Source organism: Xenopus laevis, chromosome 7S (assembly GCF_017654675.1).
Source record: "Xenopus laevis strain J_2021 chromosome 7S, Xenopus_laevis_v10.1, whole genome shotgun sequence".
Lineage (NCBI taxonomy): Eukaryota > Metazoa > Chordata > Amphibia > Anura > Pipidae > Xenopus > Xenopus laevis.
The window spans coordinates 100,219,749-100,363,927 of record NC_054384.1 but is presented as its reverse complement, the minus strand read 5'-3'; the positions used below and the strand labels follow the sequence as shown (position 1 = coordinate 100,363,927).

At 41.9% G+C, this 144,179-nt stretch overlaps 1 protein-coding gene across 6 annotated transcripts; it reads left to right on the top strand.

Moving 5' to 3' along the window:
- Window positions 1-39,536: 39,536 nt before the first annotated feature.
- Window positions 39,537-103,902, top strand: plekha4.S (pleckstrin homology domain containing, family A (phosphoinositide binding specific) member 4 S homeolog). Of its 6 annotated transcripts, none has more exons than XM_041571628.1 (25): window positions 39,537-39,879; window positions 55,779-55,904; window positions 76,407-76,556; window positions 77,996-78,103; window positions 79,134-79,206; window positions 79,645-79,745; window positions 80,221-80,336; window positions 80,626-81,078; window positions 81,203-82,241; window positions 83,395-83,475; window positions 85,169-85,267; window positions 87,373-87,441; window positions 87,553-87,633; window positions 89,165-89,314; window positions 89,743-89,841; window positions 90,790-90,898; window positions 91,411-91,517; window positions 92,210-92,311; window positions 92,554-92,638; window positions 93,246-93,337; window positions 94,078-94,254; window positions 95,116-95,508; window positions 98,920-99,041; window positions 99,530-99,666; window positions 101,981-103,902. In XM_041571628.1, the coding sequence occupies exons 3-25, from the start codon at window positions 76,470-76,472 to the stop codon at window positions 102,481-102,483; spliced, it is 4,383 nt and encodes a 1,460-aa protein (XP_041427562.1). In that variant the 5' UTR covers window positions 39,537-39,879; window positions 55,779-55,904; window positions 76,407-76,469; the 3' UTR covers window positions 102,484-103,902. The 6 variants fall into 6 exon arrangements, with proteins under 6 accessions (XP_041427562.1, XP_041427563.1, XP_041427561.1 ...); XM_041571629.1 differs by lacking the exon at window positions 55,779-55,904 and adding an exon at window positions 41,816-42,076; XM_041571627.1 differs by lacking the exon at window positions 55,779-55,904 and having other exon boundaries at window positions 39,537-39,733.
- Window positions 103,903-144,179: the final 40,277 nt, after the last annotated feature.

The following is a 144,179-nucleotide window of genomic DNA, read 5'->3' as shown; positions in this document are numbered from 1 at the left end:
AGCAAACACATCAGTTTTACCAGTGCAGGGCAACACTACATGATATTCTAATTACTTGAAAACACTTTCATTTTTGTGTGTTACGGTTCCTTTAACCCTTCTAAAGGGCAGTTGGCTTTTGGATTACTAGACTGACCTTTGATTGCCTTGTCTGCTGTCTGGCTTGATTCTTTGCTTAATGCCTCTCCCCCATCACTGCTCTGATATTGACCCGTCTCCTGACCTTGATGCCTTTGTAATCCTCTAGTTTAACTACAGTCCTGTCTGTGGGCTTCTTCTTGGTCCTCACTCCAACCACCCTGGGACTTGGCAGATTGCTGACTCCTAGGATAACACTTTAGCCTTCTCACTAATAGATATATTAATAAGGGGTCATCTGCTCAGCTCTACACCTTATTAGGACCACCTATCCCTCAGCTTACTGGAGGGAGCTCATACCTTTGTCTCTGAAACTATACTTCCCAGGTCCAACTAAGGAATTAACTAAACCTTGCCAGCCAGTGGTATGGACAAATGGTATTTTCATTCTTACTTTACACTATTATACAGGTATTGGATCCATTATTCAGAAACCCATTATCCAGAAAGCTCCGAATTGCAGAAAGGGCGTCTCTCATAGGCTCGATTTTATCCAAATAACTCAAGTTTATAAAGGAGACATATAGGATCAATGAAAAAACCCCTAATTTTGAAGGCAATTATAAGTAATATATGATGTTGTTTTTACATGGTGCTAAAAATTAATATTATCTTTAAAAATAGTCCCTTTATTGGAGCTCCTTAGGGATGGGCAAGTTTGACCTGTTTCGTTTCGCAAAAATTAGCCGCCAGCGAAATGTCGCAGATGCCCATTAAAGTCTATGAGCGTCAGAAAATGTTGACGCACGGCAACAATTTTTTTTTACACTCAGCTTTTTTTTTTGTCGTGCGCCGCCATACATGTCTATGGGCATCATTTATGCGGCGAAACAAGGCAAAAAAATTCGCCCATCCCTACTTTCTATATATGTTCTCTGGTCCCTGTCTGTGTTTCAAATGAGGGTAGGCGTTTCCTAATGGTCCCTGCCAGAATCATGGTAGGAGGAGGACAGCCAATGCAGTCACACAAGCAAAGACAGGCTTCAGTTCCCTACCAGGTCCTGCTAGCTGCTGATTGGTTTATCTTACAGTGCAGTGAGCTGAGATCCACCGGCTCCCCTGCACAGCCTGGGAATTCAGGGAGCAGGAAGTGGAAGAGAAGGGAGGGATTATTAGGGTTTTTTCAGAAATATTCAATAAATCAGCCTGAAACACTACTTTTTTAAGCACAATTCTTCTATATCTAAATGAATATAATGAACTGATACGTTCTTATTTTTAATACAAAATGTCTCTTTTAAAAAATGATTTCCCTTTTCTCTGTAATAATTAGGGATGCACTGAATCCACTATTTCGGGTTTGGCCAAACCCCCGGAAATCTACATGAAAGAATGGCTGAATACCGAACCGAAATCCTAATTTGCATATGCAAATTACAGGTGGGAAGGGGGAAACATTTTTTACTACCTTGTTTTGTGACAAAAAGTCACACGAGTTCTCTCCCGACCCTAATTTGTATATGCAAATTGGGATTTGGTTTTTCCATGCAGAAGGATTAAGGCAAATCCAAATTTTGCTGAAAAAGGCCAAATACTGGCCGAATCCCGAACTGAAACCTGGATTTGTGCATCCCTAGTAATCATAAACCAGTAGCTTGTACTTGATCCTTTATTGGAAGCAAAACTAGCCAATTGTCTTTATTTAATGTTTAAATGTTTTTTTAATAGAATTAACGTATGAAGATCCAAATTACGGAAAGATCCATCATCCAGAAAGCCCCAGGTTCTGAGGATTTTGGATAACAGGTCCCATACCTGTATATATTTTGGCCCCTTTTCCGTAGCTTGGGTGAACTTGCTCACTGAGCAGTTGGAGAGGGGGATGTTTATCTTCAGCCTTCCATGCTATAGAGTTGACCTTCTCCTTGGTCATAAATAAGACAGGTCAGGGAATCCATGCTTTGTTTTCAGGTTTTTTTTTTTTTTTAACGTATCTTGTATTTGTAAAATAATGCCTGTGCAGTTTATTTGCAACAAAAGAGTGGTAAATCTTATGAAGTCACATTTAGTCCAGCCACTTTTTCTTAGGGATTGTGGGGAATGGACTCCTCCAAGCTGAACTCACATTTGGGGTCATTTATCAACACTGGGCAAATTTGCCCATGGGCAATAAACCCTGGAAACCAATCAGATTACTGCATTTATTATTTTACTTGCAGCTGGCTTTAAATAGCTTATCACTGATTGGTTACTACAGGTAACTGCCCATGGGAAAATTTGCCCAGTGTTGATAAATGAGCCCCATTGTGTATTTGGGTGCAGCAAATACAAAGCAGCAAGTGCACATCTCAGATCTCAGGCAGCTGCTGGGAACTGTGCTTAATATTTCCCTTTGCATTTACATTTAAATCAGAGATTAAAAGGCGCATGTCACCAGAACTGCAGGTGCAACAGCTGCACATTCTCACTCCCATGAACTACACTGCTGTACTGTACTGTCTGTCTGTCTGTCTGTCTGTCTGTCTGTCTGTCTGTCTGTCTGTCTGTCTGTCTGTCTGTCTGTCTGTCTGTCTGTCACTGGAGTGGATCAGGTGAAGGTTTAGTATTCTGCAGCATATGTTTTTTAGGTTGCTCTATAAGTTGTCTTTCTGCTGGGAGCTCATTAGGGATAGGCCGCACCTGCCAGTTAATGTGGAGCAGCTGAGTATAATTAACAGCACCAGGGAAAGACATAGGAACCTCAGAACAGGGTGAATTTATACCTCTAACCTGTCTGAATAGAGAAGAGGTCAGGCAACAGACTGCAGTGTAATTCAACCCCAGCAGGATAACAATACTTTACATGCTTGAAATAATGATTGGATTTTACAGGTCTATCACATTATTATGATTGTGGGGTGGGGGGGCTCAACTAGTTCCTGGACTATGTGAAGCTTAAACCCTTTAAGGGCTCTTGCAGACGAGCGTTTTTACCTGCGCTCCATTTTCTGCGTTCAGCCATAGGGGAACGCAGGAATAGACGCATTTCATTTTTTCCAATGGGGCTGTACTCACACAGGCGCATGTAGGTGCCGAACGCAGGTTGAGACGCAACATGCTGCATTTTTCCTGCGTTCGGCGCCTACATGCGCCTGTGTGAGTACAGACCCATTGGAAAAAATGTAATGCGTCTATTTCTGCGCTCCCCTGCGGCTGAAGGCAGAAAAACGGTACGCAGGGGAGCGCAGATAAAAACGCTCGTCTGTAAGAGCCCTAAGAAAAAGATGCTTTTGTCTGCAGAACCTGCTAAGGATTTAATCCTATTTTAAAGATATTTTCATTACTTCAAAAACAGAATTCCAGCATAATTCAATCCGTTTTGGGTTTTCTGAAGCTTCGACAATTTTTACACTACTGCATTTGTTTTATGGTCTGAACTTGGAGTAAAGGAACCTGCAGTCCTCACTGATTTGCCAGTTGCTCAGGTTTCTCTACAAGCCTGACATAATGTTCCTGACCGAACTCTCCGAATACTGTTTATGCTGCTCTTAAAGGGCATGTCAATGCAAAAAAAATAAAATCCCATGTTTACTTTCTTTAATGAAAAAGAAACCTATCTCCAATATACTTTAATTAAAAAATGTGTACTGTTTTTATAAGGAACCTGACTGTATGCAGTGAAATTCTCCCTTCATTTACTGCTGTGGATAGGAATTGTCAGACGGTCCCTAACTGCTCTGCAGGGAAACAATCATACTTATGAACAGCAGGGGGAGCCCTCGCCTTACTTCCCAGCCATGCAGGACTCAAGCAGCTTTGTTTATGATGATCCCTAAGCAGCCCAGACCACACTGAGCATGTGCACAGTCTTAGTCTTGCAAAGATGTTTAATAAAGTTACAAGATGGTGACCCCCTTTAGCCAACTTTGAAAGCATAAATTATTTGTTTGATTAGGCTTGTGGTGCAGTAAGTTCATGTTTATATTTAGTATACAAAATACAGCATTTTTAGCCTTATTCTGTTTTAGACTTTACATGCCCTTTAAGGATTCTTAATGATTTTTGTTGAGGGCCTAACATGGATAAATAAAAGCCTTTTGATGGCAGCCTTGGCACCCCTTTCCTTCTGCATTGTGTCCCATTGGTGGTGTGTGAATATACAGTTACATACACAACAAGGAGGAGGAGAGAACCACTATAACCCCAGACAAAGGAACAGGGAATATGAATTTGTCTCCCTCATGTCAAGCATTTTATGTAGGGATGTACCATATCCACTTTTTTGGATTCAGCCAAACCCCCGAATACTTAGTGAAAGATTCGGCCGAATACCGAACCGAATCTGAACCCTAATTTGCATATGCAAATCAGCAAGGGAAAAGTAAAAATAGTGACGCGTACTAAGTGCGCGGCTAAAAACAATTTTACTTCCATGTTTTGTGATTTTTCAGTTCGGCCAGGCTCAAGGATTCAGCTGACTCCGAATCCTGCTGAAAATGGCCGAATACCGAACCGAATCCTGGATTCGGTGCATCCCTAATTTTATGGGTAAAAAACTAAGACCTTTTAGACACCTCAGGTTTCCAAATATTGCTTTACTACAACTCCCAGCATTCCTCAACATATAATCAAGGCTTAACGCATGCTGGGACATGCGCGTGTAGGCGCCGAACGCAGGTTGAGACGCAGCATGCTGCATTTTTCCTGCGTTCGGCGCCTACACGCGCCTGTGTGAGTACAGCCACATTGAAAAAAGGTAAATGCGTCTATTCCTGCGCTCCCCTGCAGCTGAACACTGAAAAACGGAACGCAGGGGAGCGCAGCTACAACCACTCGTCAGTAAGAGCCCTTAGACAGGTACATATATCATCCCAGGAAAATATCATGAGAATAATCCTTATTATTGTGTCCACGTACTGGGAGTTGGCTGAGCATCTGAGATGAGCGACACGCTACGAGTATTAGAGCAGGAATGTCAAACTTGTTGGACTGCGGCTCATGTAATTCACAATAGCTGGAGGGAAGAATCCTGTAAATAGGTCTCGGATATATTCCGCACCCTTGTTTGCCTTAAAGCCCCAGCATTCTCCCCTTCTCCTGCTAAAAACTGGCACCCTGTCCTTCAAGTCCCAGCTGTAGGCTCAGCTCTAGATCAGGCTACTGAAATGTTTAGAGTTCCGCTAGAATAAAGGTAAAGATTGGCCAATGACCAGTGATAGGCAAATTTGGCCCTTTTCGGTTTGCCGAAAAATACTCAAAATTTCCCGCAAAATTCACAAAATGGCAAAAAATTCATGAAACACAAATTTTGACGCCCGTGTCAATTCGAGTCAATTTTGACGGGCGCATTAAAGTCAATGGGCGTCCGAATAATGTTGATGTGCGACAGTTTAGACGCGAGAAACTATTCCGACGCGCTTCAAATTTTTGATGCTGGTGAATTTGCAGTTTTGCTAATTTATTTTCTGGCAGTGAAACATGGAAATTCGACACAAGTTCGCAACTGAAGAATTTATTCGCCCATCACTACCAATGACTCTTTATTGACTGTAGTTTTATGACCCCTAACAAAATGCTTATTCAGACCCACTTTCCATGACTAGTTAACCAAGCCCCCCCCCCCATTTACTGTATATTTACTGCAGATTGTTGCGCAAGGCACAGGGGTTAAAAATAACATGGCCCTGAAAACTATCCCTGTTGCTCCTTCAGAGAATGAGATTTTCTATTATTAGTGCATCGTGTTCTGCCTGGTGTTAGGCCAAAAATAATAGCAAAGGAACATTTGTGATATTCCTTCAATAACAGTTGGGCCACCGTCTATTGTGCCTGTTATAAAACGTTTAGTTAGTATTTATTATTATTATTATTATTATTATTATATGTATAGCTGGCATATTCAGTACATGGATTATACAGCAGTCCCTGCCCAGCGGAGTTTACAATCTAAAGTCCTGCCTGTATGTTTAGGGCTCTTACAGACGAGCGTTTGAAGCTGCGCTCCCCTGCATTCCATTTTTATGCGTTCAGCCGCAGGGGAGCGCAGGAGTAGACGCATTCAGTTTTTTTCAATGTGGCTGTACTTACACAGGTGCATGTAGGCGCCGAACGCAGGAAAAATGCAGCATGTTGCGTCTCAACCTGCGTTCGGCGCCTACATGCGCCTGTGTGAGTACAGCCACATTGAAAAAAACTGAATGCGTCTATTCCTGCGCTCTCTAAAAACGGAATCCAGGGGAGCGCAGCTTCAAACGCTCTTCTGTAAGAGCTGTATTATAGAGTGTGGGAGAGAACCTAAACATAGCACTGGTTTTTTTATTTCTAAAGTAGGATACAGAATTGAATTCCTTTTGCCAACACTCATGTTTCCCAGGACCTGTTATCCAGAATATTTGGGACCCGGATCATTCTGGAAAAGGGGTCTTTCTGTAATTTGGACCTCCGTACTACTTTTAATAATTTAAACATTAAATAAACCCAATAGGCTGGTTTTGCTTCCAGTAAATATTAATTATATCTTAGTTTGGATCAAGTACAAGGTCCTGCCTGTTTGTTTATAGAGTATGGGAGAGAACCTAAACAAAGCACTCTACTGTTTTTTTATTTCTAATTTAGAATACAGAATTGAATTCATTATGCCAACACTCATGTTTCCCAGTACAGGTATGTGACCTGTTATCCAGAATGTTTGGGACCCGGTTCATTCCAGATAAGGGGTCTTTCTGTAATTTGGACCTCTGTACTACTTAAAAATAATTTAAACATTAAATAAACCCAATAGGCTGGTTTGCTTCCAATAAGGATTCATTATATCTTAGTTGGGATCAAGTACAAGCTACTGTTTTATTAAAATGGATACTGTGGGAGATGGCATTCTCATAATTTAGAGCTTTCTGGATAACGGGTTTCCATTATAAGGGCTCTAACAGACGAGCATTTGAAGCTGCGATCCCCTGTGATTCCGTTTTTATGCGTTCAGCCGCAGGGGAGCGCTGGAGTAGACGCATTTGGTCTTTTTCAGTGGGGCTGTACTCACACAGGTGCATGTAGGCGCCGAATGCAGGTTGAGACGCAACATGCTGCATTTTTCCTGCGTTTGGCGCCTACATGCGCCTGTGTGAGTGGACAAACCATGCCATGCAAGGAATTATATTGACCACAAGATGGCGCCAGCCTGCAATTAAAGGGCCATAATTATTCTTGTATAAAAGTTAGGATTTCCCCTTTCAGAAAAATCCAATTTTTTATCTTTTAGTTTTAATGTTGTTATAGTATTGTCTGCTTTGATTTGGTGATGTCTCTTCTTGGTGTACAGACCAGGTATAAAATATAGATCCACAAGTGGGAATCCAAAGCATCATACAGGTATGGGATATGTTATCCAGAAAGCTCAGGACCTGAGGTTTTCCAGATAACAGATCTTTCTGTCATGTTAACATTAAATAAACCCAATAGGCTGGTTTTAAGGATTAATTATATCTTAGTTTGGAGAAAAAGGATATATTTTTTAAAAATTTGGACTAAATTCAATGGGAGACAGTCTTTCTGTAATTTGGAACTTTCTGGATAACGGGTTTCCGAATAACGGATAATGGAGCACGCATACCTTCCACGCATTTTCTGCAGGACAGTCCCGATTTTGACAGCTCAGGCTGTGGTCCTGGATGTTTTTTTTTTTTTAAATGTCCTGAGTTTCTCTTTGATCTCCTGCACGGATGCCAGAAAAAGATGCAAAGTTTTTCAAACAAAATTAAAATAAGAGGCTTTTTGGCAGGGAGCCCAGAACACTCAGCGCCTGCACTTAGATACATTTGTAACAATTTAAGATAAGCAAAGATACAATTGTTACATTTTAAGATAAGCGAGTCTCTTGGGAGAACATAGAATAGCAGCTTAAAGGGCACCTGTTGGGCAAAGATGTGGGCTAATAGAGCCTACACTCCTGTTCGGGGTAACAGTAGTTTTTCTTTTTAAATTCCCCCGCCCTCCATCGCTAGGCCACTGCACTGGGAGGGAGCTCCTGCGAGTGGCCATGTAAGTCAATGTGCAATCTTTCATTATGAGCACGAGTGTGTCCCATCATGGTCGCTCACAGTGGAAGCTCCCTCCTGCTGGGGTGTAGCACTGGTAGGGGGCAATGTTTTTTTAAAATAACTGCTGTTACCCCCAACCGGAGTGAAGGCTCTATTAGTCCTCACATCTGGTGGAGGAAATAATTTGTGGGTGATGGGTGCCCTTTAATAAATGTCATCAATACATGGCCCCACTTTGCCCTTGTAGGAACACAAAAAGGCAAGACTGACTTAGGGCAGTGTTGGGGGCAGAATTGCCTCTGCTTAGAGGAGAAAATTCTCTGAATAACGTCACCTCCTTTCGTGATTTTGGGTCTTTTTACCGCTTTGGGACTTTGGAACTTTCAGCAGTTCTGCATTTCGGCTGTTCGGGACTTCAGAAGGAGGCAGCACAGCCTCGGTGCTGTCAAGGGGGGCACGGCTTTTTCGAAAAGTTCAGCACTGCCGGGTCCCCCTTCAGGCCCGGTACACTTGTGCCCCCCTGATGGTGGCCCTGAATACAAGTATGGGACATATTATCCAGAATGCTCGGGACCTCGGCTTTTCCAGATAAGGGATCTTTCTTTAATTTGGATCCTCATACCTTAAGTTCTACTAGAAATCATGTAAACATAAAATAACCCCAATAAGCTGGTTTTGCTTCCAATAAAGATTAATTATATCTTAGTTGGGATCAAGTACAAGGTACTGTTTTATTACTACAGAGAAAAAGGAAATAGTTTTTAAAAATTTAGACTATAATGGAGTCTATGGGAGACGGCCTTATCATAAATTCATAGCTTTCTGGATAACAGGTTTCCGGATAATGGATCCCATACCTGTAGTACAAGTCCATGAGTGCCAATAATAATAATAATAATAATAATAATAATGTAATATGAGTGGCTACTTAAGGTGAGTTCCACTTTGTCAGGAATTGGCAGTGTGTTGGGTTCTGTCTCTGCAGCAGCAACTTACAATAGAAATGGAAAGCAGTGTTTTGTGAATGACGTAAGACTCCCCCGCTAAATGCCGCCCCAGAGAGGAAATTCTATTAACTTTGGTGTTTCCTGAGTACATGGCTAAAAGTAGCTCAGAAATGCACAGAGCCCCTGTCTGTCTGTAGGAAGCCCGCAGGAAATGCGCAGAGCCTTGCGAGAGATCACTGTGACGGAGGGTTGGGTTGTGTATGAATGCAAATTGCAGGCAGTTACCTAATTTGTGTGGGTTTGTTAATGAAGCATGCACATCTCACTACACTGTGAACTGGGCACTGGGTGTTTGCTGCAATCACAGATACTCCTTGTATAAGGGCTCTTACTGACGAGCGGTTGAAGCTGCGCTCCCCTGCGTTCCGTTTTTCTGCGTTCAGCCGCAGGGAAGTGCAGGAATAGACGCATTTAGCTTTTTTCAATGGGGCTGTACTACAGGCGCGTGTAGGTGCTGAATGCAGAAAAAATGCAGCATGTTGCGTCTCAACCTGCGTTCGGCGCCTACACGCGCCTGTGTGAGTACAGCCCCATTGAAAAAAGCTAAATGCGTCTATTCCTGCGCTCCCCTGCGGCTGAACGCATAAAAATGGAATCGCAGGGGAGCGCAGCTTCAACCACTCGTCAGTAAGAGCCCTAAGACATTGCATGTTGTCAGTACAATCTAATAGAAAATATTAGGCTCCTTTAACTCATGCCTTCCCATGCGGATGACTTTTGGATGCACTGAATCCTGAAACGCCCGTGTGCAAGGGCCCTAAAATATCTTTATAATAGATAAATGCAATAGAACCTGCATTCTTCCAGTAACTTCTTTGACGAAGTTCAAGTTGCCCTTTAATTAAGTACCCCAATCACAGAGGCTGTAAGGGATTAATTACATAATCAGTCCAATCCAGCAGGGATCTGTAGCATGTGGCTCTCCAGCTGTTCCTCTTCTGCATCTTGTAGGATGTACCAGTAATGAATATCTAGAATTCATGAGCAGCCGGCTGCATATTCTTTATCATTAGGGCTCATACACATGGGCGATTTTACCTGCGCCACCTGGAAGAGCCCTTATTGCGCTGTTGACTACAAAAGCCATGTTAACAACATTCCATGTGTTGAAGGTTCATTTAGGATAGGACTTCATGGACGATTTCCACGTGATCCGACGCGCTGTGCAAAAACGCAGGTGTCACGTCGGATGCGACAGAAATAAAGTAAGTAATGGAAATGTCGGATGAAGTCGCATCGTTGATACGACGCCACACGACTGTCATATACAGACGCTGCGTCTGCATCAGACAGTCGTGTCACATCAGATCAACAATGCGACACCATCTTACAATGCATCACTTACCTTATTTGACGCCTGCGTTTTTGCGCTTCGGATATTGCGGAAATCATTTGTGACGTCCTACCCAAACAAACACAGGTGGAAGGTGCAATTTTGGCTGCAAATAATATCAGTGCTTGTAGTGTCCTCTGGTGGTGGTTTTGATCTTCTTTCATCCATGAAAAATCCATTGGTTGTTGTTGTTATTATTATTGTTATTATTAATAAAGGGGTGGTTCACCTTTAAGTTAACTTTTAGTTTGTCATAGAATGGTCACTTCTAAGCAACTTTTCAATTGGTCGTCATTATTTATCATTTTTAAATGATTTGCCTTCTCTTTCTGACGCTCTCCAGCTTTTGAATGGGGTCGCTATAAAACAAATGCTCTGTAAAGCTACAAATGTATTGTTATTGCTATTTTTTATTACTCTTATTTCTATCCAGGTCTCTCCTATTTATATTCCAGTCTCTAATTCAAATCAATGCATGGTTGCTAGGGTAATTCAGACCCCAGCATCTAGATTGCTAATATTGCTGAAACTGGAGAGCTGCTGAATAAAAATCTGAACAACCCCTTTAACATATCACCAACATATTCTGCAGCACAAAAAAAAAACACATGCATCACACGTAATGATTATTAGGGATGTAGCGAACGTCGGAAAAAAAGTTCGCGAACATATTCGCGAACTTGCGCAAAAATGCGAGCGGTTCGCGAACGGTTCGCGAACCCCATAGACTTCAATGGGAAGGCGAACTTTAACATCTAGAAAAGACATTTCTGGCCAGAAAAATGATTTTAAAGTTGTTTAAAGGGTGCAACGACCTGGACAGTGGCATGCCAGAGGGGGATCAAGGGCAAAAATGTATCTGAAAAATCTGCCTGTGTGTGCTTGGAAGAGATAGTGTAGGGGGAGAGCTGTTAGTGATTTCAGGGACAGATGATAGTAAGTTTGCTGGCTAGTAATCTGCTTGATACTGCTCTGTATTGGAGGGACAGAAGTCTGCAGGGATTTGAGGGACATTTTAGCTTAGGTAGCTTTGCTGGCTAGTAATCTACTGTTCTCTTTAAACAACTGCCATACGTTGACCTTGTAGGCATTGTTTGCCCAGTTTTTTTGGACGCAGCCACTGAAGCACAGTTGCCAGAAAAAATATGCCATATAAATGCTGAAAATAGTCATTTTTCGCCATACGTTGACCTTGTAGACATTGTTTGCCCAGTTTTTTTGGACGCAGCCACTGAAGCACAGTTGCCAGAAAAAATATGCCATATAAATGCTGAAAATAGTAATTTTTCGCCATACGTTGACCTTGTAGACATTGTTTGCCCAGTTTTTTTGGTTGCAGCCACTGAAGCACAGTTGCCAGAAAAAATATGCCACATAAATGCTGAAAATAGTCATTTTTTGCCATATACGTTGAGTCAACGTATGGCAAAAAATGACTATTTTCAGCATTTATATGGCATATTTTTTCTGGCCTCTGTGCTTCAGTGGCTGTGGCCAAAAAAACTGGGCAAACAATGCCTACAAGGTCAACGTCGTTGACCTTGTAGGCATTGTTTGCCCAGTTTTTTTGGCCACAGCCACTGAAGCACAGAGGCCAGAAAAAATATGCCATATAAATGCTGAAAATAGTCATTTTTTTGGTCGCAGCCACTGAAGCACAGTTGCCAGAAAAATTATGCCATATAAATGCTGAAAATATAAATTTTTTTGGTTGCAGCCACTGAAGCACAGAGGCCAGAAAAATTATGCCATATAAATGCAGAAAATATGCATTTTTTTGGTCGCAGCCACTGAAGCACAGTTGACAGAAAAATTATGCCATATAAATGCTGAAAATATAAATTTTTTTGGTTGCAGCCACTGAAGCACAGAGGCCAGAAAAATTATGCCATATAAATGCAGAAAATATGCATTTTTTTTGGTCGCAGCCACTGAAGCACAGTTGCCAGAAAAATTATGCCATATAAATGCTGAAAATAGTAATTTTTTTGGTTGCAGCCACTGAAGCACAGAGGCCAGAAAAATTATGCCATATAAATGCAGAAAATATGCATTTTTTTGGTCGCAGCCACTGAAGCACAGTTGACAGAAAAATTATGCCATATAAATGCTGAAAATATAAATTTTTTTGGTTGCAGCCACTGAAGCACAGAGGCCAGAAAAATTATGTCATATAAATGCAGAAAATAGGCATTTTTTTGGTCGCAGCCACTGAAGCACAGAGGCCAGAAAAAATTAAACCAGTAGGGTTTGCACCCTAGTTTGTAACGGTGGCGGAGGGAGGAGGAGGACGCTAAAGGACAGCTGTGTGTGGAGTCATGAGGCTTGAAGAGAAGGACAGCTGCATAGAAGTCAGAACAAGTCTTCCGGCGTGCAGTAACCCTCCGAGATCCACCCCTCATTCATTTTAATAAAGGTCAGGTAATCGACACTTTTGTGACCTAGGCGAGTTCTCTTCTCAGTTACAATCCCTCCTGCTGCACTGAAGGTCCTTTCTGAGAGCACACTTGAGGCTGGGCAAGACAAGAGGTTCATGGCAAATTGTGACAGCTCTGGCCACAGATCAAGCCTGCGCACCCAGTAGTCCAGGGGTTCATCGCTCCTCAGAGTGTCGATATCTGCAGTTAATGCCAGGTAGTCCGCTACCTGCCGGTCGAGGCGTTCTTTGAGGGTGGATCCAGAAGGGTTGTGGCGCTGCCTTGGACAGAAAAACATTTGCATGTCTGACGTTACAGACTGGCCAAAGGGCTTTGTCCTTGCAGGTGTGCTCGTGGCAGGATTACTGGCACCTCTGCCCCTGGAATGTTGATGAGTTCCTGAAGTGACATCACCCTTAAAAGCATTGTACAACATGTTTTGCAGGCTGGTTTGTAAATGCCGCATCTTTTCGGACTTGTGGTATGTTGGTAACATTTCTGACACTTTATGCTTGTACCGAGGGTCTAGTAGCGTTGCGACCCAGTACAGGTCCTTCTCCTTAAGCCTCTTGATACGGGGGTCCTTCAACAGGCATGACAGCATGAAAGACCCCATTCTCACAAGGTTGGATGCAGAGCTATCCATCTCCGCTTCCTCATTATCAAGGACTGCATCATCCACGGTCTCCTCCCCCCAGCCACGTACAAGACCAGGGGTCCCCAAAAGGTCACCACTAGCCCCCTGGGAAGCCTGCTCCTGTTGGTCCTCCTCCTCCTCCTCCACAAAGCCACCTTCCTCCTCTGACTCCACTTCTGGCACCTCTCCCTGCGTTGCAGCAGGTGCCTGGGTTCGTTCTGGTGATTCCGACCAGAAATCGTGCGCTTCCAGCTCCTCGTCACGCTGGTCTACAGCCTCATCTGTCACTCGTCGCACGGCACGCTCCAGGAATAAAGCGAAGGGTATTAGGTCGCTGATGGTGCCTTCGGTGCGACTGACCATATTTGTCACCTCTTCAAAAGGTCGCATGAGCCTGCAGGCATCGCGCATAAGCACCCAGTAACGGGGGAAAAAAATCCCCAGCTGTGCAGATCCAGTCCTACCACCCAGTTCAAAAAGGTACTCGTTGACGGCCCTTTGTTGTTGCAGCAGACGTTCCAACATAAGGAGCGTTGAATTCCAGCGAGTCTGGCTGTCAGAAATCAAACGCCTGACTGGCATGTTGTAGCGCTGCTGAATGTCAGCAAGGCGTGCCATGGCTGTGTAGGAACGTCTGAAATGGGCCGACACCTTTCTGGACTGGGTGAGAACGTCCTGAAATCCTGGGTACTTGGAGACAAAACGTTGGACTATTAAATTTAACACATGTGCCATGCAGGGCACATGTGTTAAATTGCCTAGTCTCAACGCTGCCAACAGATTGCTTCCATTGTCACACACCACTTTTCCGATCTGCAGTTGGTGTGGGGTCAGCCACCGATCGGCCTGTGACTGCAGAGATGACAGGAGTACAGATCCGGTATGGTTTTTGCTTTCCAGGCACGTCATCCCCAAGACAGCGTGACAACGGCGTACCTGGCACGTCGAATAGCCTAGGGGGAGCTGGGGGTGCACAGGTGTGGAGGAGGAGAAGGAGGACCCAGCAGCAGAGTAAGAAGAAGAAGAAGACGAGGTAGAGAGCGATGGAGGAGTAGAGGTGGTGGCAGAACCGCGTGCAATCCGTGGCGGTGACACCAACTCCACTGTTGCTGTTGAGCTACCCATTCCCTGCTTCCCAGCCATTACCAAGTTCACCCAGTGGGCAGTGTAGGTGACATACCTGCCCTGACCATGCTTGGAGGACCATGCGTCAGTAGTCATATGGACCTTTGGCCCAACACTAAGTGACAGAGATGCGGTAACTTGGCTCTGCACATGTTGGTACAGGTGTGGTATTCCCTTTTTAGAAAAAAAATTGCGGCTGGGTACCTTCCACTGCGGTGTCCCAATTGCTACAAATTTGCGGAAGGCCTCAGAGTCCACCAGCTGGTATGGTAAAAGCTGGCGGGCTAAGAGTGCAGACAAGCCAGCTGTCAGACGCCGGGCAAGGGGGTGACAGTCAGACATTGGCTTCTTACGCTCAAACATGGCCTTCACAGAAACTTGGCTGGTGGCAGATGACTGGGAATGGGAACAGGTGGTCAAGGTGGAAGGCGGAGTGGAGGGTGGTTCAGACGGGTCAAGGAGAGCAGAGGTAGAGCAGTAAGATGCTGGACCAGAAGGAGTGTGGCTTTTAGTTTGCCTGTTGCCTTTGAGGTGTTGCTCCCAAAGTGCTTTGTGCTTGCCGCTCATGTGCCTTCGCATAGAAGTTGTACCTATGTGGCTGTTGGGCTTACCAAGGCTCAGTTTCTGACTGCACTCATTGCAAATTACAATGCTTTTGTCAGAGGCACACACATTAAAAAAATCCCACACTGCTGACTTTTTGGAAGTGTGCGATCTGGCGGTAACAGCAGAAGTTGGCGGAGTTGGCGGTATTGGCGGCAATGGCGGGTGCGTTGGCCGGCTGAACACAGGTGCCGATACATGTTGTTGCCCTACTGATCCCTGCGGGCTGTCCTCCCTGCTTCTTCTAAGTCTTATTCTCCTACTGCCTCTCTGACTCTCCGTCTCTCCATCTGAACTACCCTCCTCTTGCTCTCTTCTACTAGGCACCCACAAAACATCAATCTCCTCATCATCATTCTCCTCAGATGCATCAATTTCTTCTGACACATCACAGAAGGAAGCAGCAGCGGGGACCTCCTCCTCATCACTCATTATGTCCATCTCTATCGTGTTCTCTGCCAGAATTAAATCTGGTGTAAGGTCCTCATCTCCTTCATCTTCTTCTGGCAATAATGGTTGCGCATTACTCAGTTCAAGAAACTCATGGGAAAATAACTCCTCTGACCCCAGTGAAGAAGGGGCACCGGTGGTGGAGGAAGTGTTACGTGGGGTGGCCATAGCAGTGGAGGATGAGGAGGATGTTGTGGTAAAGTTAGAAACGGTAGAGGATGGGGTGTGCTGTGTAAGCCAGTCAACTACCTCTTCAGCATTTTGGGAGTTCAGGGTCATTGGCTTTTTAAAACTGGGCAATTTGCTAGGGCCACAGAATTGCATAGCAGCACGGCCCCTAGCACGGCCTCTGCGTGGCGGCCTGCCTTTGCCTGGCATTATTTTTAAAAAAACAACAACAACAACAAAAACTCAGTTGGTTTTTCTGGAAACGATAATACACACAGCTAGATGGCGGGTTGAAGAAAACACTGTGCAAATAATGCCTACAAAGTCAACGTATACACTACTACAGCGGTGGATACGGATTACGTAAAATATATGAATGCTGCTTGAAAAAAAGTAACTCAAGTGGTTTTTCTAGAGACGATAATATTATCAATATTTAGACAAAATGTGAACAAGGTCACACAGCTCGATGGCGGGTTGAAGAAAACAGTGTGCAAATAATGCCTACAAGGCCAACGTATACACTACTACAGCGGTGGATACGGATTACGTAAAATATATGAATGCTGCTTGAAAAAAGTGACTCCGGTGTTTTTTCTGGAGACGGTAATATTATGGATATTTAGACAGAATGTGAACAAGGTCACACAGCTCGATGGAGGGTTGAAGAAAACAGTGTGCAAATAATGCCTACAAGGCCAACGTATACACTACTACAGCGGTGGATACGGATTACGTAAAATATATGAATGCTGCTTGAAAAAAGTGACTCCGGTGTTTTTTCTGGAGACGGTAATATTATGGATATTTAGACAGAATGGGAACAAGGTCACACAGCTCGATGGCGGGTTGAAGAAAACAGTGTGCAAATAATGCCTACAAGGCCAACGTATACACTACTACAGCGGTGGATACGGATTACGTAAAATATATTATGGCTGCTTGAAAAAAGTGACTCCGGTGTTTTTTCTGGAGACGGTAATATTATGGATATTTAGACAGAATGTGAACAAGGTCACACAGCTCGATGGCGGGTTGAAGAAAACAGTGTGCAAATAATGCCTACAAGGCCAACGTATACACTACTACAGCGGTGGATACGGATTACGTAAAATATATGAATGCTGCTTGAAAAAAGTGACTCCGGTGTTTTTTCTGGAGACGGTAATATTATGGATATTTAGACAGAATGTGAACAAGGTCACACAGCTCGATGGCGGGTTGAAGAAAACAGTGTGCAAATAATGCCTACAAGGCCAACGTATACACTACTACAGCGGTGGATACGGATTACGTAAAATATATGAATGCTGCTTGAAAAAAGTGACTCCGGTGTTTTTTCTGGAGACGGTAATATTATGGATATTTAGACAGAATGGGAACAAGGTCACACAGCTCGATGGCGGGTTGAAGAAAACAGTGTGCAAATAATGCCTACAAGGCCAACGTATACACTACTACAGCGGTGGATACGGATTACGTAAAATATATTATGGCTGCTTGAAAAAAGTGACTCCGGTGTTTTTTTCTGGAGACGGTAATATTATGGATATTTAGACAGAATGTGAACAAGGTCACACAGCTCGATGGCGGGTTGAAAAAAAAAGTGTGCAAATAATGCCTACAAGGCCAACGTATACACTACTACAGCGGTGGATACGGATTACGTAAAATATATGAATGCTGCTTGAAAAAAGTGACTCCGGTGTTTTTTCTGGAGACGGTAATATTATGGATATTTAGACAGAATGGGAACAAGGTCACACAGCTCGATGGCGGGTTGAAGAAAACAGTGTGCAAATAATGCCTACAAGGCCAACGTATACACTACTACAGCGGTGGATACGGATTACGTAAAATATATTATGGCTGCTTGAAAAAAGTGACTCCGGTGTTTTTTCTGGAGACGGTAATATTATGGATATTTAGACAGAATGTGAACAAGGTCACACAGCTCGATGGCGGGTTGAAGAAAACAGTGTGCAAATAATGCCTACAAGGCCAACGTATACACTACTACAGAGGTGGATACGGATTACGTAAAATATATTATGGCTGCTTGAAAAAAGTGACTCCGGTGTTTTTTCTGGAGACGGTAATATTATGGATATTTAGACAGAATGTGAACAAGGTCACACAGCTCGATGGCGGGTTGAAGAAAACAGTGTGCAAATAATGCCTACAGGGCAAATAATGCCTAAAAGGTCAACTTATACACTACTACAGCGGTAGTAAAATAAAAAAAAGTAAAATAAAAAAAAAATGAATATTAAAAAAAAAAAAATTAAAGTTGGTGCTGCTGAACTACTAGGAGCAGCAGATTAGCACACCAGTCCCACTCCCCAACACTGCTAGACTAATAGCACTGGGCTCTTATAGTAGTAGTAGTAGTAGTAGTAGTAGTAAAACAACAAAAAAATAAATAAAAGCAGTCCTTACAAGGACTACTGTTATTGCAGCAGTCAGCAGATGAGATCAGAAGCAGGACAGCTGCCCACTGCAGCTACATACAGAGCACTGCAGTAGAAGGTAGATTACTAGCCAGCAAAGCTACCTAAGCTTAAATGTCCCTCAAACCCCTGCAGACTTCTGTCCCTCCAATAACAGAGCAGTATCAAAACGATTACTAGCCAGCAAACTTTCAACTGTCCCTGAAATCACTAACAGGCAGCAGCTCTCTCCCTACACTATCTCTTCAGCACACACAGGCAGAGTGAAAAAACGCTGCAGGGCTTCGGTTTTTATAGGGAAGGGGAGTGGTCCAGGGGAGAGCTTCCTGATTGGCTGCCATGTACCTGCTGGTCTGGGGTGAGAGGGCAAAAAAAAGCGCCAACAATGGCGAACCCAAAATGGCGAACGTCGCGCGACGTTCGCGAACTTCCGGCGAGCGCGAACACCCGATGTTCGCGCGAACAAGTTCGCCGGCGAACAGTTCGCGACATCTCTAATGATTATGTACAAAAGGACCATACTTTACAATTCCATTTATTTCCTCTGTATTTTGCATTTATACTTTTTTGCAGTTTTTATTATACTTTTGAGGTGTCATAAGGGGGTGGAAACAAGGGTTACTTCCCTGTCCATGTACATAATGAGTAGTGATGGGCGAATTTGCAAAACGGCCCCGGCATCTCGTTTTTGACGGCGGCGGCCATTATTGATGCCGACGTCCACTTTTTTGATGCTGGCCATTTCGCAAATTTATTCGCCGGCGATGAATCACGCAAATTCGCGCCTGGAGAATAAATTCGCCCATCACTAATAGTGAGGTTCTGCAGAGCAGCAGTTCAGGTAGGGAGAGGGGTTGGATAGTGGATATAGTAGAGCAAGAAGGTAACGGCCCACTTTATAGTGGAACTGTCAAAACCTGAGAAAGTGTTGATGACGCCACAAAACGCATGGGGCTGAAACTACAGCATATTTTTTCTAACTTCTCCACCACCATCATTCTGTTCCTAATCTGGTCACAGAACTTGATTAGTGATGGGCGTATAAATTCACCAAGCGCAAATTTACACATTACGCAGCCAGCATTAAAAATTTTTGGACGCGCTTCCAAAAAGTCACCCGCATCAAAATCTTTTCGGACGTGCGGCCAAATTTGACATAGGCGTCAATGTTAGAGTATCACAAATTTTTTGACCGTTTCGTGAATTTCGCTGGAAATTCGGGAATTTTTATCCGAAGTGAAACAGGAGAAATTTACCCATCACTGCACTTGATCCAATGAGTCCTGGGTACATCCCTCAGGCTTGAACACCAGCCTAGAACATAACTTCCCACCAACACATGGAAAATAATATGTTGGCTCTACCATAATGATCTTGTCGGACAGTATGATCGGATACGGCCAGGGTCGCCATCAGAAATCACGGGGCTCCACACAAAATTTTTTGGGCCCCCGCTCCCCTAACTATCCCACTCCCCTTATCACGCCCCTCCCACCAGTACAAAGGTCACACGGCCGTTGTGTGACTGCATGGCGTTGTGTGGGCCCCCTGACCCTCCATGGGGCCCCTGACTCGTAGAGGAGACTGGCCATCAGTTTCAGTTTTTTTTGTGACCCCTGGCCACCAATGTAGCTTCTTGGCATCTCCCAGAACTGGCCAGAGTTCAGGGGCCTGCACCTGGAATCAGGGGCCTGCATTGGTGGTTAGTGGACTGCATTGGTGGTCAGTGGCACTTACCTGCAACTGAGTTCTTTGTTCCACGTCCTGACATGCCGACTTCTTCTCCAGTGGTGACTTCCTCTTCTTCTCCAGTGGCGACTTCTTCTGCGGGGTCTTCTTCTTCCTCTGGAGCTGTCTTCCACATCTTCACCATTTCCAGGAAGTTGCGCCGTCTCCAGGAAGCAAGTCCTTCTTGTAACGCGTCGTCTCTCTTCTGCCTGAAGCCACAGGCTGCCAGCGGCTTAAATAGAGTTGCGCCTGTGTGTACTGACGCAATGTCCAGTTAAAGGAACATTAACACCAATTTTTTTTTTTTTAATACTCCCCCCCCCCCCCCCAAACAGCTATAGTAATAGGTAAGGCTTACTTCCCATTGGATTTATTCAAATCTTCAGCTTGAATTTGACATGCAAAGTGCCCCAACGGAGAAAGGCGAAAAGGCAACGTGTCAGCTTCGTATCGATAACCTAAAGCACCTAACCTTTTTTTAATTGTTTGCTGCTTAAATATATTCTCACATCATTACACCCAAAGCTGCCTGAAGGAATAGAAAAAGAAATTTAAGCTGAAGACACTGGAAAAAAAAAAGCTTAGGTGCTTTAGGTTATCGTGTGAAGCTGACTTCCGGTTCAGCTCATAAAGGTGTTCAAGCTGCCATTGCCTTTCTCCTATGGGGCACTTTGCAATCACGCCAGCGCGCAACGGCGCGAAATTGTGCACGTTTTGGCGCCAATTGGATCCCTATTTAAGGCCCATTCAGACCTGTAGCCATTGCCCGTTATAGGATCTTATCCTGTGGTTTCCTGTGCTTTTGCTACCTGTTTCTGAATTTGATATCCTGTCTGACCATCCTTCTGCCGTATCCAGTCTGTCTGATTATCTGGTTTTGACCCCTTGCCTGCCTGACGATTCTGTTATCTGCCTGTCCTGATCCGGTCTGTTCTGTTTCCGTTTCTACCAGACGCCTTGTTCCTTGACCTTCTGCCCAAAGACTCTTGCTATCCGGTCGTGCCCCTTTGCCAGCCAGAACTCCTCGCCTTGTACCCCTCGTTAAGTCCAGGTGGCACCCAATTAAGCTGAGGGCTCCTCCCGAAGCCCAACAGTGGTCACACTACTGGTGAAGCCGAGCCTAGACCAGGGTCCTTGGCATTTGTTCTGGTATTGGGTGCCGGCCGTGACAGAAACATCTCATGGAGAAACATCTTAAAAGGGTTGTTCACCTTCCAAGCACTTTTTTTCAGTTCAGTTGTTTTCAGATTGTTCCCCATAAACAAAGACATTGCTTTCCATATTTAATTTTTGTATTGTTTTCCCAAAATTGAAGTTTAAAGTTTAACGTTCGTGTCTCTAGTGTCTCAGTCTGGCAGCTCAGTGATCCAGGAGCATCTGAACTGTTACAATTTGCTCCATTTAGTTGATACAATTAGTTGATACATTTCTCAGCAGTATTTGAAGAATATTAGCAACTATTGTATCAATTCTAATCTCCCCGTTCGGATTGCTTCATTTTAAGAATTCGCACGAATTTGCCTCATGAGGAAACTTCGGGCGACTTTGGAAAACCAAAGGGATCCATATGCCATCCCACCGGTGATTCACATTCATTAGTCACCCAAAAAAGGAGATTTGTGGCTGGGCAACTAATCTCCCTGAATCTGCACATGTGCCACCACCCTAAGAGTAAGGTCACACTGTGAGATTCGCGGAGATTTTGTCGCCCAGCGACTAATCGCCTCTTCCTGAACTGTTTCCCCGCCTGCTAGTATGAAAAAACGCCTGTGGCATGGCGGCACTTAGTTTTCCGAAGTCAGGAAAATGAAGCGCTGCGAGTGCCATGCCACAGGCAATTAGTCGCGATTAGTCGCCGGGTGACTAAATCTCCTCGAATCTCACAGTGTGACCTTACCCTAAAGAGTCGGCGACCCCCCCCCCAGAACTGCTTTAGGAGGTGAAAAACAAAACTTTACAATATAAGAAAAACAGTAACAAATAGAAAATAGAAAGTAATTGGAAAAAGTCTTTATTTCTGGAGAACAATCTGAAACCAACTGAACTGGAAAAGGTGTCTGAAGGTGAACGACCCCTTACACACACCTTGAAGCGGCCATGAGAGGCTACAGTTTAACTGGGGTCAGAGGGTTCCACCCTACAAACAAAAAGCTGTGTGTTTGTATCAATATGTACACCTTGCAAGCACATCACTAATTTTTCATTGCTCTTACCCTGAGTTATTGGGTTGCAGCTCCATGGATAATGTAGTACAGTGGTCTACAACCAGTGGCTCCCAAGCAACATGTTTCTCTCCAACCCCTTGGATGTTGCTCTCAGTAGATTGGCTTTAAAGCAGGAACTTAATTCAGGATTCCAGGCTTGGAGGCAAGTTTTGGTGCATTAAAACCAGGTGTATTGCCAAACAGAGCCTCTGCCAGGGCTACCTGCAGCACCCAGGAACATTTTTGATGCTTATGTTGCTCCCCAACACTTTTTATATCTGAATGTTGCTCACAGATTTAAAAGATTGGGAACCCCAGGTGTAGTACAATGTCTCATGCATAGACTTCTGCTGGAGGCTGCTGTATTGTGTTCTACAGCCTGAACTAAAGATGGACCAAGCTTCTCAGACCAGCTTACATGTGCTCTCTACCCAACAGCAAATGCCAATTGATGTCAAAGTATCGGCTTGCTATGAGATGTTTCCTGAAGTCGTATCATTCAAGAACTGTTGCTCTTACTTCAGAGGGTGGCTTGGGCTATATCTGTTATACTCTCTGCACTTCTGTGACTGATAGATCTTAAACTAAGCATCAATTATTATTATTGAGTGTTTTTTAAATGTTCCATAAACAAGCTGGTAACTAGTGTAGAAATCAATATGAAAAGACTGAAATCCATTAAAACATTTTTTAAAAAAAGTGTTTCCATTAAAAGAAATGTATCCTGTCTGTTCTGTAAAAATACATACTGCCTCTCGACCAATGCAGGGATCCGGCAAGAAGTATAACCGTAAATGTAAATAAAATGTTTATAAAATGTGACTGTTCGCAAGGGTGTATTTATAACTTTTATAGCTTTGCCTTGGGCCATTACGAAAGATGATGCCCCACTAGCCTTTGGGAGATATGGCATCCAAAATATTTCCTCCACATATTCTGCCCCCACAGATGTCTCCCATTCGAACCCTGCCCTGAATAATGAAGTCCCTGTTAAATCTGCTGCTTTAGGCCGGGGCCTCTTTGGCTTATGTTGTGATCACACCTCTGCTCGTTGATATTATGGGAAAGGAAAGAATCACGTACATCCTATTCTTCAATATAAAGTTAGTACAAGTCACTGTGACATGCAAGGAGGCTGCGGGTCACTCATATATTCTGCAAAATCGAGTACAGGAATGGGACCTGTTATCTAGAATGCTCAGGACCTGGGGCTTTCCGGATAACAGACCGCAAAAATTTATGAATTTCCCACGAAATTTGCGAAACGGTGAATAATTAGCAAAACACAAATTTTGATGCCCGAATTAAAGTCAACGCACATCCAAATAATTTTGGTTTATTTTACAAAATTTGGCAGGTTTTGAAAGTTTTTATGTGTTATTATTTATGTGTTATTACAGTTTTGCTAATGTAGGTGAATTGCCCTTTAAACTGCAAGTCACAGTTTCCCCAAGAGACCTGCTTATCTTAAATAGTTACAATTTTGCGTATCTTTAATTGTTACAAATGTATCTAAGTGCAGCTGCCACATATGCTCGGTTGTCTGCCAAAAGCAAATCAAGTTTTAGAAACGTTGTATCTTTTTCTGGCCGTTCAGTGCAGGAGATCAAAGAGAAAGTCGGGACATTTCAATAACAATCCGGGACTGTGGGTTGACCTGTCAAAATCGGGACTGTCCCACAAAAAATGGGCCAGTTGGGAGGTCTGATTTAGTATAAGACAATAAAGCTGCAGCACTCGTGAGAAAAGTGTTATTAGGGTGACCATTAATACAACCTGAATCCCCGGGGCTTACTTGCCAACGTCACAAAGAAACACATTAACAAGGTGCTGATCTCGCAGAACAACAACGGCTTCAAGACTTGAAAACATTTTTTTTTTTTAAGCAAATCTATCTCATTGTATTCCTAGAACATTCTGCAGCCTAACACAAACCACTTGTGTATTATTCTGCAGGACACGGCCGAAAATGAATTAAACATTGTGGCAAGATTAAACAGTCGACTGTATGAAAATAAATAGATTATTCAGCGCCGACTCCTTTCCAAGGCGACATTGTGTTGAGCTTGTGCTTGTGAGGTCTGTATTAAGTTATGTGTTGATGCAGGACTCTAACGATTGCAGTGATATCCAAGTAACACATGTCCTGCCAGGAAAGACAACAGGATTGTGTTATTTCTCTGAAACTTGTCATGAATATTGTGTTTAGTCAACCTGATAAAACTTTAAGCTAGGGCCTTTTTATACTGATGGTTGGGTATTAATAACAACTATGAATTATTTATATTAAATATGACTGGCAATCACAGTAATGGTCACTTTCCACTGTGACTGTTATGGTCTTTACTGTTACTATAGACACCATCTCTCCCTACTATACCTGCTATACCACAGTCACACTCCCTTCCCAGAGATTATTATCCACTGTTACTATAGGCACCATCTCTCCCTACTATACCTGCTATCCCACAGTCACACTCCCTTCCCAGAGACTATTATCCACTGTTACTATAGGCACCATCTCTCCCTACTATACCTGCTATACCACAGTCACACTCCCTTCCCAGAGATTATTATCCACTGTTACTATAGACACCATCTCTCCCTACTATACCTGCTATCCCACAGTCACACTCCCTTCCCAGAGACTATTATCCACTGTTACTATAGGCACTATCTCTCCCTACTATACCTGTTATCCCACAGTCACACTCCCTTCCCAGAGACTATTATCCACTGTTACTATAGACACCATCTCTCCCTACTATACCTGCTATCCCACAGTCACACTCCCTTCCCAGAGACTATTATCCCACTGTTACTATAGACACCATCTCTCCCTACTATACCTGCTATCCCACAGTCACACTCCCTTCCCAGAGACTATTATTCACTGTTACTATAGGCACCATCCCTCCCTACTATACCTGCTATCCCACAGTCACACTCCCTTCCCAGAGACTATTATCCCACTGTTACTATAGACACCATCTCTCCCTACTATACCTGCTATCCCACAGTCACACTCCCTTCTCAGAGACTATTATCCCACTGTTACTATAGACACCATCTCTACCTACTATACCTGCTATCCCACAGTCACACTCCCTTCCCAGAGACTATTATCCCACTGTTACTATAGACACCATCTCTCCCTACTATACCTGCTATCCCACAGTCACACTCCCTTCCCAGAGACTATTATCCACTGTTACTATAGGCACCATCTCTCCCTACTATACCTGCTATCCCACAGTTACACTCCCTTCCCATAGACTATTATCCCACTGTTACTATAGGCACCATCTCTCCCTACTATACCTGTTATCCCACAGTCACACTCCCTTCCCAGAGACTATTATCCACTGTTACTATAGGCACCATCTCTCCCTACTATACCTGCTATCCCACAGTCACACTCCCTTCCCAGAGACTATTATCCACTGTTACTATAGGCACCATCTCTCCCTACTATACCTGCTATCCCACAGTCACACTCCCTTCCCAGAGACTATTATCCACTGTTACTATAGGCACCATCTCTCCCTACTATACCTGCTATCCCACAGTTACACTCCCTTCCCATAGACTATTATCCCACTGTTACTATAGGCACCATCTCTCCCTACTATACCTGTTATCCCACAGTCACACTCCCTTCCCAGAGACTACTATCCCACTGTTACTATAGACACCATCTCTCCCTACTATACCTGCTATCCCACAGTCACACTCCCTTCCCATAGACTATTATCCCACTGTTACTATAGGCACCATCTCTCCCTACTATACCTGTTATCCCACAGTCACACTCCCTTCCCAGAGACTATTATCCACTGTTACTATAGGCACCATCTCTCCCTACTATACCTGCTATCCCACAGTCACACTCCCTTCCCAGAGACTATTATCCCACTGTTACTATAGACACCATCTCTCCCTACTATACCTGCTATACCACAGTCACACTCCCTTCCCAGAGATTATTATCCACTGTTACTATAGGCACCATCTCTCCCTACTATACCTGCTATACCACAGTCACACTCCCTTCCCAGAGATTATTATCCACTGTTACTATAGACACCATCTCTCCCTACTATACCTGCTATCCCACAGTCACACTCCCTTCCCAGAGACTATTATCCACTGTTACTATAGGCACTATCTCTCCCTACTATACCTGTTATCCCACAGTCACACTCCCTTCCCAGAGACTATTATCCACTGTTACTATAGACACCATCTCTCCCTACTATACCTGCTATCCCACAGTCACACTCCCTTCCCAGAGACTATTATCCCACTGTTACTATAGACACCATCTCTCCCTACTATACCTGCTATCCCACAGTCACACTCCCTTCCCAGAGACTATTATTCACTGTTACTATAGGCACCATCCCTCCCTACTATACCTGCTATCCCACAGTCACACTCCCTTCCCAGAGACTATTATCCCACTGTTACTATAGACACCATCTCTCCCTACTATACCTGCTATCCCACAGTCACACTCCCTTCTCAGAGACTATTATCCCACTGTTACTATAGACACCATCTCTACCTACTATACCTGCTATCCCACAGTCACACTCCCTTCCCAGAGACTATTATCCCACTGTTACTATAGACACCATCTCTCCCTACTATACCTGCTATCCCACAGTCACACTCCCTTCCCAGAGACTATTATCCACTGTTACTATAGGCACCATCTCTCCCTACTATACCTGCTATCCCACAGTTACACTCCCTTCCCATAGACTATTATCCCACTGTTACTATAGGCACCATCTCTCCCTACTATACCTGTTATCCCACAGTCACACTCCCTTCCCAGAGACTATTATCCACTGTTACTATAGGCACCATCTCTCGCTACTATACCTGCTATCCCACAGTCACACTCCCTTCCCAGAGACTATTATCCACTGTTACTATAGGCACCATCTCTCCCTACTATACCTGCTATCCCACAGTCACACTCCCTTCCCAGAGACTATTATCTACTGTTACTATAGGCACCATCTCTCCCTACTATACCTGCTATCCCCCAGTCACACTCCCTTCCCAGAGACTATTATCCACTGTTACTATAGGCACCATCTCTCCCTACTATACCTGCTATCCCACAGTTACACTCCCTTCCCATAGACTATTATCCCACTGTTACTATAGGCACCATCTCTCCCTACTATACCTGTTATCCCACAGTCACACTCCCTTCCCAGAGACTACTATCCCACTGTTACTATAGACACCATCTCTCCCTACTATACCTGCTATCCCACAGTCACACTCCCTTCCCATAGACTATTATCCCACTGTTACTATAGGCACCATCTCTCCCTACTATACCTGTTATCCCACAGTCACACTCCCTTCCCAGAGACTATTATCCACTGTTACTATAGGCACCATCTCTCCCTACTATACCTGCTATCCCACAGTCACACTCCCTTCCCAGAGACTATTATCTACTGTTACTATAGGCACCATCTCTCCCTACTATACCTGCTATCCCCCAGTCACACTCCCTTCCCAGAGACTATTATCCACTGTTACTATAGGCACCATCTCTCCCTACTATACCTGCTATCCCACAGTCACACTCCCTTCCCAGAGACTATTATCCCACTGTTACTATAGACACCATCTCTCCCTACTATACCTGCTATCCTACAGTCACACTCCCTTCCCAGAGTCTATTATCCCACTGTTACTATAGGCACCATCTCTCCCTACTATACCTGCTATCCCACAGTCACACTCCCTTCCCAGAGACTATTATCCCACTGTTACTATAGACACCATCTCTCCCTACTATACCTGCTATCCCACAGTCACACTCCCTTCCCAGAGACTATTAGTTTGTTTTTATTTCCTTTTGCTTATTGAAAGCATCCTTTTAAAATGCATCCCAGATAAAATCATTTATGTGATGTTTCCCAGAAAAATTAATCAGGGATCAGAGTGGTATTGAGTTTAAAGCTAGCTAACAGTGAACATAAAAAAATATATATGTAGGATACTGCAACAAGCAAGCTACTTATTAATTAAAGGGAAGGCATTTAGGAAAGAGCTGGAAGGATTACAGGAAGGGATTAAGAATAATGGTGGATGAGACCCATGGTAACATCTGCTTCCTGAGCTAATTAAATCATTGCGCGTGTTTTAAATACATACGAGGAAGCAAACATTTCTAAACAAATCCATGATTACACCACGGCTTAAACACACTGTACAAATTTCCAATGCAATCGGACATTTTCACAAAAAAATCGTGAAAATCGGAAATTGACGCCGGCGAAATTTCACCGGCGAGTTTTCACAGGAGATTTGTGAATTTATTCGCAGGCGGCGAAACGCTGGAATTCACTGCAAATTCGTGCCAGGCCAATTTATTCGCCCATCACTAGTAAAAAGAGCCTATGGTTTATTTATTTTTTATTAAAGAACCAAACACAGTTGGGAGGTATGTAGTATCTACTCTAGTCGGCATGCACTCTTTGTAAGTCGAAGGCACAATGTCAGATAGCCCCAATCACACTTTGTTCCATTCACCAGTAGTTATATGGCCCCATTATCTGTGCAAAACAATAATAGCAAAGGATGGGGGGCAAACACAAGTAGCGACAACAAGTAAATTAGAACAGAAGATACAGAAGATGGGTATTGATTGCTCCTAAACTCATAGTCAGTACTAATGCCTCAGGCTCATTCTTAATGTGGCTTTTTTTACCCCACTTTTTTTTATAAACTCCCTCGATGTCGTGATTACGCCGATAATACATTCACAATAAAATTCATTGGATCAGCTAAATAGCATATTTATGCATTTCTGATGGGCATAAAAATGCTGCACAAGGCAGGGAGGTGGCTCTCTCCTAAATGCTTACTCTCCTATCCCTTGCCCCTTTAAAAGGATACTATCATGGGGAAAAAATTTTTTTTCAAAATGAATCTAATAGTGCTGCTCCAGCAGAATTCTGCACTGAAATCCATTTCTCAAAAGAGCAAACAGATTTTTTTATATTCAATTTTGAAATCTGACAGCTGCCCCTGGTCATGTGACTTGTGCCTGCACTTTAGGAGAGAAATGCTTTCTGGCAGGCTGCTGTTTTTCCTTCTCAATGTAACTGAATGTGTCTCAGTGGGACATGGGTTTTTACTATTGAGTGCTGTTCTTAGATCTACCAGGCAGCTGTTATCTTGTGTTAGGGAGCTGCTATCTGGTTACCTTCCCATTGTTCTTTTGTTTGGCTGCTGGGGGGGGGGAAGGGAGGGGGTGATATCACTCCAACTTGCAGTACAGCAGTAAAGAGTGATTGAAGTTTATCAGAGCACAAGTCACATGACTTGGGGCAGCTGGGAAATTGACAATATGTCTAGCCCCATGTCAGATTTCAAAATTGAATATAAAAAAATCTGTTTGCTCTTTTGAGAAATGGATTTCAGTGCAGAATTCTGCTGGAGCAGCACTGTTAACGGATTCATTTTGAAAAAAAAAATTTTTTCCCATGACATTATCCCTTTAACATTGCTGGGGTTCGAGAAGGCGCATCACTAGCGTATAGAGAAAAGACAATAGAAAAGCCGAATTTTCAGTTTAATAACCAGAAATTTGGCTTTTAAGATTGCAAGGAACGGCTTTTTACTGCCCCTGGTGACTTCTAGAGAAGGTGCTCACCTTGCCTCATGGCAGAAACTCCTCTTTATCTGCAAGCCACTAGTGATGTACTACAACCTGAGAGCAGCATGTTGACTCAACAAGAACCTGACTACGGGCAGGAGGCAGTAATATCAGTGGAGGAGGGTGTTAAAACATCTATACAATGTGGGGAAATGGGTTTATCTGTGTTCCGTCCTAAGCAAACCTCTGTGAGCTCCTTGAGCTTTGCTTTAGAGCTATTCAAAACTACTCAGGCATGATCTTGTTTGAAGTCTCACCTTGCGACTGTTACAAGTCTAGATCAAGTGTGACTTCACGGTTAGTTGTTTATTGCCTATAAATTGACTGTCAGGAAATGTGTTTCCACCACATGCCAGAGGATTTGACACACCATCCCCAAGTTATCCTCAGCCCACCCTTCCAGACCATGTCCGAAATGATTTGTCTCCCCTCTTAGTCTTCTTCACAGCAAAAATCCCTTGCAAATATATTTCCCCCCACTAGGTATATAGAGTATATTATATATATATATATATATATATATATATATATATATATATATATATATATATATATATATATATATATATATATATATAATCAAACAGAATAGAATGCACAACCATTAGTATGCAGAAACCTGGGTGCTAGTCTGAGAAGTATGTAGACAAAATGCAGGGATTGACAGCACTCCAAGGAAATACATCAAGTCAATAATTCAAATGATCCAACGTTTCGGCTCCGCACAAAAGCCTTCGTCCTTCCCTGACGAAGGCTTCTGTGCGGAGCCAAAACGTTGGATCACCAATAAATCTCCACTTTCATTTGAATTATTGACTTGATGTATTTCCTTGGAGTGCTGTCAATCCCTGCATTTTGTTCCAAAAAATAGCAGTCCCTGCATTCTTCTTTACCAACTCATTCACTGTATGAACTGAAAAATATTTCAAGATTTTGTTTTCCTTTGAATGACTGAACTAATATTTAGTTGTATAATCAGTGTTTCTGAGAACTGCTGCACATCTGTGTTACATGGAGTCCACCAACTTCTGGCACCTGCATTTCTTGGTTTTGCCTCAGAAACAGCATTTTTGATGTCACCCCACGAGTTTTCTATTGGATTAAGGTCTGGGGATTGGGCTGGTTACTCCATAATGTCAATCTTGTTGGGCTGGAACCAAAATGTTGCTCATTTACTGGTGTGTTTGGGGTCGTTGTCTTGTTGAAACTCCCATTTCAAGGGCATTTCCTCTTCGGCAGAAGGCAACATGATCTCTTCAAGTATTTTGATGTATTAAAACTGATCCATGATCCCTGTTATGTGATAAATAAGCCCAACACCACAGTATGAGAAACATCCCCATATCATGATGCTTGTGCCACCAGCTTCACTGTCTTCCCAGTGTACTGTCCAGCAGAAAGAATCCCAAGGCACACAGGATAATTGCAAGCAAGATGCCTTGCGTGTTCATTGCGAAGTGCAATAAACACTTCGCAACTTTTCAATAAACACGCAAGGCAGCTTGCTTGCAATTATCCTGTGTGCCTTGGGATTCTTTCTGCTGGACTGTTTGTGAGGCGGCCAATCCTCTACCTTCGTGTACCAGGTGTCGTTACTTTAATTTACTAAGGGTGTGCGAGAGCCATAGTTGAACTTCCCAGTGTACTTTGACTTCAATTTAGTGTTTGGGGGTCGTCTGACAAACTGTCTGCGGCCCCTAGACCCAAAAAGAACAATCTTGTTTTCATCAGTCCACAAAATGTTGCGCCATTTCTATTAAGGCCAGTCAATGTGTTCTTTGGAAAATTGTAAGCTCTTCAGCACATCTTATTTATTTTTTTTCAACAATGGGACTTTGGGGGGGGGGCTTCTTGCCAATAGCTTGATATCACATAGGCGCCTTCTAATTGTAACAGTATCACAGGTAACTTTACTCCTTCCTTGATCTTCCTGGATCTGATTATTGGTTGAGTCTATGCCATTTTGGTTATTCTTCTATCCATTCCAATGGTAATTTCCCATTTTCTTTTTTTTGCCCCTTCTTTCCATTGCTCCTTCTTTCCATAAATAAGGGCCGGAATTGACACCTGTTTTTTTCACAGAATGAATGAGCTCACTAATTGAACTCCACACTGTTATTATTTGGAACAAGCTATTATTATTTTGAACATTGCTTTTATTTGGAATAAGCCTCAATTAATTATTCAATGACACAAAATCAGCAGCATGTCACGACTGTTGGGTCTGTTGGTTTTACCAAATATACCTATTATTTGCCATTTAGAAATTCATCAGTTTAGTGGTTTCAGACTGCTATTATTTTTAACACAATTATGTATATATATATATATATATATATATATATATATATATATATATATACATATATATATATATATATATATATGCAACAGAAGGCTAGGGCACACACATAAGGAGTTACATACCTGGGTGCAATACAGGGATGCAATATTCACTCAAGAAAAATGCTGCTGCACACCAGGATTTATTGTGAAAAAGTTAATCCTTTATTTGATCGACGTTTCGGTCCTCACCTTGGACCTTTATCAAGATGCATCAACAGACAAGTGAAAATAATTTATAGACTCACCCACCATACACCCACCACCAAACCACGCCCCTGTTGCAGGTGTGTGTGTTAATCATTAAGTGAACCTTCAATCAACTGACATGTGATTTCCAAAAAGTTTTTTTGGTCTGTAAGAAAATACAAAATACACAATATTGTATAAATAATTTGAAGTGCTACCTATAAAACCAATAAAATGTTAAAAAACATATAAAGCATGTCATATAAATGTTAAAAACAATCGCGATGACCATAAATATCTTATTAAAAAAGGCTATAACATAAGACTTAAATTGCATAATAATTTATGTGCCTACTGTTACTATCTGTTATCAAGGAAAGGAGTAAAAGAGCAGTATTCATTTAGTCCTCGTGGGGCCACAGTGTCCAATGTTTTTATCCAATAAACTTCTTTTTCTAATAACATTCGGTCCCAGTCACCACCCCTCATCGGTTCAGGTACTAGATCAATGCCCATAAATCTCAAAGTGGGCAATCTATGGCCTTTCAACAAAAAGTGTTTAGATAGGGGAAGGTCTGAGTTACCCAACTCAAATGCTCTTTTGATAGAGGACCTATGATTTCCCATTCTTTCTCTCAAAGTGTTCTGAGTTTTACCAACATATGTTAAACCGCAGGGACAAGTTATAATATAAATGACATGTGTGGTTGTACAAGTGATTCGATGTTTTATATGAAATTCTTTACCTGAATGAGGATGGCGAAAGGTTTTCCCTGCTGTCATGTTTCTGCATGTGGTACACCCTGCACATTTATAGCAGCCCTTCTTGAGTTTATTCAAAACACTATTATTTGATTCATAACACTTAACTGGATCTGTCTTCATTAATAGATCCCTTAAGTTAGTTTAAAACCCCACATTGGTCTCCCTGTCAGGGACTTGGATAACTTTTTATCGCTCTGTATAATAGGCCAATGTTTGTCCACAATGGATTTAATTGTGGTTGAGCCTGATGTATAACGGGAAGTCAAAATGAAACGATCTTGTACAGTGGAATCATTTTTATTTGGCTGGGTGCCCTCGCGTTCTATATATTCGCGTGCTTGAGACAACGACCTAGATAGAACAAAGTGGTCATAACCTCGCTGTTTAAAGCGTTCAAAGGTTTCTTGCAATTGGATTTCGCATGTGTCAACATCAGAATTGTTCCGCATAGTGCGGAGAAATTGTGAAAATGGAACAGATGCCTTCGCACTAGGTGGATGAAAGCTAGTTGAATACAACAAGGTATATATATGTATATATATGTGTGTGTATGTTTGACCTCTCTCTTTTATACCTAAAGCATGTTTGAGGGAACACAATTGAGCTGTCAAAAGAGGGACTGTCCCAATTACCTAAGCCTTGACAACAAGTTAATTAGGGCCCCAATTAAAAAAGAAATGTTTGTGCTTGTGTGTGTTGCTATAGCCCAGATTCACCATGACCATGTCCCATTATTCTCAAGTCCCACACAAAACCCATTAAATTCTGCCTACTCCCCAGCAAGCCATGCCCCTTTGTGCATACCTCCCAACTGTCCCGTTTTTAGAGGGACAGTCGCTCTTATGACAGCTCAACCCACAGTCCCTCGTTTGTACTGGTCCCATTTTTCTCTGCACTGAACAGCCAGAATACAAAACTAACTTAATTGGCTTTTGGCTGAGAGCCCAGAACAGCCACAGCTGCATATAAGGTACTTTTGTAACGATTTCAAGATAAGCAAACCATGGTTTTTAGTCTGAAGAACCCCTGACTGGACTGCTCCCCCAGTAATGCTAGTGAAGGTGCAGCAATTAATTTAAAGATAAATATGAAAGCAAAGAAACGAAATACAACAAAAGGGGAAATATGTTGGAGGAAAATGAGAGAGTGCAGCAGTGGAGCAAATGAAGAGAAGGGTGGAGCAGAGAGGATGGGGTGGGAGACTTGCAATGGAGCAGAGAAAAACAGAGACCAGTGCACAAAGTGGGAGAGGAGCCACAAAGTGGAGTAGAAGAGCTAAGCAAAGGGGATTTAAGAGCTGAGTGGAGGAGGGGTACATATGTTAAAGTGTTCTCTGTGTATTTGGTGACATACCAGAGTGAGTGTTCATAAGCCCTTGAGAGGCCGGGACACAGACAAGCCAGCAGGCACCTGATGGGTTAATATCAGGACTAACACATGGAAAGGCCGTGTAACATTGTGTAGGTTTGAGTCTTTGTTGTCAGACAATACAGTGGAACTTTATCTCTCGCTGTAGGATTAGTGCAGTCTTTCTGCTGCTGTATGCACTTTATCCTCTCAGTCTCCTCTCTCTCTGCTATTAAATGTGCAGCTGCTTTACCCCCCGAGGGGACAATTCTTCCTCCGCCGGGTTTTACCCTCATGATTGTTTTCTGGGTTGGAAATGTTAAATAAATAAGTAGAGGTGTAACCCACAGATAAGAACACAAAAAATATGTTGAGCCATTTTTCATCCATAACGCAGCCCACGCTCCCTGCAACTCTGCTTCATCCTGGAGCCACACCTCAGTCTTGGCTGCTCCTCCGAGTGGTCATTGCTGCTTCCAGACTCTGCTCCTGGGGGTCCAAGAACTGCTGCGAAACGCACTTAACTCATGGCTTCCATGTGGCCTCACTGCATTAAGAGCATTAACCAGTTTAGGCCTCAGGTTATCCTGAGTTCTTACTAAGTTTATTACACTTGTGTTACTCAACTTCATAAAAAGTAACTTCTAGTTCCTTCAGTCTTACCAACTCCATGTCATTTTTAGAATGCCAACCTATTCCGTAGCACTGTACAATAAATGGGTTTATACAAAGAGCATACAGAATTACACACATAGCTATACAAAAGGCTAAGAGGGCCCGTCCCAAAAGAGCTTACAATCTATAAATTCTTATTTTAATCTATGCCAGTTCTGAGCATGGGATTAGGTATTGGCAATACCAGGACTGGGTTATTATCTCCTTGCTGACCTAGAGCCGGTCATCTCTGGATGTGTAGCTGAACTACAGCACTATGAACCTTCGCTATTGTTACGCTATTATCTGCGCACTGTTTGCATAATATTCATAGTCGTGAATTTACTTTATTGGCTTTAATCTTGAATGGAAAGAACAAAAATAAACCCTTGCACTAAGCTAAAACAACAAATCAGCTAATTGATTTCATTAGTCGCACTGCACAAGATTGATGACTAAGTAATTAGTTATTGTTCCTGCGGGTCTCCAGACATGTGGGCTTCCTAAGGCCCCTCCAGACATCTAGGGCCCACAGGGCCCTTTAAAGGAGAAGGAAAGTCATCTTGCATTTGGGGGTGCCAAATAATAGGCACCCCCAAGCAGGCCTGGACTGGGAGTCAAAATAGGTCCTGCCATTCCAAGTACACAGAGGCCCAAACAGCCCCCTACCAGCCCACTATATGGTAACTTTCTAGGGAACCATACAGCAGCCCCTCTGGCATTTGCCAGAACCCACAGATTGCCAGTCCGGGCCTGCCCCCAAGTGATTGTATTTACTTACCTGAAACCCCAGGCCAGTGCTCCTATCAGCAAAAAACTGCACCAGGCCTGGGGTTATACCAGCGAGCACCACGGAGCTCTCCTCTTCCGTCTTCTTCTTTCTTCAAATTTCCCGAGGCAAACACATGCGCAGTAGAACGAAATAGCCGACTTTTTAGTTAAAGTTCGGCTTTTCACTCTAATGCAAATGCGCAGCCGCGAGAAGAGAGAGGAAGACGGACGAGGATCTCTCCATGGTGCTCACTGGAATAACCCTGGGCCGGTGAAATTTTCTGCTGATAGGAGCACCAGCCCGCGGTTTCAGGTAAGTAAATACAATCACTTAGGGGTGCCTAACATTTGGCACCCCCAAGTGCACGAAGCCTTTCCTTCTCCTTTAAGAATTTGAATTTGACTTAAACCTGTCAAATTGCTGTTTAAGTCAATGGGAGAGGTCCAGGGATCAATTTAGAGATATTTGCAGCCTTCCTGACATTCGAGTTTTTTTCGGAGAAAAAAATCGAATCGAGTGTGATTGAATTCTATTTGAATTTTCGGGTTGTTTCAATTCGTCCGAGTTTTAAAAATTCGATTTTAATAATACATTTCGATTGGTCAAATTTCGAATTAATAGGAGTATGGGGGGGGGGAGTTTTAAAAAACTCACATGAATTTGATAAATGTGCCTCCTAGTGTCGAATTTCCTGGGTTTAAACCCAGAAATGCAGCTCCGCTAGTGCAGAGAGCGCTATTGTGATGCTGTCTCTCTTTGACCCACTCCAACGTTGATTTTTAAGCATAGAGCGTGAGAGGGGGCGGTATTTGGGTCACTACACAACAATTAGGGGTATACCTATACATTATGCAGGTTTATAAGCAGCCAGGGCCCCAAGTGAATCAGACACACGTGCACTGCAACTTGTGCATAATGTGTCATAAGATGGCTGATTATTTGTGTCTATATTTGTGCTTTGTTGGATGCCGCTTAGCAGGTACCCAAATAATACTGTATACCAGGGACAAAAAGATTGCATTATGGGTACAAATCAAGGCAATTGGAATCCATATTTCACACACTGCACTGCTTTCAGAAACAAAAATTTGAAAAATGCGTCCGGGGGGGGGGAGGGGCCTGGCTGCATGGCCTGCACCCGGGCCCCAAGATGACTAGTTACATTACTGGGGAGCGCATAAAAACTCCAAGGGGTGTTGTATGTACCCTTTGATTGGAAATCTTCCATTGTAAGATTCAATGTTTTAAAGGGTTGATTGAATTAATTTTAAGTATGTTCTAAAATGGCTAATTCTAAACAATTTTTCTTGGTCATAGTTTTTTAAATATTTGCCTTCTTTTTCTGACCCTCCCCAGCTTTCAAATGGGTGTCACTAACCCCCATCTAAAAAACAAATGCTCTGTAAGGCTACAAATATATTGTTATTGCTACTTTTTATTACTCATCTTTCTATTCAGGCCTCTCCTGTCTCTCATTTAAATCAATGCATGGTTGCTAGGGTGATTTTGACCATAGAAACCAGACTGCTGAACTTGCAACCTGCTGAATGAAACACTAAATAAATCATTATCCACAAATAATTAAAAATGAAAGCCAACTGCAAATTGTCTCAGAATATCTCTTTAGGGCAGACACACGCAGTGACGAGTCGGCTGGGCGCCTAGGCAAGTATGTTGCCCCCCCTCCACATTGGTGCACACGATCGAGCGATTGTCCATGTGCGGATCAGTGTACGCCCTGGAGATGCGTGCCTGAGTGCGTGCACATGAATGGTGGAGCGATAGCTGCTGTAATTGCTGCCGCAGTTGGGGGCTCAAGGGTCTGATCTAGGGGGAATCTGGCAGAAGAGGTACCGTGCCTGGCGCCCCTCCAACTTTGCGCCCTAGTCATGTGCCTTTTCTGCCTACCCCTAGTTCTGGCCCTGGACACACGCTCAGATTTGGGGAGATTAGTCGCCCAGCAACAAATCTCCTCTTCTTCGGGGTGAGTAATCTCACCGGACTACATCCCGCCGGCTAGAATATAAATCGCAGGCGGGATGCCAATCGGTGTGCTTCGTTTTCCGAAATTGCCCAAAGTTGCCTCACGAGGCGATTTACAGTCTAGCCAGCGAGAAGGTTTTTCAGGCAGATTTAGTTGCCCGCCTCTTCTTCGGCCGACTAATCTGCCTGAAAAGCCTTCCCGCCGGCTAGAATCTAAATCGCTGGCGGGGTGGCACTTTTTAACCTTCAAATAAATTTGGGTGCATAATAAAGTAGTTGTTCACCTTTGAATTACCTTTTAGTATGATGTATAAGGGCAGAGACACACAGGAAGATTCGGGGGAGTTTTAGTCGCCCGGCGACTAATTGACTCTTCTTCGGGCGACTAATCTCCCCGAAAAACCTCCCCATCAGCTAGAATGTAAATTGCCAGTAGGATGCCAATTGGTGTGCTTTGTTTTCCGAAATCGCCCAAATTTGCCTCACAAGCGATTTACATTCTAGCCAGTGGGAAAGGTTTTCGGGGAGATTTAGTCGCCCAGCGACTAAACGCCTCTTCCTCGGCTGACTAATCTGCCCGAAGAGCCTTCCCGACGGCTAGAATCTAAATCGCCTGCGGGGTGGCACTCGGAGCGCAATTTAACCTTTAAATAAATTTGGGTGCATATTAAAGTAGTTGTTCACCTTTGAGTTACCTTTTAGTATGATGTATAAGGGCAGAGACACACAGGAAGATTCGGGGGAGATTTAGTCGCCTGACAACTAGGGAGATTTAGTCGCACGGACACTAATTGCCTCTTCTTCGGGCAACTCATCTCCCCGAAATACCTTACCGCCAGCTAGAATCTAAATCGCTGGTGGGGTGGCATTCGGAGAGCAATTTAACCTTCAAATAAATTTGGGTGCATAAAAAAGTAGTTGTTCACCTTTGAGTTACCTTTTAGTATGATGTATAAGGGCAGAGACACACAGGAAGATTCGGAGTGGGATTTAGTCGCATGGCAACTAATTGCCTGTTCTTCGGGCGACTGATCTCCCCGAAAAGTCATCCTACCTGCTAGAATGTAAATCGCCGGCAGGATGCCAATCAGTATGCTTCATTTTCTGAAATCGCCCTAAAGTTGCTTCACGAGGCAATTTACATTCTAGCCAGTGGGAAGGTTTTTCGGGGAGATTTAGTCGCCCAGCTACTAATTGCCCATCCTTCGAGCTACTAATCTCCCCGAAATGCCTTCCCGCCGGCTACAATGTAAATCACCTGCGGGGTGGCACTTGGATCGTTTCGTTTTCCGAAGTCGCCTGAAGTTTCATTCAACTGTGTGTCTCTGCCCTTATACATTATACTAAAAGGTCATTCAAAGGTGAACAACTCCTTTAATATGCACCAAAATTTATTTGAAGGTTAAGTTTGCCCTTTAATCCCTGGGAAATCTAATTAGAGGGGTTGAAGAGCTGCAGAACCCAAACTCTAGTGCGGTGCCCATGATGATTGGTTATGAGATTCAGGCAAATCCAATCCCACCCTTTCAGGATCAGGAGGAGGGGGGAGAGCAGTTTGGAATGTGGGCTGTTCCAGTGGGTGGGGAAAGTCATTGTTTAGCAGGAGAGCCCGCCCCTCGCACAGAGAGAAGGAGGGGCTGTAGGTAGAGCCTGAGAAGTTGGAGTGAATGAGAGGAGGAAGGCGATGATGATGATGATGAGGAGCAAAGGAAGCGCAAAGTGAGAGAAGCAGCGGCAGAAGTAGGAGCTGGGGCAGATCAAGAGGCAGAAACGTGAGCAGAGTAATGTGCGGGGGACAGGGGAGTGGCCTAACTAGAATATTATCGCACAGCCGTTTGGTGACAGCAGAGGGGTGGCCGCCGGTGCATGGGATCCCAATGGGAGCTCCTCAGCCAAAGTAGGAGACATCCCCAGACCGGTAAGTACTCGGCGCTAACTGAGCGCGTGTTTCTAAATTACTGTCTGTAGTGCGACTAGTTGCGCCAGAGTCGCAGGCTGAGGACTCCGTTTGCATCTCGTGTGCACATGGCTGTGTTAGCGCTTAGCGCCAGGTGAGGAGCTGCAGGAGCCACTTTTTTTATTTCGGGGATACCGCATATTTGAGGTTTTCCTGTTTATTACATTTGCCAAATTCTTTTGTTTTATTGTAATCCCTGGAGATTACTCGGGGCGTTAAAGATGACCAACTGCAATAATGTCTGTTTTATTTCTGGAATTTACCCTTGTGATGGGAAGGGAATCTCTGGGCCTGTGGTCAGTCTTTGCCCTTAACTCCTATACATGGAACCTAGGGGGTGTGGAAATCCTTAGGAACATTAGACAATGCTATATATATATATATATATATATATATATATATATATATATATATATATACACAAAAACCATGAATATCTTGTAAATTATATCCTTATAAACGGTGAGTTCTGATGTCATCACTTATAAACGGTGAGTTCTGATGTCATTTCTGTCACATGACTCACTAAAACTTGTGTATTATAATAAATAAAGTACCCCTTGTTGCAAAATATGAGGATATTTATTATAATACACCAGTTTTTGTGAGTCATGCAACAAAAGTGACATCACTACTCACCGTTTATAACTGATGACATCACTGTTTATAAGGATATAATTTACAAGATATTCATGGCTTTTGTGTATTATAGTGGTGTCTGTGTTGTACTCAGTCAGCAGTGAGAAGGAATCTATTGTGTGAATGTGGGGCAGGTTCCAGGTCATTGTTTCCCAGTTGTGTAGAACTTTATAAATCTGCACAGAGGAGGGAAGTGTAACACAATCACTTGCTGCTGCCTGTGACGCCAGTGAATTGCCAGACATGATGGTGTCGGTCTGGGGGTGCTCGGTTTCAGCTGCCAAGTGGGTGGGCACAGGTGGGTGCCTTCATGGCACTAGGAGGAAAATGTACAAGTGTTGCACAAAAACTATAGTGTTTTTAGGATTGTCTGGATCTTTGGTTTCAGTGGAGTTAAAACTGACCCCCTTACTGTCATGTGACTTTAGACCGCTTTTACACATATTGATCCTGTTTCGCCCTTATGCTGATCAGATGCACATTTGATATATCCTCTTAAATAAGGTGCAGCTGGGCATTTTAGGGTTAATCAGCTTGCATTATCCCTTGCATTATCTGATTAATGTTTAAAATGTAGGTTCAGTATGCATGCAATGAGCAGTGAGGCTCCTCTGTTATTATTATAATTGAATCAACAGATTTCAGCCAATTAGCAATTAGCAATTAGCATTTATCAGTCCAGAGCAGTTTGAAAATTAAAGGCAAGTACCTTATTGGCTGCTGCATTGATGCACATTTATCCCTGTGGTGGTAAATTTAATTCTACTGTGCCCAAGAGCTTCTGTAGAAGCTGCAACTTCTCTTGGGGTGTAAAGAGCAGACTGCTGGTCTGTCCCACTTCATTTATGGCATTATTGTAGGTGAAGCTTATGGGCAGGGTGTTGGGTATGTATGGGTATGGGCAGGGTGTTGGGTATGTATGGGTAGGGTGATGGGTATGTATGGGCAGGGTGTTGGGTATGTATGGGCAGGGTGTTGGGTATGTATGGGCAGGGTGATGGGCATGTATGGGCAGGGTGTTGGGCATGTATGGGCAGGGTGATGGGCAGGGTGTTGGGCATGTATCGGCAGGGTGTTGGGTATGTATGGGTAGGGTGATGGCTATGGGCAGGGTGTTGTGTATGGACAGTGTGTAGGTTTAGCTATCTGGGAGTCTGTACAATGCTGCCCGTGGGACATTCCTATTAACACATCTACCGTGCGCTCCTAAAGAAACATCCTGAATCATAAAACTCTCCCTGTTATTACGTATTTATAGCTGTAAAAGATCAAAAAGGATGTGAACTCATCTCCAGCTAATAATTAAAGGCATTAAGTGCTCAGGGAGACTGGATCTGTCCTACTGTGTAACCAGTCGCAACATGAAAGCAGCTGGAAACGGAGGAGCTGAATGAGTGACACATTAGCTACATCTCACCTGCACCGGTTCCACTAGGAGACATTGTAGCAATCGGGACTTTCACTACAACTTTGAGAGATGATTGACATCCCTGCCGGGTTGAGGGTCTTTTGTGCTGAGGTGAGGGAAGTTCTAGAAATGTTGCACATTATTCCTTATGGTGCAAGGCACACTAGCACATTTGGGGAATATAAAAGAATATGGGGTTTGGAACAGTTTTTGTGTAAAGTGAGCTGCGGAGAGACACTTTAAGGTGTTGCCTTGCCAGTCATGTGGCTCGCAGTAGTGGCAGCGTTTACAGGTCGCATGTTCAGCTGCTTGTTCTACATGTAGTTAATTGGACCTTCAAGGGCTGCTTCATTATGGGCATAACTACAGAGGAAGCAGACCCTGCGGGTGCAGGGGGCAGCCGCAGGGTCTGCTTCCTCTGTGCTCTAATCACTTTATTGCATTAAGCAATTAAACATTGGTAGTTTATTAAGTGCACAATATTGATTATAATAGAATCCACCGTTCCACTCTGTGCTGTTTTTAATTTTGTGTATTTTTAAGGAAACTGTCCTGCACTTTTCATTTATAAAGCAGCGTCTGTATGCGGATGGCAACATGTTTTAATGTAACACGGAGTAAAGGTTACGTTTTAGATGCATTGTTGCAATCACTATCTGGAAAGTTAGTAACACAACGAAGAAGTGTGTGTAGTGTACATGGTACTCTAGTTTGTTACAAGCTTGTAAATAATAGTTTGAATAGGTTTAACTGACCTGCGGATGGTTGATTGGCCTAGTAAATTGTTTGCTCTTTTTGTTTGTAATATATTATAGACTGGCCAGTTCTAAGCAACTTTTCAGTTTGTCTTCATTTTTAATGTTTTATGTTTATATTTTAATTATTTGCCTTTTTCTTCTGACTCTTTCCAGCTTTCAAACGAGGGTCACCGGCCCCATCAAAAAACAGATACTCTTTATTACTCATCTTTCTATTCAGGCCTCCCCTATTCATATTCCAGTCACTTATTCAAATCAATACATGGTTGCTTGGGTAATCTGGACCCTAGCAACCAGATGGCTGTAATTGCAAACTGGAGAGCTGCTAAATAACTCAAAACCACAAATAATAAAATCCACCATAAATTACAAATTAAAAATATCACTGTCTACATCATGCTAAAAGTTAACTCAAAGGTGAACAACCCCTTTAAAAGAGGTGTCTGTGTCCTAATAAAACCAATAGCAGTATTGTGGGGTGGATAATGCCGGTAAAGCCTCACTCTCAGATTTTTAATGAAGATGGTCAGATGCAGTGAGGTGAAGTTCAGGAATAGCTGGGGGTGCAGGGCAGGCATTCCTCTTCTAGTTAATAGGTGTTTCTAGGAATAACCCAGCTCAACTGTTGCCATTTGTGTCAGTGTGAATTGTGTGTGCCAGACAGGTGCTTCCCTGTTCCTTAGGGACATAGGGAATGTTCTTGAGTAAGAGAAGGATTTCATACCCGTGACCCCTCAGCTGTTTTTCAGTTACACATCCCATAATTAGTGTCTAAACCCTGCCTGAGGATCCTGGAGGATGTAGCTGAAACTTGGTGAACTGTACCAATGCCCTGTGCCAGGAGAAATCTTATTTCAATACAGGTATGGGATCCATTATCTGGAAAGCTCCAAATTACAGAAAGGCTGTCTCCTATAGACTCCATTTTATACAAATAATTCAAATTATTAAGATATAATTAATCCTTATTGGCAGCAAAACCAGCCTATTGAGTTAATTTCTTGCTTAGAAGATTTTCTAGTTGACATACACTATGAGATCTGCTCGTTTGGCAAGATCGCCAAATGAGAGGATCTTAACCCGATATGCCCACTACTGGGCTGGGCGTTATCGGATGAATCTGAACGTTCGGCCCTGGGGCCAAAAAATCCGATTACAATACTGTGAATGGGCTCAGACGGGTCGCAGGACTGCATCAACTTGCCGGTGCAGTCCTGGATCACTAACCCTAAGGTATGAAGATCTAAGTTACAGAAAGATCCATTACCAGGTCCCAAGCATTCTAGATAACAGGTCCCATACCTGTATTGGCCACCCCTGTGTCTTGGCCTCTTCCTCTTCTTTATTTATCAGTGATCAGTGGCAGGTTGAACTGTTGACTCCAGTTATCTGTGGCCTGTCTATCTGAACTAGCAGACACCCAATAAAGCCTGGGACAGACTTCGGACAGTATTACACACACACACACTGTGACTCATGATATTGTCAGCTTCCCTTATCTGCAGACTGCTTAGTCGGTGCATCAGGGGACAATGTCACCAATAGGCAGCTCCTTCCCTATCTTTCTGCTTCTGATGCAGCTGTACAGGCAGAGGGGTCAGTGGGAGTTGTAGTATGGCCACACGAGCAGATTCAGGGAGATTATTCGCCCCAGCGACAAATCTCCTCTTCTTCGGGGCAACAATCTCGCCGAACTGCCAACTCCGTCAGCTAAAATGAAAATCGCCTTCGGCAATGCACACGCGGCACTTCATTTTCCGAAGTAGCGTGAAGTCAGCTTTGGAAAATAATGCTTAAATGCCCCCTCCATTCCTTACTTAGGGTCAGGGCACACGCTCAGATTCGGGGAGATTAGTCGCCTCTTCTTCGGGGCGGCTAATCTCCCCAAACTGCCTTCCTGCCGGCTAGAATGTAAATCACCGGCGGGATGGCTTTGTTTTCCGAAGTCATCCGAAGTTTCCACGTGGGCAGGGTCGGACTGGGTTGTGAACCTCGGGGGCCCCGTGCGCATGCGCGAACGCCAGGCCCAACGCGCGGATGCGCGAACGTCAGGCCCAACGTGCACATGTGCAATCGTCAGGCCCAATGCGCGCATGCGCAACAGCGTCGATCAACTTTAATTGCTGTTCGGGGGCCAATCTAGGAGCGGGACTGGGCCGGCGGGGGCCCAAGAGGGCCGGGGCCCACCGGGTTTTTTCCCGGTTTCCCGCCGGCCCAGTCCGACACTGCTCGTGGGGGGTTGAGTTGTAGTGAAAAGGTAACTGGAGAGCAACAGGTTGTTCATCTCTATGCACCTGTGTTGCATTATAATGAATGGGAGCTGTCTGTACATTTACATCCCATGAGCCTGGTGCAGCTTTCAGCCTTAAGGGCCCATTCGGTTGATTTCTGATTTATGTGATTTATGTTTCTTTCCGGCCAATTGCTTTCCAGCATTCCCCCTCCCCTTGCATTCCAAGACTTGACTCCATTTCTTTCACTCTCTTCTTCTTCTCTTTCTTTCTTTTTAGAGTTTCTATCATTCCCTCCAGGGATCATATGAACTGGCTCTTGGCAAAAAGGAAAGTCCTATTCTATTTCTTGTTCCCTGTACAATAATGATTCCAGTGGCTGGTGATTAATAGTTCCAGCCTTAGAATGTGCTCACTCCCCTCTGCCTGTCTCCATACAACCGAATGCCTTAATTCTCTGGGTGCAGCTTGGTGCCCATTCCAGAGAGCCCGGCAGCCCAATCAGGAATGCTCTGGGTACATTATACAGGGTGTGGGTTCAGTTATTTGCTAGAATAGCATTGCTTTGGGGATGGTGCAGTCTTTGCAATGTGAGATACACAACAAAGGTTATGTGCAGAATGAATGCAATGTGGGGATTTTATTGCACTTCACTTTGGTATGTAGAGATCCTGTGCCATTAATGGGAAAATGTGGGGATTTTAGCGTCCTGAGCTTTTCACTGAGCTAAGACTAGCACACAAATTTGGGTGAAAAAGACTAATGAGCTTAAATGCCCCCTTACGAGGAAACTTTGGGCGACTTCAGAATACGAAGTGCTGCGTGTGCCATGCCGCAGGTGACTTTTCGTTATAGCCGGCGCAAGACAGAGGGAAGTCATTCTGGGTGATTGGTCACTGCAAAGACGAGGCGATTAGTCACCAGGCGACTAAATCTCCCTGAATCGCCCAGTGTCAGGGCACACGCTTAGATTCAGGGAGATTAGTCGCCCGCCGACAAATCTCCTCTTCTTCGGGGGCAAATAATCTCCCCGGACTGCCTCCCGCCGGCTAGAATGTAAATCGGCAGCAGGATTGCAATAGGTGCGCTACGTTTTCCGAAGTCGCCTGAAGTTTCCTCGTGAGGCATTTTGGGGAGATTAATCGCCCCGAAGAAGAGGAGATTTGTTGCCGGGCGACTAATCTCCCCGAATCTAAGCGTGTGCCCTGACCCTTACAGAATCACTTATTACTTTGCACATGCATTTGTCAACATGTTGAGCAATAATCGTTGGATTTGCAATTGCATCTGTGGGTGCAGGTGATAAAACAGGTGGAAAACTGACTATGTCTAGCCCCATGTCAGATTTTAAAATGACATAAAAAAAAAAAAGTTTTCTCTTTGAAAAACTGATTAAAGTGCTGGGTTTTCATTTGGAGGGGTTGAACTTGATGGACTTTGTCTTTTTTCAACCCAATTTAACTATGTAAGTCTGCTGGAAAGCACTGTTTTCCCATGACAGTATCCACACTATTAAACATTATACAGGTACGGGACCTGGTACCCAGAATGCTGAGTTTTTCCTGATAAGGGATCTTTACTAATTTGTATCATAATACAATGTCTGCTTAATATTAATTTAAACATGAAATAAATCCAATAGTATTGTTTTAGCACTAATAAGGATTAATTATATTTTAGTTTAGATCAGGTACAAGGTAATGTTTCCTTATTGCAGAGAGAAAGAACATCAATTTTTAAAAAAAATTATTTGATTAAAATGGAGTCTATGGCAGCTGGCCTTCCTGTTATATGGAGCTTTCTGGATAACAGCTCCCATACCTGTATGTTATTTTAAGAGCAAATTGAAACTTTATTTTTTTAGTGCCCCTATGGTATAAGGAATCGTTCAGGATCCAGCCCCAGAATACTGGGCTTCCCTAACCCATGGCCAAAACATTTGCTCACTTTGTTTATTAGGAAAGGTCAGAAATGATGAACTTCTCTGCCCGTCCATGTTCTTTCAAGCAATCCAAACATGTGCCTTAGACATTCCCCTTTTGAGGTTTGTTTTCTTTTACACCCTCTGGGGTCTTGTAAAAAAACATTATTATTGTCTTGGCTGTGATGTTTTGGAGAAGCTGAAGAAACACAGACGTGCACAAGCTTTGATGGGTCCTGGCAGCTGGGAATCTGACTGCTCGGGTACATGATGCAGAAAGACTTGGGCGTCCGTTTGGGGTGTTTTGTGGTCTGGAACTGAAATAATTTCATAGTTTGGGGATGACGTTTGAGCTGTAGGGCCCCTTCGCTGAGTATGGAGGACAGGGCCCTTGGCTGTGTGTGGAGGATGGGCCCTTGGCTGTGTATGGAGGATGGGCCCTTGGCTGTGTATGGAGGATGGGCCCTTGGCTGTGTATGGAGGATGGGCCCTTGGCTGTGTATGGAGGATGGGGCCTTTGACTGTGTAGGGAGGAGGGGGCCCTTGGCTGTGTAGGGAGGAGGGGGCCCTTGTCTATGTGTGGAGGAGGGGGCCCATGGCTATGTGTGGAGGAGGGGGCCCTTGGCTATGTGTGGAGGAGGGGGCCCTTGGCTATGTGTGGAGGAGGGGGCCCTTGGCTATGTGTGGAGGACGGGGCCCTTGGCTGTGTAGAGGGGATGGAGCCTTTGGCTGTGTATGGAGGATGGGGCCCTTGGCTGTGTAGGGAGGACGGGGCCCTATCTAGGTAATTTCCTCTTACACCTGTTGTTGAATTAGCACTCCCAGCATCCCTCCCTAACAGCCCATGGCTAGGAGTTGCACTTAACTATGCCATGGCAGTAGGCAGTAAATCCATGCTGAATATAGTGAAAAGGACTACACAGTATGTATTGTACAGGTATGGGATCCATTATCCGGAAACCCATTATCCAGGCCACTCCGAATTATGGAAAGGCTTTCTCCCATAGACTCCATTTTATCCAAATTAATACAAATTTTTAAAAATGATTTCCTTTTTCTCTGTAATAATAAAACAGTAGCTTGTACTTGATCCAAACTAAGATATAATTAATCCTTATTGGAAGCAGAACCAGCCTATTGTGTTAATTTAATGTTTACACGAAATGTCCATTATGCGGAAAAGCCCAGGTCCCGAGTATTCTGGATAACAGGACAAAGTAACAGGGAAAACATATAAAGCAGAGCTCACCTTTCCCGTCTAACCGAAGATATTCTCCCCTCCAGCGGCATCCCGCAAGAACTCTACATGTTTGCAGTTCCCATGTCCGTACAGCACAACTTCAGTTCAGCCCATGGGCGATCTTCCCGAGTAACTTCAGAGAGGCTTCACTCTTCATTAATTATTTGGCTTTATTGTGGCAAACAATTCGAAATGGTGGCAATGACAGTGCAACACAGCCTGTTGTCATTGCCACCATTTCGCATTGTTTGCCACAATAAAGGCAAATAATTGATGAAGAGTTAAGTGTCTCTGAAGTTACTCCGGCAGAGCGCCCATGCGCTGAACTCTAGTAGTGCTATTCTGGATAACAGGTCCCATACCTGTACTTCTATCTGTGTTTCTCCCCCATGTGCCAATGGCGATTCTGGGGGCCCAGGGAAATGCCCTCTGTGCCCTGCCTGAAGCTGTCCCTGGGCACAGTGAATAAACACAATTTATCTCACCATAAATACACTTTTATTTGAATTATTGCCATGGCAGAAGTAAGTGGTGTATCCGCACCCTGATTAAAAGGGTGATTAGGCTTCCATATCTCGCCTTCTAACAATGCAGTGAAAACAAAACTTTATATTCGGCTGCCAAATATCATGTTCCTTGTGCTGCAACCTTAAACTGTGGCTTAAGGCCAAAGTCCCTTTTGCTGGATTTTCTCTGCAAACACCAACCACTGTGCATCACAGGCTTTCTTTTTCGGGTTATAAAACGTCTCGTTAGTTCCCTGTAATTTTGGTTCCCCCAACTAATGGTCACTTTCCTTTGTTAGACTAAAGAAATAATACAATTCTGCAAGTACTGATACTAAACATTTAGGGTTGAATGCTGTACACGTTCGGCCACAACCTTCTTCCATCCTGACGTGCAGATCAGTCACTTGACCTGTGAGCTGACAATCAGATCAGTTCATCCATATATGTGACCACTGGCTTTTTGGGGGGTCGCATATCGCGAGTAATTTAAACATCCAGATTCCTCAATGTGCAGTTGCTCGGGGCAGGAGATATGTAAGGTATGTGGTCAGATCAGTAATACTGTTTGGTTGGCCCCTCCCGGTGGGGCACCTGTTCAGTGAATGACTTCACTGAAAATGAAGGGTTTATTTATTAAGTCCCTTATTTTGGTCGGGTTCTGGCATATGAAAAACCCATTCAAGCGTCCGAGCAGACAAAGGGCACATTCAAAGCTGCGGTTTTTCCTTTGTGTGATTCTTAAAGTTTGCTCCGCCGTGCTCAACGGATCAGATCTTCCTGCACTCCGTCTGCATCATAGCTCTCTCCTTAATATGCCTTTGTCTTCTGAATGCATTGCCTTAAAGCGATACCGACACGTTATAAAAATCATAGGAATGTGTACGTATCAAGGAGGTGCTGCACACCGGATAGTTTCCTAATGCAAGGAAAGTTAAACTAAAGAAGTAGCTAGAAATGTTGTACATTATGTTTTGTGCTTCTGTACCAGCCCAAGGCAACATTTAGCAGTAAAGATCTGTGTCTCCAAAGATGCCCCAGTAGCTCCCCATCTTCTTTTCTGCTGATTCACTGCACATGCTCTGTGCTGCTGTCACTTACTGAGCTTAGGGAGCCACTCACAATATACAGTACACATAGAATAGAAATGTCACAATATAAGGCTGATTAGTAATTAATACAGATAATTACTACATGGCAGCACAGAAACCAGTGCAATTAGCATCAGAATTTAATAATCAGCAAACCTGTAGCATCAGCTTATATTACAGGGGAAGCTCATTTTCTGCTGGATAATTAGTGACGAGCCCTAAGCTTAGCTTCTCAACAGCCAATCAGAGCCCACTGAGCATGTGAGTGTCACAGACACTTTCCAAGATGGTGACCCCCTGTGACAAGTTTGAAGTCCTGGATGATTGCTGCTATTGACAAGCTGAAACTTTAGCCTTGTGCAATAAGGTCACTATATAAAACGTGGCATTTTTAGTCCTATTCATTTTTAGGGTTTCCTTCTCCTTTAAGCTGACCGTCTGACACTGCTAATGGATATTCAGTGTTGTTTCAGTGACGCTGGGCTGGGGGTGGAGCGATCCTTCCATAGGCTAATTACAAATGAAAACAGCCTATGGACTTAAGCCCCCCCCCAGCATCACTGAAACAACCACAGAAGATCAGTGTCAGAGAGTTGGCTTCACAAAAGTTCGTAGGCTGCGGGCGGCTTCAAGGGGGGCTTTTCGTGAAAAATATTCGGCATGCAGCATCTCCTTGATATGGACACGTTTCTATGATTTTTATAGGAATGTGTCAGTATCGCTTTAAGGTGGCCATACATGGGCAGATTAAAGCTGCTAATTAGTGATGGTCGAATAAATTCATCAGGCGCAAAATTTGCGGCAAATTTCTACGTTTCACCGTTTGCAAATAAATCTGTGAAACTGCGTCAAAAAATTTGGATGCGCGTTGGAAAAGCTGCTCGTGTCCAAGCCGTTGAGTGTCAACATTATTCGAACGCCCATTGACTTTAACGCTGGCGTCAAAATTGGTGTTAAGCTAATTTTTCTGCTGTTTTCGCTGGAAATTTTCCGGTGAAGCGAAACGGGACAAATTCGCTTATCACTACTGCTGATATCAGTCCTTTAGACGATTATCTGCCCATGTGTGGAGGCTTCCGACAGGTCCCCCCCCCCCAATCAATATCGGTGCAAAAATCAGCCTGATATCGATTGGGGCAGGTTTGATTTTTCCTGCAATCGAAGACCACATTGGCTAGTTGATACGGTCCTGTGACCCGTCGGCGCCCATTCCCTTTGTGGTAATCTGATTGTTCGTATTAACCTGATATCCCCCTGCCATTAGTGGGCATATCAGGTTAATATCCTCTCATTTGGCAAACGAGCGGATGTTATTGTGTATGGCCACCTTTACTCTGGACACTTTCCCTCCCTGCACAGACTTAAAGGGATACTGTCATGGGAAAAAAAAATTTTTTCAAAATGAATCATTAAATAGTGCTGCCCCAGCAGAATTCTGCACTGAAATCCATTTCTCAAAAGAGCAAACAGATTTTTTTATATTCAATTTTGAAATCTGACATGGGGCTAGACATTTTGTCAATTTCCCAGCTGCCCCAAGTCATGTGACTTGTTCTCTGATAAACTTCAATCACTCTTTACTGCTATACTGCAAGTTGGAGTGATATCACCCTCCTCCCTTTTTCCCCCCAGCAGCCAAACAAAAGAACAATGGGAAGGTAACCAGATAGCAGCTCCCTAACACAAGATAACAGCTGCCTGGTAGATCTAAGAACAACGCTCAATAGTAAAAACCCATGTCTCACTGAGACACATTCAGTTACATTGAGAAGGAAAAACAGCAGCCTGCCAGAAAGCATTTCTCTCCTAAAGTGAAGGCACAAGTCACATGACCTGACAAAATGTCTAGCCCCATGTCAGATTTCAAAATTGAATATAAAAAAATCTGTTTGCTCTTTTGAGAAATGGATTTCAGTGCAGAATTCTGCTGGAGCAGCACTATTAACGGATTCATTTTGAAAAAATGTTTTTTTCCCATGACCGTATCCCTTTAAGGTGACCATACATGGGCAGATTAAAGCCGCCGATATCAGTCCTTTAGACTGATTCAGCATCTTATCTTACAGTGAATGGAGACTTTCGACGGGTCTCCACGATCGATATCAGGCCAAAAATCAGGCAGATATCAATCAGGGAGATTTGATTTTTTTGGCGATGGAGGACTGCATCGGTTGATGTGGTCCTATGATCCATTGGCACCCATTCTCTTCTTTGTAATCCAATCTTTTGGCTTAACCGATCTATCCCTGCTGTGGGTGAGCATATCAGGGAAAGTTCCGCTCATTTGTAGAGGTCACCAAATGAGCAGATCCATTGCGTATGGCCTCCCTAACTCCGCTGAGACAAGCAGCACTTAAAGTGGATATAAAGCAACAATGAAAGTCTGAATAATGGAAGAAAATACCATTAGGGCAGAGACACACTGGCAGATTCGGGGAGATTAGTCCCCCGGCGACAAATCTCTTCTTCTGGGCGACTAATCTCCCTGAACTGCCTTCCCGCCGGCTACAATGAAAGTCACCGGCGGGAAGGCACTTGAAGCTCTTCGTTTTCCAAAGTTGCCTCCTGAGGAAACTTCGAGGCGATTTCGGAAAACGAAGCGCTCAGAGTGCCTTCCCGCTGGCGATTTTCATTCTAGTCTGTACAAGGCAGTTCGGGGAGAGTAGTCGCCTCGAAGAAGTGGAGATTTGTCGCTGGCGACTAATCTCCCCAAATCTGCCAGTGCTTGCATGTATATATACACATTCACCCTATATTTGCAGTGTTTTTAAAGTTATTTGTAAATGCAAATAAAAGTCTTTGTTGATCACTTTATGCACTTTATGTCGGTTTTGTCTCTTGAGACAATGTTGTCTTGCATTCTTCTTCTCATGTCTCTTAATCAGACGGTTTCTGCGACATTGTTTCAAAAGTCACAAGCACAGGGACAAAGAATAGAAAGGGACAGATACCATACTCCTTTGAGTAACAATCACAATAGCTTTGCCACCAGTGGGAATTGCAGTCCATTTTGGAAAGTTGCTTGGAGTCACAATTTCTTCCATAGAGCTAATTTTTATTTTTTTTGGTTTAAATCCCCTTTCAATATGCATGTCCATATACAGAGGAGGAATGTTGTTAGCAGGCTGGGTGCATAGGGTGCTTATTCAGCAAACTGATGTAAATGGTTAATGCTTTCTTGAAGAGCTTTTTTGAGTGTCTTTATTGTTGAAAGATCACTGTCCCTTTAACAAGTGTTGGCACCTTACGGATGACTGAGGAACGCTGGTGGTTTGATGTGAAACTGGAAACCCCTCTGCTGCATGATGTCTGAGCAAAGCAATGTGGTGTTTCCACTTTACAGGCCTATAACAAAGTGAGAGGGTGGGGGTCCAGCGTGACTTCCAGAAAATGTCCTCCGAGGAGAGTCGTATTTGCTTTCACAGGTCGCTGCACTAGTCTTGCCCCCAACTACAGAACTGCTGGGAGCGACTTTTAATTACCCAGTGAATCCATCCGAGGCCTCTACTGCTCCCTGTTAACTGGCACATACAAAATGGAAGCCAGTAGGAAATGGCGTTCTAGAGCGGCGTAGCGTGAAAGAATTTCCCCCCTACCACATTGGTATCCAGCATGGACTTTCTTTGCCCACACATGCAGGCGGTGCTTAGTATTTGTATAACATTCCTGAGACCCTACAGGGCCGGAAAAAAAAATCAGAAACGGTTTCTGTAAATCAAAAGAGAGAAATTATAGTTATTCCTTTTGACAATGGTGTCTTCAAGGGTCATGTGGGAAAGATGGTGCTGTGCAACACTGGATAAGGGTTTGCTTGTCCTTTAATATATCCCATTTACGCAAAACTTCTCTACTAAAATAGTTTCTGGGTGGCAGGATTTGTATAGGACGGCAGAACATTTTGATTGGGTAACACACAGAAAGGGGGTCGGTGAGCTAATATAAGGTCCAGCTGTGAAATGTTAGGGTTAAATATGATGGATGTGTGTGTATATATATATATATATATATATATATATAACAAACAAGGGAAAGTTGTGCTCACCACTAGTTTTTAAAATCATTAGGCGGGGGTGCAATGAGGGTGTGACCACAAAAAACATATAGACAAATACAAGATTCCTCTGCACTCAACCCATTATCAATATATTTAAGACAGCGACATTTTGTGCATACTGCTACTGAAAAATGCCTTACCCTTTAAACAAAACAGGGATTGTTTGTCCATATATTGCAATATATTTAAGCTGGCCAACTACGTCAAAGTCATCCCATATCTGGCCAGTCCTATGCTCAATTTTCATCTGATTCATTAAGAATTCTATGGTTTAATTATACATTTTATAAAAGGGACGAATACGTTTTACCTGCAACTTGCTAGCTGCTTTCAAAGTAAAACTCCCAAACTTGGCTGCCCTTTTATTAGACACCAGTGGGATCACCTGACTATAGTTGGAGGGGGTGGGAGCTACAACATGGAGCTGGTCACTGCTCCTGTATAACTATAACAAACAAGGGAAAGTTGTGCTCACCACTAGTTTTTAAAATCATTAGGTGGGGGTGCAATGAGGGTGTGACCACAAAAACATATAGACAAATACAAGATTCCTCTGCACTCAACCCATTATCAATATATTTAAGACAGCGAATCTTGTGTGTGTGTGTGTGTGTGTATATATATATATATATATATATATATATATATATATATATATATATATATATATATATATATATATATATATATATATATATATATATATATATGTCCGGTACAGACGCCAATTACTTATTGTGTGGGAACATAATACCATTGCAAACTAATATCTGTACCGGATCAGTTATGCAGAATGCTGGGGACCTGGGGTTTTCTGGATAACAGAGCTTTTTGTCATTTGGATCTCCATACAAGACAAGTCTACTAAAAATCATTGAAATGTTAAATAAACCTGGTAGGATTGTTTTGCTTAATAATTAATTAATGATTAATTATATCCAAAGTACTTTTCTTATTACAACAGCGAAAAAGGAAATAATGTTTAAAATGTTGGATTATTTGGATAAAATGGAGTCTATGGGAGATGGCCTTCCCTAATTCAGAGCTTTCTGGATAACGGGTTTCCATATAAGGCACCTGGATATGGTTTATGAGTTGCCTTATTAAAATAAGGGGGTCTGCACTTTCTAGGAGGCCTTTGGAGTGATATTTTAGATCTTAGGGGGTTATTTTCTGGCATGAGCCGTCCATACATGAACAGTCCTACTTGTCTGGCCAACCACGTGGCCCCTGGGATGCTGGTTGTAGCATTGGCATTGGTTGGCTTGTGTATGGCAATCTGTAGGTGCTAAATCTTGCCAGTTCTGTTACCCCTAGCAACCTGTAGGACAGGGGTCCCCAAACCTTTTAACCTGGGACTACATTAAAATGTAAAAAGATTTTGGGAGCAACACATTTGCATTTGAGACTTACCCAAGCTAGTATGCTTACTATTTACATTTGACAGGGCTAGGCCATTTTTATCCTTTTTTTTGGTAAAGGGAGGGGGCAAACTGTCTGAACATTTCCCCCCCCCCCACTCCGTATAAACTCTGCACATCAACCTGCAGCTGCTGTATGACCTTCAGATTCCACACTCACCCTGGGGAATTCTGGGAGTTGTAGTTCAACAGCAGGTAGGGGTCGAAGGTCAGGCAAACTGCGGGGTCCATTCATCCAGATTGTAAAGCTTGGGAGTTAAACTTCAACCATATAAACAAACAGTGGGTTACCCATTTATTTGCTCAGAAAACACACGTTGTGCTTATCGCAGTGGATAATACAAATCTCACGTATTGTGTGGCATTAAATCCTTGTTATATATACATTAATTACACTGATTATATTTACTCCAATCTCTCTCTCTCTCTCTCTCTCTCTCTCTCTCTCTCTCTCTCTCTCTCTCTCTCTCTCTCTCTCTCTCTCTCTCTCTCTCTCTCTCTCTCTCTCTCTCTCTCTCTCTCTCTCTCTCTCTCTCTCTCTCTCTCTCTCTCTCTCTCTCTCCTGCTATCTTGGAAAATGTGACAAGATAGCAGGATCTCCTGTTTCCATTCCGTATGGACGTAACACTCTGTAGAGAACAGCTGCGTGGGTATCTGGGCTCGTTCTCACCCGTGTCCCCACCCTGTTGGCAGAGGAGAAATAGAGACTGGCTGCAGGTTGGTATCTAAGGTGCCATCTGAACAGCAGGCATTCGGCTTATACAGGGGTAACATATTTATGCCTCAGTCTGTTCAGCAAGGACAAGTGGAAAGGTCTGGGGATTGCATGGGCACATGTAGTTCAGCCTTTATCTTAAAGAGGTTATTCACCTTTAAATTTTAATATGATGTAAATGTGATGTTCTGAGACAATTTTCAATTGGTCATTTTGTATGATTTAGTTTTGTTCATCTTCTCTTCAGCTGGGAATTCCAACAGCTATCTGGTTGCCAGGGTCCAAACTACCCTAACAACCAGGTAGTGGCTTGAATGCAAGACTGTAATAAGAAATAGACCAGGATAGACAGATGAGTAACATATAAATGACAAGAAAAACGAAGGCAACCAATGCTTTGGTAACCCGGTCGGGCAACACCGCCCCCCCCCTCCCCGCGTGCTTGCATACATACATACACGTGCATCATAACTTAGGTGCAAGGAGAAGTTGAGGGGCATTTGGGGCAGGGGAGGGATGGATACAGGAGGGAGGGATGGACAGAGGAGAGAGGAAGGTAGGGACGGACGGGAGGGAAAGAGAGAGAGAGAGGGCAAACGGAGGGACAGGGAAGGACGGACAAGGGAAGGACGGGCAGGGAGGGACAGACCAAGGAGGGAGGGATGGACGGACAGGGGAAGGACAGACAAGGCAAGGAGGGACAGACAGAGGAGGGAGGGATGGACAGGGGAAGGAGCACGGGCAGGGAGGACAGGGGAAGGACGGACAGGGCAGCGAGGGATAGACAGAGGCGGGAGGGATGGCTGTACAGGGGCCGGACGTATGGACAGGGCAGGGAGGGACAGACGGGATGGATGGATGGACAGAGGAGGGAGGGTTGGACGGATAAACCAAGTTTAAAGTTGCTAAGAATTGGGTATTCTACAGCATACTAAAAGTTATCTTGAAGGTAAACCACATGTTTAAAACAGGTTGGATAAGCAGTGGGCTTAATGCAGCTTAAATCATTTACCCTTAAAAATACCCTCCCTCCCTCTCTCTCTTAGGTTGTGCCCCTTTGAGAGTAAAACAAAAAAAAATGTACTTTTCAAGTTACTCATTAATACAAGGAGTCAATGTTAACTACAGGAAGATATTTTTTTCTGGAGCTAATTGCCATTTCTCTGCTCTGTTGAGCTGTTTAATTCCCCGGCCTGTTTGGGCTTTGTATGTGGGAGTGAAAGAGGATCTGTCTGCTCTCTGTCTCAGCTGAGCTCTCGGAAATGATGAGTGAATGCTTGTGGGTGTCTCATAAATCCTCTGACCTGAGTTGTTCCTATCACTTCAGGCTTGAGCGGTGATGCCCGCAGGTGCTGTTTACCTGGTCTTTGGATCAGCCGCCCGACAAGGTACAACAGTTCAACAAAAGAGTCTTTGTGCAGCCTGGACAAATTGTATGAGAGTCAGACAACAAATGCTCCCTTCCCCCTTTTTTGTGGGGAATTCATTCAGTCGTCTAACAAGAAACTACACCTGAAGCTGGAATATAATTAATAGAATAAAGATGTCTTTAATAACAACAGCGGCAGAGTCTTGCTAAATCTTAAGATAGGCTCCCGGTTTTGGAGCTGGCACATTAATGAGTTTAATGACATGACTGCAGTGCAAGTGATTCTGGGATAAGTTCTAGGTGTGAGTCAGCCGACCTCAAGTTCAAAGCGACAGAGAGCACTAGGCTAATGTCTTGTTGTGTGTCTCTTGCACTCGTTTGTGTGATTTTTATTTTGTCCACGTGTGAGCAATTCTGAAGTGGGCAGAGCAAGAACCAACCTGTAGACAAACCTAACACTTGACATAGGGCTGGAAGGGCTGATAATCTTTGCAATTAAAAATCCCACACACATTATTAATGAAGGACGATTAGGGGAATGGGCAAAGTGTGCCAATGTGTAGTTACCCATGTCCAGCACTAGACTGACCGGAAACCAGGAAAAAAAATCCGGTGTGCCCCGACCATCATGGGCTCAGACCAGTTTCCCTCGGGCGCATGAGATTGAGCACCCCATTGACCTCCACCGCCTAGTCGAGAAGATAAAAGAAGGCACATGGGGGGGATAGGGTTGCGGCTGGGGGCCCACAAGGGTGGTGAGGGTCCAGGGACTGGTGATTGAGCCTCAGATTCGGCAGTCCTGCTTGACCTGGACCCACCCAGTCCGATGTTGCCCATGTCCATTGCTTTCAGACAGGCCCCAGAATGGAGTGCTTCTACATGTGTATTATACCTGTTTGGTGTCAGGTGCCACCAGATGCAGGGTCCAAAACAATAATTTAAGGATTGACAAAGGGCCCTGTAAAGGCCCGAAACATTGCTACTTAATTTCATGAGCAAATAAACATCCTTCACCAGTTTAACTGCATCAGTAGTGCCATTGGTGTTTGTTTTTCTCAATGTCTTTCAAATAGGTGACCTGTAAATACTACCTTCTGACTAGTTGCTATAGATGACTAAAACTGTTCAAACTTAGCACCTGTCTACCTCCCAACTGTCCTGTTTTTTTTTGCGGGACAGTCCCGATTTTGACAGCTCAACCCGCAGTCCCGAATTGTTAGGCCCTGGACAAATGCCGTTTTCGCCGCTTTGCTGACTGCCACGTTAACGCTAGCAGTATTGTACCATTTCCTAAGCTTATACCGATATCGTAGCTACACGTGCGGAAAATGCAGCGGAAAAACGTGTGCCCACAGCCTTACTGAAAAGTCCCGACTTTCTCTTTGATCTCCTGCACTTAACAGCCGGAAAAAGATACAATGTTTCTAAAACTTAATTGGCTTTTGGCAGAGAGCCCAGAATATGTGGCAGGTGCACTTAGATACATTTGTAACAATTTAAGATAAGCAAAGAAGCAAGTGTAACAATTTAAGATAAGCAGGTCTCTTGGGGGAAACTGTGACTTGCAGCTTAAATGGCAATTCACCTTCATTAGCAAAACTGTACAACACATAAAAACCACAGAAATGTGTTCAAACTTTCATAACCTGCCAAATTTTGTCAAATGAACATGGTAATTAGGGGGTGTGGTCAAACATTTTCAGATCGTTTTGTCTTTCTATTTCCAAAATGTTGGAAGGTATGCTTATATTATTATAACCCCCCCCTTTCATTATGTGCCAGGTTCCCACTAACAATCATTGATAGTGATCTGTGACAGTTTCCCTACATTTATAAGTGACTTGCCTAAATCCTGTTTATTTTTTAGTAACACAGATACTTTGGGCTATGACACACTTGGCACCCAACAGCTGGTACAGATAGTCACGTTTAAGATGCCTGTGGTTAATGGTGAGTCACTATCAAGATAACGTCTGACTCACCAAGTCTCGCATCCCAATGACATCAATGAGCATTTCCGGTGTTACCTGCAGTACATTCCATGGATGTCAATGGGAATTAACAAAGTCCACACTATGGAAATCACCACCTAATATCTTCCTCTTGCATCTGATGCAGTTATTGCCCAGGAAACTTTATATGTAGTCTTGTTGGCCCTATTGATGTTCATTTAGCTACTAATCCTGTGAGGTTATCAGGCTTATCACCTTCCTCAGGTGCTTGTAGTACAAGCACCTGAGGAAGGGCCACTGGGCCCGAAACATGTCGTGCACTGGTTTTGAATAAATGAATCACTAATCAGCAATTGGTTCTCCAGAGTCTATTCTTTATATTGTGAAAGTCACTAGGTCTGGCGGTGCCTAACTCTGAAGTTGAACCAAACTAAACAACGATAGGACTACATCATCCAATAATTCATATCTTTGAACAATGCATTCTCATCCTATTGAACTAGAGCAGTGATCCCCAAACAATTCTCACCAACCCCTTGGATGTTGCTCCCAGTTGCATTAGAGCAGCTGCTTATGTTTGAATCCTGGCTGGGAGGCAAGTTTTGGTGCCTAAAAACCAGATTTATTGTCATATAGAGCCTCTTGTAGACCACAGGCCAGTCCACGTGGGACCAATCACAGCCCATAGTTGGTACCCCAGGACCTCTTCCTCGTTTTGCTCCCTAACTCATTTTAATGTGGCTTGCAGACAGGGTCGGACTGGGGGCCCACCGGGGCTACTGCCCCTGAGGCCCCTCTGCTGCGCTGGCGTGCTGCGGCGTGTGTGCGGGCACACTGTGCCTTGTACCCACTCAATTTTTTTTGCAGCAACCGCTCGACAAAGGGAGGTTGCGGCATTAAGAAGTATCCAAATCGCAGATCTGGGTGCGGATCTGGACCGTCGGGACCTACTGGGTTTTTTCCCAGTGTCCCGTTGGCCGATTCCGACCCTGCTTGCAAATTAAAAGGGACCCTTAACCTACAGGTTGCTAGGGGTAACAGAACTGGCTTGATTTAGCACCTACTGTACAGATTGCCATACAGGGGGGATGACCAATGCATGATGATGCAACCATCGGGCCGGGGGCCACTTGGTTGGCCAGGTGAGTAGATTGACAGCTCATGCCTTAAAGCAGTGATCCCCAACCAGTAGCTCGTGAGCAACATGTTGCTCTCCAACCCTTTGGATGTTGCTCCCAGTGGCCTCAAAGCAGGAGCTTATTTTTGAATTCCAGGCTTGGAGACAAGTTTTGGTTGTATAAATACCAGGTGCACTGCCAAACAGAGTCTCAATGTAGGTTGACAATCCACATCAGGGCTACTTAATGGCCAATCACAACCTTATTTGGCATGGAATATTTTTCATTCTAGTGTTGCTCCCCAACTCCTTTTACTTCTGAATGTTGCTCACGGGTTTAAAAGGTTGGGGATTCCTGCTTAAAGTATCCCCCTCATAGAATCTCCTGTAGGCTTCCAGTCCACATATGAGCTACCAAATAGCCCTTATTTTGCACCACCCAGGAACGTTTTTCATGCTTAAGTTGCTCCCTGGCTCATTTTACATCTGAATGTGGCTCACAGGTAAAAAAAAAAAAGGTTGGGGAGCCCTGAACTAAGAGTGATGTAGCTGACGTAGCTGTGCTATCAACCAACAGCAAACACACTCATTAATATATAGCAATACAAATAAACACATACTCACTCTTGCATACAGCTGATAGGTATTTAAACAGTCATATATACTCACAGGGCAGCAAACTCTCATACTGACATGAATAGTGTCACTTGATACACACACACACCATTACTTTCACTTATACACACACACTCTGGAGGTTGGAGACACATGTATATACTCACAGACAAACGTTATAGAGACACGCGCATACCAGCATGCTCATGGGAATACGGACATGTCTATACTCACTGCAAGCTTATTAACCTCTGCTGTACTTATTAACCTCTGCTGTACTGCTATCAGATCTGTGCTTGCTCTTATAGCAATTTGGGACAATATATATATATATATATATATATATATATATATATATATATATATATATATATATATATATATATATATATATATATATATATATATATATAATTTTTTTTATTTTTTTTTTTAAATATTTCTGTGTCACCAGCGAAAGACAGCAGTAGGGACAAATGATTAAAGTGCAGTTCCATCTGGATTTCTTTTGGGTTTCTAATTGTTATCAAGAGTAAGGTACATTGTATAATAACGATAACTCGAGGATATCTAAAGCTCTAATGACAATAGGGATGCACCGAATCCAGGATTCGGTTCTGGACTCGGCCAGGATTCGGCTGAATCCTTGTGCCTGGCCAAACCGAATCCGAATCTTAATTTGCATATGTAAATTAGGGGCGGGGTAGGGAAATCACATGACTTCTCGTCACAAAAGAATAATTTTTTTCCACTTTTTCCTTTTCTGCCCCTAATTTGCATATGCAAATTAGGGTTCTGTATTCGGCCAAATCTTTCACCAAGGATTCGGGGAGTCGGCCGAATCCAAAATAGGGGATTCGGTGCATACCTAAATGACAATCCCAATTAATGACCGTGATTTTTGTCGAGAGGAGACAAATTGGTTCACCAGTTCACATGCTGGAATAATGTAGAATCACATTTTCCAGCTTGATCCACAGCTCGTTATATAAGATTCAATTTGGCTCTGCAACAGTTGCAACAGAGTGGCCACCTTTTCAAATCGTTGTGTAGATTTATTGAAGCTTCAATATAACTACACTAAGACTTGTTTCTGCTAGACATGCTGGAATGGTTTATCTACTCATGCTCCATGTCAGCCAGTGTATGATGGATTGGCAGATGAGGAAGAGATGAGAAGCAACATGGGTGGCCATAGTGTGTATTTGTATGGTTTCCATCTGTTCAGGTACCATAGAGCACATGTTGCTCCCAGTGGCCTCAAAACAGGTGCTTATTTTTGAATTCATGGCTTCGAGGCAAGTTTTAGTTGCATAAAAACCATTTGTGCTGCCTTCTTCAGGCTGCCAGTCCACACAGTAGCTTCCAAATAGTAGGGATGTACTGAATCCAGGATTCAGTTCGGGATTCAGCCTTTTTCAGCAGGATTCCGATCAGCCGAATCCTTGTGCCTGGCCGAACTGAATCAGAATCCTAATTTTCATATGTAAATTAGGATTAGGAAAAATTGTGTGATTTTTCTTCACAAAACAAGGAAGTAAAAAATTTTTTCCTTTCCCTCCCTAATTCGCAAATGCAAATTAGGATCCAGTTTGGTATTCGGTTGATTCTTTCACAAAGGGTTCGGCCGAATCCCAAATAGTTCATTTGGTGCATCCCTATCAAATGGCCAAGCACAGTCCATATTTGGTACTCCCAGGAACTTGCTTCATGCTGGTGTTGCTCCTCAAATCTTTACATTTGAATGTGGATCATTGGTTAGAAATGGTTGGGGACCCCTGTCTAAAGGCTCCCATACGCTGGCCGATAAAAGCTGCCGACAGTCGGCAGCTTATGTGTGTGGGGCCATCCTATGGGCATCCCCGATTGATCGGGCAGGGTAAATAAAATCCCGTCGGATGGCGGCCACATCTGTTTGTTGATGCCCCCATATTTCCTCCATTTGGATCCGATCTTTGGGTCCTAGGGCCCACGATCGGTCAACCCGATATCACCCACCTTAATTTGGGCATATCAGGGAGAGATCCGATTGTTTGGTGACATCGGGTATTGAGTAATTTATGGCCACTTTTAGTTGCATACTTGCATAGCTCAATAGCCAAAATGTGATACTCGCTGATATATCCCATGACTTTTGTGTGTCCACCTTAAGGGCTCTGAGTACTTTTGGTGATGCTTTTGTACTACAAGGAAGGTTCCTCTATCTCAGTGTTCATCTATCTCAGTGGGTTTTCTGCCTTACTGAGCACATGAATCAGTAGTTGGTTGGTGAACTACCTGTTATTATTATTATTATTATTATTATTATTATTGAGGTTCTGTTGAGAACCTGCTAGGACAACACTTTACTATGAGCAGTATCTAGAATTCTGCAGAAAATGCTTCTAGGAGAGCTAAAACTCCTCATCCAACTCTGCTCCTCATTTACCATTCCCCACACTGCTTGGGTTTTGGTATCCTTTGGTATCTTTTAAAATGTAGAGGGTCTCCGTAATGCTCCTAAAGTTCTTCTATTTTTATCCTGTTGGGAAAATATTCTGCTGCTTGGCCTATAGAAAGCATGAGAATGCTCAACTGTCAAACCCTTGCTCAGTTTTGATTTCCATCGGAGGCAGCTGAGCCCACCACCAGGCATCAAGTATTGAATGCTATAGGTTAAACAGGATTTGGGGGTGGTTCTGCTAGACTTACATACTCTTCCTTTATCATCAGATTTGTGCAGCGCTGTGTTTATTATGGTAATGTCTGCCAAGTGCCGCCCCTGCAATTAAAGAAGAAGCTTCTGTTCTCTGATGGGAAAAACAGCACGAGTTGTGGGTTGTGATGTTATTTTGCTCTGATGCACTACACAATCCCAGTGTCGTCTAGCACATTTCACTCCATAACATCCCTCTGTTTGGAGCAGATACAACAATGCAGTGGGTGGGAGAGATTTGTTGGATCATAATTCGTCTTTGTCTTTGTTACTATGTTAATTTTGAGTTGGAATCCTAATGGCTTCTATTTCAAAGGAAAGGGCAGAGCACTGGGCTGGATTCTTCTCCAGCTTGTATGAAGATTAGAGATGATGAATACATGTATCAAAGGTTTCATAAATTCTTAAAAAGGATGCCAAGATGGTGATATCCATAATGGACAAATGGCAGGGCATTAACAGCAAACACGGGCACAATCAGGGCCAGACTTCTAAAAATAGGAGGGCACTGGCAATTCAGTGAATTCTGAAAGTCCATGAATTCCAACGTGCAGTCCTCCAGCTGTTTTTGAGCCAAAAGTCAAAGCAGTCATAGCATCCTTCAAGAGTCAACTGAAGACTAAAGTTTGCCATCCCTGATGCTTATAATGAGAATCTCAAACAATTGTTACAGAATATAAAATAACCATTTACTGATGCTAAAGGCAATTGTCCTTTTTGCCCTACCCCAAAATGTTGTGTGTTCACAGTTCTAGTAGGAGGAGGTGCTGCTACTGCATAGCCTTGTGCATAATTTCTTTGTACAGTAGTCTCTGTGCATTATGGGAGTTTGCTGTAGTGATTGCTCTTAGAATCCTCATATGGGTTGAGGCATTTCTAAAAAGAATGAAACTATGTTTGTGCAAAGGTGGAAAAGGTAAAGTAAAGGTGGACCATGTGCACCTCTATGGATGGACCACGATTTCAGGCCTTCTTTTTGTATATGAACACCTTTATTTTGTGGTCTAAAGCAGAATACTTATAGGACCTGCACTTGATGCGGCATATGTTGTACAATGGGTCATATATGCCATGACTAAATGCTATTGTTGAAGGCCAGAACAGTCAGATCTTAAAAGGGGGAACTATGACTTTTCTCTATTCCGTGTATGTTTATGCACCATGTAGCCACTGAAAAGCTTATGAAAATGTTCACTTTGGACTGATCTATCAAATGACCCATACCCCAGGTTTATAGACATGCTTAGAAGGTCAAACTGTATGGACAACATCTGCCAGATTAAATCTGGGCATGTATGTCTATCTTCAGTGCACTTTAAGGACTTCTTGTTGGTCACTCTAGGGCATGGGCGCCCAACCTTTTTTACCCGTGAGCCACATTCAAAAATAAAAAGAGCTGGGGAGCAACACAAGAATGCAAAAAGTTCTTGGGGTGCCAAATTAGGGCTGCGATTGACTATTTGGTAGCCTCCTATATGGACTGGCAGCCTACAGGAGGTTCTGGTCGGCAGTGCATCTGATTTTTATACAACCAAAACTTGCCTCCAAGCCTGGAATTCAAACATAAGCACCTGCTTTGAGGTCACTGAGAGCAACATCCAAGATGTTGGTGAGCAACATGTTGCTCGCGAGCTACTGGTTGGGGATCACTGCTCTAGGGTCTTAGGATCAATTCCAACAGGCCATTATCTACTCTGTATGTTCTTGCATGGATTTTCTCCCATACTCCAAAACCTAAAGGCAGGGGCACATGTTCATTTTAAAATTGACCCTAGATTGGAATCTCCACTGGAACACATGATGTATAAATTCAGGACAACATTGCCCACTATAAATTAAAAAACAATATTGTACCTAGGTATCCCCATCTTCTGCATTTTTAAGGGCAGTGGCATACTGAACCTTCCAATATATTTCGCCTTTCCCACTATAGTGGGAAGCAGAATCCAGAAACTGACTTTGAGACAAACAAGCTTTTGCATGTGTTTATAACCACGTCCATCTTTCCCATGCATTGGACCAATTATGTTACATCCACTTCTACAAGAAGTATGTGGAGATAAAACAGAGAAAGAACCGAAATGGATAGATCTGGTTTAGGTTTCTTACATGGCCATTTGGATGTTCACCAGATTCTATGCTCTCCTGCCGCCGTGCACCACAACTACCAGCATCCTCAGCCAGCCAGTGGAGTGTCAGTGTATGCACTGGATGAAGATGCTGGGCAATGTAGTTCAGAAACCGTTGGCTGGTTTGACATCTCTGCTATAAACACTGTAATGCCAGAGAAGCAAAGAGAGAAGGAAACAGATGGGATGGAGAATTGGCTGAGGAAGGGAAATTACTCTCTACCCTGATTAGTCACATGACTTTCGTAGAGAAGAGAGGGGGGTCCTGAATTTTTCACAGATATGTTTCAGTACATGAGCGAATATTATGGCCAATGGGAGTGGCGTGCCTAGCCATGCACAATTGCACAAACATTGATATATCCCTGCCCCACACAGTTGGTTCTATTTGAAATTCTTTTACCCCACGCAGCCTGGACATATACTGCACTTTCCCCATGAGGTTGAATATTAAATAGGTTTCATATGTTGTGGAAATCAACTCTGTGAAGCAGTATAAAGGAATCGCAGGATTGCTCCACCCACCTTGTAATGTGCATGGGATGTCGGATGCGAGTCAGAAAGCCTTCTCTGCTCTAGCCAAACCATTTGGGGAGTAAATTACATGTTGGAGTAGGTAGCTTCTAAAGGATACAGATGTTTTACTGTCTTAATTCATCTTAACAAAGGGTAAAACCACCATCTGTAGATCTGTACACAGCTGTCTGAACACAGATTCAGTCGAACAGGCAGGTTTTTTGGGCTAGTGTCCGTACAGCACCCCCTCAGCCAATGTTCCTAAATCTGCATGGTGAGTGCACCTGCTCGGGGCTTGGGAACAGCTTTATGCTGTTAAACTGAGGAGCAGTAGATCAGATGCAGAATGTATTCTCATGTTTTGGTTTCTAGTTTTTTTTTTTTCCCCCTTTGGCTCCCAGCCTGGTAGCGATTTTAATTGGATTTTCCCTGTGTGCGTATGGATACTTGCAGATAATCTTCAATCCTCATGGAGAAAGTTGTGCAAGGCAAGATTAGTTAGTTATCAAAATCATCATCATATTAAAGTAAACTCTTCCTACAACACTATTGTAACCATAATGCATCCCGCTGCTCTGTAGATTGTACACCCCCCCCCTGCTCCTCAACTCTCTTTACATTTGAATGTGGCTTATGGGTAAAAAAGGTTGGGGACCCCTGCTCTAAAGATACGTGTTGTTGTTGTTTTGGTTTTAATACAAGAGAGATTTTATTTACACAATATTTTGGGTGTGTAGAACCATACATTGGAATCCTAAAAATGACCCATTTTGCGGTGTAGTTGTAATACATCACTATGTCGTAGATTGCTTCCTTCTTAAAGCATTAAGCAGTGTAAGGGCACAATTTGTTGGATCCATAGAACCTTCCGTCTCTGCATAGCTTCATTTGTACCCAAGGGAGCTGCTATATGGCTTTACACCTAGCCCCATTAGAACAGAAACCCTAGTAGTCGTAAATGGAAGATTTAGTTATCTGTGTAGAAGGCTTTGGCCAAGACAATCAATATGGCAGTTCCTGTGTGCAGATAAAGGGTCTTTCTTTGCTCACAGTCATGTCTTCAGTACTTTACTGCCTGTCCGAGCAGAAACAAATATGGTTTGCTTAGAAATGCTTTATATACTCGTGTGTTCTTAGGTGAATGTATAAATTGCTTCTAATGACCAAGCCTTGATGGTCTGGATACATATCGAGGTTCTGATAAAACAGAACCTGGTGGTTAGACTTTTCTCCTTCTCATCTGAGCTTCTATCATATCTTCTTTTTCCGCAAAGAGCTGATGTGGGTTCCCATGGTGAATCGCAGGACACACACACACATTCTGTTTGCTATTTCTCAGAGTTGCAAATGGAAAGAGTGGGAAGATAAAGGATGGAACAGGGAGAGGAAAGGGCCAACTCATTGACAGCTGGTGCTACTGAAATAGTTTAAAAAGGCAGCACCTGTTAGAATAGAGCTGTTACTAAAGGCTTGTTTCGTTAGAGAATACACTTGGCCAGGACGTTATTCCATTCCAGGCTGTTTCTCTTTCCTCACTTAATCACACTATTACCTACAGTTGTTATAAAATGACATTTGTACACACATTTTAAGCTAATGTCACATGGGATGGTGTCCACCAGAGGAGAAGAACTCTAACACCCTTTTGCTACTCTTCGTTAACTTTAATGGAAACAATATAAAATGTTGACTATGAAGATTTTCATTCATCCAGGTCATGGTATATCTAGTATAGGTAAATCTAAAACAACTGGACTTGCTGAGTAATCAAGGAAGACGTTTCACTACTCATCCGAGCAGCTTCTTCAGTTCAACTGTTGAACTGAAGAAGCTGCTCGGATGAGTAGTGAAACGTCTTCATTGATTACTCAGCAAGTCCAGTTGTTTTAGATTTACCTACACTTGATATAATATAAAATGTTAGAACATTTAAGTTTCCATTAAAGTCAAGAGGGAGTAGGGGGTGGTTTCCGGTATTTGTCCACCTGTGGAAAGACACCAAGAAGAAACTACCCTATGGGAGGGCTGCAATAGTAAGGTGGTTATATCACATCCACCAAGTGTCTTTTTGGCCTACTCGGTGGCACCAAAACAGACAAATGTTTCCTTTAACGGGAAGAACCCAAAAAGATGAACACTTGAACAGCCCTACGATTTTTGGATTCCTTATAACTGATACACTATTAAGGATTGTTATTAGCAAATGTGTATATGATATTATATTGATAAAAATTGCATCAGGAATTTCCAGCCTACACCCCCTCCAGCTTTTGCTGACCTTCACCTCTCAGTATCCCAGGACAAGCCAGCCTTGTGGCTTAACCACACACCCCTGCTGAGATTACTGGCTTATAGTGAGAATGAATTCACTGCAAACTATTTCTCAGTAATGCTTTATTGACTTTATGTGGGATTCAAATGAAATAAAGGATGGTTGGCAGATAGGTGTTGCTCAGAGCACTGGTGTTTGAAGGCCGTTTGCTATCATTATCAAATTATTTGGGCTGAAGTCATTTACTCACCAGAAGTGGTCAGTTTTACATAACCTTCTTTAGGATGCCAACCTTGTAATATATGTCTGTATCTGCTTTGAGATACAGGCAATCATTTTTGTAGCTCTCTCTCTCTCCTCTCCCTTGATCCTGATCAAGTGGCTGGTTGACCAGCTCTTAAGTAATTATTAAGTAATTAATGGCTGCCCCTCCAATGCTCATAACTACTGAAAGGGGTCAAGGGTGGCCTAACGCTCCAATATATACATACTTGTTGAAGAACTGCTGTCCCTTCGAGCACTAGGGAGTAGGACAGCCCATGACGGCTGAACTTCGAGGGGAATTGCAATCAAGGAAGAGGAGAGGAAGCTGCAAAAACAACTACCTGTATGTCAAAGCAGGTACAAAAGTTTTAACAGATATAAATCACAAACTTTAAGTTATAATAAGTTATTTGTGCTAAGGTCCCCTTTAAGGAGGTCATACATTAATAGATATAAACTGCAAGTTCAGGCTCTTCCGATCAATTCGGCAGCTTATCTGCCCATGTTTGGTTGGTTCAAGGGCTGAATCTCCTTGATCTGACTTCTGGCATAGCAGCAATTATGCCCGATGTTTAGTGGCTGCATCGGTGAAAGATCTGCACGTTTTCCGACCTCACCAAACAGTCAGATCTAATAATGTAGGGCCACCTTTACTCATTCTGTGCATGCAGACATGTAAATGGTTTTGCCCCGTAAAATCCCATACAAGTGAGCTGTTGAGATCTGCTCAGATGAACTCAATATTCTCCATTTTGGAAGCTGGCATTACTTGTTGCTTAGTAAAGATCAGCCATGGTTAGGGTGACATAGACCAAGTATCTTATTTCTGATTCTTGTAATTCACAGCACTGAGAAATTGTGCAATATTTCCCCATCGCAAGCCACACACAGCAGTTTGTTCACTGCCAGGGCTGGCCCGCTCCCACCAGTCCACAACAGCTGTTTCTAATATTTTTGGCCTTGTGGCCAAAGGGAGATACTCCCTAAAGATTTGTATGTCCTATGTCACACCAATATCTATGTGCAAAGTTTATATAGTCCTTATGATTCGATTAGAAGTTCTGAGGTTGCCCTACCAGTAGGTGGGACCTGGACCACAAGCAGGGTGTACAGAGTTACAACCATGTCTAATTACAGGATAATGATTCTGGGAGAGCTCTGTTTTTGGAGTCGGGAAATGAAATGTGTTTAGAATTTGAGGAAGAGTGTTCTTATTTAAGGATCATTTTAAATTGATTAAATTTTTAATGGAGTGTTCAGATGACTCTTGCTCCTAACATTTCACCAGTCTCTAGAATGGGGGTCTCCCAACCCTTTTTATACATGAACCACATTTAGATGGATAAAGAGTTGGGGAGCAATGCAAGCAAAATGTGCTGTTGGTCATCTGGTAGCCCATATGTGGACTGGAAACCTATGGCAGGCTCTGTTTTGCGGTACAACTGTTTTTATGGAACCAAAACTTGCTTCCAAACCAGGATTTCAAAAATAAGCACCAGACAGAAAGGGGTTGGTGAGCTATATGTATGGCCACTACATACAGTACAGTCCAAATGTCCTGCAGGTACTCCCAAACATTTACAACACAATGTTTGTAATGATTGATCTAGAACATTGTCTGCAAGGTCCTGATGGGCACGGACTAGTCTTGGTCTTTCCACTTAGATTAGGAATGTTGAATTGAAACCAACTCTACCACTCATCAAAGAGAAACTGTCGCTGGTGCAATTGCAGATTTTCCAGAATGCGCCAGTCAACTTGCCCAGACTACAAACTTCACAAGGTTCCCATCTTCCCCTTATCTCTGCAACATTACAGTCTCCTCTTGTCAAGCCTCATAACAACTCACCATAGCTCAAAAATAACTCTTTGATAAATCATATCTTAGAAACCCCTCCACTAAAATAGCATTCATGTTCTAAATCCATCTTTGTTATTGCAGCTTGTTTCTTCAGCTGTGTATCAGATCTCCTGTGTGCCCTACTTGCCTGAATTTCATCATAATGTGTTTGGGGGCATTGTCCAGCCCCAATTTCAAATCTGTCAAGGGGAAAATATAAAAAAACAAACTGCATGCTGTTGCAGCCTTTCTACATCCACCGCCTGAATTGAAGCCTAATTTGAAGGTATTTGTGATGCCCTTGGAGCATTTTGTTGGCCCCTTCTGCATTTGTTCCTTGTTCTCATGGTGTCTTGAAAGGAGTTGTATGTATTTACTGTGGGTTTTAGGGGCATGCTTTCTTATTTGAGGAAATAATTGAATATTTTCAGTAGAACAGTGCCAAACGTGTAAAGACATTGGCAAATAGACAACTACTTTTGTTTTTTTGACTCCATGGTTCTCGTGAAGGGGTATATGAGTGTTTTTTCTTTAATGTGTTTTTCTCCTCAATGGTGTCTTCCTTCATTACCCTGGGATTTTTTTTTCTGGGACACTGCTTTGGTTTAGGTAGGTTCTCCAGATGTTGCCCTTGACTGGCCTTAAAAATGGATTAATGTTGGGGGAACCTAAGGCAAATAGACCACTACTTATGTTTTTTGTCTCAATGGTTCTCATGAAGGTTCATGAGTGGTTTGTCTTTAATGCATTTTTTTTTTTGCATGGGTTCTTCCTTCATTACCCTGGGATCCTCTTTTATTTATTTATTTTTTTTGCTTCTGGCTTTAATCTGGGGCACTGCTTTGGTTTAGGTATGTTCTCCAGTTTTTGCCCTTGACTTGCATAAGAAAAATGGATTCATGTTGGGAGAACCTAAGTGCTCTCAGCGGAACTGCTTACAATCCCATTTTCAAGTCTACATGGCACAGTTAGCAGGTCAGTGCACTTGGCTATTCTTATGTGTCACCAGATCAACTAGTGACAGGTCAATGTGTGCCCACTGTAACAGATTAGCTGTTGTAATGCTAGTGGCCAGGCTTTTAAAGGATAACTTATTACCTCTAGGAAATCTATAAATAAGCAAGGCAGTGTTGGAAGCTGGCCAGCATGACACCATTTGCATAGTCTAAGCTCTTTTCCTGCAAAAGCTATTAAAGAGCAAATGAATGTTATATATTCGTCACAAGAGAGTTCTGGGCCAGATAATGCACATGTACTGAAAGGAATTGTCAGCTATAAAAAGTAATTTTTTCCTAAGACCACTCACATTGTAGGCAACCGTGATACTTATATGATGGCACATTTAAATTCTACATTATTAAATGAAGTACTTTTTTCCCCTTTGTACCCCTCTGTTCTACATACAGTGTAGAAAATGGATGGTTGAGATATCGCATTGTTTCACCAAAAAAGTCTGGTTAGAAGAATGAACAAGGGAGCAGACAGTACCACACTGTGCTTTAATAATTGGTGCCAGTGCTGCCCTTTATCATGTCCACATGAATAGCACATTCATGTTTTCCCTAGGCTGAACCCTGACTTCTGCTTCTGTAGGTGGGGTGCATTCTTTGCATTGCTAAAGAGCCCTTGTATGGTGTTAGTCTCCCACACACTCTGGCTCCTTGGAATGATCCCCAGAGTTCTGAGCAGCTCTGTTATGAACAAAGGGACCCGTGCATGTCACGCAGTCTATTGCTTTCCGATTTAATTTGGTCTGCGTGAATGTCCAATGTGGGTGCCAGCCAGATGCGAGCGCCTTGAACTTAATCACACCAATGTACAGCTGCTGGAGCCGGGCCAAGCTTTGTGCATAATGGCATAATAAAAATAACATACATAACAAGCTCATTTTCATGCTGCTTTCTAAAGTACTTCACAGTTGAGTTTGCTTTTATTACTTTTATTCCTTGTAATCAGTCTCCTATCCTCCCAGATGGAATGAGGAGCCAACATCCAGATCTTCTGGCAAGGTTACGAACTGTCTTAATGCCAGCATGTGATGGAAGGCAGAATACATCTTCTTCTCCCCCTTAAAAAAGGGCATGCAGGGTATCACGATTTACATATATATCTACACCACAGCAAATGTGCACTTTCTTACTTGCACCAGAACTGTGCAACACTTTTCAGTGGCTTAAAAAGCGAATTGTCCAAAGATGTCCAAGTGGTAACGATATCTTACAAGGAATCTGTGGGTACATAATATGCAACATCCAGGGTTACAAGTTTCCAGAACGGTCTTGGTCCTTGGAATTCTATTATGCCTTCTGCTGTTGTACTGGGCCATTATTGCCAAGCCTCCACTACTTTAAGGAATGACAGCAGTAGAAATCTGTTCCACATCTTCCTCTAATCCAATGATCCCTAACCAGTAGCTCGAGAGCAACATGTTGCTCATCAACCTCTTGGATGTTGCTCTCAGTGTCTTCAAAGCAGGTGCTTCTTTTTGAATTCCAGACTTAGAGGCAAGTGTTGGTTGCATAAAAACTAGGTGTACTGCCAGACAGAGCCTCCTGTAGGCTGTAATTCCACATAGAGGCTACCAAATAACCAATCGCAGCACTTATTTGGTACCCCATACTTGTGTTGCTCCCCAACTCTTTTTAGGGTAAGTGTACACTGGGCGATTCAGGGAGACTAATCGCCTCGACTTTGCAGCGACCAATTTCCCTGAACGCCTTCCTTCACTCTGTGCCTGGCTAAAATGAAAAATCGACGGCACAAATCACATTAGGCGATTTCGTTTTCCGAAGTCGCCCAAAAGTTGCCTTGTGAGGCTCATGGGTAAAAAAGGTTGGGAACTCCTGCTCTAATCTATTTTACCTGTGTATTTTTGGGGCCATAGATTGTTCTTGGATTCATCATGTTGACTATGGTGGAGGAGTTCTCAGGCTAAGGGCATATACTCTGCAAACAATATTTAAATTACAGGGTCCATGGACTTTCCATCCTGTGCACAGTCATGGTCAACTGTCAGGCCCAGTGTTATCAAGACCATAACAAATTCACCACTGTTTGCCCTTAGCCTTCTCCAGAAACATGACTGGTAATATGTGATTTCATTTCTTTTTTTCCCCCTGTTCTGAGGCCCAAGTTTTATGTGTGTTGTACTTGGATGCCAGAGGTTTGCAAGCAGCCCTTTGCCAAGTACATTTGTGGCTGACATTGGGTTGCAGAAGTGTAGACTTGGCTCTCTAGTAATTGAAGAGGTCCTTCTGTATCCTGGAGTGTTTCCGTGTATGGCTGTCTGTGGGCTTTTTATTGTTGCTTCCCCCTTATATAGATTTCCCTTAGCAGATTTCATCTATAGAGTAGAGATGCACCGAATCCCCTAATTTGGATTCGGCCGAATCCTTTGCAAAAGATTTGGCTGAATAACGAACCGAATCCGAATCCTTATTTACATATGCAAATTAGGGGTGGGAAGAGGGAACACGCAAAATGACTTTTTGTAATCAACTTGTATTCTACACTTTTATAGAAATGGAGACCCTTAAGTGTACATGTGAAAATGGGCTGGTTATAATGGCAAGAAACCTTTTAAATATTAGCAGGTTTTTGGTCCCAGCTAACCTAACCCACTCCATAATGACTTCTTGCTACCTGGCCAAATCATTCTGGTCTTTGGTCTAAAAACCCAGCCATGAACCTTATTTTGAGTGCATTGCCCAATCAACAAGGTGCTGGGACGCAGTATGGACAAAGTTATAGGGTTTTGTCATATATGTTTAAATGTTGAGGCTTTGGAGGTTCTTCCTAGTATTTTTCATTGTGATCACAGGTTTGCCTTCTTGGTTATGCTAAAAATCAATGAAATGCTACACTTTTTTTTTTTTTTATTTTAATTACTTGGCCAAAATGTCGCTAGGAAGGTGCAGATTAAGGAGGAATCAGAGATGTATTGTTGAAAAGAAACAAAATTCAGACGGTCTCTGGGTTCCCATCGTGAACAAAGGAGAAATATTACCCAGCCTGAGCCAAACTAGCTTACTGTATCACTCCTGTGGATTGCAGCCAAATTCCTCTTCCCTCTCATTCTCCCCCATGGTTACACCGCAAATGTACTCCCCTTTGAAGGGAGAGACAGCCCAGCACTAGACCTAATCATTCTCCTTCCCTGTGTATAATTCTCTCTCTATAATATCCCAGCTTGGGTAGAAGTGTGCACAGATTGTACTTCATGCCGTAGTTGTACACAGTCATGAGTCCCCTTGGGTTCACCAGTGGGGAGGTCAGTGGGTTAATTCAGTGCTGCTGAAACAACAAGGTAACTCGCCCCATTCCCATCCCAAACTGCACATCATGTGCTATTTATCCAAAGACACAATAGTAGGACCTGCAGGGTGTGGCACTGACATACTACTGTGTCTGTGTGCAACATTCTTCATGAACACTTCACTTTCTGTCTAGGGGGGAAATGCTCTCCACATGTTATGTTTAGGGCAGAACTTTTTATTTTTTGAAAAGACAAGTTCGTACGGGTGGGTACAATGGTTATACACTTTTGGCCGAACATTCGATATAACCTTTAAAGGGATACGTCATGGGAAAAAATTTTTGTTTCCAAAACGCATCAGTTAATAGAGCTGCTCCAGCAGACTTCTGCACTGAATCCGTTTCTCAAAAAAGCTGATTTTTTTTATATTTCATTTTGAAATCTGACATGGAGCTAGACATATTGTCAGTTTTCCAGGAGTGCCCAGTCATGTGACTTTTGCTCTGATAAACTTCTGTCACTCTTTACTGCTGTACTGCAAGTTGGAGTCATATCACCCCCTCCTTTTCTTCCCTAGCAGCCTAACAGAACAATGGGAAGGTAACCAGATAACAGCTCCCTAACACAAGATAACAGCTGCCTGGTAGATCTAAGAAAAACACTCAATAGTAAAATCCAGGTCCCACTGAGACACATTTTTTACATTGAATAAACTGCCAGAAAGCAGTTCCATCCTAAAGTGCTGGCTCTTTCTGAAAGCACATGACCAGGCAAAATGACCTGAGATGCACCTACACACCAATATTATAAATAAAAAAAAAATACACTTGCTGGTTCAGGAATTACATTTTATATTGTAGATTGAATTATTTGCAGTGTAAACAGTGTAATTTAGAAATAAAAACATCATTAAAATCATAACATAATCCCTTGAAGAGGTCCACCTCTGGATATCACTCTCTAGTCATAGGAACATGATTCTGCACTCTATAACCAACCAGCCAGAAGTCTGTCTCCAAGGGACTGATTTCATCTGCCATTTATTTTCCATGTATGCTCATCTGAATGGGGAGGGGGAATACCATGATACTTTCTTCTATGGAGACCATACAGGACAGCAGTGTATTTGTCTCTTGCTATTCAGAGGGAACTAGAGCCTCCTGCAAAGAATCTATCCAAGTGCATAAATGGGGTCAAATAGCTGTTGGCTAAATGTGATCTTTTGTCTTCATAGTCTGTGACGAAAACTAAATTTTTTTTCCATAATCCATTTGATCTCTGACAGTAGAAATGGTGCCTTTATTATATGCAAAAGTTCCAGGGGGCTGCTTTGTGATCCCCACATTGCCAGCAGCTGTCCTGCTGATGGTCCAGCTCTTCCCAGTGTCATTAAAATAATAAAAATGTGTCCCATTAAAAGAGTTTCAAATTAATATTTATATTTTCTATCAAATTACTATGGATACTTTTGTTTGTTCAGGACCATTGATGAACATCTGACCTTGCGAGTGAACCACATAGGACTCGTTGGAAATTACAGAACATGACAGAGGAGATGGAGCGTCCCAGGAGCGGTCTCAGCATGGCGAGCAGCGTAGCCACAAATGCTTCGGTCAGCCAGGGCTCCAGGGTTAGTGTTTTCCATGTTCTCTGTTGGCTTTCTTCTATCCTCTTCGATGCTTGAAAAGGTGCTTCTTCTCCCAATAGGCCAGGGATTCTCCTAAACAGCCCAAATAGAAACTGTTGAATTATACATATTATATGGGTGCTGGAGTGAACTTAAGATCCAGAATTTTAAATCGATAGACACAATGCAGAGATATTTCCTATATCTAGATCTTTTCATAATTTGAATCTTCATATATTAAGCCTACTAGAAAATCATGTAAACATTAAATAACCCCAATAGACTTGTTTTGCCTCCAATAAGGATTAATTATATTAGTCTGGATCAAGTACAAGGTACTGTTTTTTTAAAAAAAGTTTTTTTTAAAAAATCTGGATTATTTGGATAAAATGGAGTCTATGGAAGATGGGCATTCCATAATTTGGAACTTTCTGGATACAGAGCATTTATTGAAGAAAAAATGGAGTCCATAGCAGCAGTGTTTTGGACCTCGGGTTACACCTTTTTTCCCCAACATGAGCAAAATAAATACTGACAACCCATTCTACCTATTCTTTTAATTTTAAACAAAATATTATTTTATTGTAAACCATTATTTTACTTTCACTGTTTACAATTCTAATAACTTAATGACTTGATTATCTAGAGATACGGAACTCAAGAACCCCCTTCATTCACCCTGTGATCCCTGCCACATCTGAGCCCCCCGTGGTACCAGAAACCTTTTTGCATCTCAAATACAGATATGGGATCTGTATCGGTTATCCGGAAACCCATCGTCCAGAAAGTTCTGAATTATGGCATGCTCGTCTTCCATAGACTCCGGTTTATACAAATAATCCAGATTTTTCTCTGTAATAATAAAACAGTACCTTGTTCTTTATCCAAACTAAGATATAATTGATCCTTATTGGAAGCAAAACCAGCCTATTGGGTTTATTTAATGTTTACATGATTTTCTAGTAGACTTAAGGTATGAAGATCCAAATTACGGAAAGAAAAAAGCCCAGATCCCAAGGATTCTGGATAACAGATCCCATACCAGTACATATTGGGCTGGGCTCAAGGTTGTGATAGGTTTGACAATAATGTTTAGCCGCACACCACTTACTTGCTTGCTGGGTGCATCCGTATCCCTGGCAGCCTCCAAGCCAAACACTATACAGATATGTGAAGTGGGAAGGAGCACACCAAAATGTCCAGGCAATGCCTTAATTCATATGCAGATTTATTGAGTGCACAAGCTTTCGGGGTCAGAACCCCACCTGAGGAAGGGGTTCTGACCCCGAAAGCTTGTGCACTCAATAAATCTGCATATGAATTAAGGCATTGCCTGGACATTTTGGTGTGCTCCTTCCCACTTCACATATCTGTGATAGGTTTGTGCATAAATGTAAGCGTTATAAAGTAAATTAATGGTTGGCCTTTATTTTTGTCTTTAGCAAACAACCAGGTCTGTGAAGAGGGTACACACGTTTGGCAAGAGAGAATACTCCATCAAGAGGGATCCCAACTCCCCTGTTGTGATTCGCGGCTGGTTGTATAAACAGGTGAGGGGTTTGCTGTTGGCTCCATGTGTATTAGATGGTCCTACAGCAGAATCAGTCTGCCTGTGATTGTGTAGCTGACTATTCTTTGCTGTGGAATTGCTGGTTCCATCACATAGATGCTGATTCGTGGGCTATTGGGTGAATGTTTTAGATTAGCTGACGCTATAACAACTGATCTTATGTATTAGAAATATCTAATTTCTCTGACTTTTCAATCAGTGTATCAGAAGACAGTTGGTCTGTTAGTCAACTGTCTTCGGCTGCATTATTTTGGGAGTCAGAGCCAAGAGTGCAGAGAATATAAACGGCCAGGCAGATACTGCTTTAAGTACCTTTACAAATAATTGTAAAATCATTGAGCATATTTAATGAATATATATATATATATATAATATATATATATATATATATATATATATATATATATATATATATATATATATATATATATATATATATATATATATATATATATATATATATATATATTGGAAAATGACAATTTCTTTCATGATGTGTTCAGGTTACGAACATTATGGACTTTACTGTGGCTCCTGTAAGATGGAGTATTTGGCTCCATCTAGTGTCACTCAATTAAACTGTCATTGCTCAAAGAGAAAAATGCCTGATATTAACCTTTGGTGCCAACATTTTTTAGTGATTATTCATCATTCACATCTGTTCCAGTGGTGCTTACAATCTACGGCCACCATCACATTTATGAGCCAATATTCTAGTTCTGCTGAATCAAGGGTTCCCAAACTTTACGTATAAACAACCGTCCAATGTAAAAAAAAGTTGAGGAGCAACACAAGCATGGTTCCAAACAAGGGCTGTGATAGGCCATTTTTTAGTCTCCAAGTCAAGAATTCAAAAATAAGCTCCTGCTTTGAGGCCACTGGGAGCAACATCCAAGGGGTCGGAGAGCAACATGTTTTTCACGAGCCACTGGTTGGGGATCACTGTTTTGAATGTTTGTGTTCTAAACCTTTCTAATTCTTTAACCTCTCTGGTCTATGACATCTTGTAGGACAGTTCTGGCTTGCGTCTCTGGAAAAGAAGATGGTTTGTGCTGTCAGATTTATGCTTATTCTATTATAGAGGTAATTTGGGTGACTTTTTTTTTTTCCCCCTCAACTTTTGTGTGTTGATTTACTGTAATGTTCCCTTCCGGCCTCTGTGCCTGGTTGTAGGCTTGGGCCAACCACACAGAACCTGTACGTGATCAGTAATTCATCCATCATAGAATATTGGTTCCAATTAAATGTTACACAGGGTGTGATATTAAGAGGTCCACATACCATGCTTGATACCCTAGTTGTTACATTGGGTTGATCTTCCATATCTAAATAGGTTATAATAGGTATGTTATAATCTTCCAACCTTTTAATGAACGCAATCAACTATTACAACTGTGTCATAAAAAGTATAATATGGGCATATTCCCTGTTTTAGCTGGCATGGGTGCTCATGTGCCATTGCTTATCTGAATGATCAAAAAGCTCTATATTTACTAACATTCCCCGGTTTTATTTTCCCAGATAGCCGAGAGGAAATAGTGCTGGGCAGCATCCTTTTGCCAAGCTACCAAATCTTACCTGCCAACCCTCGAGAGGTGAAAAACCGGAGGTTCAGCTTTAAGGTAGGGTATCTAGGCCAGTGTGCACTTTTGTATGCTGTTGGTATGGGACCTGTTATCCAGAATGCTCGGGACCTGGTGTTTTCCAGCTCCAAATGGTGGCACTGAAGATGTAAATTGCATAATTTGGATCTTCAAACCTTAAGTTTACTGTTAAATGATGTAAACATTAAATCAAGCCAATAGGTTTTCTTCCAATAAGGATTAATTATATCTTAGTTTGGATCAAGTACAAGGCACTGTTTTATTACCACAGGGAAAAGGTAAAATTTCAATTATTTGGATAAAATGGAGCCTATGGCAGATGGCCTTTCTGTAATACAGAGCTACTGGATAATGGATTTCCAGATAATTTTTAGTAAACGAGTGGGTTTCCAGATAATGGATCCAGTACTTGTTTATGATTTATGTCATAATTGTTAGTAACCAAGAGTCAAAAAGCAAATGCTTTAGGATATATCCCTATTTCCCTTTGTAGGCAGAGCATCCTGGCATGCGGACCTATTACTTTGGCGCTGACACACATGAAGATATGAATGCCTGGATCCGGGCCATGAACCACTCTGCCCTGGTGGTTTCCGAGGAAAAAATGAAGTGAGGAGTTTGTATTATTTATGCAGACCACAATAAAATGGAACGTTTAGGGATTATATTAAAATATGCTAGTTTGTAATACACAAATGTGCTCTCTCTACAGTGAAAAGCACATATAGTGCTATAACTGCTGGGTATATGTACTGGTTTTTAGATTGGCTCCCCCTGCAGAGAGGAGGGAATGTGGCCACTAGTTGTAGAGTCTTGCATCGGATCATTGGGTATGTGGGAGCCGGGCAGTTGTTACTGTCACAATAACAATGTTTTTTTTTATTCTTGTCCATTTCAGGAATAGCCAAATTCAAAACCTGTCTAATTCTACCCAAGAAGATCTATATGCCAGCTATGAGGACTTCTTACACTCTGGAATAGGTGCTGCTGGTGAGCATGCCAAAAGTGCAGAATCCCTTGAAATTGCCCACCTTTCCGAAACCAGATCTCAAGATGAGGGCTCAAGGGAAAGTCTCCCAGAACAGGAGCGCAATGGAGACTTGGATAAGGACAGCTTGTTCAATGGACTCAAAGAATCTCTCACTGATGCTATTCAGCATTTTACAACATTATCCCAAAATGGGTCAGTTCCACCACCCACTCCTGAAAATGGGGTGAAGGTTGCTGATTTCCCGTACAGTCGGCTAGAACTGGAAAACCAAAGGTCACTGGAGAGAAAAGACTCTATTCCCGAGGATGAGGAGTGGGTTCCTTTTCACAAGGGAGAGCCTGACATAAAGGAATCCTTGGAGTAAGTTATATTGGGACTAATGCAGTAATGTTCTGCTAGTATCGCATGATGATTATTTATCTATGTCATGTTATTTACTTCAAACCTGCTTAAGACAATAAGTATTAATTGGTTTTGTTTTCAGGTCTTACTCTGCCAGAAGTCCATCCAGAGTTCCACCAAAGGGATTTGAATGTCCTCATGATGTGTATTCCTCCCCACTATCTCGTTCTGCCCCTTCATCCCCTGCTGTCCTCCCTGGACATATGTACATTTGTGAAGCTGGAGAAAGGAACTCCAGAGACGGAAAATATGTGGCACAGCGTGAGCCTCCTGAATCTCCTCAAACTCGCCTCCTGTCTTCTATTTCTTCTTGCTCCCCATCAAGAGTCACAACTTGTCCTTCACCTGAAATTAGAGAATATGTAATTCAACGACTTGTAAAACCCTCAAGATCTTTGTCTCTTCCACCAACTCCTTCTGAACATCCTAGACACAGAATGGCAAAAATGAGTCCTCCACCAAGTGTCAAGTATGGAGTTCCATTCATCTCTGAGAAATCTATGAACTATTCAGACACATCTCATGCTAGTCCTGGGCCAACAGTAGGGAGCCCAACAAGAAAGGATATACTTTATTGTGTAAGCCGCAGTCCTAAAGGCCAGCCTAATCCATCTCAAGCAGCTTCCAATGAAGATCTGGCTGTGAGTGCATCTCCTTCACTAGGCAGGACAACTGTCAGATCCAACACTCCTGTTGGACGGGTGGACATGGTTCCTGCAGAAGATAAAGCTGGAAATTTCATACATGGCCCTAGACACATTGAAGACAGAGCATATTTTGTGACCAGTTCTCGGATTAGAAGCCATATGATGAAATCTTTATCAAGACCCCAGACTCCATCTGATCGGTATGATGTTTTGCCTACTGAAGAGCGTTACTCTTCGTCTACAATGGCAAAGGGTCCTAACAGATATAGTAGGCGGTCTCAGCCTTTGGGTGCTGAAGACGAACGGCTGGTAGATGGATGTGGGATGCCTATCCCTCAGAGAACTCATGCTTATCCCAATAGCAGGATGCAGATGAGACCCAGCACTCCAGCTGAGAGAATTATAGTGGAAGAGTGCCCTCCTGAGTTATCATTAACACCACCACTCAGAAGACACGGAAGCCATGTGACACGGGTGAGCATCTAAAATTTTCGGTTTCTATTCTGGTTGCACATTATATCTCTGTATTTAGATCTTCAGTGCCACCATTTGATCTCAAAAACCAATATCTGGTCGCAGATTAGCCAGATATGGTTTTAGAATCCCATTGGGATTGCATTGTTGTTTTAAGGACCACACAATCTCATTAATTCCAATCAGCTCTCTACCTTGGTGGCCATACTGGGCAAATATGGCAATTGTTTGGTGTTGGCAACCTTAGGAATCCCATGGTCTATCCACTAAAGGAGCTGCTAGGTCTTTCTACTTAAAGGGATACTGTCATGGGAAAAAAAAATTCTTTCAAAATGAATCAGTTAATAGTGCTGCTCCAGCAGAATTCTGCACTGAAATCCATTTCTCAAAAGAGCAAACACATTTTTTTATATTCAATTTTGAAATCTGACATGGGGCTAGACATTTTGTTAATTTCCCAGCTGCCCCATGTCATGTGACTTGTGCTCTGATAAACTTCAATCACTCTTTACTGCTGTACTGAAAGTTGGAGTGATTATCACCCCCTCCCTTTCCCCCCCAGCAGCCAAATAAAAGAACAATGGGAAGGTAACCAGATAACAGCTCCCTAACACAAGATAAAAGCTGCCTGGTAGATCTAAGAACAACACTCAATAGTAAAAACCCATGTCTCACTGAGACACATACAGTTACATTGAGAAGGAAAAACAGCAGCCTGCCAGAAAGCATTTCTCTCCTAAAGTGCAGGCACAAGTCACATGACCAGGGGCAGCTGGGTAATTGACAAAATGTCTAGCCCCATGTCAGATTTCAAAATTGAATATAAAAAAATCTGTTTGCTCTTTTGAGAAATGGATTTCAGTGCAGAATTCTGCTGGAGTAGCACTATTAACTGATTCATTTTGAAAAAAAAAAATTTTTCCATGACAGTATCCCTTTAAATGAGTGGTCTGTCTGTCTTCCTCACACCATGTTGGAGATTTGTCCCACCTCACCACTAACATCTCTGCCCTGTTTCCCTCATACTGAGTTTTCTTAATGAAATGCCAGCATATAATTATATTTATTTTGTTTAAGTGTATATTATATATTCTTTTGTGTAAGTGTTCACACAAGTGTTTGTTAGAACCTTTGTTTTTCTGTTCTCCATCAGTACTCCGAGAGACCCCTGCTTCCTCAAGGAACTTTTTCTGGCCACGCTGTGGGCTCTGTACCAAGGCAATTGCAGAAACTGGTGAGTGGAAGAACAAATATATAGCAACGGTCAACCACAGTCTCACTGAATGCACATTAGGCCTGATTTACGCCATGGTTTAACCTCTACAGGGAAATTGAAATGAAATGTTAGAACAGGTTTTTACCTCAATTTGAATCTGTCCCAGTAGTAAACTATGTGGGAATGGGGGGAGTTTGCAATAAACAGGCCTAGGTATAGGAATTTATATGTGCCATTCTGAGGAAAGCAAGTTCCCATTCTGTGCCCAAGGAAGCGGCTCCTGACCACCATAAGTAGGACTCTAGTAAAGCAGGAAATTATGGGGTTGTAACATTTTTGGAAGGAAGCAATCATCATTTTTAGCCGATTACGCAGAAACTTTATGCAAAGATGTGAAATATTTAGTTTCGACCTCTTAAAGGAAAACTATACCCCCAAAATGAACACTTAAGCAACAGATGGTTCATATCATATTAAGTGGCATATTAAAGAATCTTACCAAACTGGAATAAATATTTAAGTAAAAATTGCCCTTTTACATCTCTTGCCTTGAGCCACCATTTTGTGATGGTCTGTGTGCTGCCTCAGAGATCACCTGACCAGAAATACTGCAGCTCTAACTGTAACAGGAAGAAGTGTGGAAGCAAAAGACACAACTCTGTCTGTCAATTGGCTCATGTGACCTAACATGTATGGTTTGTTGGTATGTTTGTGTGCACCGTGAATCCTACAATCCCAGGGGGCAGCCCTTATTTTTTAAAATGGCAATTTTCTATTTATGATTACCCATATACATATGAGCTGTCTTATGCAATATCTTTTTATAGAGACCTACATTGTTTGGGAGGTATAGTTTTTCTTTAAGTAACGTGCTTGACATGTGGCACAAAGATGGCTGGACTTTCAGCTTAGTTCAGTCAAAACTGTGCCGGTGTTAAGGGAGGTATTCAAATCATTATGAGCAGACTGAATACTGGTGCAGCAAGGAGTTCCTTTGTTAGCGTAAGTACTCTGTATAAACAAGGCCCTCCCTTTCACTCAACTGCTGCTGCATCTCAGATTTGCATACGAGCAGGAATTCTTTTCATGGGAGCTTTAAAGCTGGCCATAGACGTGCAGATTTTATTACTTGTTCAACGAATGCTCGTATTTGAGTCTAACGATCTACCATTAGCCATTCAGATTAAAATAACTAAGAATAAAACCAAATCACACAGCGTTCTGGCCATTAATTGACAGACCGCAATTATACGAATAAAAGGGAGGGCCTTGTTTATACTTTTTTCGTACCATGGAGATTGGTCAGGTTATAAAGTTTCTGTCCGATAATAATATCTCTGCATGTATTGCCTATCTGATATCAATGAGTGACTGTCACTTCTAATTGATATCAGATAGGCAATACATGCAGAGATATTATTATCGGACAGAAACTTTATAACCTGACCAATCTCCATGGTACGAAAAAAGTCGGGACACTCCACACACAATCTAAAAATAGTAGGAATCCTTGTTTCATACAACTGTATCTTTGCTTTTATGCCAATTGCTCTAGTGTATTTGTATATGTAAACCTTATTCACCTGTAGTTTTGAAGAAGGATATTATGATCTTTGGAAATGTCGTTTTCCCATTTGGACATTCAAACAAATGCCATTTTGAGTAGCACTCTTGCTTGACCTGTGCCTTATGCTTGTTTTTGTCTTTTTAGGGGTCCAGCAGTTACTCCCAGTTGCCTCCCCTGCCTCCTGTTTCTGGCAGGCCTGGACCTCACGTGCCTGTTGGGAAGAGGATGTCCCTTAGTGCGATGGTACGATCCATGAGGGGGAATTAAAAACTCTAGCCAATGCTGAAAATTTGAGGCCATGTCCACTGCAACACCCTTTGCTTCACAAACACCCATACTATATAATTCCAATCACATGCCATTGTTATTGCTGGTGACTCCATTCTGACATGTCTTCTTTGTAGCTATTCCCTTTATGTCCCCCAATCTTTTATAGACCACTGCTGTCTGCATCTCAGCACCCAAATCCTCTTCCTACTTGCCTTCTCATCTTATTTCTTCTGCCTACCCTGTCATCTCTGTGCTTATTTCAAACTGACCTGTTGACTTCTTCTTGGTTGTCCTCAATCCATCCATACATACGTTGCATTTCTCCTCCTCTGAACCTAATGCCACCGTCTGACTATTCTAATACTATTTATATCCACACACTTCTTTCAACCTCAGATACTGTACTTTTTTTCCCTTCTGCATCCTCTGCTCTGAACCCTCTCCCTGTTCCTCTGCACCTGTCTCCAAAGTGCCAGATAACCACCAGACTCCAGGTAATTCCACCCCACTGGTCTAATCAATAGTCCAGTTGTTCCCTGCAACAAAGAAAACCCTTCATTATAGTTCTAGAGAGACACTTTGGCAAACATTATTATTGTGATTCCAAGCACTCTTTTAAAGGCACACTGCAATCAAAGGAGAAGTTGTTTTTTTAGCAAGGGATTACAGATACCTCAGAGGTGATATTATCCAGAAGTGCCTTCCTGCACTGACTAAACCAGTGATCCCCAGCCAGTAGCTCATGAACAACATGTTGCTCTCCAACCCCGTGGATGATGCTCACGGTGGCCTCAAAGCAGGTGCTTATTTTTGAAGTTTTGGTAGTATAACCAAACAGATCCTCAAAGTAGGTTGATAATCCACATAGGGGCTACCAAATGGCCAATCATAGCCCTTATTTGGCACCCCCAACATTTTTCATGCTAGCGTTGCTCCCCAACTCTTTAACTTCTTGATGTTGCTCACAAGTTCAAAAGGTTGGGGATCCCTGGCCTAAACTAACACTGACCCTCTGGTACTTCTAAAAGGGGCAACCCACTGTTAATCACCCCCTGTAACACGGCTGAAGGCACATCATGGCTCTTTAATTGCTCTCTGGCCTTAATCTACTCATATGCTCTGTAGACCTCTCTAAATAGCTTTATTTAATTTTAATATAATCCAACTATAAACCTAGTGGGTGTCATTTACTTAAGGGAGGGTGCAAAACACAGGGGCAATCCCTGCCTTGCAAAATGGAGCACATGGACCTTTGTTTCCCCATGAATGCAGGGCTGTGTGTATTCAGCAGCTCTGTATTCATTATTTGGCAGCAGGGGCACATAGATGCTCCTACTGCCCTCTACCCACCCTTAACTTGCATATTTCTGTTGCCTAACCAGACCCTGGACTCGAGTGCTTTTTAAATGCACCTGGTGTGATTGTAAATGACTCATTGGGGCTCATTTATAAACACTGGGCAAATTTGCACCTGGGCAGTAACCCATAGCAACCAATCAGTGACTGTCTTTTTACAGCCAGCTACAGGTTGAACAATGAAAGGAAACATTTGATTGGTTGCCATGGGTAACTGCCCAGGTGCAAATTTGCCCAGTGTTTATAAATGAGCCCCATTGTATTTGCCCTTTGAATACATGCACCATATCCAACAGTTTGCATGTGTCTTAACATTTTTTTGGTATGGAGACCACCCTATAGTTAACAGATCCACACAGGCAACTGCAGTCAAGGTCATTGGTGCGTAAATGTCACGCTACGATTAGTGATGGGTGAATCTGACCCGTTTCGCTTCCCCAAAAATTTGCAACCGTGCATTGAAGTCTAGGGGTGTCAAATCGATTGTGGTGCGAAATTTTTGTAGCGAAACTTGGCGAAAAATTTTGCTCATCACCAGCTACTATCTCTAAAACAATAAACCAGTTGGTTTCATACAGTTGCAAGTAAGGCCAGCAATCCCCCGATCCCGTTCCATTTATTTTCAGTTCACAGTCTAGACACCTTTCTGGCCCCACATCTCTGTTCCCACAGTTAAAACCACTTGAACCTTCCTTAATTCTTTCTCTTTTAAACCCCCTTAGCCATCCGGTTCGGCACCATATCGGGAGCGTGTTCCTTACCCCGTGCGCCTGGCAGAGAATAACATTGATGTAAGTTCTGAGCAGCCCAGACTGGTTGGGTTAATAGGAGTCAGTAGATGTGAGAATTGCCCCCTGGATATTTACCTCCAGTCGTTCCTAATAACGGAGATCTCGTTCCAGGTTCTTCTGACAAAGCTCTGCGGTCAGGATAAACTGCTTGTCAGTCTGGAAGATGAAACTGCTCATCTCCGAGCTGAAAAGGTAACATTCCCTGTGTGATTCCGGGCAGCTTCGTTTGTTTGCAGTTGCACGATGAGCTGTTCCTGCAGCAGAGCATAATAAATCAGACATGACCAGCTTTCAATTATACAAAGCCTCCCGTCTCTTATACTGTGGGAGTTTATTATTGCTAGCTTATCTTCAGTAGGAAGGGAAAGGACACTGCCTGGCACTGTAGGCACAAAGCTAGCCTTAAAGGGCAACTAAAATCCTGCTTAAGTTAAATCTTACACTGTTTCAGCTAATGCACACTTATAATTATATACCAACATTATACATAACAACATGTAACATCTCCTTCTGGAGCACAGCCCATTCCTTCTCCAGTTAGCACAGGTATACTGTATATTTTGCTACCCGTCTAGTATCCCATAGCAACAAATGGCATTATAGGTTACTGGACCTAGTGTAAACTTTGCCCCTATTATTACATTTGCCCCATACAATGCTAGAATGTAATTAAGCTTTAGCAAGTGAAGGGCCAACTGTTAAAGTTGTCCGAAATTTGGCATGATGTTGGATTAAAGGCGTATCATAATGATCAGTTAGAGATTTAGAATAGAATAGAATCCAGGTGTTCCATGGCCTTCCCTGCAGGGTGAACAAGAGTCAAAGTATGTCAAAGTTTTGCTTTTGTTGTTGCAATTTTGTAGGATCTCATAACCTCCAGTGAGTGCTTTTGCATTCGAGTCTGCAGATGCGTGGATGAGCTAGAGCCAATATCCATGTATATCCAAAGATATCCCAGAATGTTAAGCTCTAACATTACATTAATTAACTGGATGCACAACTTTTTAATACCCCAGCAAAGACAAAACCAGAATAAAGGAAAAAGAGGGGCCCTTACTGACATGTTCATTTTTGGAGGCCGTTATCAGTACTGGCAGTTAGGGGGACATTGCTTTGTTCAGAAGGAAGTGCCTCCTGCCTGTCAGTTCTAAGTAGTGCAGTTGGAACGGGCAGTTTAGAAGTGAAAGCTGGCAGTATTCAAGAGAAGGGTTGCAACTTGTGTCCTTGCAGTATGGTAAGAAGTTCCTCATGCCCTTGCAGTGGATAGAGGAGTTTTTTGGACTTTGTAGCCATCACGTCGTAGTTGTGTGATAACTTTTAGGGGATTATTTATCAAAGGTCGAATTTGTTTGAATTTTCTTTTTTTTTTACTGTAATAAATTTAAATGTACTCACAGCTCGAATGAGAGGTTATTTATGAAAAACCTAGAACGTCTAATAGTCCCGACTCGAAAATTCAAATCGAATTCGATCGAGTTGTCCTGCGAAAAAAAAACTTCAAATGTCAGGAAGGAAATTAAAATATTCAAACGGTTCAACGGACCTCTGCCATTGACTTCTACATGAACTCGGCAGATTTTAGGTGGCGAATATCCGAATTAGAACTGTTTCCATGGTCGAGGTGTGATAAATCTCACATTCAAGTTTACATTCGAGGTGGTACTTTAAAATTCCAATTTGTGAGTTTTTGACACTACAAAAAATTCGAATTTAATGTTCTCAGGAGAAACTGGAGGACGCCCTTCAAGCAACACATCACCACCTTGAGGAGTTCCAGGGTCAGGACCACGTGATTGAGAATATTTGGTACCAGCAGAGGCTACTGCAAGACGACCTTGTGTATGTGCGTGCCAGGCTATGTGACCTCACCCTTGTAAGTGGACTATGTGACTGTGTAATTTGCTCAACCACCATATTGCTATTGACCCTTTCTACTCTTGTTGTACTACCAGCCTATATGGGACAGGTACAGAATGAGTGGTCTGCCCAAATTATAATCATAGGTGTGCAAGGGCATATTTCTCTTCTCTGACTCATGGTTCCTTCCCTGATCCCTAGATCAAGTAACACTGGAATCCATAGGTTCCTTTCTTGCCATTGGAAGGACTTGGTCTCTTTTTGCTTTGAACATCCAAACAAGTATTCTTCCAGGTTTCATTAATCAGTTTGACCACTAGGGGTGCTGTTTTACTTATGCTTTATACATTTTCCCTATTCGGCTCCACCTCATTTTTGTAATTTGCCTTTTTTTATTTAAAAAATGATTACGTTAACCATGATAATGTGTTTTTGTTTTGCAAGGAGCGTGAGAGGGTGTGGGAAGAATACAGAGGACTTGACAATGAGCTGCACACTGTAAGGGAAACATTGGATCGTGTCAGCCACATTGGGCACCTACAGGTGGGTCCCTGGATGTTGTTCCTATTATGGGGTACTGAATTGGCTGCTGCTGGCTAGGGATGGGTGATTTTGACCCGTTATGCCAAAAATTCAATGCCGGCAAAAATTCACAGAAATGCATTACTTTTGATATGCGTCATTAATTTTGGCGTTCAACTTTTTTTTCCTCCCATTGGAGTCTATTGGCGTAATTTCCGTGGCAAAACTTGGCGCAAAAATTCGATCATCCCTACTGCTGGCTCCTATGAGGGTGGTGTAAGACCTTGTTACAGGGGAATTCAACCCCCCCCCAACTAATAAAAACTCCTACCCTCCATAATCCCCCCCCCCGCACAGGTGTTAACATCTGTAAATACCCCATATCCTGTATAACCAAATGCGGGCGATGCTCAACTATAACTCACCCATTTTTAGCGTTGGGTGCAAGCTACTGGTCCCCCTGCCAAGGACTTACTTATAACTCCAAGAAACACACGCTGCAGCACTCCGAATTCTGTGAAAGTGGTTTATTGTGCCAACAAACTAGGTAACGTTTTGGGCCAGCGCCCTTTCTCAAGCCTGTTACCCCATATAATCAGAGTAGCGGAGCTCACAGATGCCATCTTCAGTGCTTCGGTAATCTTCGGTGGCGTATTGCATGGAGCATGCGCCGAAAGGGACAAATATTGCCGGAGGGAAAGAAAAAGACCCAAAGATTACCGAAGCGCTGGAAGATGGCGCCCGTGAGCTCTGCTGTGCTGACTCTGCAACGAGGGGTAATTACAGGATATGGGGTATTTACAGATGTTAACACCTGTATGGGAGGAGCAGGGAGGGGGGGACTATGTAGGGGGGGGGGGTATGGGTTTTTATTAGTTGGGGGGGTTGAATTCTCCTTTAAGGATATGACGTGCTGTATAACCAGGCCCCAGGCCATTTATGGAGACATTCTTTACTTTCTACCTATAGGACCAGCTGGCTGCTCAGCGAGACCTTTGGATGATTAATGATATCATTTCTGGGCTCCAATTCAACAAAAGCACCATTCATGTTCTCCCCGAATCCTCAAGGCACCCTGGTATGTAATGTCAACATGTCTTACTTGTGCTGATTGGAAATGAATTGGAAGGCTACAGTGCTGGAATGGGTCACCATGTGTTTTTTATTCGCTGGATCCATTTATCTCAAATTCTTTTATTGTTGCATCATTGAGCAAACCGTTATTTCAGCCTCCGCACAGGCCAAAAAAATATTGTAGCATCCAAATATTATGATTCCGGAAACTTGATCAGTTCAAAATAATATAAATATTAACCTCCCTTTTTGGTGATTGAAACGTTCATTTTTTTTTATATAAGAAGGGTCGTCACAATGGGGCTAAATCCAGGGTTGGGCCTTTGTTGGCCATTGTGTCCTCAGATTTTCCTGCTGAATTGTGCTCAGTGCAGGGAAATATCTACGTTGGAGTAGTTCTATGGTGTTGGTTTGTCCAGGCAATGAAATTATAGTGGTTCCTTCTAAATTGATCCCTAATTTTAAGACATCCATTCATGTTTCCCAGTGTTTAATTCTGTTCTGTTCTTCCTTTAGGAATGATGATTATGCCGTCTCCTACCGGTGAGACCCCACCAGCCTATCAGAGGAGCTTTCTTCATCATTCCGGCTTGCACCCGGCCACTCCAAGAGACTCTCACAAAGTAAGAGAAACACTTTTATTATTGTTAGAAGTACCAGGATATTGTGTGTGTTTGTGTGTGTGTGTGGCGCACACGCCCTAGGGCACACTCGCACTACTACTACTTTTCCTTTTCATTGGCTGAACCCAGCAGTATCAGTTAGCTAATATTCTTTCCTAAAAGAGATACATCATTGTTCCTTTAAAGGAGAAGGAAAGGCTAAAATTAAGTAAGCTTTATCAGAAAGATCTATATAAATATACCAGTAAACCCTCAAAGTAATGCTGCTCTGAGTCCTCTGTCAAAAGAAACACCATATTTCTTTCCTTCTATTGTGTGCTCATGGGCTTCTGTATCAGACTTCCTGTTTTCAGCTTAAACCTCCAGGGCTAGGGCTTGAGCATGCTCAGTTTGCTCTTCTCCATTTTCCACTCCCTGCTGTAATCTGAGCCCAGAGCTATGAGTGAGCAGGGAGAGACTCAGACAGGTGATGTCACACCAAGCTAATATGGCAGCTGCTATCCTAAGCAAACAGAGCTTCTAGAGCTGTTTACTCAAGTATAGTAAAGCATTCTGCAGAATAAATATAGTGTTATAGCTTGCACTAGTGTGGTTAATCTGTTGGCAATAAACTGCTTTGGTAGCTTTCCTTCCCCTTTAAACACAGCCCACCCTAGCCTCTGGGTTTCATTGTGCTGTTTGTATCTGTATAGGATTGTGAAGCAGTTCCACCCAGACCTCCACTCCCTCGGGATCATCACTCCACTGCCAGCAGTGATGTAGATGGAAAGAACAGAGTACACAGCACGGACCAGGTAGATGGGGCTTTAGAGTGTAAAATACAAGAGTTGTCTAAATTAGTAGTGATGGTTTCCAGTAATTGTTTTATGTGGTACCAGTTTGCAGAAGGGTTTGCAATGGCTTTAACTTGATGGATTTTTTAAAAAACCAGATACCTGTACAGGAAGACATGTTGAGTTTTTTAAAGTAATATCTGCTCGAATTTGCAGTACATGTGATGCAGTAATATATTCTTCTTTCCTCCTCTCTATAACAGAATGAGCCGGAGCAGCTACCTGAGCACCTTACAGACTCTTCCCCATCAACAAAAGCAGGACCACAACCAGCAAGTACCCCTGGAGGTAAGAGTTTGGGTTTCTTGGAATGATTTCTAACAAAATGACTGCTAAATGATTGTTTTGTTGGCAGCAAAACGGGAATGGTTGCCATATTGGTCAATGATTATAGGTTTCTCTGTACTCCAGATGATATGGATGAAGTCTACAAATAGCTATATATATCATTAATGGTGCTTAAGTTATGTCATGCGTTCTAATAATTGCTTACAAATGTCACATAGGAGAATTCTTTAGAAATGCTTTACAAATGTTCTTGCAACCAGAAAACGTGCATAGAGATACTCAAGGCAGGACTGGGCTGTCAGGACACCGGAAAAAACCCGGTAGGCCCCAGCTCTCGTGGGTCCCACCGTCCCAGATCCGCTTTCCCCAGCCTGCACTCTTTTGTGACTTCCCCACGCAGGAAAAGGGTATGGGGGGGGGGAGTAAGTGGGACAGAGGGGCCTTTGAGGCTTGAGCAGGGAGCCCCTGGGGGTGGCAAGAGGCCCAACATCCCCCAGTTCGATGCTGGAAGTACTAAGAGGTTAGACCTAGAAAAATATTGAGTGGCCTGCTCACAGTATTGTGCACTTGCAGCATTTATGAAACACTTTATTATCTTTTTTTTTAGATGCGGCATTAAGAAGGGATGTGGGAAGTGATACAAAGAGCTCCTGTCCAGTAGCCATCCCTACCGGCAACAAAGTGATCTCCGAGGCAAAGGTAAATATGTACTAGTATAAGACTTTGCAGTAGTTAAACTACTTATTAATCCTACATCTTTGTAGCAAAAGCTTTACAGTAAGAGTCCAGCTTATTGTTGTGCCAAATGGTGAGATTTAAAAGCTCCCTAAACATGTCCATACACGTGCAATAATATTATCTAAGGCAGTGATCCCCAACCAGTAGCTCATGAGTAACATGTTGCTCTCCAACCCCTTGAATGTTGCTCTCAGTGGCCTCAAAGCAGGTGCTTATTTTTGAATTCCAGGCTTAGAAGCCAATTTTAAATTCATAAAAGCCAAGTATAGATCCAATTAGAGTCTCCTGTAGGCTGCCAGTCCACATAGAGGCTACCAAATAGCCAATCACAGCACTTTTTGGCATCCCAAGGGACTTTTTCATGCTTGTGTTGCTCCCCAACTCTTTTTACATTGTGTCTCACGGGTAAAAAAGGTTGGGGACCCCTGGTCTAAGGCATGGTGGCCGACTGATCTCCATGGATATCGGTGGGACCGGGAATCATCCAGGTTTGAACATTTCATCCATTGGTGCACTATGTTTGCCAGCTCATGCCCCATGCAGATTATGAAGGCAAGACATGGACATGGAGTCTGAGATGCAACTTTGGAAATCTCAGCTCCAGATGCGATTTCAAGCACAACCGCTTAGTAGTATTTCACTAACTTTGCTTAGATTTATGAGCTGGAAGGTTGCATATAACGCTCCTAACCTTGTTGTAGGCATCGCCTCCTTGCCTGGCAGAAGTGGGCACAGTGAGGAAGCAGCGAATGAGTGCGGAGGAGCAGATGGAGCGGATGAGGAGACATCAGGAAGCCCAGATCCATGAGAGACCCAAACCTGGCGTTACCACCCAGCGACAAAATTCCCAGAGGGGTAGCACACCTATTATTAGCCGGGTCAGTATTAGATTAATGTGTGTCCGTATTAGATTAATTTTTTAAAGGATACTGTCATGGGAAGAATTTTTTTTTTTTTTTTCAAAACACATCCGTTAATAGTGCTGCTCCAGCAGAATTCTGCACTGAAATCAGTTTCTCAAAAGCCCAATTTTTTTTCAATTTAATTTTGACACGGGGCTAGACATATTGTCAGTTTCCCAGCTGCCCCCAGTCATGTGACTTGTGCTCTGATAAACTTCAGTCACTCTTTACTGCTGTACTGCAAGTTGGAGTGATTTTACTCCATTTAGCCCCAGCAGCCTAACAGAACAATGGGAAGGTAATTAGATAGCAGATCCCTAACACAAGATAACAGTTCCCTAAGGGTAAGGGCACACACCATCCCACTGGCGATTTTTCATTATAGCTGACGGGAAGGTAGGGGAAGGCAGTTCGGGGGGATTGTCGCCCCGAAGAATAGGTGATTTGTCGCCGGGGTGACTAATCTCCCCGAATCTGCCCGTGTGCCCTTACCCTAACACAAGATAACAGCTCCCTGGTAGATCTAAGAATAGCACTCAATAGTAAAATCCAGGTCCCACTGAGACACATTCAGTTACATTGAGTAGGAGAAACAACAACCTGCCAGAAAGCAGTTCCATCCTATAGTGCTGGCTGACCTGAGATACACTTGTTGGTTCAGGAATGAAATTTTATATTGTAGACTAATTATTTGCCGTGTAAACAGTGTAATTTAGAAATAAAACGACATCATTAAAATTATGACAGAATCCCTTTAACCACATTTCTTTTCCTGCTGTGGTTGAGCAGTGGGGCATTTTCCAAGCTTCTGATGTTTCTTTTCACCTCTTGATGCAGCTAAGATCAGCCTCCTCTGATATGATTTCCCCTGGACCAAACTCCCCACAAGTGGACAGTGCCTGCCCAGAGCAAAGAAGGCCAGCACTGGTAAAGGTCACGGCCTCCTTCTACCCAAGTACCACTTCTACCCCGCAGCCCAGCAAAGGGGGAAGTTTCAAGCTAAAGGCTTCTTCTAACAAGGTTCAGGAAAACCAAGCCATTGGCTATTACTCCACGGATGACCCAACATACAGTTTGGTGATGGAGCCACAATCTGATAGTGTCGTATCCACAACCTGTCTTGAGATCTCCCCAATGGCAAAGATGACTCCTCCGTTGAGGACAAGCAGTAAGATCGTCACTGCAACCTGCAAGCAAGCGAAAAGGGAGCTGCAAGAGGACAAGCAGGAGGTGAGATATGTACAGAATGGGCCTATTTGTGTATGACAGGGGTGCCCAAAAGGTATATCGGGATCTACCAGTAGACCTTTAGCTGGGGGTCAGTAGATCTCAAAACACTTTTGACAAACAGCTTGTCTAAATTACCCTCCTGTTTCATGCTTTCCATTCAGATATTTAATACGTTAAGGTTACATAAGAAATAAGTTGTTTCTAAAATATAGCAATATACATTTTCCATACCTCCCAACTGTCCTGTTTTCTGTGGGACAGTCCCGGGTTTTCACAGCTCAGCCTGCAGTCCCGGGTTTCTTTTCTATAATGTCCTGAGTTTCTCTTTGACCTCCTGCACCGACGCCAGAATAAGATGCAAAGTTTCTGAAACGTAATTGAAGGGGAACTCCGGCTTCCAAACCAAAATTTGGTAAAGAGGCCACATAACACAGAAACCCCTAATATACCCATCACAGTTACCTGTGTCTTCAAAAAATATGAATAAATGGCATTTTCTATGCTGAAATCCACCTGTTTAACAGTTCTTCTCTGTCTGCATCATTTGAAATCCTGGCAGGGAAGGAGGGACTAAACACTGATGTTACAAATTGTAACAACTTCTCCACAGCTTACAGACAGCATGCAGGAACTACATAACCCACAATGCATTGCACTGCGATGTTCTGTTCCTTATTGAAATCACATGTGCAGGGAATTGTGGGGATTGGAGGATGCAGGCTAAGGACAGATGGCTATTAATACAAAGTAACAGTAGTCAGTTAGCTCACAAAGTAGTCAGACAGGAGGAGAGCAGGGGGCTAGGCTTAGGGAACTGTCAGAAACCATTACAAATAATGAAAAGTCTGCATATTTTTAATTGATGTATTGATGTATATTGAAGTTGCTTGGAATTATGTTTACTTTTCAAAAAGCTTAAAGAGATCCTGTCATCGCAAAACATGTTTTTTTCAAAATGCATCAGTTAATAGTGCTACTCCAGCAGAATTCTGCACTGAAATCCATTTCTCAAAAGAGCAAACAGATTTTTTTTTATATTCAATTTTGAAATCTGACATGGGGCTAGACATTTTGTCAATTTCCCAGCTGCCCCTGGTCATGTGACTTGTGCCTGCACTTTAGGAGAGAAATGCTTTCTGGCAGGCTGCTGTTTTTCCTTCTCAATGTAACTGAATGTGTCTCAGTGGGACATGGGTTTTTACTATTGAGTGTTGTTCTTAGATCTATCAGGGAGCTGTTATCTTGTGTTAGGGAGCTGCTATCTGGTTACCTTCCCATTGTTCTTTTGTGTGGCTGCTGGGGGGGAGAGAGGGGGGTGATATCACTCCAACTTGCAGTACAGCAGTAAAGAGTGATTGAAGTTTATCAGAGCACAAGTCACATGACTTGGGGCAGCTGGGAAATTGACAAAATGTCTAGCCCCATGTCAGATTTCAAAATTGAATATGCAAAAATTTGTTTGCTCTTTTGACAAATGGATTTCAGTGCAGAATTCTGCTGGAGCAGCACTATTAACTGATTCATTTGGAAAAAAATTTTTTCCCATGACAGTATCCCTTTAAGGTATGTTTTTGTGGAGTTCCCCTTTAAAATTAGAGGCTTTTTGGCAGAGAGCCCAAAACGCTGAGCAGCTGCACTTTGATACATTTGTAACAATTTAAGATAAGCAAAGAAACAATTGTAACTAGTTAAAATACACAAGTCTCTTAGGAAAACTGAGACTCGCATCTTAAAGGGCAATTTCAGCTTCATTAGCAAAACTGCTATAACATAAAACATGGCCCTAAAACTCCCATAAATGTGTTCAGACGTTCATAACCGGCCAAGTTTTGTAAAATGGACATGGTAATTAGGGGTGTGGCCATAAAGTGGGCGTGATCAAAAATGCCACACTTTTTGTCTCTATTTCTGTTTTTCAAATGTTGGGAGGTATGCATTTTCTCATAAATCAGTATTTAAGTAATATTTTCCATGGAACAGAATGATAACAATGCTTTAAGGGCTGTAAATCATAATGGGACAACATTGGCCACATGGCCTTTTTCAACTGGATTAGGATTCGGCCGAATCCTTCTGCCCAAATAAGAATCCTAATCCGCATATGCAAATTCGGGTCTGGGAGGGAAATCTCGTGACTTTGTCACAAAACAAGGAAGTAAAAAATGTTTTCCCCTTCCAACCCCTAATTTGCATATGCAAATTAACATTCAGTTTGGTATTTGCCCGAATCCAAAATAGTGGATTCGGTGCATCCCTACTTTCCATAGGATTTCTCAGTGTTTGCATAATACTTTCCTGAACTGCCCAAGCAGAAATGTGTATGGAAATTCATTGTGGCTTTTACTATGGTTTTGTTGGGTTTTATATTGTTAGGAATCCAGCCCTTTACAAAGTAAAAAATAAAATAATCTCTTTCACTGGCTCTATATGGAGAAGGCTCCAGGGAGCACCACACCGCCCCCTAGTGACAGATAAAATCTCTTGCGACTAAAATGTTAAAGTGGTGGTTTTATTGTGTTATAGAATGGCCAATTTAAAGCAACTTTTTTCAAAGTTTTATAGTTATTTGCCTTTTTCCTTCTGACTCTGCAGCTTTCAAATGGGTGTCTGACTCCCTTCTAAAAAACAAATGCTCTGTAAGGCTACAAATCTATTGTTATTGCTACTTTTTATTACTGATCCTTCTATTCAGGCCTCTCCTATTCATATTCCAGTCTCTTATTCAAATCAATGCATGGTTGCTAGGGGAATTCGGATCCTAGTTACCAGATTGCTTAAGATGCAAATTGAAGAGCTGCAATCTAAATAACTCACAAACCTTCAATAATAAAAAATTAAAACCAACTACAAATTGTCTCAGAACATCACTCTCTAAATCATACAAACAGTTATCTCAAAGGTAAACCACCCCTTTAAAGGGGTGGTTCACCTTCAAACAACTAGTTGTTTTCAGATAGATCCCTTAGTAAAGACAACTTTTTTCAACGACTTTCTATGTGTGACCGTTTTTAATATTGAAGTGTCTTTTTTCACCTTCTGAAGCAGCCCTGGGGGGGGGGTCGCCGACCCTGTAAACTGTTCTAAATGGATGCATTTCGTTGATACAGAATTCCTGAGTTTCATTACAGGCAGCGGTTAGAATTGATACAATAGTTGCTGATACTCCAGAGATGCTGCTGAGAAATGGATCAACTAAATGTTGCAAAATTGTAACCGTTCAGAATCTGCAATTCAACATAAAACTTAGATTTCGGTAAAAAAGAAATAATGGAAAGTAATTGAAAAAAAGTCTTTGTTTCTGGGGAACAATCTAAAAACAACTGAATTGAAAAAAGTGTTTGGAAGGTGAACAACCCCTAGTATTTTCAGTACTTCCTTTTTACTAATTCCTTGTTCTGCTTTCTATATCAGCAAAGACTTATCCAGGCCACTTCCATCTCTGAAATAAAGTCTCATTCTGCTCCTCAGCCTGAGCATCTAGAAGTTAAAAAGAAGCCTGTGGAGAGAGTTAAATCACCAGTGTCAAAGAGCAGGTAATAATGCATTTCCCCTTTGCTCCACTCATCAACACACTGTGGGGCTATTTTTAGTGAATAAAGTACCCCCTCATGTAAATTATAAGGATATTAGAAGTTACCGAGGAGTTTCATGATTTTATACAGGTCATGGAACTCCGAGGTAACTTCTAATATCCTCATATTTTGCAACAAGGGTACTTTATTATAATAAACAAAATTCAGTGAGTCATGTGACAGAAATGACATCACTACTCACCGTTTATAAGGATATAATTTACAAGATATTCGTGGCTTTTGTGTATTATAACTGGATATATGTCTTCTATTATATATAATTCTGTGGAGGTGGTACCTTGTTTATAAGTTGCACCCCAAGCTGCACAGTTTGTTTCAGCCGGCCGCCTCATTTGCTTTACTGTGTATTTGCAGCAGTCGCCTCTATATTCATGTTCTGCAGCCCAAATGCTTCCAATGTGTTCTCACACGTCTGTTTAATGTTTCAGCCCCGCCACATCCCCTGGGTGCAGCAGGCACTCGGATGACAGTTGCAACAAGGCAAACGCAGGGCAGAAGGAACACGTTATCAGTTTATCCTACACGTTGGCAAGCGAGGCCTCAGAACTCGGCAAACTAATAACAGGTAACCCCTGCAACTACTGAATATGAAAGCAACTACTGGATGATAGCGGAGGTTCCTTCAGCTGCTTCTTATTGATGGGTGAATTGTTCCTTCACTGATTCATGGGATTAATTCAGACCGAGCCTTTATGATTAGGCCTGGGTTAGATATGGGATCGTAAAGAAGCCCAAAACACAAGGGGGGTTATTTATAAAGTTCACGCAGTGCATATTTATTCGCAAATGTTTGTACTGCACATGCTTTTTCCCGAACGCTAATATATTGCACTGCTCTGCCTGTCTTTCCGTTTTTTTGTGAATTCGAATTGTGAATAAATTTTTGCAAATGGCTCGCAAATGAGTTGGGTGTTTGCGTGAGTGCGCCCACTGTGCGAGGTTGTAGTGCTTGAAAATAGCGTTGACTTAAAATGGCAATTTGCAAAGCTTTTGCGAATATTTTCTCCACCACCAAAGTTGTGGCGTATTTCAAATGACATTTGAAATTTGTGACCTATTTAAAAAGCTTATAGACATTCACATTGCGCAAAAAGAAATCGCAATTCTGTTTGTACACACTTATTCAGCTTTATAAATGTAACCATGCACAGGGCAAATATATTCACTAGTGATGGGCGAATTTGTCCCGTTTTGCTTCACCACGAATTTCGCAAATTTCCCACGAAACTGGCGAAAAATTTGAAAGATAGGGATTTTGCCACCCGCGACAATTCTCTGGCGTCAAAATGGGCACCAGCATCAAAATCGGCACCAGTGTCGGAACCACCTATAAAACGATGCAAGCATCGAAACGATCGCCAGTGTTCAAATTTTTTGGTGCCGGCGAATTTTCGCTGCAAATTCACAAATTTATTCACCGGCGACGAAACGGGCAAGTTCACCGCAAATTTGTGTCTATCACTAATATTCACTGTGCGAACCAATCTGCCCTGCGCAAAGTTTATAAATGAGCCCCAAGGTGTAGTAGCATTTCTAATTGCACTGGTTTTGGAGCTGCCATTCATGAGAATCAGCCGTGTAATGTGTGACCTTCATATTCTGTATATTCAGTATAGGGATGCACCGAATCCAGGATTCAGTTCGGATATGCATATGCAAATTAGAGGCAGGGAGGGAAATCGTCACAAAACCAGGAAGTAACACATGTTTTCCCCTTCCCACCCCTAATTTACATATGCAAATTAGAGTTCGGTATTCGGCCGAATCTTTTGCGAAGTATTCGGGGGCTCGGCCAAATCCAAAATAGGGGATTCGGTGCATCCCTAATTCAGTATATTGTTACTAAGCTCAGTAAATGACAGCAGCACAGAGCATGTACAGTAAATCAGCAGAAAAGAAAATGGGGAGCTACTAGGGCATCTTTGGAGACACAGATCTTTACTGCTAAAGGGCTGTGGTTGCCTTGGGCTGGTAAAGAAGCACAAAACATATTGTATGTATATTTTTACTTGTATAGCGCTCCTTGAGGGCAAAGCACTGTACAGCAAAACAATAAATTAGAAGTAACAAAGAAGGGGTCACTGAAATAAAAAGTAACAATAAGTGCATTATTAGAAATACAATTCACATAAATATAAAATATAATTACACTACAGATTAAGTGCACAGTGTCAAGGAGACAAAAGGCTGGAGGACCCTTCCCCGTAAGGCTTACAGTCTAAATGGGAGGGTAACATACAGACACAATTCGGAGGGGTATTAAAGTGCTGTAGGTTACAGTGTATAAAACTGTCATATAAGTGCCAGTTCCAGTTCAGGTGTTATCCAGGTGCTCCCAGAGGTAGTCTTTGAGTTTCGTTTTAAAAACACTGAAGGAGGATTCTCTCCGAAGAGTTTCAGGCAGGAACATATAGGGAAACAAGAGGTGAGGTGCAGAGGAATGAAGGGCTTTGAAGGTAATGAGGAGGAGTTTATAAGATATTCTTTGTTTTATAGGAAGCCATGACTTCAGCAGGGGAGAGGAGGAGAATTCTGGCAGCAGTGTTTAATACAGACTGTAGAGGGGAGAGAAGGGAGTTAGGGAGGCCAGTTAGTAGAAGGTTACAGTAATCTAGTCTGGATACGATGATAATTGTGCAGCATTTCTACCCTCCTTCATTATTTAGACTTCCGAACACAAGTAACTAGATGCACTGTAATTGGGGTCAATTACGATAGGTGGACCTTTCAGTATAAAAATATTGATCATTCTGCATTGTTATTATTCACATCCGACTATATGTATAGATACCGTTGTATAGGTATTGCACATCCCTGTAGTTTGATGTATACTGTATATCGGACATACAAATGACATGCTTTATGTTTATCTCTTACAGCCAAAACAGTAGCCGATGATACAGACGCAAACAGCGACATCTCCACATCTGACGAGGCTTATCCTTGGGATTTCATTATGCAGGATTCCCGGTCCAGCAAACAACCCGAAACGAATGAGCGTTGCCAGTTCAAAGTTACTCCCGATACACCCCAAGGGGAGGACAGGAACGCTAACGTAGCAGAAAATGGACAGACTTATTATTCTTCCAACCAATGCTCATCCGGTGGTCCTCAACTCCAGCACCACAACACCCCCAAGGGCCACACAGACAATCAGCACTATGAGAACTGGCCGTCGCCGAGAGAAAAAGGAAGCACGGATCACTGCCAAAAAATCCCACAAGACTCCACAATGTTATCCAAATGCAACGGCCAAGTGGCCAACTACGAGTTCCTCATACAGGACCTGCATTATAACCCACTGAACGTCAGCAAGGTGGCCGAGTATTGTAAGGAAGAAAGGGAGCCAATCAGGATCACCCTTCTCCAGTCAAGCTTCTAGGAGCAGCAATGATCTAAGGGTCCTATGGACCGAGCAATGTCTGCTCTAAGCAGATCGGGCCAGGAATACTGATTCCAGTATGAGCCTGCGTGTGGTAAAGAGGATGTTTTAATGGAAAAAGAAAGGGGAAATGTTGTATAGAAAGTCAGAGAATGTAAATAATGTGAATAGAGAGGTGTGGGTAGGTGGAATTCTGAAGGACTGTAAAAATGTTAATAAGGAATTCATTATAGAACTGTGCACATTAGGCTAAACTAGGGTTAGCCACACTCTGCCTCAGTAGTAGTCCTGATTCCTCAGTGAGCCGCTAGCCAGCGGAGAAGGCCGGGAGATGCTGGACTATGAAGGCCAGAATGTGGCTATCCTCAGCCTAAAGGAAGGGGAAAAGCATGTGAATATATTGTATAGATCGGTCCAATGAAGTAGCACTTGCAAAGTGTTCAGTGTATGTAATGAGCATGAACATGACTGAGCTCCAGGAAAGTCTCCAGCAGGTCCGTTATGTTACCCGCGGTGTTTCGGGCTAAAGCTGCTGCCAGAAATCATTGTAATGTTGCACTATATAGGATTCTGCGTGGTTAAAGGCATGTTCTACCCTGGTGGGGTTTATAGAAGGGTGTGTGGAAGGAATATCCATTGGTTACAATCAATTTGGCAGTGGCAGGGCAATGTTTCTGTTTCGGAACTCCCAGCACCCCCTGCTAGGCCGGTTAGATCATGTCATACATGATATACACGGCAGTATAGGGCTGGTAAGCACGGGTTTTTGTTTTATATGGAGCAAATGTGTAGTTCCGCAATATGGTGGCCTCCTTGGCAGAAGAAACCAACATGGGGGGGGTCTATAAACACCTTTTAGGCCTATCATTGTTTTACTTTGCATTTTATTGCAGCGCCTTGACATTTTAGCTCTTTTTTGTAAAGGGCCCGTTATTTTAATTCTCAAACATAAGACATATTGTATACGTGTGCCTCTAGGACTGCCTCTTATTATCCTTTACAAGGGGTGGGAACGTCAGCAGGAGTCATTTCACTACAACTCCCAGAATCCTCAGCTAGATGCTCTATTGGCTGAACAGCCTCTGGCTGACCTACCCCCGAATATTAGGTGTCGTATGACATCTATGTTTTGTTTTTCTTTTTAACCTGCCTGGAAGCCAAGTATCTAGTTCTGTATATCCTGTAACATGTCTTATACCAAACTCGGCCAATTACGTGTAGCCAAATTCTGTTTTTATAATCACTGTGCAGGCCTGCTAAAAAAATTTCCATTTTGTTTTTTTTTTTGTTAATTTTTAACATTTCTTGTAAAGTAGACTGTTAGAATAATGTAACATACGGAAATGTGTCCAAAGCTTTCTGCTCACTTGCGTTCTCTATGCAAAACTGTATGGTGCAAATAAAGCAAGAAAGTCTGCATTTTGCTTCCGTGTTGTGTTGGAGTAGAAAACAAAAAGATCTACATGCAGAACCCTTATGTGCCACTGATACTTTTCTGTTATTTGTAACAGCAACACCAAAAAATGAAAGTGTTTTAAAGTAATGAAAATATCATGTAGTGTTGCCCTGCACTGGTAAAACTGATGTGTTTGCTTCAGAAACACTACTATAGTTCATATAAACAAGCTGCTTTACCCTAAAGGGGATCCTGAGCTGTCCAGCCAATCAGACCCACCAGAGAACCTTGTCTTGTGTGATAGCAGATCCCATACCTGTGTATACTGTATATAAGGAATGCACTGAATCCAGGATTTGGTTCGGGATTCGGCCAGGTTTCGGTCTTTTTCAGCAGTATTCGGGTTCGGTCGACTCCTAATTTGCATATGTAAATTAGGGGAGGGAAATCACGTGACTTTTCATAACAAAAGAAGAATTTTTTCCACTTTTTCCTTTCCTGACCATAATTTGCATATGCAAATTCGGATTCGGTTCTGTAGCCAGTCACTGATCGTCATGTAAATCAGTCCTGCCCCTGACATCACCTGCCCCCCAATGTCACTGGCCCACCCCCTGACATCACTGGCTCGCCCCCCCCTGGCCATTTTCATCTAAAAAAAATGTGCTGAGCCCAGGTGTAGTAGAGTGTATCTGACTATTTAGCACTAACAATGGCCGATGTTTGGGTGCCTTCAAATGCGCCCGATCAAAATTTTCCGGCCGGCCTGATTGACGAGCCGACTGATATCCAAGTCTTCAGCCTCTGATCTTTCATTTAGCTTTTAAGAGATGTGCTAAAAATTAAATATGACTGCCTTTGCTAAAAAATATACAGTTATGGGACGATAGCGCTCATTCGCACTCTATCGTCAGGCGAATTTTGGCTCTGGCTAATGGACGTTACTACGCAAATTCACTAAGATGCGGATTTTACTGAACATTACCTCTTTGGCCAGACTTGCCTTCACCAGCACAGACCAGTAGAAGTCATAGATCTTCCTCAATCTTCTGTTACTTATATCATATTTTTAGTGGAAAAACGCTGGCGTCTTTTCCTTTTTTCAGAGTGATAGCCTGCAAAAGTCCTTGAAAATTTTTCGGGTAACCGGGTTCCCCTATACATTTTCTAACATATGGAACATAAACTATACAGTGGGCTCATGTGTAGGGCATTATAACAACTCTATTTCCTTTATTAAGGTTCCCTGGACTTGTGTAATGTAATGTATTTGCTGCAACATATACGTCCATTCAACTTTAAATTTCCCACCGTATGCAAATTAGCCAGAGCGAAGATCTCTAACGAAGTTTCGCTAGGCATAATTAAATGCTAGCGCATCTTCAATTTGATTGCCGAAGTAACTCTTGTGAAGTTCACTAGCGTTCGGTGCCCTTGATGCATCTTTGCATTTCAGTAAATAAGCGTTGCCTGATCAAATTTTCACCTGGCGAAGTGTAGCAATGGATGCAAAGCCGCCGCTTAGTAAATTTACCCCATAGACTCCATTTTAATCAATTAATCCGATTTTTAGTTTTTTTACTATAAAATCCAAATTTTTAGTTGAAAGAAACCTCCAATTTTTCGGGGATTAATTAAAGCTCGATGCATGCAGTTTCCGAAAATCCGGCATCTCAGACCTGTTGAGGTTGTATATAAGTCAATGGGAGAAGTCCTTTCCTATTTGAAATTTTCAGTGGTCTGTGCTGGAAGTAACCCAAAAATCTGACTATTAGGGACGTTTCAGCAAAAATCAAAAAAATTCAAGCAATTCAGGAAAAAACAACAAAAAAATCATATTGTTTTTGCTCGGTTTTATCACGTTTGTCCCTGATCCGATTAAATTTGCTTTTTTTTAATAATACATAAGCTCCAATCAGCCACATGCCCTGCTCATTTATAAACTTTGCGCATTGAATATATTTGACTTTTTCCAATGACTTTCTATTTTCTATGTGTGACCGTTTTTCTAATATTGAAGTGTCAAGTGTCTTTTTTTTTTCACCTTCTGAAGCACCCCTGGGAGTTGGGTCGCCGACCCTGTAAACTGTTCTAAATGGATACATTTAGTTGATACATTTCTTATCTTTGTCCCTGCTGAGCAGAATCTCTGGGTTTCATTACAGGCACCTGTTAGAGTTGATACAATAGTTGCTAATATTCCACAGATGCTGCTGAGAAATGGATCAACTCAATGTTGCAAAATTGTAACAGTTTAGAATCTGCACCTGAATTACTGAGCTGTCAGACTCAAACACCAGGGACACCAACATTAAACTTAATAAAAGTAAAAAAAATAAATAATGGAAAGTAATTCAAAAAAATCTTTATTTCTGATGAACTATCTAAAAACAACTGAATTGAAAAAAGTGTTTGGAAGGTGAATAACACCTTTAATGTGCAAATAGAATTATAAATATTTGTTTTGCACTCGAATGTCCATGAAAGCAAATTATGAATATTTATGCACACGCTCTGCATTATTTCGGTTGTGGAGAAAATAAATTTGCAAAATGGTTTTCAGAATAAAGTGCACTCACGCAAACACCCGTCTCATTTATAAGCCATTTGCTAAAAGTTGTGCACGATGCAAATTCGCAAACAGAAAGACGGGCACAGCAGTGCAATATTTTAGCGTTTAGGAAAAAAATATGTTGTTCAATACAACCATTTTGTTAATAAATATGCACTGTGTGAACTTTATAAATGACCCCCATTGTGTTTCCGGTCTGTTGTTAAATTGCAAATACATGTATGGGATCTGTTAACCGGAAACCTGTTTTCCACTATGCTCTGAATTACAGAAAGGCCATCTCCCATAGAAATCCACGTTTTTAAAAAGGATATCCCTTTTCTCTGTAATAATAAAACAGGACATTGTACTTGAGAGGGAGGTCAGAAGCTGCTTTCAGCTTTATTGCAGGTTTTATTATAGTCACCAGTGAAATGATAGAAAATATGAACAGAATCAGATGAACTGATTGAGAGTTAGGCTGATCTCTTTAATAAGCACTGTGAGTAGCATGTGTTACAAAAACATGACAGAGACTGCTTTTGATTTAATTTTTTTTAATAGAGAACAGAAACGTTGTGCAGGTACATACAGTATATATGAATGAATGGCACATTAAGCTTACATCATAAACTTCTCTGCACACAGGCTGCCAAGTCAAATGAGACCTGAACAGATAAATAATAATTAGCAACTGGGACCCATTTGTCGAATAGCGAGAATTTATTTTTCACATTTACTTCTTGGGTTATAATTTGCTTCTCTCCTTTAAGTCTTACACCTTTTTATTCTTTCCACCTTTCACATTTTTGGGAAAGTCTTTGAGAGTCCCTAACAATGAATGAAAAGCCGATACCTTTTTATGCAACAAACGGGGTGATCCCAAGTTTTATTCCATGGTGCTCTTGACACAATTCAACAGATCAAACGTTTCGGGACCGCATGGCCCTTCATCAGTGATAATATACAAAAGAGACTATACAAATTTATAGGCTTAAACACAGTGACTCCTAGTGGTAGTTCATGAGAATAATCCTCTCATCAGAAGCTTTGCCAATGTCCATTTATTTTACACCTATTGCTTAAAGGATAAGTAAACCTTTAAAATAAGTGAATGTTAAATTGACGAGGGAGCTATTCTAAGCACTTTTGTAATTTATGTTCATTATTGATTTTGTTTTTATTCCAAGATATTAAGGGATAAATGTACTGTTAATATGAAAGAATTGTGTTACAGCAGCACCACCTGCTGGTCAGTTTCTGACCAGTCTGACCACCAAGTAGTCAAGGAAATTGTCAGGAGAAAGAAAGAGGCTCCTCTGATGTTCTTCTGCTTAGGAAAAGAATTAGAAACCTTTCTCACATCTTTCCTCAGCAGAAGAACATCAGAGCAGCCTCTTTCTTTCTCCTGACAACTTCCTTGACTACTTGGTGGTCAGACTGGTGGGAAACTGACCAGCAGGTGGCGCCGTTGTAACACAATTCATTCATATTAACAGCACATGTATCCCTTAATATCTTGGAATAAAAAGAAAATAAATAATGAATGTAAATGACAAAAGTGCTTAGAATAGCTCCCTCGTTAATTTTACATTCACTTATTTTAAAGGTGTACTTATCCTTTAAGCAATTTACCATTTGCCACACACAGATTTTTTATAAAAAGATTTTTTTTTTTTTTTTTTTTTTAAAAGTTCATTTTACAAATTTTTTAAAAAAAAGATTTTTTTTTTTAGTGTCATATAGATTCACATCATAACCGTGTACCACAACCAGTATATCACATATGTACAACTATATAAACAATAGTATTTTCTGTATCAATACTATAGCATACGATTAGGGTAAAGCCACACTGGGTGTTTTGGGGAGATTTGGTTGCCTGTCGAATAATCGCCTCATCTTTGCGGCGACTAATCTCCCCAAATGCCTTCCCTCACTTTGTGCCGGATAAAATGAAAAAACGCCGGTGCTAACCACACGCGGTGGTTCGTTTTCCGAAGTCGTCCAACTTCAGTGTTTTTTCATTTTAGCCGGCGCAGAGTGAGGGAAGGCATTTGGGGAGATTGGTCACTGCAAAGACGATGCAATTAGTTGCCAGGCGACCAAATCTCCCCAAAACGCCCAGTGTGGCCTGACCCTTAGGAGGGAGATGTCTCTAAATCACTGGTACATTGCAGGATTCTATATTTCTCTATGGCTGCAAGAAATAATGCTCATATCAGTTAATAGAAATTAAGTTACAAAGTGTACTATTACAGGAAACAGTTCAATCCCCAATTTTCATTCATTCCCTTGGGGGATAATGTATCCAATTTCCAGATTGAGAAGCACTCTCTTTGTAACAATTTCTTATCTATATTTGTATAATTTGCTTTAACCTCTTCCAGCACCTGCCAGCGTAATTGAGCTACATTATGTTTACATTCTGTCCAGTGTCGGCTCACTGATGTCATTTGAGAGTGTGCATTCCGGATAGCACTGCGGTGCTCATTCAACCTTAATCTTATCATCCTGTTTGTTTTTCCTACATACCCCTTACCCCACGGGCATTTTAAATAGTATATTAAATTTTTCGACATACATGTATGATACCCCCGCAGCTTAATTTGGGTTCCTTGTGTTGGATGTAGTACTGTATCTCTCTTTATCACTCTATTGAAATTCTGGCATGACAGGCAGGGGAAAGTACCCACCACTGTTTTCCCCAAAAATCTTTGTTTAGCTGTTTTAGGGGGCTGTATGTCTGTGTGGACCAAAAAAATCGCCTACATTTTTACCTCTCTTATAGGCAAATAATGGATAACCTTTGAATACCCTAGATGTGGAGGAGTCATTCATTAGTATTGGCCAATATTTTCTGATCACTTTTCTTACCCTTTTTGAATGTACATCAAAAGTAGTGACAGAAGGTATTCTTTCCATCTGTGTATCATTTTTCTTATTTGTCAGTACTGTTTCTCTTGACAACGCATCCACTTCCTTCTCTGCCTTTTGTAATATGGATTTGGGATAACCTTTCTTTCTGAACATACCCAACATATTATCTTTACTCACTTTATAGTTGTCCTGATTTGAAGTAATACGTTTGCATCGCTAACTTGATAAGGGTGTTTGAGGCCCGAAACATGTAGTGTTTTGTAGCTGTTAATAAACTACATTGTTGCAGATCTTCTGCCTTGGATTGCTCTCCTCATTCTACTAGTTACAGACAAACCATACTTGTTAGGTCACATGAGCCAATTAACAGACAGAGTTCTGTGTTTTGCTTCCACACTTCTTCCTGTTACAGTTGGAGCTGCAGTATTTCTGGTCAGGTGATCTCTGAGGCAGCACACAGACCATCATGAAATGGTGGCTCAAGGCAAAAAATGTAAAAGGACAATATTTACTTAAATATATAGACCAGTTTGGCAAGATTCTTTAACATACCACTTGATATGATGTAAACTATTTGTTGCTTAAGTGTTCATTTTGGTGGTATAGTTTTCCTTTAATGATTCTGTACACAGTATAGAAAAGCCACAATGATGATTTAAATCAGTGCCAGGGAAACAAATCGGTTATTCGTGGAAGTGTCCTAGTTAAAGCAAAGACCATAAATTCTCTGCACTCACCCATATCAATATATTAAGGATGAGTATCAGGAACCTGTACAAAGGAAAAAAACCTTTTTGTCCAGATCATGCAGCAAGCAGATCATTGGTCAGTGGTGGGCCAATCAGTTTATCCAGTTTTCTGACCAAGAGTCACATCACATAGGCAGCACCTGCAGAGCCATTGGCTGTAGATATTGTTGTATTCCTAGGCTGCCTGGTCTAGTCGGTACCTGAACACACTCTTATGAGATATATATTAGTGAGGTGATTTGTGAGCTTTTACAGAGGTGAGTAGGCTGCTGAATGGGTTAAGAGAGGCTGAGTCGGCATCCAGTGTCTTCCCTGCAACTGACAGCACAGGTTCTTCCATTTGAGCTGCAGTTGAGCACTCGGGCTTATATATAGGATGTAGTTCACACTTACCTTAACACATCATATGAAATCTCTAGGGATGCACCAAATCCAGGATTCGGTTCGGGATTCGGCCAGGATTCAGCCTTTTTCAGCAGGATTCGGAATCCTTCTGCCTGGCCAAACCAAATCCGAATTCTAATTTGCAAATGTAAATTAGGGGTGAGGAGGGAAATCACGTGACTTTTTGTCACAAAGCAAGGAAGTAAAAAATGTTTTCCCCTTCCCACCCCTAATTTGAATATGCAAATTAGGGTTCGGATTCGGTTCGGCATTCGGCTGAATCCAAAAAAAGTGGATTTGGTGCATCCCCATAAATCTCTAGTTGCAAATGTTAAGTTTTAATAAGTGTTTTCTTTGTAAGACCCCTGTTATCTCATATTGCAGATAAGAACCTCACCTAATATCAGTATAAGTTCCACACACTCATTGTTAGCTAATGACTATTTTCATTGTACATCAACTCAAACCTGTATGTAGCCCAAAAGGCAGTACAAAAAGGCTCTTATGATTAGTGGCCATTACAATTATTATACTGCTTTCACAGAGACGGAGTGAATTCGTCCAGTAAGGTCTAATTTAGGCAAGCGCTTTATTCTATTACTGAGAAAGGACAGTAGAGGGCAATCATTTCCAACAAATATTAAGCATGATCTATCTGCTGGCCTGCTCCCCAAAGCCTCATTATATGAAGATGTAAGTGTCACCGTTTATTTTTTGCCCTGATTGTAAAGCACTATAGATAAGTAAAGATGTAATAAACACAAAATCGGAAGTGTTCTGTACTAGTGCAGTCGACCTTCGCACTCCTCATCTGTCTGAGAGTGCTGAAAGATGTAGGTCCCTTGTTTAGACTTGATCAATTGTAATAACAAAAATGAAATGCTTCTTTTTAATCACTTCTTTTTTTTAGTATGGGCACACTTCCCGGGGACTGGTCATACCACGTTTGATGGACATCTGTCAGATCCAGCATTCCTAAGCAATACAAAACCATCCTGGAGTTTTATTGATAAGGATTTTAGTGTACTAAGGAGGAGGGATAATGGAGACAGTAAGGAATTCTACCTCTCTTTCCACTGCTGCTTCCACTCCCTCCCCTTACTGTCCTCCATTCTTTTTAAGTGCTGGGATGTAGCTGAGAGTTGACGTTTTGTATTATAATATGGTTCAATACAGGATTCTACTTGTGCTCTTAGAAATGTGAATAGAAGACCATGACTCGTTGCTATGATAGTTGTGGAAATATTGCTTTTAGGGTTTCTTGTACAGTATATACTGTACACTTCAAAGTCAGTCTTCAGACCAAGGCCAAGTTTCCCTTCTTCCGGTAATTCATAACAACCAATCAGCTGTTAGAATTACAAAAATCGATGCCTGATAGGTTGGCAGGATTATTGAACTAGGGAAAACTTTCAATGGTTGTCCAGCCTGGAACCAAGCTCTTACTTACTCTCTGCCCTTAAAGATATACGATCAAAATAGCGTTTTTTCCTTAAACTCCACCATCTAGAATTAATTTGTATGTTGTCCTTTTGGTTACAAACTACAATTTGGAAGGCGCACACACTGAAGAGAATGCTAAGGTGCCAATCCAATGGGGGCTGCCCGATCAAAGCCTCCTAGTAAACAGGGCAGCCATCAGGAGGGGACGGGGGGAGAGTTGCAGGGGGCCCCGAGGGTAAGGGGGCCTGGCCATGCCACACTTACTTGATTAGCCGGGCCCCCCATCTTTCTAAGAGCTGCTGACTTCGGGAAGGCATGGATGTTTAAGGGGCCCTGGCCACCAATTTTCTTATAATGTGAGGGGGGGCTGGCCACCAATTTTGGCCACCAATTTTTTTCTCATGTGGGGTCCTAGCCACCAATATTTTTTAATGGGTGGGCCCTAGCCACATATATTTTTTTATGGGGGGCCCTGACCACCAATATCTTTTTATTTTTTATTAACATGTGGGAACCCTAGCCACCAATATTTTTTTTGTTTTTTTACTGTGTAGTGGGGGGCGGACCTGTGGGGTGGGGAGGGCGGACCTGTAGGTGGGGCTTGCGGTGGGCGCAGACCAGGGGGTCCAGGAAATTTTGTCGTATGGGGCCCTGTGATTTCTGATGGCGGTCCTGCTGGTAAATATCATATAAATAAACAAATATGTGGATTGCACACTCAGACTGGTTTAAAAAAGATCAAAAAACTTACACCGAAGTGGTCTTCATCAGGGGAAAAGCACTTTTAAGTACAAAAATAGAATAAAAAGGCAGAAAGATTGTATGTATGTACTGTGCATCTGAGTAGCTGAGGGCTCCTCCCGAAGCCAAAGGCGGCTGCTACAGGCAGAAGCACGAGCTGAGACCAGGGTGCTTGGCATCGGTTCTAGATTTAGGGTGCCAACCGTTACACCTAGTCATTTGGGAATATGGGAGTGCTTTAATCAATGAGGGTGGATGAAATGTATCCGCATGTAATAATGTATTTCTGTCAGTGGGTTTGCGATAAATACTGGTCTTAAAATTACCTGCCTCACACTGAACCAAGACATCAAGAAAAGCTAGCAAGGTGTATGTTAGAAGTGTCCCTCAAATTACCCATATTTACAGGAATTCATCTTGTTGCCTTTTCTGGCTGTCGAAGCCTCCACCCATATCTCCAGTGCTTTCAACTGCCAAAAAAAAAGCTTTTAGTTGTTTAGTCTAATTAAAGGTCAGCCAAACAGTTAAGCCTCTCTAATCCCAGTGTCCTAAGAAATGCTCCTGTTTTAGAATCTGACATTTTTCTCAATAATTGTCTGCTTTCTACATTTCCAGGGTCTGTGTGTGCCAAACAGCAATCTCACTAGCTCTTTGATTCCATAGGAGGTTTCCCTTGGAAATGTCAGATTAGAATGCCCTTTGTGTTAGGACAAAATATTCCAGTTTTTTTCAGTAACATAGTAAGTAATGTTGAAAAAAGACACATGTCCATCAAGTTCAACCTTTTAGTTTTTTTTTGTTTTTTTTAAATCTGCTTAACTGCAGTTATAATTTTCCCACACAAGGTACAATTACAAATGTTTCATTAAAAGGGCTGGAGATGCATTTTTCAGATTGTAGACAGAAGACTGTAGAATTGATTTGCCATGTCAAAGTTGTAGATACCCATTGTTTCAAGTGTGTGAAAGGACGAGAAAGCATAGTTGTCTGTTGGTGCGTCAGAGACCCGTAACTAGACCTGGAAGCCAAGGCAAGAGCTTAAGTGGATAGGAAATACCTGCTCCATGCCAGGGTTATACCATTGGTTAATTGGTCCAAATAATAAAAGGTTTATCTCAGAGTCAGCTGCTTATTAGCCCACACATTGAGGTTAGTTGGGTGGAAGGAATGGGGGCATGGAGGGCTGTTCCCTGGACTTCCATGCCCGCATATTTGATATCTTGTTTTTTTTCTTGCTATATTGTGTGGATGGCACATAACCCATCATATGGTACTATAAGGAGATGTATATAACAAGTTGTACAGTGATGTCCTCACCTCTACTTGTTGTCTTTGTGCCATTATTCCTACACTAAAAAGATTTATAGTGCATAGAAGCACTGTGATTGCTATAATATAGAAGGGGTCAAAGAAGATGTTAGTAGGAATGGAATGGAGGATGTAATGCCGGCTGGGCAGGTCTTGTTCTGTTGGGCAAGAGGACATGGTTGAAGTAGTTATGGGTTGGTTAGAGCTACAGTCGATACTTCTTTGAAAAAAATAGGCCATCTAAGGAAGTCTGTGTCTGATATCGAGGGAAGGCATGAAATATGACTTATTACTTATAAGAAGACCTAAAATCAATCTGCCTATCTCCAACCCATGTCATCCATGAGTCACGTACATGCAAATCTCCTGAGGTTGACTTACCAGAAAGTGGCTAAAATAGTTGTGCCTTTTGAGATTGTGTTTTTGCACTTTTGGGGGGGGGGGAGTTAGGGATTTTATTGAAGAATAAAAACATTACAGAAAACGAAATAACTTCAAATTACAGTAACATCAAAGCAACCAGAAAGCTTCAAAGTTAGAAAGAAACAGTTACATTTTGCCACAGAGTTTCATTCACATTTGGTTTTCCCATTTAGTTTGTTTTAATAAGAGTAATCTCTCTTAAAATAACATTTACAACCTATTCAATAGAGTTGTTTTTGCCCCAGAGTCCCAGAGTTATTTTGAACCTCATCTGCCAGAGGTCCTGTCATGGCACAGAAATGATCATGTACAAATAATCCTTCTACGCATTGTGTTCTTTCCTCTCATCTACAATCCAATAAGATAACTATTACATTAAGATTTTCAAGAACTTTTAGGTTCAGAGAAGCAGCTACAGATTTCTAGAAACAGGAGAATCAACTAGGAAATGTTTTTTTAGATTACTCTTCCTTACAGCCCCATGGGCATTCTCTGTCAACTATACTGAGATATTTTAAGCTCCCCTTTACAAAAAGCCTCCCTTGAATGGCCAATAGGGATGGGCTAATTTTTTCGCCTTGTTTCGCCATGGAAATGACGCCCATAGACTTGTATGGTGGCGTGCGTCAAAAATATTTCGCCGCTCGACAAAATTTAATGGACTTTAATGGGTGTCGGCGACAATTCGCCAGCTGCAAATTTTTGGTGAAACGAAACAGCTCAAATTCGCCCATCCCTAATGGCCAACCAATAATTATACCAATTTTTTTTTAAATTATCTTGCTATACAAAAAATGCAAGCTCTCCTCCAGCACAGCTGCCCTGCAATCCTTGAGAGCGAATGGAACACTAAAGAATGTCTCCATGATTCTCAAGTAGATGACTCTTCTTGGTGCAGCATTTAGTTCTGCAGCACTGACTCTGTAATTTACTTTGGGGAGTAGGGGGTGCGAACGTGTCATCCTAATTCTCAACTCCACACCCATTAGCCACCTAATTAAACACTTGACCAGGGTTTCCCATTTTTCCCCAGAGCCAAGTTCAAATGTAAAAGTTCAAAGAGTTTTGAAGCAACAAAAACATGAAAAAGTCCCTGGGAATGCCAAATAAGTGATGTGATTAGGTATTTTGTAGTCCCTATGTGGACTAGCAGTAAATGTTTTTTTGCAACCAAAATTTTCCTCCAAATCAGGAATTCAAAAATAATCACCTGCTTTGAGGCCACTCATGCTAAATGCCTAATGTATGCATATGACAATGCCTTTTCACTGAACTTATATGATCTCTGTAACTTTTTCCCAATCAATATTCATTGTGTTAGCCCAATTAGGTGGATCGTACTGTTTTTATAATTGTGTCAGTAATCCCCATGCAGCGTCTAGGTTAGAGTGAGTAAGATAAGTTTCACCCTGAGAGGCTTTATTATTCTGCACAAATGCTAAAGATCATATCCCAAGATGATATAAATGTCAGCTGGTCCCAGACATATTATGATACAGCACATTTTTGCAATGACGTTGGTTGAACGGAACATGTCTGTGTCTCTTGGAACTCAGCAGGTTTCTGAAACACAGGCTGTACACTATCCATAATAAATGGAAGGTCCTGTGTATCTTTCATTGAGAAAGCAAAATGCAAATCAGAAATTGGAAACCTGCTGGCCTCCAGCTGTTGTTTAAAAACAACTCCTAGCAACTGACCCCAAACTAGGCTTGAAGTGAAGACAACTGCTTTGGGCTTTAGCAGAGCACTGCACCAGGGCAACCATTGGGTGGGGGTACTGGCAGTGCAACTAAAGGTGGCCATGGGCTAATATTTAGATATTTAGTATTCCTCCATATTCTAAAGGAAGCCCTGGTGGAAAAAGAGGGTTTATTGATGGAGGCCCTGGACTTTACTTTCAAGGTGCATTTGAGTAGAGGCCAACACTGTACATCAGAATGTTCTGTGGGTGATTTACAAGGGACACAATGCCCCTCAACAAGTGTCTTAACCTTCTGGCTTCAGTACACCCACAGCTGAAAGGGGACACTTTCAGAGACTTTCCTGTAGGCCTGAATGTCTGGCTTTATGTTAAAAATAATGCATGTGGTGATTGTGAAAGTCTGATAATGCGCTAGTCAATGGCATAACTAGAAGCTGTTGTTCCCAACAATTTTGCTACTTCTAATCATGTTGGTTCAAGGTAATGGCAGCTTTACTGTATATGTATGTTATACTGTATATATGGACACAAAGCCAAAGTTTCAACTTACATATAAAATATACAACCATCTGCTGAATACATTGACACGCTTGTCCGTCTATATACTGTGTATATATACTGTATCTATCTATCATCTATCTATCTATCTATCTATCTATCTATCTATCATAGGGTTAAGTTGCCCTACGGTCTGAAAATTCCACATGGTTGGAAATCTCCTGCTGTGGCCAGTTAAGTGTTGGACCTAATTGGGATCTGGGAGGAGGAGTGAGGGAGGAGCAAGTATTTGTCCCATAGGTAGTAAGCTTTGGCAGATTCCAGATTTGGCCAAAAGGTGTCACTGTTGTGTGAGAAGTATAAAAAGCTGCCATGTGCTAAGTCTGTTTTTCCTTCCACTCCAGTTGGGGTTGGATGCGTCCGAGAGAAGCCACATGGGTGGTGAGGCTCTGGGATACTGGGACCCTGAGAGAGTTTAAGAAGAGAGAGAAGTCTGGTGCTCAGAGGCAGCAGAGTAAGTAAAGGAGCTGCCTGGTGATGATTCCTGTGAGAAAGGCTTAGGTGTGCTCATACTCCAGATGAGTGTTGGAGCCTGGCCTGAAAGTGCATACTTTTTTTGAGATGCTGTGGATGCCTGTGCCAGGTCTGTGTGAGACCTCAGTGAGTTTTGCCCTAAGGAAAGGGTATTGAAAGGTCCCAGCATGTGTCCTCTGTGTGAGGACAGGTTGTTCTTGATAACCTACTTCATGGGAGCTACTGCCTCTATTCAAAGGAGCGGTATAGGGGGCAGGTAGCACTACCTGAGGTAAGGAGCTCTTGGGACTGTGACTGTGTGTCCACCAGGAGTGGAGTGTGGGACTGTGTCCTGGGTAGAGACTGTGCCAGGATTTGGAAGACCACAAAGGTATCCCAGGGCAGAAATCATATTGCTTATGATTAAAACTTGCTTTTCTTCCAGCTATGTAAAGCTATATTTGTCACTGCACATGTGTTTGATTATTGTTACCTAGTGGGGCCACCCGTAGGTATATCCCAGGATCTGACTCGGTGGAGGCACTGCCATGGAGAGAAATTCCCAGTACCCTTTCATTTAGCAAAGGGGATTCAGGGCCTGTGTATGGCAAGATGATATATATCCTATGATATACATCCTATGATATACATAGGGGGGTATTAAAAAAAACTCGAAAATTTGTGTTTCTTAATATAAAATTCGAATTTTTTGTGAAAAAAATTAAAAAATTTTAGGGATTTATTATACCCTGAGGATGGAAAAAGTCTGAATCCGAAATTCCGACATCTCAGACCGGCCGAGGTTGCATATAAATCAATGGGAAAAGTCCTAAAGATATCTTGATCTGCGCTGGGTTATGTGCAATAATCCGAATTTGTAGTTTTCGACAAAAATCTGAAAAAAAGTTTTTTGTGTGGAAAATCCTAAAAATTCATACGATTCGGGGGTTTTTTCACTTTTTTGGGAGGTTTTTCCCTCAAAGAAATTTTTTGGGAAAGTGCATTGATAAATAAGGAGAATATATATATATATATATATATATATATATATATATATATATATATATATATATACATACATACATACATACATATATATATATATATATATATATATATATATATATATATATATATATATATATATATATATATATATATATATATATATAAAAACAGAATGCAGCTCATCCATGTGTTGCAATTAAAATCAGTCTGGTGCATGGGTGTGTGGCTTATATCATGTACTGAACTAAACAAATTATCCCAGCATATTATAAAGTTGTATAATGAGAGGGGATAATGGGATAATAGGCACGTGCCATTTCTGCCTACACATACAGTATATCCTCACAAATTGCCCTGGTGTCAATTTGTGTTTTGCAAAGCCCCTAACAGAGGATCATTAATAATTAGTCCATCTCGACATCCCTGTATTCTGGCTCCTCGTCATCATCATCTTTCATCATCATCTTTCCTGAAATCCTTTCTGAAATACCAGGGTCTGCTCATCGTCAGCTTGGAAGAGGTACGTAAAACAGAGCAGATTTCATCCTTGCTGACGTAATCTGAGTAAATGACCATACATCTAGGCCTTTCACTGAACTTTAACATATTCCAAGAGGGAAAAAAGAAAACCATTTACAAACAAAAGAAGACAAGTGAAAGTGTGTCATGCTGACAGCATCTGTACGTAGGGATACAATATGCTCGTGCTCAGAGATAGGCAAGGCAGACATCACGAGATCCCTCCAAGAACAAGGCTGCCGAGGGGTTTTCCCCATACGTTTATGATCGCTCTGCGCTGTATGTTTGTGCATTCCATTGTTGGCATTTCCTCTTTGCATCCCTCACAAATTTATTCTTTTCCACCCACATTTCCTACTTGTGATGCAACCAGTTTGTGTTCACACAGCTGCAATGTGACAAAGGGACGCTTAACGGTGCCTCTACGTAAAATCATCAGCCAACAACAACTGCTCTTATATTTCTCATCAGAATTAAAGTCGTGCCTATAAGCAGGCTTGTCAATGGCTGAAGAGATGGATTTCCTCCTAACCAGCACCACAGGACTAAGCTTTAGCCACTGGATGGTCAAGACGAGAGTGCTGCAAATTTATATAGAGGCAATGGGACAAGATGGTAATATAGCAGGATTGCCCAGCAAGTGACCAAATAATACATGTAACACTCCAGCTACCCACTGATAGCAGAAGGCTGGAAAAGAATGCACATTGGAGTTAGTCTAAGGATATAAATATCCACATGGACTTCCTCTTTAGTGCAGAATAGAAAGCAGGTGATGGGTGAATAATGTTAAGTTATATATATACACAGTAGAACAAAAGTACAGGTATAGGATCCGTTATCCAGAAACCCTTTATCCAGAAAGTTACGAATTAGGGAAAGGCTGTCTCCCATAGATTCCATTTTATCCAAATAATCCAAATTTTAAAAATGATTTCCTTTTTTCTTTGTAATAATAAAACAGTACCTTGTACTTCCGAATTACAGAAAGGCTGTCTCCCATAGATTCCATTTTATCCAAATAATCCAAGTTTTAAAAATTATTTCCTTTTTCTTTGTAATAATAAAACAGTACCTTGTACTTGATTGATTGTACCTTGATTTAATTAATCCTTATTGGAAGCAAAACCAGCCCATTGGGTTTATTTAATGTTTAAATGATTTTCTAGTAGACTTAAGGTATGAAGATCCACTATCTGGAAAAACCCCAAGCATCTGAAAGGTCCCAAGCATTCTGGATAACAAGTCCCATACCTGTATACCATGTTTGTATCCTTTACAGTCTGGGGCCATGCTCTTGACCACACTTCCCCAGCTCCCTGGCCTTTAAAGAAGTTGTTCCCCTTTAAATTAACTTTTATTATGATGTAGAGAGAGATGTAGATATTTTGAGACAACTTGCAATTGGCTTTCATTTTTTCTGTTTGTGGTTTTTGTTTTAATTCAGTATTTATTCAAGGGGAACTATCGCGAAAATGAAAATTTAATAGAAGCTTCATCATACAGAAATAAGAAACTTTGGAAATACAATTAATTAAGAATTCTGTACTGTTTCTGAAATAATCAAGTTTATCTTCAATATCCCTCTCTGTTTCTCTTCATTCTCTCTTCATGCAGCAGTTGGGTGTCAGATATTCATTGACAGTTAGATCCAATATATCTTATAGGGGGGCTCCTTTTGCCTAGAAGATTTATTAGGGCTCACTCTATTAAAATCACCAGACATCATGTCTCTCTACATGCAGGATTTGTGCAAAAGGCAGTTATTTTGTTTTGTTTGTACTGGAATCAGTTATTTGAGTGAGCTCTAATACAACTGATAGGAAAGGAAGCCCCCCTATAAGATATAGTGGATCTAACTGTCAATGATTATCTGACACCCAACTGCTGCATGAAGACTGAATGAAGAGAAACAGATACTGAATATATTTAATTGATTGTATTTAAAAAGTTTCTTATTTCAGTGTGATGAAGCTTATATTAAATTTTCATTTTACGATAATTCCCCTTTCAGCAGCTCTTAAAGGAGAAACAAACCCTTAATAAAAAAAAACCCTACCCCCCTACCCACAGGGCCTACCCTCAGGTCCTTCCCACCCTTAATTTGTATATGCAAATTAGGGTTTGGATTCGGTTCGGTATTCGGCCGAATCTTTCACAAAGGATTCGGGGGTTCCAAAATAGTGGATTTGGTGCATCCCTAAAAAAAACTTAGGATTTTTTAGAATTTATTAAACCCAGAGGGTATTAAAAGTCTGAATAAAAAAGTATCCAATTCAGACCTGCCGAGTTCATATAGAAGTCAGTGGGAGACGTCCCGAAGATATCCTGATCTGTTTTGGAGTTTTCGGGTGGAAAATCCGGATAATTCATATGATTCGATTTTTTCAAGTTTTTTCCTGAACAGGAAATTTTCCAAAAAATGTATAGATAAATAAGCGGGATTTGGTCGGAGTAGTTTTCAGATATTTTCGTATTTTGATAAATAACCCCCTTAGAATTCCAAAGGACCTGACTCTCGTATTGAACCTGATCACCTGTGAATACGACTGTGGCATATGGTTTGAGCCTTTCTGCCTTTCAGTTTGGGGTTGAACGCACAATATTTAATATACAAGTATATACAATGCAAGGTTGAAAAATAATTAAGATTTACATTACATGGAATTGGAACTAGTGCATTTATCTTCAGAATTCATGCATAATCAGTGCTGTAGATTCTGTGACTATGCCATTTCACATTTTATTAATGATTGGATGATTTCTGTTGACCCCTAAGATTAGCTTCTCAGCAGCAGAGAGCACACTGAGCATGTGCAGTGCCACTGACACTCAGACGATTAGGAGCTGCTGCTGACAACTTTAAAGGTGTGGATCATTATATGCAGCTGTAAGGCTGCAACCTCTGAGCTGATACTGTATATAAAAAAGCCAGATTATTTTTTTCTAGGTTTGAGTTATCCTTTAAATAGAAACCTTGGTTATGGAATCTGCTGGGTTTTGCCAAGAAACTCATTATCAACAAATGATTTGTCGTTGGCATTACTGTAGCACATTCTTTTAGGAGCTTAGGTTAGCAAATAGGTTGTTTTTGGCTGCTGACTTTGCCCCCCCCCTCCTGGATAATATTCCGCAAAAGCCCACGCTCTGTCACATCTGTGTTTTTGTAAAGTCATCGTGAGTGACAATTTTTGTTTAGTGTTGCATCAGATTCTCATGCTAATCAATGGCAATATAACAATATATATAAATGTAGCTGGAGTTAACCCTTTTAGTGGAGAAGCAACATCCATTGGCAAGAAAAAAATTAATAAATAAATGATTTACAGAAATGGCAGATACAGCGATTGTTTGTTGTCCTTTTTTGGAGTGGAGCTTGGATTGTAAGGGCCCTTTCGGTTGTATCAGGAGTCATTTAAAAGAACAGCAGCAACACCAAAAAATGAAAGTGTTTTAAAGTAATGAAAATATCATGTAGTGTTGCCCCGCACTGGTAAAACTGAAGAAGCCCAAAATAGCGAGCCTGGGACAGGTGGAGCGGAAGGGGCACACGACTGAGGGGAGAGTAGAGGAAATAAAAGGTGTAGTGGTGACAGGCATTTTGGGAATTGTAGTGTGGAGTAAAAGGGGATAGGGCTTGACCTTTAAATAGGGGTGAAAGTGTGGGAAATCATCTTACCTGTAGTTGGCACAGGAGATTCAACGTCCCTCCCTCCCGCCCTATGGAGATGGGGTGGTGGATGGTTACATCGCAGCAGTAGTGGGGCTGCCCTACTGAGTAGCCATAAAGGGGGCTGGAAGGTAAAGTGAGGTCGGTTGGATAGGCCTGGGGCGAGGCTAAGGGGGCAAGGAGGCACCGAAAGTGAGAAAACAGGTGACAGAGTCTTAAGCTGGCCACAGACGCAAAGATCCGATTGTACGAATCAACGTACGATCGGACTTTCCCATCTCCCGACCTGCCACTAACCATTCCGACCAAATAAAGTAGTTAAAGTGATACTGACACTAAAAAATTAATTTTAGCATATGAATGTACATTAAATGTTACCTATAGGTCATGTTGATCATTTTTTGCTGAGAGGTTTGTTTTTGTATATAATTGTTAGTTGAAGTTCCTAAGCCTGACTCTCTGACACTCTGACACTCTGACTTTGCCAACCTGACTGTCCCATCTCAGCCTGTTAGTTACAGTTTCTAATGCTAACGGACTCCTGCTGCACAAATATGGCAGCCCCCTCATACAGGAACATGGGGGATCAGACAGGTAATGTAAAAGCATCATGCAAATACTTTTTGGCAAAGTTAGAAGTAGCTTGCAAAGCCAATATTATAATAGATGTAAAAAAAAGTTTAATTTCAGGTGTCAGTATCTCTTTAAAGAACAGATCAGCTGATGTTCTGCCCCTGACAGCAATCGTACGAAAGACAAAGCTAGTGACAGTCTCCCACTGAAAATCGTATGATCGGCAATACACACAGAGATATTACCCGCAGCCAATAGAAATTTTCTAACCTGTCAGATCGACCAATCGACCGATCTTAGCCGGACAAAAAATGTCGGGACTCTCCACACACGATCCAAAAATCGTACGACTCAAAATGAGATTGTCTACAGCCAGCTTTAGCCTTAGGCTGGTTAATGGGTTTTGACTAAGAGGGGTTTGGGAAGTTATTGTAAACATTGTTAAATGTTATGTACAGCCTTCAGCGGCTATTGTTTTTACCCCAAAATGTCAAAGTGTTATGCAGTATTATTTATATGACTATGAAGATTTTCATTTCATCCAGGTCATGGTATATCTAGTATAGGTAAATCTAAAAACAACTGGATTTGCTGAGTATTCATTGAAGACGTTTCACTACTCATCCGAGCAGCTTCTTCAGTTCAACTGACTGGTGTGGGAAGTTCTCGGCATATAAACTCTTCCACTAATCCAATCTCAATGGCACATTGTAACTCTTCAAAGAGGTGACATCTGAAGGATTATCCAATGTGTCCTGCAACTACTAGAAAGAGGTGTTACGGTGGCCATACACGGGCAGATAAAGCTGCCGATATCGGTCGTTTGGACCAATTTGACAGCTTATCTTCCCGTGTGTGGGGGCTTCCGACGGGTCTTCCCGATCGATATCTGGCCACGATAACGATCGGGAAGGTTTGATTTTTAACCGACTGACCGGTCGGAGCCCCTTGGCCAAATGTTCGAATTACCCCCGATATAGCCATGCCGTTAGTGGCATATCGGGGAAAGATCCGCTCGTTTGGCGATGTCGCCAAAGGAGCGGATCTTTGAGTCTATGGCCACCTTTACTTGTGAGAGTTGCATGAATGGATGTGTGAAGTGTTCTGAAACCGCCTGGGTACAGATGTTAGAACAGAATTGTATGTAGCAGACAGGTGGTGCCTCTGTATTATTTATGTTATTTAATAAAACAAGCTGCAGCCTTTTTCACCAAAAGATCTGTGATTGGAGTGTATTTGTGGGGTGTTGGGGGGATTGTATCAGAATCGAAGCATACTAATGTGTTTGCTTCAGAAACACTACTATAGTTCATATAAACAAGCTGCTGTGTAGCAATGGAGGATATTAAAAAAGTCTATATGACACAGGATAAATAGTGGATAACAGATAACACCATTATGTTCTACAGAGTTTATCTGCTGTGTAACCTGAGCCTTTTCTCCTTTGAATGGCTGCCCCCATGGCTACACAGCAGCTTATTTATATAAACTATAGTAGTGTTTTTGAAGCAAACACATCAGTTTTACCAGTGCAGGGCAACACTGTATTATATTTTTATTACTTTAAAAGAACTTAATTTTTTGATGTTACTGTCCCTTTAACCTACCAGAAGGTTTTTGGAGAGCAAGAAGAAACTGCAGAGGAAGCCCACGCAAACTCAACAGATAGCTCCTGGGTCAAAACTGAACTCAGTGGGGTACCCAGCATTCCAAGTGAGCCACCATGTGTCTTCGATCATTTTTACCCCTTATCTTGTTTATTAAAGGGTTGTTCACCTTCCACGTTAACTTTTTAGTGATATTCTGAGACCCTTTGAAATTGGTTTTCATTTTTTATTATTTGTGGTTTTTAAAGTAATTCAGCTTTTTATTCAGCAGTTCTCCAGATTGCAATTTCAGCAATCTGGTTGCTAGGATCCAAATTACCCTAGCAACCAAGCAATGATTTGAATAAGAAACTGGAATATAAATAGGAGAGGGAAATATAAACAGGGCTGGAATATAAATAGGAGAGGCCTGAATAGAAAAACAAATAATAAAAAGTAGCGATAACAATTAATTTGTAGTTTGTTTTTTATATGGGGGTAAGTGACCCCCATTTGAAAGCTGGAAAGTGTCAGAAGAAAAAGGCAAAAAAAAAAAAACAATGAAAAATAAATATGAAGACCAATTGAAAAGTTGCTTAGAATTGGTTAGAATTGTATAACATACTAAAAATTAAATTAAAGGTGAACCACCCCTTTAAGAACTTACAGATCTACTCAGATAAGGAGTCCTATAGATTTATATAAGGGGATAAACTTCTTTCTTTGGGCAATAGAAGAAATTAACCTTTTAATAATTTTGCAATCGTTAAAGTGCAGTTAAAATTGGGATTTACTACTAGGGATGCACCAAATCCAGGATTCGGTTCGGGATTCGACCGAATCCTTTTGCCCAGCCGATCCGAATCTGAATCATAATTTGCATATGCAAATTAGGGGCGGGGAGGGAAATTGCGTGACTTTTTGTCAGAAAACACGGAAGTAAAAAATGTTTTCCCCTTCCTACACCTAATTAGCATATGCAAATTAGGGTTCGCAAAGGATTCGGGGGGTTCGAATCCAAAAATAGTGGATTCAGTACATCCCTATTTACTACCCTATGGCAACATTCACAACAACGTTTGTTGGAGGACTTTGATGGAGAACCTGTAGATAATGGAGATTTACAGCTTTAACAAACTACAGCAACGTAGTGAACATTACTAGTTCACCAGGTACATGTGATATAAATATAAGGTTCTAGATCTATGGTTGTCCCACTATTTAAATTCCAGCCCTCCCCCCCTTTTTTAATGGTCCAAGCATTATTCAGGGTCCCTGTAGCTCATTAGCACCAAGTAGCCCTAGTTCCAAGTTCCACACCCCAAACAATGTGCCCTCTAATATTTCTTTGGCTGTGTGTGCAAAAAATCATATTTGCTCCTACTTTTTAAAACCACGTGCATACCTCCCAAATGTCCCATTTTTCAAGGGACAGTCCCGATTTTTGACAGCTCAACCCACAGTCCCGGATTGTTACTGAAATGTCCCAACTTTCTCTTTGATCTCCTGCACTGAACATCCAGAAAACGATACAAAGTTTCTAACTCAATTGGCTTCTGGCAGAGCGCTTAGAACACTCAGCAGGTGCACTTAGATACTTTTGTAACAATTTAAGATAAGCAACAATTGTAACAATTTAAGATAAGCAAAGGAACAATTTAAGATAAGTAGGTCTCTTGGGGAAACTGTGATTTGCAGCTTAAAGGGCAATTCACCTTCATTAGCAAAACTGTAATAACACATAGAAACCACAGAAATGTGTTCAGACTTTCATAACCTGACAAAAAATTTTTTTAAATTGAACATGGTGATTAGGGGGTGTGGCCACAAAAATGAAGCCTTTAAATCTTTTTGTCAAAAATGTTGGGAGGTATGCACATGGGTGGTTCAGAATCAATATAATATTAGGATTATTTATTATAAGGCACAATGTTTATTCAGGTGCAGTAACCCATAGCAACCAATCAGAAGGCATTGGTCAGTGGTTTAAACACAAACATTTTATTGGTACATTTTCTTTTATTATGCGGGTGGTTTCTGGGTGGAGAACCCCTTTAAAGAGGTCTAAAGGTTAAAAAGTTCTATTATTACTGTATTTTATATACTGAACCTACTGCACCATACTAGAGCCTCATTTTGGAGCACAGAAACCTGCATCTCAATACTTACTGCCTGCCCTTATGAATCTGATGATTCTGGGATTTATTGTGAATTTCTTATTGTCAGTGACATCATTGTAAGGACAAAGAGCACAGCTTTATCAATGGATAGGTTATGGTATTTATTGAAATAAATAATGAAGCCAAAAATAAATGTCAATACAAAATCCGTACAAATAAATATGAAAAAAAAAACAAGCAATAACCTATAAATACCAAATAACACAGGTAAATAAAATGATCTCTCCTCCTTTACCCTTAAGAGAAGGTTTGACCAGCATCGCAAAAACCTTGAGAATTGTGTTGCAGAAATAACATGTAGATTAAATAAAAACTGAAAACAAAAATACATATACAAATAATACTAATAAATAAATAACATTACTGTGAATAGATTCCCAACCTAATGATCTGCTGTAACATGGAAGTGCAAAATATATTTTGAAGTGTCAAGGTGGCCATATATAGTACGGGTATGGGATCTGTTATCTGGAAACCCTCTATCCAGAAAGTTCCGAATTACGGACTCCTTTATAATCAAAAACTCCAAAATGTTTAAAACGATTTCCTTTTTCTCTGTAATAACAAAACAGTATCTTGTACGTGATCCATAGTAATGGGCGAATAAACTCGCCTGGCACGAATTCTTGTCGAAAAATTCACGTCCATTGACTTTAACACCAGCGCCAGCTTGGACGTGGGCGTGAATTTTCGATTTTCACATTTTATTTGTGGAAATGTCAGATTTTCAAGATTTTTTCGTGAAAATGTTCGATTTTCACTATTTTTTGGTGAAAATCTCACGATTTTTTTCGTGCAACTTTCGTGCCACCTGGCCACATACTGGCCAGGTGGCAACCCTAATGGAGGCCCATGAGACCCCCTACCCCTCAGCTCCATCAACGGATTCCTATGAAAATCCGTGGCACAGGGTTTAAAAAACAAAAAATAGGCAGCTATATTTAAATACCACCCTGGGGCTAGGTGTTGCTGACTGCCAGTGGGAGGGTGTTGCTGACTGCCAGTGGGAGGGTGTTGCTGACTGCCAGTGGGAGGGTGTTGCTGACTGCCAGTGGGAGGGTGTTGCTGACTGCCAGTGGGAGGGTGTTGCTGACTGCCAGTGGGAGGGTGTTGCTGACTGCCAGTGGGAGGGGGTGGGTGGGCTTTCTCTAGTTGGTTGTGTTCAACCCCCCTCCCCTTGGCTCAAGGCAGGTATGAGAGGGGAGGAGATTAAAATTTGTAAATTGAGGTATTGGGTCGAAGGAGCCAGATAACCTTTTGCTTTTGTGCTGCTCCACTTGCTTTAGGCTGACCCAGGGGTGAGTACAGAGGAAGCAAACCCTGTGGCTGCAGGGGGGCCCAAGAGGTATAGAGGCCCACACAAGGCCCTAAATAATGAGCAATTTAAACATTTATTGGTAAAAAAAAAAGGACAACCTCTGGATTTGCTGGGGACCCTAAATTTAATTTGCTCTGGAGCCCAGTAATATCTCGTTACACCACTGGGCCAACCCATGGATATAATCTGATTACACTGGCCCATGTTTAGGCTATTATCCCCGTTGGAAACTTCACAATGGCAATTAAACTTTAAATGATTATGACTTATGGACTATATGGAACAAGGCTGGTCCACTCAAACCAAAACAACTGGATTTGATTGGGGCTTCTTGGTAGCCCTTGTCACGTCATGCACGTGAACAATAAAGGCTTTTTAATGAAGGTTTGGAGTGTTGCCCATTATGGATTCCCGCAAGTATTGCCAATTGTGGAAGGACATTGGGGGATGTGAACGCTCTTTGTAAAGAGTGTGTGAAAGTGTGTGTTACCTGATTCTGAATAGAACTGAGCACTTGTCACCTTCTACTCTAAGGTGGTTGCAGAATTACTCCCCCCAACCCTCCTTCGGAATTATTCTGAAAGCAATAAAATGCCTGAAGCCTTCTGGGACATCTTGGAGGGCTTTGCAAGGCAATCTGACACCTGTTTGCTGCTCACTTGGGTATGAAGGGAGTTACATCCGACAACCACCCAGAGTAAGTCCAGTGGAGAGACTGCAACAGAAGTGCATGGTTTTACAAAAACTGGATTTTCTTTACTAAGTCATAGGAGAGTTCTTCACTTCCGGCTGGGACTCCCAATCAATCGAAACCAGTTCTTAATCTCCATGTGCCACGGATCAGAAGAATTAGGATTAATCGCGGCATCAGGATGGTGGTCGTGGTTGTTGTCCGAACCATCTACAGTTGCCACCATAGGTAGAAAATTAATCGTCTGCCTTCCTTTTGATGGCGGTAGGGACAGATATTCAGAATGTTTCTCTGAGAAATAAGTGTTGTAATTATCTGGTGTGATCCGCTCACGGAAATGGCAGTCAACTCTTTCGTATGCCTTGTAAAAAAAAAAAAAGAATGCAGAGATTAATTGTTAGTACGAAATTCCATTTCAATTAAAAGCACTTAGGGCAGAGACAGACGCTGCTATTTTGTGAGATTATTAGCCCAGCGACCAATCGCTTCTTCTTCGGGCAATTAATTTCCCAGAAATGCCTTCCTACTGGCTAGAATGTAAATCGATGGCAGGATGGCACTCGGAGTTATTTGTTTTCCAAAGTCGCTCCCGAAGTTTCCCCGTGTAGGAAGGTAGTTCGGGATGATTAGTCGCCTGAAGACGAAGCGATTTGTTGCTGGCCGACTAATCTCCTGAAATAGCAGCGTTTGTCTCTGCCCTTAATGGATCTCCCAAATATTATTTTTTGATGGGAGTATAATAAAATATAATCCAGGAGCAAGACTTTAGTTGTGCTCTACTGAAATTATTTGATCTGCATTTCTATACATTTTCTCTTCTATAAATTTTCATTTTTCTCACATATACTATAACGACTGTATGTTGCTGACAGAAAGAAACTTCCTCCTCAGTCGGCTAGACATGCCCTCTGACAGATTATCTCTAAAAATGTCATAAAAGTCCATGTAGTTTCAGTTTCAAGGACCAGTGCTGAAACAGCTGCAAAAATGTTCTCATCGTGAAGGTCATTATACTAAAATAAAACTAACATTTGGCCAATGTGAGTCAGTATGAAAGAATATAACAGGCATTTAATAGATGTCTCAGTAATGTTACATCACTTAATTTGCCTACACAGGCCAATTCTGAGGAGGTCACATCAGTTTCTGTTTGGCTTCTCAAAGCCAGAGAGACATATAAAAGGGGAACTATCGCGAAAATGAAAATTTAATAGAAGCTTCAGCATACTGAAATAAGATATATTCTAAATATAATCAATTACAAATCCTGTACTGTTTTCTGAAATAATAAAGTTTATCTTCACTATTCCTCTCTCAGCATCTGTTTCTCTTCATTCTCTTCATGCAGCAGTTGGGTGTCAGATGAATGATCCAATATATCTTATAGGGGGCTCCTTTTGCCTAGAAGATGTATTAGAGCTCACTCTATTAAAATCACCAGAAATCCTGTCTCTCTACATGCAGGTTTTGTGCAAAATGCAGTTATTTTGTTAGATTTTGTTCTGGTTATCAGTTATTTGAGCTCTAATACATCTGCTAGGAAAGGGAGCCCCCTATAAGATATTTTGGATCATTCATCTGACACCCAACTGCTGCATGAAGACAGAATGAAGAGAAACAGATGCTGAGAGAGGAATAGTGAAGATAAACTTGATTATTCCAGAAACAATGCAGAAGTTTTAATTGATTGTATTTATAAAGTTTTGTTCTTCAGTATGAGGAAACATATTAAATTTTCATTTTCGCGATAGTTCTCCTTTAAGGTGGTTATATACAGTATGCCCCAGAATGGCTGGGGCAATGACTGGGACATTTTTATTAGCTAGTGCCTTACTGCCAGTGCTTTGGATCAGTTCAGGTCTGAGACCCAGATTGAGACAAAAAACATCTCAACACTCTTTCTTTCTCTATTGAAGGAGTAATATTGGAAGCAGAGAAGAATCTATTGCAATTCTGTAGTTTCACATGACACTTACCGACCCATACAAGTTGTGTGCAGAATCCATGCATAGGTAGCGATTGCTTTCAATTCCCTTTATAATTACGATCTTCGCTTTCACTGCCTTTATTTCCAACAAACCTGGGAAAGAAAAGGCAGAATATGGTGAGAGAATAACAGGGGTTCCACTACAATACATTTAGATTTCAGGTCCTGCTTCCTGCAAAGTGGACACCTTTGAGAAATTAAAGTTCTCTATTGTATGCTGAACTATAGTTTAACTACATTGTTTGGTTAACTTTAGAATTATATTATGTAATGATTTGTGATGTAATTCTTAGGAGCACTTGCTGATATTGCAGTAAACAGTGTCTTAAATGCTCATATGATGTTGAACCTGAAACTAAAGTTTCCTCAGTCTGCATTTTAGTGATTTTTTTTCTTTATTTGCTTATTTCCTTTTATCCATTCCACCTTAAAAGCAGCCAAAGCATCTCAGCTATTCCGCATTTAGAGGTAAGTAGTGATGGGCGAATTTATTTGCCAGGCGAGAATTCGCAGTGAATTAGCGCGATTCGGCGCCGGCGAATACGTTCGCACAATCGCAGTGAAAAAAACCGGACGCTGACGCAAATCCACCATCGAATTTGTGCCGGCGTAAAAAAACGGATGCCAGCACAGTTTCTCAAATTTTTCGCCATTTTGCAAAATTCTCCGGTGAAACACCCCAAATTCGCCCATCACTAGAGGTAAGTATAGATATACGAATATGGGTCCAGAAAGTATGCCTAGAATTTAGTTAGGCCACTTATTCTTATTTCCTAAAAATATTTCTATAAATCCCTCTGGCTACAAAACAGATAGAGAGGATGAAGGAGATAAGGGAGGAATACCCAACAAGTCTCACAAATAGGATTTTGGTAGATGGGAGTGGGTTGTGGGCTCCCTAGTGTTTAAAAATGTTCCTGACTGATGCGCTACTATAATATACCGTGGTGCTGGCCTGCTGTCAGTATAGGATAGTGGCTATACTCAACATTAGTAATGGGCGATTAAATTCGCCAGGAGCGAATTTGCGGCTAATTTCCATGTTTCACCACTGGCAAATACATTTGCAAAACTGCAGCAAAAATTCACCGATGGCAAAAATTTTGAATTGCAGCAGGGAGCCTGGTACCCAATCTTCAGAACCATATCCAATCTAAAGAACCCTAAATTAAAAACAACAACATCTTAAGGCTGTTGGTGGAAATATTGAAATCTCTGGAAATTGAAGGTCTTGTTTATGCATTATGCAGTACATCTAATAAAAAGTAGGGATGCACCGAATCCAGGATACGGTTTGGGATTCGGACTTTTTCAGCAGGATTTGGATCAGACCGAATCCTTGTCTCTGGCAGAACAGAATCCGAATACTCATTTGCATATGTAAATTAGAGTCAGGTAGGGAAATCACGTGACTTTTTGGAAGGAAGTAAAAAATGTTTTCCCACTTTTTACTTTCCCATCCCTAATTTGCATATGTAAATGTGGATTTGGTTCGGTATTTGGGTGAATCTTTCACAAAGGATTCGAGGATTCAGCCAAATCGAAAATAGTGGATTTGGTGCATCCCTAATAAAAAGGCTGTTATTATAATTATAACATCAAAGAAATTACTCTCAAAATTATTATTTTTTTTTTTATAAGGAAAACACAAATAAATTATTACCGTGGCTTTATTTTGTTATGGTATTTTGTTATGGTAATAAGATGGCAACATGCTGGATACTCACCATAGTCATTCTTTTCTTCGGTACCAGTCACTTTTCCGTCGTGGGTGATCTGAAGAAACTGGTGCATATTATTGTTGTCTGTATATAAATATTGAGTCCGTACTTGGTTGTCATAGGGTAGGATTGGGTTCGAATAGATGGGATATGCTGAAGAAAACCGTGACTTACTCAACATAATGGCCAAAAGACAAAGCCATTTCCCGAAGGAGTGATGAGTAAAAAGTGGTCCCTTAAACATCTTCTGAATGTAAAACATAGCGGCAAAGACAGTATAAAAATCAAAGGAAATAAAATAAATGTTTGTCCTTGTTGGCAAATGTAAAAGGAAAAAGTTCAGCCAAACTCTAATAATTTAATTAGATATAATAAATATGTTGCCTTCTGTTTCCAGAATCTGGCTAGTTCTTCAGACTTGTCCTTCTAATGGCAAAATAAAGGAGAACTACCATATTTATACTCTTTAACCCTTGTTTCAATTTTTTTTCAAGTTATTTTCCTGAGTAACATCTTTTTGTTCCTACCCCCACTAGATGTGAGTCATTGTGTATGACCACACCGCTCACTTTAACCAGAATGTCATATTTACTTTTTTTTCATAGCTGGGGAGGGATAATACTGTAAACATTTTTTCACGTTTCCGACCAGAGATCATTGGGTCCATTCAAAATGATGCAACTTTGAACAGTAAAATAAACTGTGTTTGGGGAAGGGGTGGAAAGGAGGGGGGGGGGGTAATGATTTCAGAGCCCTTTTCAAATGAATGGACATCTTATGTCATCAAACTTTTTGGGAGGAAGAGAAATCCTTAGTAAGCATAGCAAGCAAATTCACCTTCTACAGTTTTTTCTCTTTTAGTCGCAAAAAAAGGTTTTTATAATAAGAAAAGCACAATTTTATTAAAATAATGGTAGGGGACCTGTTATCCAAAATTCTTGGGACCTGGGGTTTTCTTGATAATGAATGCATACTTAAAGGGGGTTATTTACTAAAACTTAATTTTTCTGGTCAGGGGTTTAAAGAGGAAAGCACGAGGAAAAAACTTGAATTTTTCCAGATTGATGATAACCCGAGGCTGCTAAAAGTCCAAATCCGAGAATACTCCATCTGAAGCCGGTCGAAGTGATGTAGAAGTCAATGGCAGATGTCCCTTTTACAACTGGAAGATATCATGATTTGCGTTGGGTTTCGCACGATAATCGAAATAATTATTGGTTTTCGGGTGATAAATCAAAAAGATTTGCACGATTTGATATTTTTCACGATTTCATCGCGTCTTTTCTCGATGAAGTTACTTTAATGATAAATGAGGTAAAGTTGTGGATGGGAGAATTTGTTTTATCAAAATAATGAGAACATTTTGAGTTTTAGTAAATATCAGAAAATCATGTAAACATTAAATACACCCAATAGGCTGGTTTTGCTTCCAATAAGGATTAATTATATCTTAGTTTGAATCGAGTTCAAGGCAATGTTTTATTACTACGGAGGAAAAGGAAATCATTTGTAAAAATGTGGATTATTTGGATAATATGGGGTCTAAAGGAGATGTCCTTTCTGTAATTCGTGCTTTCTGTACCTCTATCTGTTTTCTAATGAGGGTCCCTTTTACCTCTTAAACACTTTTTGAATAATGAAAGCAAATGTTCTTCTAATCAACTTCCCTGTCCAGGCAAGACACCACACACTTAAAGGAGAAGGAAAGATACTGAAGCAGTTTATTGCCAATAGATTTGCCACAATAGTGCAAGCTATAACACTATATTTATTCTACAGAATGCTTTACCATACCTGAATAAACAGCTCAAGAATCTCTCTCTGTTTGTTTAGGATAGCAGCTGTCATATAAACTTGGTGTGACATCACTTCCTGCCTGAGTCTCTCCCTGCTCACTCATAGCTCTGGGTTTAGATTACAGCAGGGAGGGGAGGAGGGAGAGGAGCAAACTGAGCATGCTCAAGCCCTAGCCCTGGAGGTTTAAACTGAAACAGGAAGTCTGATATAGAAGCCCATGAGTACACAATAGGAGGAAAGAAATGCTGTTTCTTTTGACAGAGGTCTCTGAGCAGCATTACTTTGAGGGTTTACTGGTATATTTATATTGAACTTTCTGATAAAGCTTACTTACTTTTAGCCTTTCCTTCTCCGGGAGACTTTTTCTTGGTGCTTCTACTCTCAGGTTTATTTCTCTTGTAGCGCTATAGTAAACTGACTTGTGCTAGGGCAGTTTTAGCTACTTTCCTTTGTGGGCTGAGACCACAGATGAGCTCTCTTTCTCAGGGGTAAGCCCTCGCAACGGTGTGGAGGCAAGGGTGTAGTGTAACTGTAACCTGGTGCGATAGCACAATGATGGGCGCCAGTAGTTCTTTAACGGTTGAACAAATAACTGTATTTATTGAACAATAGCACATACTGTAGATCATTTAGCACATTGATCCACAATGGAGTATAGAACATACACAGCAGCATAAAGGAAGCATATACTCACAGCACGTATAGGCTGAATCCCCACAGGCTAGGGAATATACAGCAGAGAGTAAGTTGACAGCATGTGATGGGTATTGCCCAGTTTTCAGGATATCTTCCAGTGACAGACTAGGGGAACTCCTGACATCCCTATCTCAACACTTGGTTCCTTACTCTGGGTCAGTAATACCCTGGGATCTTAATCCCTCTAATCTCCTCAGTGGAGCCTTGAGCTGCTCAACTAAATAACCTTTCTATCACTCCTAGAGCGATCTATAAAACGAGTATAGCTGTCTAATTACTAGGGCCAAGGCGCCTAGGGTCAGCACTACCCATTCCCTTCCAGCCTGCTTGGTTGGGCTAAAGCAATGGACCCGGAGCACATGGTTCCTAAACCTTTTATACTCTGGCACAGTGCCATCTGGTGTACACTGTGTGAACTACAGGGGTTACATAAGCACAAGGTCCCCATAAGGACCCACTGAGGTGTCCATATCACTAGGGATGTGCCTGACTGTAAAGTGTAAGGGTGTCTAAGATTTTCACATCCCTACACTCTTATCCCACAATCAGTCTTTGAAATCTTTATAGGCATTTTCTTTCTCTTGCAATAACTGGCTCTGTGACTTATCCATTTGAAAAATGCGACTCCTTGTGCAACCCGCTGTACAACGGTCACCCCACAGCCCCAACATAAACAGAAATACATGAAAAATAGATAACGAACTTCTTATGCATCATTGATGTAAAAACTATGTAAAAAGATCTACCAAAGTTGACAATAATTCCAAATAAATATACATTATGTAGTCAATATTAATGACCATGGCTATTCTATAAATCTTACAGTCTTTATTTTTCTTCCCATTACATTTATAATGGCACAATAGGTTACCCCCCACTTCACTGGTACTTGACACAGTCACACTTCCTCTTACGTCCATAAGCACAATTGGGATTTTTCTAAGTTTCATATGTTTATAAATACTAACATCTTTGGAATGCAGCATCACATGCTACTTAGGGGCAGATTTATCAAGGGTCGAATTTCGAAGTAATGGGAGTTTTTTTGAACTCCCATAACTTCGGAATTTGAAGACAAAAAGACCAACTGAAATCTATTAAAAGAATCAACATTTTTTTCTGCGGGTGAATAGGCTGTATTCGAACCGTTCGAACTGAAGTATGACCATATTTGATCTATTTTGTTTCTAAGTTTTTCCAAAAAAAACTTTGATTTTTCAAAGTCCACCAAATGACTCCAAATAGGTTTTAGGAGGTCCCCCACAGGCTAAAACAACAATTCGCCAGGTTTTAGATGGTCTAAGTTGGTTTTAAGGAGACAGTACGATATTCAAGATAGTCGATATTCAAATAATCAAATTCTTTTCAAATTCAAATCAAATTTTTGCCTATTCGATAGTCAAAGTACACAAAAATAGCTCAAAATTTGAATTTTTTTACTTCAAATTTTTACTTCAACCCTTGATAAATCTGCCCCTCAATGTTCTATCGATTGATTCAAGCCTAAATATCAGTTTTGAAGAAACACATTAGAGCTTCATAATGAACATCAAAAAAGTCCAATCAATATTCTGTCTTTCAATGGAAAACAGGAACTGCGGTGGCCTTTAAAGAATTGGAATAATTATGGAATGCTTTCCTCCTCCCTCCTACAGTATGTGGCAGGATTTAAAGGAGACCGTTAAAGCTAAGTAAGCTTTATCAGAAAGGTCTATACACAGTAATTACACCAGTAAACCCTCAAGTAATGATACTCAGAGTCCTCTGTCAAAAGAAACACAGCATTTATTTCCTTCTATTGTGTACTCATGGGCTTCTGTATCAGACTTCCTGTTTTCAGCATAAACCTCCAGGGCTAGGGCTTGAGCATGCTCAGTTTGCTCCTCTCCCCCTCCCTCCTCCCCTCCCTGCTGTAATCTGAGCTCAGAGCTATGAGCAAGTAGGGAGAGACTCAGACAGGAAGTTATGTCAAAGCAAGCTAATATGGCAGCTGCTATCCTAAACAAACAGAGACAGTGTCTAATGCTGTTTACTCAGGTATGGAAAAGCATTCTAAAGAATAAAAATAGTGTTCTAGCTTGCATCGTTGTGGCTAATCTCTTGGCAATAAACAGCCTTGGTAGCTTTCCTTCTCCTTTAACAGTAAGCAGATCACAGAATATAATGTTTTATGATCATAAATGATCCAAGCGTGGACATAAATTAATAGTGATGCATACCAATTTTATGCAGGATATAGCGCACATATATCAGAAGCAGTACCGTACTGATGGGATTCTGATTCCTAGTGATGGGCGAATTTGCGCCGTTTCGCTTCGCCGGAAAATTCGCGAATTTCGTGCGAAATTCGCGAAATGGCGAAAAATTTGCGAAACGGCGCCGGCGTCTCGTTTTTTACGCCGGCGCCCGTTTTTTACGCCGGCGCCCGTTTTTTCGACGCCGGCGCCCGTTTTTTTAAAAAAATTTTCACGAATTTATTCGCTGGCGGCGAATCGCGCAAATTCGCCGCGAATTCGCGCCTGGCGAATAAATTCACCCATCACTACTGATTCCTTGTCACATCACCTAGGGAAAACTAGGAAATCTACGGAGGCAAGAGGCTTAACCTTGAGGTTTGGGTTTTGGTGACTGGCAAGTGATATATAGGTATAAGGTGCATGGTATATGGTGGTGGAAGAGCCCTTTATTGCATTTTATGAACACTCTGGCAGTCTTTCTGGCATTGATGACATTATTGCGGAACAATTTAAAATTGAATTTTGTGTTGTCTATCAAAACATTTTTTTCCTTTCTCCCACTGACTGTTGTGCAGCTTTCAGCAGTCGAATTCCATTGTTTTCTATGGCAGAAATCTTGCCTGGCTGTTTGGGAAGTCATGAAATGAATGAAGTCTATAGGTGAACTTTACATAGGGACATTATTTTCTTTGCTAATTAACACTAGAAAATGTTATTTAATCAGTAACGGGGCCTCATTTTTATTACAGTTTTTTTTTTTACTCTAATAAATTCAAATGTACTCTCGACTCGAATAGGAGGTTATTTATGAAAAAAACTCAAACGTCATACGAACGTTCCGAAAATTCGAATCGAGTTTTCCTCCGAGAAAGAACTCGATTGTCAGGAAGGCAATGAACATCTTCAAATGGTTCAGCGGACCTCTGCCATTGACTTGCACATGAACTTGGCAGGTGGAGAATATTCCATTTAGAACTGTTTCCAGGGTCGAGTTGTGATAAATCTAACATTAGAATTGAAATTCGAATTTTTTTTTGACAAAAAAAAATGTACAAATTTGAATTCGAATGAACCATTCGAACCTTAATAAATCTGTCCCTTAATGTTAATCATCATTAATATTTGGGCTAAAGAAAGAAAAGTTGATCCTTTATAAATCTGCTTCATATCAGTGTTACCCGCATTTAGTGCTGACCAACATATCCAACGGAGTCACTGTTATGAATAGCAATGCGGCTTTATTGGAACACACAACGTGATATTACTGTGGCAGTGGGTGTACAGATAAACGAATGCAAGCTCGGCACTTCCTCAGAGCTTGTAGGTACTGCAGGGCAACAATACATTATATTATGCTTAATTTCAATTTTTTGGTGTTACTGCTCCTTTAATCCCCAGCTAAGTAAAAGGCACCTTATTCCAAAGTCCTTATTTTAAAGGCTAGGTCTAACCCGGGCTGAAGGCTGAGGGCCGAGGGCTGAAGGCTGAATGCCGAGGGCTGAAGGATGAGGGCGGAGTAACCATGATTGACGGCTGAGAAGGGAGGGTAGAGGACAGAGGTGTGACTGTAGGTTTGGAGGATGAGTGATGGTAAAAGGACCCGATGCGCCATTCAGAAGGCATAGGACATTGCAGGAAGGAAGGGTACTTTGCTGCAGGATGTCCTAAAATGAGTTCCGTATAGACGCACCCTCATGATCTCAGTACCTCAACCTGGATCCTCACACAGGGGATCAGGGAACTCACTAGACCTAATCCTTATTAGGCTGTGTCCCTATACTACAGGCCAGTCTTGCCTGAGAGGAGAGCTATCTCCTTGCTATCCCTCCTAGTTGGAGCTCTTTCTATCTGTACTCTCTATCTCACTCTCTCTTAGAGAGTCTATTACAGATTTATTCCTGCCACTCACTAGCTTCATTCATGGGGTTCCTGCTCCCCGACTTAAACACTAGAGGACCTGGTCCCTCTAGGCAAATGGCTTTTCTGTAAGATCCACCCCTTCTCACTCTACCAGATTGTGACAGGACATGGTCACAGTGCCTCCTGGCCAATAATATAACTATGCAAATTACATCTCGCTACATGGGAATCTGCCCAGCACTAGGGTGATAAAGAAGTGTAGGTAGTCAAAGCCATAGGGGGCACATTAACCATAAAGGTCCCTACATGTCTTTATAAGCAGTGTTTAGACAACTGTCCAGGTGATAAGAGTTCCAGGAAGGATGCTGGGAGTTCTAGTACTACAACATTTGGAAGAAGGCAGGTTGCACAACTCTGCTTTCAGACTTTGAAGAGAACATTTGATTATTTATTCTATTTGAAGAGAACATGATGACAGCAATGTAGCCATCTTCACCCACACAGAAGTAAACATTAGAAAGATAAGCACAGGATAAAAGTTCATCGTTTAATTGCTCGTTAACCTTTGATACACATGGAGACTGGAATCTCGAAATGGAAATCGTTCTTGTAAATCCCAGCCATCTGACGTAGAGAATATAAACATTTTTCAAAAATTTCTTTTCTAATGTCTAAATGGAGTCCACTTTCCCCTGGAGCTCCATTGAAACTTGCTTCTTTATTAGGAAGTCACTACCAGCAAAGCAATGTGAAAAAAACACAGCAAATCTATAAAATGATGAATTCTCTTTTAGGGCAGAGACACACGGTCAGATTCGGGGAGATAAGTCGCCGGCAGCAAATCTCCTCTTCTTCTGGGCGACTAATCTCCCCGAACTGCCTTCCTGCCGGCTAGAATGTAAAACTCCGGCGGGATGGCACGCAGAGCATTTTTTTGTATTGATTTATTCTTTTTTATATTAGATTCTTTTAATAAGTAAGTAGACATTTGTAACTTTTAAAAATGTTGGTTTAGTCGAGGCTGAAAAATACCTCTAAAAACTACACATATTTTGATACATTTTTGTTTTTGTTTATAGGGCTAATTTTCCCTATTATTGTCTTGGAAATTAAAATGGAAGATGAATAGAAGTCTCAATAAAAAGATAAGCAATACCTTTGAATCACAAAGCATCAGCCAAGCTTCTGGCAGCTAGATATCATTTTATATTGCAAGCTGGAGAAGAAAAGGGCATACTGTATATTTATATGCCACTGGGGTCTCAAGTTTAAAGTGGGCAGGGTCAGGGTAAAAGTAGCCAATTAGAGCTAAAAGGAGAACTAAACCCTAAAAATGAATATGGCTTGAAAATGTTATATTTTATATACTGGACTAGAGATGTCGCGAACTGTTCGCCGGCGAACTTGTTCGCGCGAACATCGGGTGTTCGCGCTCGCCGGAAGTTCGCGAACGTCGCGCGACGTTCGCCATTTTGGGTTCGCCATTGTTGGCGCTTTTTTTTGCCCTCTCACCCCAGACCAGCAGGTACATGGCAGCCAATCAGGAAGCTCTCCCCTGGACCACTCCCCTTCCCTATAAAAACCGAAGCCCTGCAGCGTTTTTTCACTCTGCCTGTGTGTGCTGAAGAGATAGTGTAGGGAGAGAGCTGCTGCCTGTTAGTGATTTCAGGGACAGTTGAAAGTTTGCTGGCTAGTAATCGTTTTGATACTGCTCTGTTATTGGAGGGACAGAAGTCTGCAGGGGTTTGAGGGACATTTAAGCTTAGGTAGCTTTGCTGGCTAGTAATCTACTTACTATCATCTGTCCCTGAAATCACTAACAGCTCTCCCCCTACACTATCTCTTCCAAGCACACACAGGCAGATTTTTCAGATACATTTTTGCCCTTGATCCCCCTCTGGCATGCCACTGTCCAGGTCGTTGCACCCTTTAAACAACTTTAAAATCATTTTTCTGGCCAGAAATGTCTTTTCTAGATGTTAAAGTTCGCCTTCCCATTGAAGTCTATGGGGTTCGCGAACCGTTCGCGAACCGCTCGCATTTTTGCGCAAGTTCGCGAATATGTTCGCGAACTTTTTTTCCGACGTTCGCTACATCCCTGTACTGGACTCATTGAACCACTCTAAAGATTCAGCATCTGTATAGCAGTAAATATCCAGGCCTTCAAATTTGTACAGGAGTTCCTCACCTTGGATAATGTTAGCAGTGTCTGCGACCCTACGCACATGCTCAGCATGCAAGACCAGGCCAAGCCAACAAGACGCCCTAGGAAACCGCCCTAGGAAACCTGACAGGCCACCACGCTCCCACACAAGTGTGCATAACAAAGAGGAGAGCAGCAGAGGGTAGGACAGGGGAGGTAGGAGAGAGTGGCAAAGGGAAGCGAACAGGGACTAGGGGTAGGCAGAAGACCCTTTAACAGGTACCTGTCCAGCACCCCCAATTCATTACACCGTAGGCAGGTGCCTCTTCTGCCTACCCCTAGTTCCGGCTCTGAGGTCTCTGAGCAGCTGTTGAGAAGCTCAGCTTCAGGGTCATCACAAATTATCAAGCAGAAAATTAGGTTTGTCTGTTATTGAAGCTGATGCTACAGGGATGATCATTAAATTCTGATGCCTTAAATTCTGATGGCTTCTGAGATAGCAGATACAAGTATGAGACCTGGTGTCCAGAATACTCGAGACCTGGGGTTTTCCACATAAAGAATCTTACAGTAATTTGGATCTTAATACCTTAAGTCAGCTATAAAATAATATAAACATTTAAATTAATCCAATAGGCCCATTTTGCTTCCAATAAGGATTATTTATATCTTAGTATGGATCAAGTACAAGGTATTGTTTAATTAATACAGAGAAAAAGGAAATCGTTAAAAATTTGGATTATTTGGATAAATGAAGTCTTTCCATAATTTGTAACTTTCTGGATAACGGGTTTCCAGATAACGGACCCCATACCTGAACCAGTAATCTGATACTTATTATGTGACATTTATGCTCTATGTATTCAGTATCTTTGCATTGGTCCCTAAGCTCAGTAACTGACAGCAGTATGTGCAGTGAATCAGCAGAAAAGAAGATGGGGAGCTACTGGGGCATCTTTGGAGATTAGAAGTAGTGTGGGACCCCGCACACCCTTTGGAAATTAAGAGACGCCTGGTGCACAATGGTAGAGGCTCGGCAACCTCACAATAGGATACAAGTCAACGACATCCTATGGCACACAGGTCTACAGGAATTCTTCCAAAAATTCTTTATTGACGGATTGCAAATGCAACGTTTCGGGGAACAAAAATCCCCTTTGTCAAGCATGCTTGACAAAGGGGATTTTTGTTCCCCGAAACGTTGCATTTGCAATCCGTCAATAAAGAAACGTTGACTTGCATCTTTGGAGACACAGATCTTCCCTGCTAAAGTGTTGTGGTGCACTTTGGCTGGCACAAAAGCCCAAAACAGAATGTACAACATTTCTAACCTACTTCTTTAGTTAATTTAGTTTTCCCTTAAAGGGGAACTATCGCGAAAATGTAATATAAGCTTCAGCATACTGAAATAAGAAACTGTCTAAATACAATCAATTAAATATTCTGTACCGTTTCTAATATAATCAAGTTTATATGCACTATTCCTCTCTCAGCATCTGTTTCTCTTCATTCAGTCTTCATGCAGCAGTTGGATGTCAGATATTGATTGACAGCCAGATCCATTATATCTTATAGGGGGCTCCTTTTGCCTAGAAGATGTATTAGAGCTCACTCTATTAAAATCACCAGAAATTCTGTCTCTCTACTTGCAGAATTTATACAAAAGGCAGTTATTTTGTTTGTACTGGAATCAGTAATTTGAGTGAGCTCTAATGCATCTGCAAGAAAAGGTAGCCTCCCTATAAGATATATTGGATCTAACTGTCAATGAATATCTGACACCCAACTGCTGCATGAAGAGAGAATGAAGAGAAACAGATGTTGAGAGAGGAATAGGGAAGATAAACTTGATTATTTCAGAAAGGATGCAGAGTTTTTAATTGATTGTATTTAGAAAGTTTAGTACCTTTGTTAGTTTGTACTTTTAAAACCCGCCTGGGCTTTAGATTAGTAGCCCAATTTGGCAACCCTGGATCACCCTAAACACGAGGCTATACCTCTTCATAGTTTTACATGCTGCCACCTAGTGGGCAACCCTTGACTACACGCAAATCCCAATGGTCCCAGGAAAAGGGACATAGCTGCCTGAGTTTACTAAAGGACTCTTACGTGTCCAATTACATTGGGGAGAACGGCCTGAGTAAAATATACCCAGATCTCACTTATATTAAATTTTCATTTTCACGATAGTTCCCCATTAAGAATATTACATAAACAGTTATGTAAGCTGCTGGCATTACATAATAATGTAGCAATATATAAATATGTTGTTGCCTGAAAAATTCATAAAAGATTTTCTGAAAATAATTTCCAGGGAGCCTTTTTTTGCCCGAGGGCAGTAACCCTTGGCAACCAATCAAATGCTTGCATTCATTGTTTAACAAGCAGTTGGCTTAAAAAAGCTAATTGCTGATTGGTTGCTAGGGGTTACTGCCCATCGGCAAATTTGCCCAGTGTTTATAAATGAGGCCGATTGAGTTAGGGACCCTCTTATCTCAGAACAAGGTTGTATGTAGCAATACCGGCATAATAGTCATTCCTCTGTAGTTACAGAGATATTCACAACTGTAAATAAGCAGTTACCACAACCATTCACACTAACGGTGTCCCACACACTTTGTGAAGTAACTGCTCTAGAGGAGGCGGGACTAACTGCATAAACAGGAAGTGGAAGGCACCTGTTCCTGTGTGCGTGTGTGGGTTGAGGAATGATCAAATAAATGACACCAAAAAAAAAGAGGAGGAGGGAAAGGGAAGAACGTATGGGAAATATCTCCTTGTTGATATTTGTCCAGAGCTTATGAACTGGCAACTAAACAGGAAATATGCTCAGATGATACAACTACCTGGAAAGGAAAATGTCAATAAAAATAGAGTTTGGTTAACAAAACAAACCATTTTCATCTTTCATCTTTCATCTTCACAATCTTTCATTCATACGCACTGCTGTGAGAAAAGTACTGCCCACCAACAGCAAACGTTAATGCTAATAAATGAAAAACATGTGTTTTTTTATTTAATGAAATAAAAGCAACAGAACAAAACAATAAACTGGTGATGGTCAACTGGATTAGTCCCTCCAGTAGGTGTTAACATGTACCCGGGGCTGTTCAGGGCTC

Coding starts and splice junctions, on each gene's coding strand:
- plekha4.S (XM_041571627.1), top strand. CDS start 76,470: ATGACAGAGGAGATGGAGCGTCCCAGGAGCGGTCTCAGCATGGCGAGC. Junction 83,476..85,168: donor CAAGGCAATTGCAGAAACTG/GTGAGTGGAAGA, acceptor TTGTCTTTTTAG/GGGTCCAGCAGTTACTCCCA. Junction 92,312..92,553: donor GAGTACACAGCACGGACCAG/GTAGATGGGGCT, acceptor TCTCTATAACAG/AATGAGCCGGAGCAGCTACC.